The 111207-nt window shown below is 44.7% G+C and overlaps 3 protein-coding genes across 3 annotated transcripts; 1 reads left to right on the forward strand and 2 right to left on the reverse strand.

Annotated features, from left to right (window-relative positions):
* Positions 1-3952: 3952 nt before the first annotated feature.
* RASGRP3 (RAS guanyl releasing protein 3) lies at positions 3953-34301 on the forward strand (the record flags this gene model as incomplete). The annotated part of the gene is made up of 16 exons (XM_084261361.1): positions 3953-4022; positions 4931-5048; positions 5649-5705; positions 6869-7000; positions 8197-8344; positions 10591-10764; positions 11181-11297; positions 11601-11876; positions 18541-18618; positions 21584-21700; positions 25056-25171; positions 25993-26140; positions 29642-29678; positions 32075-32200; positions 32740-33098; positions 33585-34301. 16 exons carry the CDS (start codon positions 3953-3955, stop codon positions 33591-33593), a joined length of 2082 nt encoding a protein of 693 aa, XP_084117487.1. The 3' UTR covers positions 33594-34301.
* A 7513-nt stretch (positions 34302-41814) lies between these two features.
* Positions 41815-61061, reverse strand: FAM98A (family with sequence similarity 98 member A). Its single transcript, XM_084261348.1, has 9 exons — positions 61037-61061; positions 60772-60850; positions 56798-56946; positions 55147-55281; positions 51667-51851; positions 49287-49367; positions 47873-47989; positions 45256-45423; positions 41815-43725 (listed from the first exon to the last, which is right to left on the reverse strand). The coding sequence occupies exons 2-9, from the start codon at positions 60822-60824 to the stop codon at positions 42973-42975; spliced, it is 1641 nt and encodes a 546-aa protein (XP_084117474.1). The 5' UTR covers positions 60825-60850; positions 61037-61061; the 3' UTR covers positions 41815-42972.
* Positions 61062-69878: 8817 nt separating this feature from the next.
* Positions 69879-109336, reverse strand: ZNF318 (zinc finger protein 318; the record flags this gene model as incomplete). The annotated part of the gene is made up of 10 exons (XM_084261339.1): positions 69879-74251; positions 74679-74797; positions 75831-75930; positions 76413-76616; positions 79523-79809; positions 80583-80682; positions 83984-85408; positions 86482-87115; positions 101978-102123; positions 108974-109336. The coding sequence occupies 10 exons, from the start codon at positions 109334-109336 to the stop codon at positions 70856-70858; spliced, it is 6774 nt and encodes a 2257-aa protein (XP_084117465.1). The 3' UTR covers positions 69879-70855.
* Between the last annotated feature and the right edge of the window lie 1871 nt (positions 109337-111207).

Consider the following 111207-nt stretch of genomic DNA (forward strand, 5'->3'; position numbering starts at 1 on the left):
GCAGATGTCTCTGCTTTTCCCCTGAGCAGGAAGTGCACATCCCATTAGTATTTCATGAAACAAAGCATGGTATGTCTGATACCATGACTTGGTTCATAGGAATATTATGGTTGTACCTATTACATAAAGGAAGAGGATCCTTTAGACAAAGCTGTAGGCTTTGAGGGAGTGCTGAGGTCTGTACTGATTTGCTTCCTAGTGCCTTAGACTTCATCCATCCCTGACTGTCACCCTGAAATCCCTCCCCAGCATGTGGCAGGTTACTGGCAAGACTTGGGGTGGACACTGTCAGTTCAAGTGGCCTAATTAAGAAATGAGAATGGGTCTCAGTGGAGGATTCTCTGCCTTAATTAATAGCTTCTGTTAACCACAGTAAGCCAAATAGGATTTATAATTCTATTATAAGGCAATTTTGTTTGTTTCATTATAGTTTGTAATCATTCACTAACTCTGTGATCTCATTGAGTGAACTCTTGTTCTCCTGAAACAGTCGGATGGCCATGAGATGTTTCAGACTTACATTGAGAAGCACTTGAGGGCAGAGGTTCTCTAAGTTGTCTTTATTTGGAAGTCCAACTGCACCTTTGGCAATCTATTTTCTTTTAATAGCAATCACTTATTTCAAAAGTTTTTAATTCTTTACATGTAGAAAAGCTCTGCTATAATTTCCTTCTGTATTTCTGTGCTTCTCTTGCGTTGAACCATCAACTGTAAGAATACGATTAATTTATGTAGATTAAATTTATGGTTGCAATTTTCTCATTCATCTCTAGAGGTGGTTGGATACCATTGTGGCCTCATACAGACAAGATATTTATTGTTCTAGTGGAACAGCAGTGTTTAATCACACAAATAATGATGTAATGGTTGTGGTTGTTGGAGTCTGCAGTCGAGAGATGTGATGTCAGGTTTTGGCTCAGCTGTGGATATGTGGCTTAGCCCCAGTCAGCCAGTTCTTCACCCGGTGGAAACATTACATTTTTTTAGAAGCATTGTGAGAATAAAACCCTTTACTGGTCAGATGGGCTGTTTGAGGGGGGTGATGCTGTAACATCAGGATCTAGGTATTGATTGGTTAACTAGTTATATAATTTTTAAAAATCCTGCAGTTTTACACAGAGCATTACTTGTTAATTACTATATGGCTGTCTTCATACTGTTGCCAACAGAAGACAAAGATGGTACTCTCCTATGCTATATATTATGGAGTTTCATAAAACATGCCCAAAGTGGGATTCTAGCAAAAGGTAGGTGCCCAAGTACAAAGGTGTGATTTTGAAGAAAACTGCTCAGCTGCTGGCTAACTCCCAAAGCAAGTAAACCAAGGAAATGCTCTGCTTGCTCTTTTTTTCCCACCTTAAATACATGAAGAGCCTTGGGAAGGAAGATTGAACCTAGAGTAACACTGACCACCAGGTTAGAGAGCCATGTGTCTCCCTGTATCCTCTCTCTCTGGTCCACTTCAGACAACTTCGGGATTTTTTGTGACGGCCCAGCTTTAACAGGAAGGGTTGGGGCTGCTCAACCTAACCCCAGAGATCTTAAGATGCCTTCTGCTATAATGCCAGGCATGGCTTCAGAGCCATTTTTCCCCCATTTTGTTGCAAATACTTCTGCACGATTCCTGGAAAAACAGATGTGTGCCCCTTCAAGAGGGGGTTCTGCACCACCAAATTCAAAAGAAAGTCATTGAATGCTCTCTGCTCAGGTTTTTGTTGGTTGACCTTGGCTGCAGCATTGTGTATGCATTGACATGTAGCAGCTCCCTGCTCAGTGAGCTGAGAGGGAAGAGCCCTGCTTTTTTCTGCAGGAACCTTCTCTCGGCTTCAGGGAGGAGTGTGTCGTGTCGAAATCCACTGTTGGATGACACCAGAAAGAACCTGGCTGTAGGACCCCATCTAAAAATAATAGTATCTTTAGCTAAGCAGTGTATTTTGAAGATTTCCAACAAAATACGTCTGTAAGCTTAGAGCAGCTCGAGCCCCACAGGACTCAATGCAGGACACTTTTCCAGGCACTGGGATGCATTGTGCTGTGCTGCCAGAGGGTCCCTGACCAGTCAGCAGTTTCCTAAATGGATCTGAGGTGCAGGTGAGAGTTAGCATATTCCAGCAATGAGCAGCTTGCATGGGCCAACTGGGAGGGTGAGACACTTGACTGATGTAGATACAGACCAACCTCTGCTAGTTGGCCTCAGCACCTGGGCGCAGGTCTGAGCGTGGTCAGTTGGGCAGTAAGAACCTAGCCTGAATGAGCAACGTTTTGTCCTCCTTCTGGGAAGTGGGAGATGTGCCAGGATACATTGGCCCTGCCTTTTGCTGAGGAAGCAGCGTACCTGCCCTGCACCATGGGGATGAGCTGGCTGGTGAAGTGGCAACTGAAAGGCCAGCAAAGCTGACACTGCCTGCTGTCCCTTGGGTGGCTGGACCACAGTCTGCAGGGCTGCAAGCTCACAGGGACCTATCTCGCAACACCCTGGGCTTATTCCAACAGTGGCATTTGGGAGAGAGTCAGGATGGGTTAGTGAAAAGGGTGAAGAATGCCAGTCCTAGCAGGACTGAGTTTGCAGTATGAGGTCTGTGGTATGGTAGGTTTGAAAAACATTATATTTGTGGTTGAATTGAAGCAGGTATGTAGTTCATCAGTGCTCTGCATGACCAACGTTCAAAAGTTACATTCCATGCAATAATTTCTGAAAAGAAATTTCCCAAACTCCTGCGTTGTTTAGTTTCAGGGACTGTTTTAGCTCTACTCTTGGCTTTTTTTTTTTCTAGGAAAGTTGCTGGATGTTTTTTGTTATTGTTTGTCACATTTTGAATGCTTGTTATGGTCAGGCAGTAGTGGGCTTTAGCCTCATGTAGACAATAAAATATTGATTTCTTCTTTAAATGTACAACCTGTAAAACTAGTTCTGAGAACTTGTAACAGTATTTTGTGCATCTTTCAGGTGAACAGATATTTGATAATAAAATGCATAGTAGATGTATGGTACAATTTAGAAGTTTCAGCTTTCTCTGAGTGTTCAGCTACCATGGAAAGATTTATTTTAAAAAGCTGTAGGGCCTGATCTTAAGGTTCTTTGAAAAATTGCCTCCTAGCTTAATGTTTGCTGTGAACTTCATTAAACATTTTATGTGCTCTCTGCCAATTAAGACCATTAGCGTTACCATGAACTGGTAACCTTAGGGGGGGGGGGGAAGAGGTTATCCTTAAAAACATAAGAGCAGGGTTATTAACAAAAAGTGACTTATCAAGTGTAAATAAAATGACCTGGACAAAATTTGCGTCATTGTAGATGCATGCCCTCATTTACCATCTGGTTTCTGTTTTATGACCCTAGCTATGGATTTATTTTGTGCTAGTAGACAAACAATTGGACAACACTTGAAAACACAAGCTGGAATGTAGGGAAAGCTTATGGCAGTCTTTCATGTGCTCTGCATCATGTGGGAGAAAAACAATTTATAGAAAAGATCCTGTAACTGCGGCCCCCTACAAGAAGGACCTCTTTGTCAGCGGCTGCAGCGACAGGACTGGGGTAATGACTTGAAATTCAAAGAGGATTAGTTTTAGATTAAATACAAGGATATAATTCTTCACTGGATCTTCACCAGGAGATTGGTGAGACACTGGACTAGGTTACTTAGAGGCATTGTGGATGCCACCATTTAACACAGGGTTGGATGGACAACCAGGTCTAGTGGAATGTGTCCCTGCCCGTGACCCTTCAAACCCAAACCAGGATATGGTTCTATGAGTTGACGTAATCATCACACCCTGATAAGTCTTCCATATAGTCATATAATTATAATTTCTCTTACTTTCTTCAGATTTTCCTTGAAGTCCAGCTAAGAATGCAACCAACAATAAAGTGAAAAGGCTGTGCAGCAGCAGAAGCATCCTTCTACTTGGTGAAAAATGTATCTTATTTTTTGACAACGATTAAAAGACAATGGGGTCAAACACACTTGGGAAGGCTGCAACCCTAGACGAGCTTTTGAATGCTTGTATTGAAATGTTTGGTAAGCTTTTCAATATTTTACTTTGCTGTTCTTGAAAATAATTTTGTAATATTACCCCTGCTGTTCTCTGATTTAGCCAGTCGTTCCCTTGGCAAACAATCTTTCTGTTCTGTAAAGTTTTCCATGTTACATTTTGGCCCAGAATCACATAGGCCAGAATTTTAATCACATGCATACTTTATTAAATTTTCTTACTATGGATAATGCACAATGGTGGGTATAGTGGCATTTAAAATGCTGGCCTTCACCAAGAGAAGTGTTTAGTTGAATTATTCAAAGAGTTATTTCTGGCATTGATCTTTGAGTGGTTACACAGCTGCATTTCTGACCAGTCATTTTTGGATGGTTTTCCCAAGTCATCATGCAACAGTTGGCAAGAATATGACTTAAGGTTCATGTAATCTTTTTACTTTTATTAAAATGTGATGTACCAGGTCCGAGGAAAAGAAGTCATGAAACAGACCTTGATCCATTACACCATAAATCATGACAAATGTCACATTGCAGTCAGATGACTTCATGGATGGGCTTAAATGCTTTGAAATGGGGCCTTAATTCGAAAAGCTACATTTAGATTCTCTTGAAATACAAGACAGCTTTTGATTGGAACCGAGGTATCGAGTGTTTATGTTTTTCCCTTGTGCAGAGAAACAGAAGATTTTGTAGCTATGGCTTGTTACCTACACTGGTTTGGGGTTTGTTTTCCCTTTAAATACCTAGCACTACAATTTAGCAATAGTTGTAGTTGAAGGAGCATTTTTGTGTGTTCGTGCTTGGTTTCCTGCCTGTTTGATAGATAACGAGCCACCATTTCTACTTTTGATCCACTCTGTCTGACTCCAATTTGATTCTTCAAGCTCCTCTGTGTTCAGGAATGATGTGGTCAACTCCTTGTTTCTCTTTTACAGATGATAAAGGAAATCAGTGCTCCAACCATTTGCCAAGAACCTTCCTGTTAATGCACCGGTGGTATCTGCCTTCCACAGAGCTGGCTGGCAAGCTTCTGTCCACATATCCTTTCACTAAGTCTTGCAAACTGACATCACAGCATCAAAAGTTGATTGCTTTTTGACTGCATGTAGAAATATACCAATTCATAAGTGACAAACAAGGTTTAGAGGTGAAGTTTCTTCAACCTAAAAGTTGGAAGTCTGTGAGCTGCTTTGCGATATTGCTTGTCAACTCTTTCCATTATTTGCATTAACTTTGAGTAAATGGAAATATGTGGCCAAGATAACTTTTCAAATGTCTCTCAGCAGGCTGGTCTTTGACTATTACCAGTTTTCAGTGGTAGCTAAACATGTACATCTCTTTTACAGTGCTTAAAGAATTCAGTAATCATAAGTATTGTCATATTTGGTTAGCCAGAGTTTGCAAGAAACTGTTCCGCAGAATATTCAGGATAGTATAATAGAGGCATTTTTACTAGAGGAAAAAAAAAGTGGTCTTTATCCTCTCAGATGCTCTGAAAGTGTAAGAAACACCAGAGCATACTGTGGTTATCTCTAAAAGAAAAGTTTAATACTGCTTTTTATTCAGCTGCTCTCGTCTAAGAGTCTTCTGTGGATAAAAACAACATTACTGAATGAAGGCACATGAAACTTTCTTTAACTAGCGTACCTATAGACATGCTAATGGGGAGAACTGCAATGAATTCAGATTAAAAATCTTCTACTTCATGAGGTAAGCATGCTCCTGGTCCTCTAGCATTTTTGTTTTATGCTTCTGTAAATACTACCAATATGATTTCTTTGTTAAAAGATTGAAACTGAACCATGGAAGTATAAACTTTTTTATTTTTTAATTTGATCTCCAGTCTGAAGCAAAGAGTGAATTTCTGTGCTTTGAAAGCAATTGTTTAAGCTGAGCCATCCAGCCTCTAAGATGCTTAACTGCACCAAGCTAAAAAGCTGATTGAAAACTTGCGCTATGATTTACCTGGTGTTCAAGTGTGACACCTCTTAGAGGAGACTAGCGCAGTGCCACACAGAGGAGAGACCCATCTTGCCACAAGACGTAGTCTAGTCTTGTAGAGAAAGATTGTCCCTGGGCTGTTGACTTCAGTTTGCACAATCCCTACGTAATTTATGACAACATGACTGTGTTAATGATGGCAAAGCTATTACAGGTCGAGCATGTTCTGATCCTTTCACCAACTGTCTCTCACCTTGTTTCTGTGGGAAAGCTTTGCATGTTAAGCTGTACTTGTGTAGAAACATTTCTTGTAAAAGACAAATCATGGGGTTTTATGTTAACATGACATACTGACATACCTTGCTTCCCTCAAACAAATGTGTTTTTTTCCCTACTAGTTCTGGTCTTAGCTATGTACCATGAAGAAAGGTGATGGGGCTATTGAAAGCAGGACTTATAAAGTCTTTTCTGTATGCCCTCAAATAGCAGAGGAGACATCTCATTTACATAGTTACCATGGTAGAATTCCCTTCAAACTCACATTTTCATTTTGATTGAAAAATCTTTTCTGAGTAGACAAAGTGTCTCACTTAGACAAGGTCGAAGTGCAAGTGTCATTTGGATCTCCTGGGGCAGTGTGAGTCAGGGCATTGTGTGTGCCTTTTGTGGGTGTCACCTGAAGCATCAATTTAATTTTGCCTTTCGGTAGAATGCTGATGTGTGGTGTTGTGCTGAGTTAACCAAAGGAATTTATAGGATACAGTGGGTTTTGCCACTTCAGTGTCACAGGTAATTACAGAAGCAACAGTTTGAAGCAGTCCACCCTCACCGCCCAAAGGCCAATGAGTCTGAAGTGCATGTACATATATGCAGCCACTGAATGCTATGCCTGAATCCCTGGGTATCTCTTAACCACTGTCCGTGGATTTCAGATACTGGATTTTGGAATTTCCTGCAGAGTTTAACTTGGATCTTGGGTTGATTCGTTTGACTGAAGAGTTTCGAGAAGTAGCCAGCCAGCTTGGATATGAGGATCACATCCATCTCATTGACATCTCCAGCATGTAAGGATGTCATGAGCTTCGAGTTCTTTCCCTCTGTCTCTGTAACAGCAGGTTTCTAGTTCTGTGCAAGATATAAAAATATTAAGGGCCACCTTGGTCTCAATAGAGCAATATAAAAAGCAGTTACAAAAAGATTATATTGTCTTCTAAATTTGAAGATACTAAAAATTTGAAATTCTAGTTGTAGTGTCACAGTAAAGAAAAGATCCCTATGTGTATGTAAGTTTTTAATATAAAAGAGAAAGATATAATTTTCCTGACAATGCTAGTGCCAATTCAGTGATTAATATTACGTTTTTCCTATAATTTTTCATACAGAATGACAAGCAGTGAAGTGACTGGCATCTTGTGTAAATCTTGCACAGGAAGGGTTTTTTGTTCTCTTGTCAGTAACCTGTTACATTTTTCTAGAGGCTTTTCTGTGGACTTCCTTCAGTATTTTAACTGGATAATTGTTAGCATTCACAAACAGTAGTTTTATTGCATCAAAATGATTACATTACTATTTCCTTGACACACCAACATGAAGCTTAACTTTTAAGCATCATCAGACAGGCTCTTGTATCTCACCTGATATAGTAGATTTTATGTTAAAATATGGCGTATGTGTAGTGATTCTTCCTTATTTAAAATGACATAGTAATCTGGAAGGACAGCACTACCACTCTCACTGACGCTTGCAAGGCTTCCTGAATGAACAGTACCAGTGAAATGATATCAATATTGCCTCTTAAATCTTCACTTTAGAGTGCTGTTAGCAACCACTTTCTGCTCTCTGAAGTGCTTTTACTGTATGTGTATAGGAATTATTCTGTTGCTTGTAAGTGAATTATTTGCCTTTTGTCACCCCTTTGCTGTTTGACTGGCTGTTCTGTTCCATTATTTCATGGATCTGTGGTCTTACAGGGGAAAAAGGATTCCTTGACGTTATTGAAGGCTTTCTAAATTTTGTATCAGAATTTGGTACAACCTGCCTTTGTATTTCCAAAGCATTTTAAAATTATGGCTTCCAGTATCACAGAGAAGATATTCTTTTATTCTGATACAACCTGCTGTTATTTATCATTTGCAGTAGTGCCTCTGAAACTCTTCTTGGTGTGTCTCTTAGTAGTCTTATACTATGTGTGCAGACTGTGGGCTACACTCAACATATACCCCAAAAAAATTGAGAATTAGACCTATTTTTTCTGTTGCAGTCCTTCCTATGACTGGATGAGAAGAGTTACTCAGAGGAAGAGGATTGCCAAGAAAGGCAAAGCCTGCCTGCTGTTTGACCATCTGGAGCCCATTGAGCTAGCTGAACATCTCACTTTTCTGGAGCATAAATCTTTTAGGAGAATTTCTGTAAGAAGCCTACAACTTTGTCACTTGCAATTAGGAGTCTGTCCTTAAAGAATGTTCACATGGTTTCACACTGATTAGATTTTTTTCCCACTGATATTTCAGTGTAGTAAATCTTTATAATACTTCATGTAATGTTCATAGCTGTGGCTGCACCAGCACTTTCTTGATCTTTTTCACAACCGAGGCTTTTAGTGGCAGAAGTTCATTTTGTTAGAGAAATTCTGGGTAAAAATTACTACTAAAACCTACTGTAGCCATATGTCGCAACAATTGATTAAACTAATATTATTGTTCAAAATCTTCAGGTGGGTTTTTCTCCATTTGAGAAAAACTATTCATTAATTTTCAGGAAACATCAGGGTCTTTGCAATGAATAATTTTTTTAAGAGACTTAGATATAGTATTTCTGTAGTGTCCATTCAGTCCCAACTGTCCTTTAATCTGTCAGCTTAGGATAAGAAGGTAATTCAGGTTAGAAGGGGTCTCAGGAAGTCTCCAAGCCATTCCCCTGCCCAAAGCAGGGTCAGCGCTGACATAGATCGTGTTCCTCAGGGACATGGGTCAGCCAGTTAGGTCTTGAAAACCTGCAAGAAGAGACTGCACAACTACTTTCTTCCTCCCATACTGGCACTGAAGAAAATTGAGATACAGTTGCTTTTTTTTCCCCACACAGAATTGTACATGAACAAGAGTAAAAAATGGATGAAAGTGAAAGGAGAAGCTAAAGCAAAACACATGACTAACCCAAATGCCAAAAGAAATCCTAATTTCTGCTGGCAAATATCTGTATGAAAGGGTCACATGGTGTCTCTGTATGTGGTGGGAAATGGAAGCAGTAAGTTCTCAAGTTGACAAGTTCTCTTCAGCAAAAAAACCTAGACCCTTTTAAAAGTATGTGGAACATGAAAGAAAGCAGTCTCCAAAACTAAGAGAAATATATGATGTTTGTTTATTGTTTCAAGAGAGGAAGGAAAGAGATCAATGAGGAGCTGAGACCAGCCTAAATAGAATCATTTTTGATGTCATTTAATAACGATCAAAGTTTATTACTCTAGACTTCAAATCATGGGAAAACACCCTACTGTGATCTGCGCAGTGCTAAACTCAAGGGAGGAGGGAGGGATAAGAAAAAGGCATGGAATTATAACTAGATTTAAGATATATTTAAATTCATTTGGGAGTTCCAAAAAGAAAACTCAGGCCTGCAGTGACTTCTTTTTTTATTTGTCTGTCAATTCTTCAGATTGAACGTTGCTATCTCAATGTTTCTCTGCAGCCAGTTAGAGCTAATTAATCTTGTAGTACTTGTTACCTCAAGGCTATGCAATTGTAGAAGATGATTAGCCTGAACCCTGTCTTTGGATTTACCTATTTTAAAAAAAAGTGGGGCATATGGAAGGGCAGCATTAACTATAACAGAAAATGTTTGAAAATATCTGTGCACTGAAATACTGTTTATCTGCAGCTCTGAGACAAGCACTGCTGTGTTAAGAGTATATGCCATCAGATGGGCTGCTAGCAGGTGATTTTTGATCAGCTTAGGCTGTGTTGGCTGGCACTACTAGCAACTCCCTAAAGTCATGTCATAAGCTTCTGAAACTCTGACTTTAGGGAACAGCTGAAAAATGTTTCCCAGGCATTCAGGGAAATCTAAGTCTTGGGAGCCATAGGTCTCCCATGTAGAACCATGTCCATGAACACACAGGGATTGAGCAATGGCATCAAAATGAGTGAGATCTATCAGAAGTAGTTCCTAGTGCAACAGATTCTTTTTGCCATAGGAGGAAGAAAATGGGTGCATAGGTGGCTGCTTGGGATGCAGTCCAAGCTCCTGGGCAGAGTGACAGAGTTTGTTGGTCGACATTGAGGTTGGTCAGGATATTGGAGTGGGATGAAAGCTCTTAATTATATGCTTCTTGCTCGTAGCACTAGATAATTCCTATCATGCCATGAGGGTGTCAAGTAAAACTACACAGAATGAAGTATTGCAAATGTTGAGTAAACTATGGGAAAGATAATCCCATGGAAGTAGTAATCTTACTCATCACACAGGCTCCTGTATTACCTGATAGACAAACAACCCAACAAAAAGCTTTTAATAAAGAATAGATGTGCAGCAGGGTCTACTGAGTGAGTCGTGTCCCTTTCTGAACAATAAGAGCTTTAAAAAGGAAAAAAAAAAACAATGTTTCAATTTGTTTTTTAAGTTTTACACCTTTTTACTGAAAATGCCTTTCCTTTGTTAGTTCACAGACTACCAAAGCTATGTGATCCATGGCTGCTTGGACAACAATCCTACTTTGGAGAGATCTATTGCTTTATTTAATGGTATCTCCAAATGGGTCCAGCTCATGGTTCTCAGCAAACCAACACCACAGCAAAGGGCAGAAGTGATCACAAAGTTTATCAATGTTGCACAGGTAAGTCTTGCATATGAGTCTTTTTCTTCCAGTATAAAGCAAAAATGTAAATGCAGTAAAGAAATTAACTGGATGCTCTTTGTGCTGTTTCCTTGGTGAACAGCCTGTTCAACATCACTGCAGGTTATTTGTTCAGGTGCAGTATGTCTGCATTTTCAGCTAGCAAATATAACTGTAAAATACTTTTTCTTTGTTGTGTTCTAGTTGACTGCTGGCACTATTGTGTGTTTTTTGTGGAGTTAAGCTGATTTTTTTTTTAAAAAAAAAGGTGAACCATTCTGCTGTGTCTCCTGGTTTAGTGATTTCTGCTTTGGCAAGTGATAGGTTGTCTCCTTTAGCTTGTTGTGTGTGACACTGAATAGCTTTTGCATGTATTTCCTTGATTGTTAATTATGTGTGATTAATGTCTCCTGCAGAAGCTCCTTCACCTCCAGAACTTCAACACACTGATGGCAGTTGTGGGAGGTCTAAGCCACAGTTCCATTTCTCGCCTGAAAGAAACTCATTCTCATCTGTCTTCAGAAGTCACAAAGGTATGGTGGACTCCAGAATATAGACATGTCGAGCAGAACGTCACATCTTTGCAGTCTGATGGGTTCTGCAGTGCAGGTGTCTCACCAGCACAATACTTGGATCATGGCAGTGTGTCCTAAAAAGCCCTTTAGTTGCATTCCTCTTGGTGAAGGATCAGCTCATGGAGATCCTCTGCTTGATTGCCTGTGCCAGAGAGGAAATTAACACTGTCGACACCCTGACATGAGTTGTGCTCATTTAAAACAGATTCAGGAAATGCTGTGAATGCTTTCACAGAGGCTTGCTTCTCTGGCTGTTTGTAGGACTGGAACGAAATGACAGAGCTGGTCTCTTCCAATGGAAACTACTGCAACTACCGCAAGGCTTTTGCTGACTGTGTTGGCTTCAAAATTCCTATTTTAGGAGTTCATTTGAAAGACTTGATCGCTGTCCATGTCATTTTTCCTGACTGGATAGATGAGAACAAAGTTAACATAGCGAAAATGCAGCAGCTTTCCATCACCTTGAGAGAACTGGTTTCCCTGCAAACTGCTTCTCATCATTTAGAACCTAATATGGATTTAATTAACCTGCTAACTGTAAGTACTGAGCATGTTTCAATTAACTGCTGTTATTCAGATATCAAACGTTAGTAGATTATTCATATCTATAGAGATAAGTGTGTATTGTTTTCCCAGTTTTGCAAAAGAAAAGGGAGAGAATACAAAACAGAAACAAGTTCCTTTGAGGTGTGAATAAATTCAGGGTTTCATTGCTGATGTATGTGATGGCTGGAAGCAGCAACAGGATTGTTACCAATTCATTGTTTGAAAGATGACAGAAAGAGGGTTTATTTCCATTAGCAGAAGTAAAAATGAAGATCTGACGACTCAGAATTGAGGCTTATGTTTCCCATACAAAGATGAGGTGACATGTTGACACGGATGCGCAAGTGACGTTCCACCTTGGGCACCACCGTGTTTCACTGCCCTGTGCTTTGTGTACAGCACAGTGCTCTTCCCACCCAGAAAATAAAAATGCTCTTGAATGTTGTTAAACAGCCCCTGCAACCACTGCTCTTTCCCTTCTCCTTCCCTTCTGCAGTGGTTACATTTGGGGATGTTTTAAACTTGCACACAGAAATTAGATAAGGTTTTGAATGAATTTTCAGTCTCTCTGCTTGATATCTAGACAATTAATCCCATTATAATAAATGCTACACTTTATTTTAAAACTTACTCAAGTGTAGGGCCTGAGACATGAGGCCAAATTCTGCTTCTACTTCAAGGTAGTCATTTTAGCACTGATCTCAGCTGCAGCAGTGTTTGACCAGCACCAGAGTTTGCTCAGGTTGTGAACAAACCCCAGTTTCTTGGAATTAAAGATATAACCTGTAACACTTGGGCAGTGGCAGGGAGTTGGGGGGGGGGGGGGGGAGGTAAGCATGTTGTTATAAGATAGTGGATGTTGCAAGCAAAGAAATGTCACCTACTCACCTGAGAGTAGTCTGAAATATATCACCTTACCTAAAGGACTCTCAATATGTAATCATTGTATGCCATTTCTGTTCTTGGTATTTAACATTGTCTGTCAGAGCTCTAATCCAGACTGAAAGAGAAATCTCTCTGCTCTCCTTAAATCATAGAATCATTAAGGTTGGAAAAATCTCCAAGATCATCTAGTCTAACCTATAGCACCTATATTACTTACTAAATCAATAATCAATATTGAATCAGTAGAATTCTTTTAAAGGTAAACAAGGTCTGTGTGTAAATAGGACAAATTTGAGATTTTTCCAGTGTTTGTTTTGTTGGATAACATGAGCATCTCAAAATGATGTGTTTCTCCAAGTTTATTTTTTTTGCATGACCAAAAAAACCCCAAACAAACCAAAAACCCACAAACAAACCAAAAACCAAACAACCATTTAGCTTAAAAGCCAGGGAAGGGATTTGACTATCTCTGAATAGCTGTGTCCAGAATAGACAACATCTCAGCATTGTCTCCCACTCCCTGGGGAGGTGGGAAAGAAATTCTAGGTCCAGTTACAAGACTTGAGATGACTCCGGTTACCTAGCTTGTTTTGGGTAAATGCCTTTACTGGAGGGATATTGGGCAGGAGCCTTGTTGTTTTTCCTTTCATTATTTACTTAAAAAGCTCAAAAATGCACATATCTAGAATGCACGGAGAGGTGGTAGTTTGGGATGGATTTATGCTGGGACTGATCAGGTATGGAGCTTTACGCTACAGAGACCGAAAAATAGGAGCCTGATCTTGGAGCTGCCAAGCTGGTGTGGATATACCTGTGTGTAATGAGGAATGGGAAAGTCTGGGGGAATAGGATAACCTCCTGTTGCACCTGGTTAGTGGGACAGGGAAGAGAAAGGACCATGTGTTGCCTGCTATAGCACCCCATATCAGACCATAAAGGCAGGTATTTATGATCTTGGTCTGGTTTTGTAGGTATTAAGAGTTGCTTTCTTATCTCGTGCCATTCTTTCCCTCCCTGCATGTTTCTGAAAGTTCACAGTTTCTTACAAGCATGGCTGTGAGCAGGGGGAAGTGGAACCTCAGGCTTTAGGGAACTGAGCAATAAGAAATTGCTCCCAAAAGGGCAGAAGTTAGACAGTGTGAAGTGAGAGGTGGGAGCCAAACTGCTGTTGACATTTTCATCAGCTGTCATTAGCTGATATTTTCATTCTCTCTTTGGGACCACAGCCTGCTTTCCAAAAGGAGCAGAGAGCTTCAGATTTTTCTTAGACCTTGCAGGTTCATAGCCATCATTGAATCAATTTGAGTTTGCATAATAGTGTATCTGCTTTTCTCTTTGTCTAAAAAATGTTTTTCTTGTTTTGCTTTCTTTCAGCAGAATCATGAAAATGGGAATAAAATCCCGATATTTAATTCAGTATATTTCATTTACCAGAAGTAATTGAGTAGGTAACGGGTACTTTTTTCACTGGTGATGCTCTGATGTATTCGTTCCTGTTACAGCTCCACTGACTTTAGTTATAGTTGAGCCAATCTGATTGTTAATAACTGCATTGTGTCTTGTTGATTCCAGACCTGATCACAGGTTAAAATTATCTTGTGCTGTTTTTTACCTGTTAGAGTGATTCCATGGTGGTACCTTTCAGCAATGGTGGAGACAGCCATGGGTATGCTAAAATCTTCCCAGGGTATTTCTGCCTTCATAGTAAGGGCTGAGAGCCTGATTGTGGGTCAGGTACATTTGACAATGCTAAATCAAAACATGGTGACTCCTGAAAAGGAGAAAAACCCAAATTTCTACAAAAAGTTCCCAGACCATATCACAATATGAATATTCTCATTTTTCTTCCAGTGTGTAGGACACAGTCCCATCTGTACACATGAATATAATACTTCTTTTTTACCGTGGTCTCTTAAACAGTATTAATGTATTTATATAAGTAGATTAATGTTTCTGTCAATCATTCTGTTAACAAGAAAGTTTAAATTATAGGCTGGGCTCATTGAAAGAGAAGAAGAAAAGCTAGGATTGCAACCCAAACCTGACAAGAGCTGCTGACTAAAAATAGTTGACCTTGCTGTGTGCAAATGGTCTTTTAGCAGATTTAGCCTCCCTTGCTGCCCAAGTCATCCTCAGTTTTCAGAGCCTGAAGAAATAACTTCTCTATTTATTGCCAGGTCTTCCCTCTCTAACGTAAACTGTAGATGTTTTCCTCATCTTTAACATACTTAGAGATGCTCCCTCTCAAACCCAGTAAATGTGTATAAATGTGTAGCTGCTTTTCATTTGCATGTGATTCAGCTGACCCAACTTGTTGTTCACCTTTGCTCCCTTTCTAGTTGTGCTGCTTCTATCTGGGTGAGATTTTAGGAGGTGTTTTGTCCTGATGTGTAAATGTCTGTTGCCCAGCCTCCATCTCTTGCAGTGTTGCCTTTTACACCACACTTGGCCTTGCCTGTGCCTGTTTGACTATTAAATCACTGGGTGCTGGTTTGCTAGTCCAACAACTTGCACAAAAATTAAAAATGGGTATTTCATGGCCATGTGGGAATTTGCTCTGGCTTTTCTTTTCCTTGGTGGTGGAGCCCTATCAAGTCTGTGGGAGCCGATACCATCTCCAAAACACATGAAAGGTGATATCTGGCTTGGTAGTAAACTTCAGGCTACCTGGCCAAGAGTCTTACTAGCATTTTTCAGATGTTATTGTGCACATAGACCGAAGGAGTGAATAGGGAACAACAGGTCTCTCTGGCTTCAGTGGTAGCTGCTGAATGATCAGCATTTTGGAAAGCTGGTCTCTCTCTTGCCTTAAATGACAGCACAAATTTAGAAGTCTTCTCCCCCTGCTTTCCCCCACCATTATTACCAGCATTAAAAAATCAGCTTCTAGCTCACAGAACTTTAGCTTTGGACAAACAGCTGAAAGAAGACAGTGTTTTGCATGGAAGTTAATGTGCCACAAATAAGGCAAGGATTTGCTCTGTGAGGGACAGGGACACAAAAGCCAGTTTATCTGCATAGGAGGCTGCAAAAGCTGAGGGGGGGCTCTAGTGATGCGAGTCAGTCCTCTCTTGTGTGTCAATGAGTCTAAGTTATATGGGCAAGAGAAGTAAATGTGCCACGATGCAGATGCTGGTGAGCCAGATGGTGCTAGATGCAGATGGACTCACTCCTTAGTGCATGCTTGCTCTTAGCCTGTGTGATTCTTCCTCCTTGCCTGCCTCATTGACCACACTCACTCAGTCACCACTGCTCAGTACCTGCTTCTGTACCAGTCCCTGGCATCTGAAACCTGGAGCTAGGGTGTAGAAGTAGTAAAAGAAGACCTAAGCATGAGCTGGTGGTGCACCAGAGAGGAATAATATCTCTAATGACATTTTCATCATCAAAAAACTTGTACTTGGTAAGGATCCTTCAGGGATTTCCTCACCTGCTGTACAGTATATCCACAGTGTTTTTATTATACAATGTGAATAAAAGCCCATGGGTAAATGTTTCATCACTTTCTGTGGATTGGAAGTGGATCTCAGTCTCTCAACTACACTGTATTTATACTAATTTCATTAGAACTTACTTGGTGCCACTGTTTTCCCCCCACTATTTTTAGGTCTCAACAGTTATTTATCTAACCTGTTCTGAGACTGTATGCAAATGGCTGGAAAGTCCCAGTGATTTGAACAGTCTAGTGAAGAGAATGAGATCTATCTAAACAATCAAATTGAAAGTCATCCTCCCTACCTTGTGTTCAGTAAGTTCCACTTACAGAAAAGTGCCTTTCTGCTCACTACCCCACCCTTCTCAATTCCACATGTCCCCACACCCCCCAATTGCTTTGAAATGGAAGTCAAGCAATGTCAGCAATGGAAGTCAAGTAAGAATGGAAACTGCCCCCACTGTGAAGGCTGTCCTAAGTCAAAGCAAAACTGTAAATAAAATATGAGAGCTTATATAACTGCATAGTCATCATGCTTGTAAATTTTTGCTACTATTTGAAACTCCTGCACCAGACAATACCTTGTCCAAAGTGTGCTTACACATTGTGCCTGATGAGGTTATAGCTGCTGCTTATGCTACGGTCAGATAATTCAGGGAGGGAGATACAGCAACTTGCTCGGTAAATAGTAACACATTTCCACCCCCAAAACCACAGCCAGCTCATCTGGCCTGCTGAGAAAACTCTGCTCTCTGCTAGGAACAGGGCACGGCCCCTTAAACTAGCAATTCTACTGTTAGTCCCAGCCTGACCCCATCATGTCATGTGCTCCAACTGAGTTCCACTTGCTTTACACCACCAAGGAACCTAAGAATACAGTCACTGAAAAACAAAGTACATGAATTATGTTTGTTACAGTAGTTACTAGATCTATGTTATCTTTTGGCCAGGTCCTTACGTTGCCCTGTGCCAGCTGGATGAAGGAGCCTGCAGGATGCCCAAGCTTTCACTGGTGCCCATAACCAAATAAAGAAGCACAAAAAACAGTGTAGCTTTACAGCTGGACCAGACATCTCTAACATCCAGACATCTCTAAAGCCATGTGTTTGCTCTGGGATATGTACCTTGGGGAAGGGCACAACTCTTGTCAAAATTCTGCTGAAAAGAAGGTGGTTCTACAGTGTGGTGTCACTGGTCCTGCTTGTTACTAATTCAGGACTTCAGGTTCTCTAAAAATAACCTTCTGTCATGGCCATTTAGGCAGTAGTAATTCTATCTGCCTGCTGGGAAGCATCCTTTTAACTTAATCCTAGCTTAACTGGGGATTTGCAAGGTAGACGGTAACTTCCAATCATGTCAATTACTCCAAAGCCAATTAATGTAGGGACATGATCATGGGAAACACGCAATGTTTGTTTCCTCTCATGGCAAAACATTAGCCACAGCTTTGATTACTTTTCTCCTTCATCACTCCAGAACAGGAGGAATTTATTGCAGACCTGCATCAGCACAAGATACTGATTGCCAAAGTGAAAACAGACAGATTCATCTTACTTTAAGCATGCTTACCCCCTTCCTTTTTTTTTCCTCAATAAATCTTCCAGGGAAAAGAATGAGAATATGAAAGGAAAAAAGCTTTCCTTTATGACAAAAGGAAAGCTGAAAGGGAATTTTCCTTACTTGCTGAGAGGGGATCAGGAGCAGTCCAAGCTGGACTGAAGCAATAGATTGCTCTTCAGGGAGTACTTTGACGTGTCAGCAGCAGTGCCAAACACAGCCTGGGTCTCCTGGGCCTTTGTCAGTGCCTGGGGCTTTCCAGAGAGGCTTTTGCTGCACGAGCTGATCTCTGTGAAGAGCTGCAGCACTCCATCCCTTCTTCAGGAGCAAAATCTGAAACCCTTCTAGCGAGGCCCCTTTACAACTCCTTTCCTGCAGATTTGGTATTTGCAGGGTTATTGCTCTGAGGTCTCACATGACCACTGAGCTGCACAAAGAAAGTGTTTTGCATAAGGGTGGTCTTTGGTGCCAATGTCCCTCTTTGTAGAAGGTCAGCACGCAGCCCCTCTCACTTGGTGTGTCGGGATGGAGGTTGTGACAGCCCCCGAGTTCAGCACCTGCTCAGCTCAGGCGTGAACAGCAACGTGTGCTCACCAGTGTGGGCCCCATTAGCTCTGTGAAGAGCTGCTTTCCCAGCAGCTGCATGTAGCTTTGATGTGTATCCTGAGCTCTGAGTAAACTTTTTGTTCGGCTTCAGCGGGGAGTTTCTCTCTTCTGACAAGCCTGATGTATCTAACTCAGTCTAACATCTTACTGGTTTTCCTTCTTTCTTACCCCTAGCTGTCCCTGGACCTCTATCACACTGAGGATGATATCTACAAGCTCTCGCTGGTGCTGGAACCAAGGAACTCCAAATCTGTAGGTCACAATTCACTGCACTTTGACATATTGCTTATTTTGTCTGTATGGAGTTGGTTGCATTTTGAAATGACAGCTCATGTGCTTCCTTACTCGTACTTACACAAAGCACTTTGGTGTTACACTGGTAGGGTAAGCGTGGTCACTGCTTATTGGTGTTGGGAGAAGTAAATAATGAAACATGCCAGGTTTCATTATTAATTGGGTTTCAAGAAAACCTCTGCAATTCCTGGAAAACCCAGTTCTGCCTTACGTGAAGATATCCTTTTGTAAGTTTCCATCAATTATTTAATCACGTGACTGTTACTTCATTTTTCTGGGTGCTGGTGCAGTTGTATAAAACCGTGCTGAGTCTGAAGGTATGGTTTAGGTAAGGCACAGCATTAGCTGTTGTGTTTTAAAAACTGTTTGCTCATGTGGGATTGGCTTTCAAGCAGTGTCTAAATGCTTCAGAATGGAGATTCTTAATTTTTTTTTTAACATGTGCAACTAAAGGTGATGCTGCATTGATGCATTTTTGGTTATACTTTGCAAGTCTGAGAATACAGATAAACCTCCTAATGGGGACTCTGCCCTCTGTGAGCATTTCATCAGTGCGTTAACATCCTTATTACCTGTCATATCCAGCATGTAGCACACTTGGGCTGAGCCCTCTCGAGTCTGACACCAGCAAGAAACTAAGGGTGGCTGGACATGCTTTTAGCAGGGTGTGAGAGCAGAGTCCAGCAGTCCGAGGTGATTCATTGCAAAGCTTTTTATGTTTTTGAAGTATTCTTAAAAACAAGCAAAGAAACAGAACCCCTGAACGTCTGCGTGTAGGGCTTCATTGGGCTAAGAGGGGGTTTTATCACTCCTGGGTGCCAATTTGAGGAGTAGGTGTGCATTCATTGGTGGATGATAAGTAATATAAGCTGTTGAATGCATCCATAGTCAACACTAACTCAGTCTGAACACCTGGAATTTCACTACCGAGTCTCCATTCTTTGTTGGATATGATTTAACCACCACAATTCCCATTTGTCACTGTCGTTCTGGCTCCCTCATGCTCCCATTACTGTCAGCAAAGTTGAATTCTAACAGCTCTGTGCTGTGAAAGGACTAATGGGCCACTACTATAAATGAAGAAAACTATCGCGTTGCTGCTTTCATCTCCAGCCCAAGCTTTAAGGAGGACAAAAGTGATATAAATGGTGCTGTGAACTTTAACAGTATCCAGCAATAGTGGGAGACTTCTGCTTAAGGATCAATGAATAACCAGTGACATTGAGCTGTTGCAGCACCCTGATGGGTAAAAAAGCTGCAGCTGAATCGACAGAAGCCGGACTATTTGAAGCCTACTTCTCTTTGATGGAGTGCCAAAGCTCACAAGCTATATTGGAGGGGAAAGAATCTGTAGAGCTTTTGTAGGTGGAAAAATTTGTCAAAGGCAACGTGACAGCGTAGTGATATCATTCCAACTGCTCCTTGATTTATTGTCGCACGGATACAGCCCCAGTGCAGGTGCATTGCAGAGGAAGTGCCTTGTGCTGCTGCAGTTGTTTTCATGGCAAAAGGGGAGCTGACCTGTTAGTGTCCAAACCTGCTGTCAACACGGGCTTGATCAAGACTTTCAAACTGGGAGGAGACTCTTCTGTCAGCGTAGCAGCCTAAAATAATACCAAAGACTAATTGCCAGTTGTAGTGCAGCATCTCCCTGTCGCGTTGTCCTGCTTTTCCTAGTGGAATGGTTATCTTTGTGTTGGGTGTTTTTACTGGTATGGCTGTTGGCTAGAAGACAGGTCTGCCTGGTGCAGTCACCCTGCCAGACACCCAAGATTTCTGTGAAGAGAAGGCACTTGTCAAATCTCTCCTCTGACCGCAGCTGTAAGAACATCCCAATAGCAGCATGTCACATGCTATCATGTAACATGTCATCTTTCAAATATTGCTGCATTTCTGCATATTTTTAGAGCAGAAACACTTCCCGGGGTGTTGGTTCATCACTGGGTGGTGACATTTATTTTAGGATTAAAACATTCTGTGAGTGCTTTTGGCGTATAGAGCTGGGTGTCCAGGCTCACTCAGTTACTTGTTGAAATTGAGGTCTGTGGATATAAGGACTTTTATCTTCCCAAACTTACTTGTGCAGATTTGTATGGTGAGGCAAGAGCTGCTGTTCAGACAATTACACAAAGAAAAGCCCAAATAATAAAGCAACCCACTAAAACATCTTTTTTTTTTCTTTTCCTCCTAGCAAACACAGCAGAGTATGTGCCTTGTGACCATTATTTCATCTCTATGTCAAAGTTTACAGTACCTTTGCTAATCACAGTAATAACTAAAATTTTTACGTGGCTTAATTATCTCCCTCTTGACTCACACCAATTTAAAGGGAGACAGACAAGACCCAGATTTCTCACTCATCAGCTAATGCAGGGGCCTCCTGAGGCTGTGGGCCATCTCCCTTCTGATCCAAACCACTCTGAACTTTTTCTGCCTGACACTGCTTCACCTGTGAGAAGTCCAGTGAGAGATGCAGCAGGTGGCCAGTATGCCTGGCAGCATTTTTCCTGCTAACTGGTGATTCTTGGAGCCTTAGCTGAACCTGTGTTCAGGGTTGCCCTGTGTTTTCTACTCAAACAAGCTGAGCTGCTTGCTGGAGCTTCTCTCAAAGCACCATAGCGGTGCGGAGGCAGTCGGGCTGCGTGCTCTGCGCATCAAGTGAGCTGTCAGCTCCTGGTTTGTCAAGACCAAGCTGCTTTCAAAATAAAATATCCTGGCTGGTGTTATCTGTGGAGCAAGTCAAAGGTTAGCCCCCAGTGAAGCCGTTTAAAGCCTTGCCTGATGTTTTGTTAAACACTTTTTTACAGCATGGGGGACTCGAGTAGTTTGTGGTTGTAGCTCTGACATACAGAGCTGTTTTTAATGTGAAATTTAACTTCATAATTCACACTTGAAAACGTTTGTGTTCTGATCCATCTCTCAGCAGCCTACCTCCCCAACTACCCCTACCAAGCCAGTAGTACCATTGGAGTGGGCATCTGGAGTGGTACCAAAACCTGACCCTACAGTCATTAACAAGCACATACGAAAGCTGGTGGATGTAAGTATTTGGAAGAATATACTGGTCAATAGCTTTGCTGCTGCCATCATTATAATTGATTTCAAGATTTTCAAGAGACTGTTATGGGTGGGATGAATTCAGACCTCTGGTAACAAATTTGAGCTTCTACTGACACATTCAGAAATATTTATTGTTGCTGCGATTGGCGGTGGGATTGGTGAGCAGGTTTCCTGGATGCAAAGGGGAAAACTTTCAGGAGCTTCTAAGGCCTGGCTGCTCTGTTGCAAATCAACAGTTTTGATTTGCAAATACTAATTCAGAAGGCAAACAAGAATACTTAGAAACAAGGACTCACACATTACTAAGTCCAGAGAAGTTTTCTGGAAACCCTATTTCTCTTTTTCAGTTTGCTGTCATGTGACTGTCCAGAGCACAGCATCACTCTAAAAACGTGGGCATGAGGTCAGCAGGAGAATTATCACTGGGATCTTCCAGCTCCAGCTTGGAAGGGGATGTGTTAGGTGATGCAAACAGAACCAAACATTACCAGGTTCCTTTGGAGAAACTGAGTACTGGTGGGTCGATGTGCAAGGGACTTTCAGCAATGTGAGCAGCGCTCAGCGGAACCAGGAATGTGTTGTAGATAATGAAGCAAGATTTCCTTCTGCTTTTTTCAAATTAATAACTAAGCCTGGGAGGAACTATTAAATTCTGACCTCGTCCGTGTTGAAGGTCATTAATTGGGGTTATGTTGTTAAGGTAACGTAAACAAAGCCTTCAGTTCTCTTACTCAGACTTCAGTCTCGTGGCTTACGTTTTGTACATCGGCTTCTTTTAAAAGAAAGTTTTATTTTTTAATTAACATGGGATGCCAGAACTGCACATGCTGTTCCTGTATCACTTTTTTCAGTGCCATATGTGTTGATAAAAATCATGCTGCATCCAAACCTCTGTTTGAGAGCTTGTTTAAAGAGGAAGTCTGTCACAACTCCTTAATCTTTTCAAAACATGCTGGGTGGGTGGTTGTTCTTGTTCCTGTGGGTGGGGGAGATGTACTCCCCCATTCCACAATTTTGGCCTGGCTCATGGTGTATGATCTTGAGTTTGACAAGACTAAAATGTGTTTTGGAGTTGGTGTGGATAGAGCTTACAGAGATGCCCACAAGAGTCAGTAGAGCTGTCTTTGTTTCATCAGTCTCTGTCATTTACTAGCTGCTTTGAGTTGTGCTTTAAGGTACTGTTATATTACTAAAAGGATTGAAGGCTACTTGGGTTTGTATATTGGTTCCTTCTTGATCATGTATTTTTGAGGTCTGACAGACATCAATTACAGGTCACTTGATAAATGCTTAGAAATTGGATTTGTCACTTTCTCATTAAAATAAGGACAATTGTTGCAGTTTTGTGAGGCTGTGCTGCTGAGATGGTTTCTTTAAGCAGCAGTTAGAGTTTTCTGCCAGCCTAAACTACAAACAACGAGCAATTCAAGGCCAAAGTCGCGGCCCGAGAGATGGTGAAGCGCCTCTGAGAATCACATATAGGAGAAAACAACCCGGCAGCAGCTGCATTTTGCCACCAGAGAAGGGAGTGAGAAGATGTAACGAGCTGTGCAGACACCAAGGCCGGGAAAGGGTAGAGGAGGAGGTGCCCCAGGTGCCAGAGAGAAAGATGCCCCTGCAGCTCATGGAGAAACCCATGGGAAAGGCCGAGACCCCACCTGCAGCCCGTGGAGGGGCTCCAGGCTGGATGGAGCAGGTGGAGACATAGAGAAGACATAGTGACCATACATTGGAACAAGCCCCTGCCAGCACTTGCAGCCATGAGGAGAATCAGAGACACAGAGATGAAATATTTGCATTGGAACAGGTTTGCTGGGGGGAGGTTTGGAATCCCATGGAGGACTGGGACTGAGAGACATTGTGATAAAGAGATAAAGCCCTGTGGGAAAGGACTCATGTTGAAGTTCATGGCAGACTGTGTCCCGTGGGTGAGACCCCACGGTGCAGCAGGGGGAGGGTGTGGAATGAATGCCACACACCCCCCCCAGCCGAGAAGGAAACCAACAGGCAAGGGACTAAGCAAAGCCCCCATCTCCCAGTCCCTGCCCCCCTGTACTGCGAGCAGGGGGAAGAAAGGAGCGAGATCATGGCTAAAGGGAAGTCTGCTTAGAATGGAGGGGTGGGGGGAAGGTGCTACCAAGAACCTCATTTTCCCCAGTCCCTGCCCCCCTGTACTGCGAGCGGGGGGAAGAAGGGAGCAAAATCCTGACTAAAGTCTGCTAAGAAGGGAGTGGTGGGGGGAAAGTGCTTTAAGATATGGTTACGTTTGTTTTAAGATCTGGTCACGCTCCCAACTCCGGTTTTCACTGTTCTTTGTAGTGTAGTGTAATAAATTAGGTAGTTTCTCTTTTTCTGCACTCTGTGTTGAGTCTGTTTTGCCCATGTCATTGCTGACAGAATGATCTCTCCCTGTCCTTATTTTGTCTCCTGAGCGTCTTAATACATATTTTCTCCCCTGTCCAAGTAAGAAGGGGAGTAATAGACTGACTTTGGTGGGCGTCTGGCCTCCAGCCAGGGCTAAACCACCACAACAATGCAAACACCTTTCAGAGGTTGCAGTATATTAAATTCTTTGTCAACCAAATCTTAACCCAAGGAGAGAGTTTTTGTGCCCATACGTGTCTTTCAGATAGTCATGTTGACATCGACACTCATATTTTTCCCATCAGCATCACACGTAGCTTTACCACCCCTTGCAGATCTCTGCAATAAGCAAGACAGAATGCAGTGATTCCTTCCCAGCTGAGGAGGGCTTCCATTGCTTTATGCAACCTTACAAATTTGATCCCATGTCTGGTTTTACTTAGTGGTGAGCTGGAGCGTGTCAATGGGAGGGAATGGCTGTTAAATACAAAGTGCTCATGATCTGGATGTCAATGTATGAGTAAACAAATTGTAAAACAGATTGAAACTGTACTGTGGCAGAGCAGAGGTGGCCAGCTAAAAGAGACATCAAAACCATCAGAAATACTCATGGGAAAGATGCTGTTGGCTTGGGTTTGGTTTATTTCCTTTATTTGTAATTAAAAGGCATACTTAATAAAGCAAAGGGAATATGTGACAAGGGGCAGAATTTTAGTGATATTTCCAATAAAAAAAGAAAAATAAAGCAAGAATAATTTTTCTGTTAAAATTACACATTTTTCCCCTACAGCCCAATGAATGTGCATATTGAAGTACCAAATGGGAATAAAAGGAATAAAATAAGGCAGCAGAGCATCTGATTAATAATGTTGAACATTGTTATATGTAATTATAAAGTGGAAGAGCTGGTACAGACTCAGGATAGGCTAGATATTAGGACAATAATTTATTTTTCTTTTTTTTTCTCTCAGTCTGTCTTTAGGAACTACGATCATGACCATGACGGCTATATTTCTCAGGAAGACTTTGAAAGTATAGCTGCCAACTTCCCCTTTCTGGACTCTTTCTGTGTGCTGGACAAAGACCAGTAAGTTCAGAGGGTTGTTGGTTTTGTTGTTTTTTTTTTGGGGGGGGGGGGATCCCCTCAATTTAAAAACTAATGAAAATCAAATATTGAAGAAACAATATCTCCCAAGCTTCTTGTATCTGACATCTTGCTTAAGGAACTGAAGACCACCAAAGGCTGAATTCTCATTTAACTTCTTATGCCACATTGAGTTCTATAAGCCCACCCAGTTTGGAGTCCTGCTTTAGCTGGTATTTTAAAAATTGTTTATGTAATAGAGTAATGAGAAATTCCTGCTGGGACTGAGTCAAAACCCTAGAGTATCATCAAAGTGCACTGGAGATGCTGTATGGAGGCCAGGCGTTAGACTGGTGAAAGAAATACGTGAAGTATGGGACAGAGAAAATGAGCATATGCAGCAGAGAGGATAACAAATATTCTAGGAGATAGATATGTATGTTAAAAGGTATGTATTTCCTAGCCAGTTGGGCTTGATAATTCCTGTTGTCTAGAATCTCTTTGACTGTCAAGGCTGGCAGTCAGCCAGGGTCATAACGGTTTGGTCTGTGTGAACCAGGATCCTTCATTTAATGGCCTGATCTGCACTCTGATACCAAGAGCTGGTGAGAAACCAAGGGCCCTGAGGAAAGTTCAGCATTTGCTGCTTAATGAAGGCTAAGAACCACAAAGGCTCTAAGGGATTTTTCCTTCCAGGACTGTGGCAGCTCTTTCAGAGAATGTGCTTTGTGTGCTGCGTGCTTTTTGCAGTGAGAAAATCCCAGGTTGTTCCATGTCCCTGAGCAGTGACAGATCTACTCTACCTTTTTTTTCCCCCCTTACAGAGATGGTCTTATAAGCAAAGAAGAAATGATGGCTTACTTTCTGAGAGCTAAATCACAGCTCCAGTGTAAAATGGGACCAGGCTTTATTCATAACTTCCAGGAGATGACCTATCTTAAACCAACTTTCTGTGAGCACTGTGCAGGATTTGTAAGTATGTTTTTAGTAGTAGCATACCTTTAACAAGCAGCTCCTTACCTTTTCACATAGACAGGGTGAAACTGGCTCCACGCGTCGCTAAAGGCCCTTGGCCAAATATCTCGGTGCATTCAGACACACAAAGCATTTACTCATGTTGTAGCTGTGCTTATCCAGTCCTGTTTCAGTGGTTCCTGAATACTGGCATTTGTAAGAATTACTGTTGAGGGGAAAGAATAAAATTATGTTAGCTAAAGGATATTGGAGACTATATGAATGGCTTTACTTGGTTTATCTTAAGTTTTTTAATTTGCCTTGATTTCCCGTGTAAACAAGCTCAAGGGAAAATGGGTGTCTGGAAGGGAGGATGTAGATGAAGCAAAAGCTGTTCTTTCTCAGGAAATTGCACATGGAAACACAGCTATGTTCATAATTCTCTGAATGGCCATAACAGCCTTAATCCTTTCTCTATTGAATTAACAGCTCTTCTAATACGGTCAAGAAATTAAAAGTGCTTCCAGCAGTTCTGTACAATAAGAATTTTTAAATTTTATTTGGTTTTTTTATTTGCTTATTCTCTCAGACATAACTTACCAGATGCCACTTATTAGAGTGCTCTGTACGTAGCTGGGACATGATGAACCAATGTGGGCATTTCTGTTGCTGGCAAATCTCCAACTTTTCCACTTCAAACCAAGTATAGCAAAGAGAAAGGAATTACTGTGATTTAGAAGTTACTTGAACGCGCACACTCCTCTGAAATCAAATGTCTGCGTTTAAACAGCTACAGCAATAAGGGCAGAGGGTCACATACTCTGCCCATGTGCTGTCCTTGTACAGGGTGTAACCTCAGGCTGTCGTCCCTGCTTTCCAGCACAGATCTGCCTCTGCTATCGACAGCAAAATCCTCCAGCTTGTACTGCATGAACTTTTCCTCTAAGTAATATTTCTTTCTGATTGCAAGTAACAATGCCCATGCTGCTAAGTGTGAAAACGTGCCTCCTTTCAGACCAGATCTGGTGTTCCTGCTCTTGTCCAGGCTCCCATCTTCCACTCCCTTCTTGTTCAGATGCTCATGGTCCCTATTGCATTGCAACCCCTGATCAAGGCCACGGCAAAGAAGGAATTCCACCTATTTCCGCTAGAACTGCAAAGGCCTTGGAGGTGACATGGTCAGTGCTGATTCAGGAATGTGCTGGTGAGCTCTTGAGCTGACAGCTCCAGCAGACTGATGGGGCAGGGGCAGTCACGGGCCTGAGCCTATTGTTTCAGGTTGCCTTCAGCCTTGGGAAGACGTCATTGCGTTCGTGACACTCGGTTCATGTTTGGAAGGCTTCCATAAGAAAAGGAAGGCATAAGGACTACCCTGCAGTGTCCTCTCTGACAGATATTCTTCTCCTCCATCCATTTGCTAATTGGCCATTGTTGGTATTTTTCACATCTCTCTGATTCCATCCAGTGCAGGAATACAGATGAGTAAGGGGTCGCGCAGGAAATGGAAATAAAGTCATTCTTCCTGTCAAGTCACTGAAGTCATTAGCATTGTCCTGGGGACGAGCAGGGCTGATAGGACAGGAGCCAGCTACAAAATCTGCCACGTATTCATTCTGCCTTTCAGTGCTGCTCACCAGGGGTAGACACCTGGTTTCATCCCAGTGCTCTGATTCACAGTCAGAATAAGGTGTGCTGGCAGCTCACCAGGGGCAACGGACACAACCAAGCGCCGCAGGTGGTGCTCAGTAAAATAGCTGTTATTTCAAGACAGTATGGTCTTCAAAGGTCAAGCTAAGACCTAGTGCCATTAAGCAGCATGAAATGGATCTGCCCATGGCCAGCCGCAGTTCCGTCCCACGGCTTCGGTTGCACCCCGTGGCAGGGTAGGTGACCAGCTCTCCCGCGGAGCTTTATAATCAGAATTTGCACAGATCCTCTTACCTTGGAGCTGGCCCAAGCCAGCTTTGCAGCAAAGCTGTGGCAGACAGGTTCAAAGCTTCAGGTCAGAATGCATGACATGGCACTTCAGCTAAGCTTTCCCTGCTGTGGGTAACAACAACAGCGGTGCCAGATTTGAGCAGGAGCAAGGTAGAGAGCTAAGAAGGTGAGAAGAAAGCTCTGCAGCAGGAACAGCTTAAATGAAAGAAAGAACAATCCATGTCTCTTACAGTGATCCTGGCAAAGACACCTTGGGGAAAAAAAGTCATTGCTGCTCTTCCAAGAGGAGGTGAGCGGCTCCCTTCTTGCTGATGACCACAGCAACTGCAGCCACTGTGTGTATATACAGCATTAGCAGGAAAGGAGCAAGCAACAGGCTTTGTAGGGACTCTTCTTCTACTGTTGTCCCTTATGTTCTTTTATTCACCCTTTTCCCACCTTGTCTAACCTATCTTGCTTTCTCCAAGCCCCCATTTTCCCTTGCAAATGCTTTTACGCAGCATATGGGATTTATTCTTTTGCCCCAGAATCATCCTATTCCGTTTATTTCACTCCTGCACTCTGAACGTTCTCCAGCTCTTCTTTTTGACTGTTCCCTTAATGACCACGTTCACACCCTGCACATGGATTCTTAGAAATACAGTGAGGAGGCACATGGAGTTTCAGCTGCTGGGATGTGCTCACCCTCCCTGGTAATGTTTCGAATGAGTAAAGGATAAACAAACACCAGAGTCACCAGTTTTTCTTCCTTCAATGCTAGAGCTAGAACAACCCCCCCCCCACATACACACACCCTTCCTCTGCCTGCCTCTCAGTGGGAAATGCTTGGGTTTTGTAATGCCATGGTTGTAGCTACAGGGCTTCTTAGTGTGTAGGTAACAATTTGCTAGGGAACTGTCTTACTCCCAAGCAATCCTGCTCATGTCATTGCCGTGAAAACCTCCCAAAAATGGAACCACACACATAGCCTCCTGGAAGTTTAGCATTTGGTTGGTTTGTACATCAACAACAGCAGCTTCTGGGAGGAGGCAAAGATGGAATTTAGGGTTTTTTCTGTCTGTTTCAGTGTTGAACCCTTTTTTATTGGAGTCGGGTGGGTAATCAGATTGCTGTGCCTAGGTGTGCTGGGGCCCAGTATGGGAGCCAAGAATGTAATTTTTGCCCCAGGTGATGTTTTCTTCTGCTGTGGTTGGATGGCATGGGTCTTTCCTGTGTCTGGAGAATGGACATAGACTGGAAAATCCCATGCAGATAACATTAAGTGAGCCTAGAAGCAGAACATGTTTTGCTGGTTTCAGAAAGCTTGATATGATGGCAATTTTTCACCTGTTCCTGGAATGTCTGTCATGTCCATCTGTCTCTCCTCCTCCGGTAGTCCCACTGTGTAAGTAGTAGAAATCAGGGGGAAGCCACACAAGGCTTATCACAATTAGAGGGGGAGGTCTGCCTAACAGGAAGGGTGTTAAGAGCAGTTGTATCCTGTTTGTGCTTTTGTAGCCATTGGTACTTCCTCATTGTGACCTTGTTTTCCTTCCGGCTTTCTTTTCTGATTCCTTGACGTTCTTTTGTCTTTCTTTGCAGCTCTGGGGTATAATCAAACAAGGCTACAAATGCAAAGGTAAATACATCTTGCATGGATTTTTCAAGCTATAGGTGGTTGGGTTTAGCACAAGTGGGTCAACTGTGGTGTTTACTGAAATGGCATCGTGTTCATCCACACTTTGCTCTTACACTTGGTACTGTCCACCAAGAGTGACTGCTGGAGCACTGTGAATTCTCACTGCCTTAGGGGACATGTAGCACCTCTAGGAACTTCTGTGAGCTAAAGGTCCAAAGCAGCCACTGATTCCATGAGTTGTTACTGTCTACCTGCAAGGACCTTGCCTCTTGGAAAACCAAGTGTCCTCATCCTAACACGGAGGCATCCTGAAATGCATGTCCCAAGGTCCAGGGTCAGCAAAGGGTCTGCTGTCACCTACACCCACACGCCTGTGGCAGACCCTACCCGGCCCTGCAACAGGAGAGGGCCTGAGATCAAAATACAGAAATATTCAATTCCTGGACCTCCCAGCAGCTCTCACTGTGAGATCTTCTGCAGGCATTCAATTTGAGATCACAATAATATCCTAGAGCTCCTACAGCCCTCTCTGTTGCTTTCATAAAACGTTTAATGTTTAATTTCTGATGCAGTACTCACACCATATTGATCAGGTCAGGCCAGGAATGACATTGCAGTGGTCCTCATTGGCCCCGTTTATTTCTCAGGCAGCCCAGCTCTGGCTGAAGGGTAACATTGATTTTCACAGTTGTAGTTGAATTATTCATAGGGGAACAGGCATGCTGGGGCTCCATAGTTGTATTTATATGCCCTTTTTTCCCCTTAGTCATATACTGACTCACGGGATAAGGGTGAAGGATTGGCAGGATGGGGTTTTTAAGTTACACCATACTCCTGTCTCCTTCTCCACCCTTGAGCATCTCTTTCTCAGAGAGGGGTGAGGAAAATGCCCATGGCTAAACCAACGTGTGTAATTCAGCTGTGCCTGATTACTGCCATCTGAGCAGCGAGCACAGCGCTAGCTGCGGTCTGTACCGGTAGGATGAGGGATGGAAGATCGTGATTTGTCATGGCAACCCTGCACACTCAACTGGAGACCTGAATGCTGAGCTCTGTCCTGCATCGCTGCTTGAAACAGTGACCCAGTGGAATGAGGGTGAGCAAGCAGAAGCAGTTCTGTAGAGTCAACTCTACAGGCAACAGGGGCGTGAGGGCAAGAGAGCAGAGCCTCTTGCTCTGATCTTGAAGTGCCTGACAAGAGCAATCAGTGCCTGCCCTTTGTTGCTGGGAGTGCCAGCTGCTCCATATGCCAGCGGCACTGGAGCGCTCCAGCCCTTATGGAGGATTTCTGCCTCTGAGCACAGAGCTGTCATCTTCCATCAAACCTCTGGCACTGTGCTTCCAGGCAGAGGGAGGGAGTTCACCAGTTCAGGTCTGTCCCTTACCCTGTGGATAATGAGATAAAGCCTGACTCTATGATCTACAGGTGATGAGAGAGGTTCTCCACTGACAGGAGACCTTTATTATATTTGGTGGGAGGAGCATGTTACCTGCAGGGCAGGCAAAACCACAGCTGGGCAGGAACTTCTGTATTAGCCATATGAACAAGGGGACAGGAGAAACCAGGACTCTCACCCATCACACTCGAGCTGCTGCCCTGAGCCGACCCATTCCTTTAGCAGAGCATTATAAACACACCACCTTGGCAATGGTTCACCTAGAACAAAACATGAGGTCATGGAGCAGCAACAGAGAGACAAGGGATTCAGAAACTTTCAAACAAAGTTCTAAAGCAAGGGACAGCAGAGGACAGTGAGCCTGTGTTTGGGGCACACACCCTCCACCCTTTGGCCCTTTATTGCAGACAAGACTCAGACTGCCGTCAGGCTTCAGATAAGCATACCTAGTGATGACTCTATCTGCAGTGAGATGCAAAGCTCAGCAGAGGCGAGGTCTGCAGGCATTTTCATCCAGGTGGCTGATAGACATCCACAGACCTTAGTCTGTGCTGGTGTTACCTGCTGAGTTACTTAAACTAGCTTTAACCCATGTTAACCTCCATCTGTTCTTCCAGAGGCTCAGAGCATGGGCACTCCAGTGTCTTCTGACCATGTGTGATTCCTGTAATGGGTCCTGCCTGGTCAAATTTAAAAAGAAACAAACTTTTTCTGGAGACTCAGTGGAGCAGAAGCTTTATGCATAGCATACCCGGGATTGTACCAGTAATCCCAGGTCTCTTCCTGATGAAAATCTCATCCCCTCTTTCCCTTCTGCTGACAGATTTCTATTAATGGCTGCCACGGAAATGATCCATTTCTGTAACTCCCTTCACACCTCCTGTCAAAAGTACTTGTTCCTTCAAAGTTCCTCCTGCTATCTGTCTGCCAGTAGCCCAGAGGGATTACTGGATAGTTGCACCTTTCCGTTTGGTGACTCCACAGTTCCTTTCCTTGCAGACTGCGGTGCCAACTGCCATAAACAGTGCAGGGACCTGCTTGTGCTGGCGTGCAGGAAATTTTCCAGAGGAACCTCAGTAGGCAGCAACCATGGCTCTCTGCCTAGCAGTCCATCTCTGCCTCCAGGTGAGAGCACTCGTGTTCCTATTCTAAACCCTTTCTGGAATCCTTTCCAACCGCCAGTATCCTTGCTGCCACTTTTAATTTTTCCCTTGTATTGTCGCCAAGAGCAGCTCTTGTAACGTTCCACTGCACCATGGCTCATGTTCAGTGCTCAGATTACAACATCCCTTTCTGCAGTGATGGCCTTAGTCCCCAGCCTGAGGGTCCCTGTCCTCTATGCTGGCACCCCATTTCCCAGCTGAAAATAAAGTTACAACTAGGGAAATTGTATACTTCTCCTTAAAAGCCACTCAGGGGGCAGAGGCTGGGAGACAGGGGGCACAGCCCTCACTCCGCCTCATTCCCTGAGGGTGCAGGTGGAGGGAGAAGGAAATGCACATGCACAAGGCCAGACTCAGTTTCCAAGCAGCATCTGGATGTTGCTAATTACCCCACTGCTTCGCACAGGGGGTTCCCTCTCCCCTGCCCCAGGCTTAAGTTACCTTTTTGTAAAGACCTTGAAGTAGAATGTTTAAAGCAAACAATCACACCTTCTCTTTCAGTCCAAGATGAAGTATTTGAATTTCCCAGTGTTGCTGCAGAGCACCAGGACTTGGATGGCAGAGCTATCACCCTCGTCACTGGCTCTTCGCGGAAAATTTCGGTGCGGCTGCAGAGGGCCACCACCAGCCAAGCGACGCAGACGGAGCCCCTGTGGCATGAGGCAGGCTGGAATGATTCAGGCTCCCATACTTTCCCCAAAATGAAGTCCAAGTTCCATGGCAAAGCTGGGAAGAACAAAGGCTTTGCAAAATGGGAGAACGAAAAGCCCAACGTTGATCTAGAGCTAGAAGCCGAGGCCCCGCACCACGTACAGGATCACAACGGAATAGAAACCCTCCCAGAAAGACAAGAAGCTGAGGTGAGTTGTGAAAGTCACCAAGACAGGTTTAAATCTGCTAGAGTCTGAGGTCTTTCTGGGTTATTTGACGAATTTCAGGAGGCTTGTTCGGTCAAATTTGCCATGGTCTCTTGCACTAGAGTCGCTTTCAGAAGAATGCCACGTTATCCATTGATAATCCCATTTCCTGCGCTGCAGCACGCATTTACTCTTACTGCCACAACAGGGATTTGGCTCTTGCTGTCACTACGTGCTTTCAGGAGCCTGGGCACTTTTCTTTTTGAAAATCATTAAGACAGCCTGGCAGACGTGACCAAAACCGGTGCTGCTGTACCCTTGCAACACTCATTCCAGGGCTCTGAGTTCATTTCACAAGAACTAGGGTCCTGATGCAGGACACTGCTCTGACTCCTCTTCCTGGCACCCATAAAGTTCATGCTTCCCAATCCTCACGCTCTCAGTGGCCGCCTTTGCCAGCACGTAAGCATCTGTTTCTTTGGGTTACAGGACAGCTGATCGCCCACCCTGAAGCAGGAAGATGACAGCAAGCATCAATGGGCCACCACAGACCACGCAAGGCCATGAGAAGTCTCCCTGTACCTCGTACTTTTAAATCCAACCACTGCCCTGTTTTCTTAGCTGAGAGGTGCTGTAGAGCACTATTCATTTTCTCAGGCAGGAGTAAGCTGCTTGGCTGAACGTTGTACGGACGCGGGCGAAGGGCCCTCTAATGCTCGGTGTTTTCTCCTGCATGACTGTTGTGGAAACTTCCCCTCTGTGCCAATGAGGATGTATTTGGCCCCCTTTAAATGTCCTGCATCACTGTGGTGTGGCTGCCAGCAACAACAATGGAGGGGACAGAAGCCAAGCATCCAAGTTTGTTCGATAACACTCCTTTTTCCAGAGGCTCATAATGATCTTTTAAGGAAAGAAGTAGGTGTGTGTATGCAGATTAAATCTCAAAAACTTTTCACAAAGTCCTCTACACTGACATCCTTTGCACACCTGGGGCTTTGAATTTTGGCTGTTTTTACACCGCTACAGTGAGCGTATTGGTGGTCAGCACAGCAATACCAGTTCCCAGACTGGGTATCCTTCAAGCAGGCAGCATGTGGCTGAGACTGAAGGAATTCCAAGACACTGTGCACATGTCTGGTTACACTGCAATGGAGGGAGAGGGGGTCCTCTCTGCCAGTGCTGATTATGGTAAAAATAGCATGTAATAAACACCTTAGTTTTAAGTGTGTGTGTGATATATTTTTCTCTGGTTATTAAAACTAAATGTACTGAAAATTAACCTCCAGATTAGCAGCCTGCACCTGAAGTTGTGGTGGCCTGAAATGTAGGTTTGAAGTGGCATTTCTCAGAAGCATTAAGCTGCTTAGGGAGCACAGCCCTCATCTGGAAAACCAGAGCAGCACAAAGCTCAAACCTGAAAGGTACGTTCCAAACTGTCACACACGTATCCTTGTTCTTACCTCATCTCCCTGCAAAAACAGGTGAGTATGGGGCTCACACACTCTAAACTAAAGCAACCTGATGATAAGATTTCCTACAACATTCAAGTTACTGCATCCTTCACCAAGTCACAAGCCCTGAAGACCAGCAAGTGCTTTCACAGGCTTCCCCAGCCAAAACTGACAGCTGCCCTCCTCTCTGGCAATTTGACTGCTGTAACTTGGGTGATGCCTGCTCAGGTTTGCATCTTCAATCTGGAGGTTTCCTTTGGTTTTCAACACCACGAGTGATGATGGCAATTGTGAGGGGAGGGGGACAGAAAGACAAAACAAAACCAAAAGGAGAATGTGCTTAGTGTTTTAAGCTCAGAGAAGCAAGCACAGCAGAGAGTGCTGATTCCCAAGCTGGGGTGAAATAAAGATGCATCCTTCACCATTACTGCTGTGCGCAAAGAACAGGCATGAGGAAAGATATGGTCCTGTGGTGGCTCAGGTGACAGGTCACCCAGCAGGCTGACTGCACAGCTACTGTAAGGACTCAGTAGGGTATTTGAATAGAGGAATTTGGTTACAGTCCAGGCTGCTGCTGGCTCTGGTGAGATAAGCCTTTTAACGCTTTGTAAATGCAGTGTTCATGTGCAGCTTCATTCTTAATGTCGCATAAGAGTTTTAAACAATCTGTGGACTTCATCCTATTTCTTGCAAGCTTTTAAAAGGTAGTTGTAACTCTTGCTCTGAAAGGGACCCACCCACTTTCCTGTTTCTAGCAGGCCCACAAACCATGCCTGACTTAGTCCTGTTATTGGGCAGGAAGGTTTCTCACACACAATCTTACCTCCCACTTACCTACTCCCCAAGATACTTACAAGCTTCCTGCCAAAATAGTTTAAAAGGGTTGGTGCTCTCTGTCATCCTTCAGGGACTCTTTTCCAGGCAAACTGTCATCAAGGTGTAGATTCACATTTAAGCAAGGAAAGTGATGACAGCTGTAGAAGCAGCTCTTGTTTTCTGGAGGACAATTCTGCCAGCCAATAGACTACTTAAGTTACAAGCCTTTGTAGTGAAGACATCAAGGCATCCCTAGTGAGCCGGGTAGCTTTGGGCAGTTAGGGGCTTCCCTCAGCAGCAGATGAAGGTCAAGCATAGGCTGCAGGCTCATCCCTCTATGCAAAATACTGCAGCACCCAAGGAGGACTCATGCTAGGTGAGAAATTCAAGCACCTACTTGGCCTGGAAAGCCTTCACACTAGGCATTTCAAGAAGGGGGACCACTGAGAGCACACTGCTGGCATTAAGCGTTCCCAGCCATTGGAAAACTCAAGGGAAACACACTGGGTAGAAATGCAACCTTTTTTCCCACTGCCACACCCCATCCCAAAAATGAGTAGACTTAACATAGGTAATGAAGTAATAATTGTAATACTAATAGTAGTAAAGGCAGCAGCATTAACAGGCTGCTTGCAGCAGACCACCGATCTTCTGGTTCCACAGCAAGCACCTGAGCAGGGGGAGCTGACAAGGTGTGAGCAACCATTTTAAAGCAGTTGGCATAAGATGAGCTCTTTATGGTGGCAGAGGCCTGAATAGAGGAAATTCAAACCCCTTTTCCTCTCCTTCCTTCAACCTGACATCACTTGTATTTTATTTTTTTTCCCTGCACAGGAGCAAGACAATCTCAGCCCCCTGGCCTGGGCAAAGCAACAAGGAATTTCTTGTTGCCTCCCCTGACTTAAGAGAAGGCAAAATGCAGCAGCCCCCACAGCTCCTGGCTGAGCTGCATGCCTCTGCTGGCCTTGCTGAAATCCTGCCTGCTGGAAGTAGAGCGATTCCAGGAGCATGTTCAGGGGAAAGCGTTTTAGTGACAAGAGGAATGGATTGATTAAATAGCTGAAGTGAGATACAATCCCAGGTGATGCTGGATACTCCTACCACATCCATTCATACCTGTCTCAGGCCTCAGGATCTTGTAAGAAACTGGGGGGGAGAAGGGTAGTGTTTTCTAGAGAAACAAAGCACCAATCCCACGCCACCCCCTAAAAAAACCCCACCCCAACCACCACACAGTGGAAAGAAGGACGATTATGCCAAACCTTATTTACAGCCTGACCCATGAAAGCCAAAGAACACAAGCAACAGGAGTAGGCGAAAGAGGCGAGTGCTTGTGGAGCCCCTGTTAAGAGACAACGTGGCTGCCTGAGCCAAACCCACTAGGACTTTCCGTGCCTGTGGAAAACCTGTGCAGAGTCTCGTGCTGCACATAAGGGAACTTCAGCCTCACCACCAACTCCACAGAGTAGCTGAGTGCTGCACGAGGAGACGAGGGCACATCTGTCTCTTTCAGAGCGACATGGAACCCAGGCCTGTCCTGCAGGTCTCTCCTCTGCTCAGTATCTCCTCACAGCCTTGTCCTACTCTGCCCCCTTGGTCTTATTATTCTTTTAAAGCCCAAAAGCTGACTCTCAGCTGTACAAGGAGACATTTTCCTAGTCACAGGCTATCTTCTCAGAAGAGCCTGCCCAGCTGGGACAGGTGAGCCTTTTTTTCCCCTTTCAATACAGAAGATAAAAAGCTGAGTGGCAGTGCAATTTTAGGGGCAGCTGCTGCCTTAATCTTCACATTTTTCCAAACCAGAGCAAACTGGCTGCTGTCACCTCTGCATGTTGTGCCTCTGGGACTCCTCTGTGGAAGCCAAAGTGAAAGCACGCCCTAGCACAGCCCCCAAGGTCTTCCTGAGGGAGAGCCTGGAAGCCTTTGGCTGAGCCAGCCTGAGCAGCCATAGGGTCAGTAGGAGGACACAGGAGGGTCCTCGCAGCCTGGGACAGTAGATCCAGAAGCTTTAGGCATCTGTATGGGAAATAGCTGCATGTGAATGATGCTGGACACAGGCAGGAGAGGGGGGAAGAAAAAAAACTCACAACCAAACCCAAAACCACCACCACCACCCCTCCCCATCCCTCAGCAGAGAACAAATAACAGACAAAATGGGGCGTAAGTGTGGGAAGAAGCGTGCTAAGAGCTCTACCTCTCTACGTGACACCAAGAATGGAAGTGGATCCCAATGGAGTCTGAGCAGAGAGGGAAGGAAGGAAGGAAGGAAGGGAGATCTGAATGCAGATTTTGCGGAGACACCAGAGGCACAAGAAACAAGGGCTGGTTGTTTCGTGATCATCACAGCCAGGAAAAAAAAAATAAATAAATAAACCTACCCAAGGTTTGCTTCATTCAGCATCAGCCCACTAACTGATGGGCCTCTGTACAGCACAAAGAATAGCTCCAAGTATTTCTCAAGAGAGTCCTGACGACAGGGTTGGCCCACCCGCGGACACTGAAGAAACAGATGTAGGTTTGGAACAAGTTTTTGAGTTATCAGCACTGATCTGAACTGGGTTTTCAAAATAAGCACCGCAGCCAAGAGGCTACAGTCATTGGAAAATCCGTGTGAGGAACGCTGAAGTGCTGTTTACAGCTGCCGACAATCTGGTCCTAGGAGACAGAAAAGCCATCAGCAAAAGGCTACCACTGGGGTAGTATGAAATTTAGCCAAAAAGTCTGCTTTTTCCATGAGTTCAGCCAATGCCGGAAAGTTTAAAGAGTCCTTATCGCCTTCATCTCTGCTTCATGTGTGAAAAACGAGTTATGACCTTCCACCTGCCCACAGCACAGGCAGGCTCCCTCTTTCTTTGGTTTTACAATAGTGTTTTCCTACTTTTTGGACTTGTTTTTCTCTCCTCTGTGGTGGGAAAGACCCACGTGGACAAGAGGGGAAATCACTGGACAATAAAGGGGAAACAATGACACTGACAGCACTCAGAGCTGTAAAAAGCACAAGGTAAACACAAGAGAAAAATATTTTTTCCCCTTCTAGCTTTGTTTGTCAAGCCATTAGAGGTGCGACTTATTTTGAGCCAAAGAGGGGAGAAGGCAGCGTTTGCAGCTGGCAATAGCACTTGGCTGTTTGGGTTTGTGTCCCTTTGAAAAGGCACAACCCGAAACAACCAACCAGGGGAGTATTTTGAGAGCCTACGCAAGGGGAAACAGAAGTTCACCTCCACCTCAGTGGACTGCTCTCTGGTGTGATTCTAACCTAGGGGTAATCCTAGGAGGCTGATGAAGCAAGCTCCCAATCCAGCACGAGCCAGCTTGTTCGGGACTGCTAAGTCACACTCGACACACCGTGAAATCGCACGTATGCTTCTGTAGCATCCCCTTGTCCAAAGAAAACCAGAAATACAGACAGGAAGCAGGATCACAAGCCTGACAGTCTTTAGCAGCAGCAATACCAAGTCTCAGTACTGCAGCCCTAAATAGGGCAGAAGTAAGAATAAAGCATGTGCCATGAGCAGACAGTTGAGGGATTTTGTTTGGCAGCCTAACAGGGAGCTGAAATAACTCCTAGTACTCGAGGAACCCACACGAGCCTTTTGGGCACCCAAAAGTCTCATCAGACCTTAATGAGAATCCCCTTGCTCTCCATTCAGCTCTCCCCTCTTCAGCACAGCTTAATTTTCGTTTCCCAGGTGCATAATGTGTTACAGGGAATGCTCTCACACCACAGCACTTCCCAAAACTATCTACTGACACGTATCTCGCTCCCCTTCTCCCGGTTGTATCCCAGGGATTTAACTGGTAAGTGCCTAGTATCTAATTAGGACAGAGGTCAGCTGAGGTACATGACATGTTTTTTAATTCAGACAGAAGTAGCAGTTTAATGGAGACACACAGCCAAAGCTCCCACCACTTTACAGGAGGTTACCCACATGCTCTGGCTGAGAAGCCTAGCCCATGGCTAGAGAAGCCCCTGTGGAGGCCACCAGCCCTAATGGCACACCACCATGATGTGCACACTTCAGGGAGCTTGACTGGAGAATTAGTGGAAAGTCATCAAGGCAGCTAGGGATCACCAGACAGCACCAGTCCTACAGACAATAAACCACTGTTGGAACAGCTACAAGCAAAGAGTAGCTCCCTGGGGTGAGGCATGGAGAAAACTCGGCTTGGTGGGTGCCCTTTCCCCTGCTGCATTATTGTTTTGCAGAGTAAGGAATACATTTTTATCCATTCCTTAGACCTGCAAGGAAAACCCACTGTGACCACAGGGTACCATGATCTGGAGACACTAAGTCACATGCTAGCGTGCCTGATGTTGGCAGCAAGCATGGGGCCTGATCCCTGCAGTTACTGCACAGCGACAGCCCTCGAGACAGCGCTATCCTGATGGGTGGGATGGTTGGGCACTGCAAGAGAAGCCTTTGCAAGACAGAAATTGCTCAAGGAAGGCAGATGGGAGAACAGAACAAAATGCCTAAAGCTCGTGGAGGAAGAGTGGCAAGAACAACTGTGGTTAGAGGGAAGAACACTTTGTTCCCTCATATAGCTGCTTGCTTACTTAATTGCCTTCTCTATCTGCTGGAGTTCTGCTTTCAATCACGATACACAATGAAATCGAGCGCATATATCCAACCCACAACAAACCCAACCATCACCTCTCCTCTCCCAGCTTCCAGTTAAAAGATTCTTTCCAGTGCAGCGGGAATCCTGTTTGGAAAACAGTGACTGAGCATCATACAGACAACAACAAAGAGGTGGCTGTTTGCTTTCATTAATCAAAGCTGCTCTCTCACATACACAAAGCTTGTTTTCTCTGGAGAACAAAGGCAGTGCTGCACACTAGGAGGAAACAATAGAGTAAAGAAAAACAACAACAGCTAGCAGAAGCAAAGTGTTTTCTTTCCTGTAGGAAGAGTAAAGCCTCCTGTTTTGCTGCCTTCTCAATTTTTTCTTTTAAACTTTCCCCCTCGAACAGCAATATAATGGGACCCCACTTACCCTAAGTCCCGGAATAAGGAAGAGAAACAACGTATTTTGAGGAGAAAAAGCTATGTGGAATAAGGGGTAAGGAAAAAATCATGCCTTTACCCCACCCCAGCATTATTTCACCATGCCACAGTGTGCAAGAGTGAGACTACCCACCACAGCAAGCCCCTGCCTTGCAGTGAGACTGGCAGCCCCAGTACAGAAAGAAGTCTCTAAAGGTGCTGGTGCACCTCTGAAGAGCCCCCTGGGCTCCCCCTGGCTAGGAGCAGGTTTGCAGCATGCTAAGGCACTGACAGAAAGCACCAGGCTCTTCACAGTGAGGACAGTGCACAGAAAAGTGGAAGCTGATGATACTACATTGCCAGCAAAAGGCTCATCAGCTCTGCCACTCTCAACCTTTCCCAGTCCAGGACTGACCCAGTTGTAGGAATCCTAATCCTTAAAAAAACCTCCACTGACTATTTTGGCTTGAATGCAGGCAGTGACAGGGGAACAGCCATGACAAGGTAGTCCTCTCCCAGAAGGGAGCAGGCTGCTCTGGAGCACCCTGCTGCAGGAAGCCACCAGTACCTCTGCAAAGCAGCAACGTTCCCTTTCAGCAGTTCGTCATCTGAACTGTGTGATACCAAAGCAGGCCTGTGGCGGTGACCCTCGGGCACCTGGATTCAGTATGGAATGCTTCCCGGGTTTTCTCCTGTGTCACAACAAATTGGGCAGTCCTGGGGAGGGAAGAGCCAGGAAGTTAGATTCCCGAGTGCCTTTCAGGGAGCCCCGCGCTTCCCACCCGTGAACCACTGGCAGCACCTAGTGGCCGTTAATTAAACGGATTTTCAAGCTGATTACGGCATGAAATCCAGGCAAATCAGGTGTCACCATTGTTTATCAGCTCATTTATGCTATTAGCTTGAAGCACAGCACCACCAGCGCTACACCAATTCTCTCAAAAGCCCATGTTATTTCTGTAACCCAAGAAACAAATCCTGCCTGCACCAACCTGGATCCAGCCCCCAAAGGCACTTCAGAGACCCAGAGAGCCTGCCACCAGCGCAGCCTCTGCTGCAGCAGCCACAGCAGGCTAGCAGGAACCTGCATTTTCTGCAGGGCTGGAGAGCATCAGCAGAGTTCCCAGCAGCAGCAGCACGCTGCACTCAGCAGCACGCAGGAGTGTAACACGGGAAAGGGGTGCTCACACAGCCCCAGAGTAACTTTGCACAGCGATGCCCAAGAAAGATGCTGCTGCTGCTCCAGTTCAGACAGAGGAATAGGACAAAGCTCAGAGCAGCTGAAGACCAGTTTCTCCCATCCACTCCTGTTCTCACAGCTTCCCAGGGGGTGGAATGCACAGCACGGCTGGGACGACTAGAACATCTAAAATGTCAAACAGATGAAGCAGACAGGACGCCCCCACATCTGCAGCTACTGTAGCAACTGCTTTTTACTACCAAAATAAGGAACTAAAGCAGAGGGAACATCCAGACACTTTTATTGCTCACCTTTTATACAACAGCACACCTTCAGCCATTTTCTTTCACAGCTTGACAATATTTATGTACACAAACAAAAAAAAAAAAACCCAGCAAGAAGCATTATGTGGCTTTCAGTAAAGAGGAAAAAAAAAAAAAAAACAAAAACCAAAACTAAACCAACAACCCCCCCCCCCCGACATTAGAACATCAAACTCAGCCAGGCTTTGTTTTCTGCAGCAATAATAAAAGGGCTTCCTCCAGGCAGGAATTAACCTTCCCAGGCCGTAGTGCATTTCTTTAAAAAGACAACCACCAAAACAAATTGCCCTAGGTTTGCTGAGCCAGTGGGCTTAACTCGCGAGGAAAATTTCAGCTTGTCACTTCTTCCAGCTGATTTCAAGTAGAAATTAGGTTTGGAGGAGGAGCAACTTGTTTTGGATGGAGGCAGGGTCAGTTTGAATCGCTACACCTAACTACAGGCCTACACACGCTACCGGTTCGCGATTTAGCTTAGTCTGAAACGGTCATTGCAGGTTTTGGCGGCGGTCGGGCTTCAGAGTTGAGCAGGTGGGGGAACTTTGTTTGGTGGGAGATAAGGCTACCGGCCGTGGCACCCACAGGAGAGCTCATACAATAGACAAACACCCCCTCCAGTTTGTCAGAGGGAGCTCACTGTGCGCGTAACATCTGTGACTGAAACGAGAGGCCAGCACGCCAAACAGCGACACTCGGAGCTGGGTTAGAACACGTCACTGAGCAATGGAAACGGGGAAATGCCCAAGGCCTGTCGTGTGTTATAGCAGACAAACCCGACCAGACAGGACTTGGCATTTCTCTAAACCAAAGCAGAAGGGCAAACATGGCAGGTAGTTTCAGAACAAAAGTGTTTAGAGCAGGGGGAACCAGTCCAGCATCTAAAAAGTGTGGCGGTTAGTTGATGTTTAGTAGGGTGCAGCGGGTAGTGATGATGTGTTTAATTCAGACAGGCTGGGGCAGGGGAGAAGAGGTTCCCAGAAAGTTGTACTTTGCAGAACATCCCACCCCAAGGAGATTCTACCTGCCCCATACAAACCCGTACTAATTCAAGCGTTTAAGCCAGGCCTCTGAAACCAGGTTTCTATTATGTGAGCTCTGCTGAAGGGAAAGTTCTTAGCAGCCTCAGCTTGTGAAGTGTCTTCCTTGTCCAAAGCCAGATTGATTATACTGATAACCTCCATGCTGGAAGTGCTGCTCAAACTGCCCCCCCTGATTAAAGTTCTGTCCACCTCTGCCCCCCCAGCCTCCTCCTTGACCACCACGGCCACCACGACCACCACGGCCACCCCTCCCTCCTCGACCACCCCCTCGGTCACTGTGGGACCCCCCATCTTGATATCTATTGTCTTGTTGGTAGTTGCCACCACCACCCCCTTGGTAGCCGCTCCCTGAATATGAAGACGACTGGTAGCCACCATAGCCTCCTCCTTGGTAGCCACCACCACCACCACCATGGTAGCCACCCGTTTGAAAACCTGCATCTCTGTAGTTGCTCTCCCTGTAGCTTCCATCCTGGTAGCCACCACCTCCACCATCTGTCCAGCCTCCTTGAAGCTTGTTTCCTCTTCCGCCTCCTCTGCCACCGTGATCGTAATTACCACGTCCTCCTCGTCCCCCTCGATCGTGGCTTCCTTGCTCGTGACCTCCTCGCCCACCATATGATGAGTCATAGCCTCCTCTTCCTCCTCGGTCGTGACCCCCATGGTCATAACCTCCCCGTCCTCCGTAGGAGGATTCATAGCCACCTCTTCCTCCTCGGCCACCGCCTTGCTGTGGACCAGACTCTGGCCTTTTCTGCCACGGTGGCATCTCGGGAGGCGGCGGTTCAATTTCATTGGGCCTTCCTCCTCTGTCAGGCACTCTGCCCATTAGCACCTGCCAAGGGAAAGGGAGAGCTGCTGTAGGAGTTGTAACACATTGCAGCAGAGTCACGTCTACTGATACACACCACAAACAGCAGCTGCTCAAGGGTTCTTACACACAGATGACTGCAGCAAGGCAAACTTCTGCCTGTTTGCATGTGACGAGACCTTTGCCTTCAAGTAATAAAAAGTTAAACAGGGATTTAGAAGTACTCCAAGCACTGCTCAAGACAAGTCAGAAGACCTGTTTTTTTTTTACTCAAAGAGCAGGCACGCCAGTAGAGGCAGCATCGATACAGCCAAACCGTTCACCAGTGCAGACAGCTAATCTCAACCAACCCTGATTACAGTGCAGCACAGCCTCTCCCCTAACTAGTGCTCTGAAACACTGCACAAGCCATTGGCTTGGTAAAGGAAGTGCAAAGACCTTTATTTTTCAGTAAGGACACGCAAAGACTTACATACCAACAAACTGGCATCAGACAGTGCTTATGAAAGCTGAGAAGGGCTCTAGAGAGAGGTCTTTAGCTGTCTAAGGATGGCATTACATTGAGAATTTAGCAAGACTTAGAATGGGACAGGACATTTGCATTGTTTCAAGTTTTAAAACAATGTAACAGAAAAGCTTGACCAGAAGCAGGTTATTTGGTTACAGTCTTGGAAAGCATTTAATACCAATAGTGGAGATAAGTTAACAGAACATGGATCAGCAACAGGGCTGTACTGCATGGCCAGTAAGACATATTTAAGGTCCCATGATACAGTCACGTCCACCCTCCCACTTAATTTCTACATTCCTCACTCCAACTACACCAGAAAGATGCAAAAATTACTCTGGGCGGAGGAGGAGCGGCCAAATCAGCACACCATCATCTACCCTAAATTAATTAGAACTTTACCTGAAATACAGTTGGTACCCAGAAGGCAGAAAGGCATGCATGTACACCCACACATTTTCAAGCTGTACACTGCTACTGAGCATCAAGTTCAGCACATGTATTTTTCTAAGCCTATTGCTCCTGTAAAAATCCCACTTCTTGAAGTGAGGTAAATTGCTTAGTCCAGATCATACTCCTGCTATGTCATTTACTACACCTACACAGCTGACTATGATCTCTCTTATTTATGTGCACAGGGGAATCTGACCTGAGAGGTTCTTGCTTTGTGCTCTTAATAAATTCTATTTACATCGACCAGAAACACAGTAGGTGTTATTTCAGACATGGTGACAGAAGCAGGTAGCAGCAGTGTGGTGACATCAGTAATTCTGGCCAGACAGAGCAGGCCTACTCCCACTGAAAGCAATCAACAATATTGCAGCAATTCTTTACTGCCCACTAAGAAGGGGAACTCTGGACCCAACCAGGTGAAATTGCACTTCCCACAATGCACTGATGCATAACCTGGAGCACATAAATATCAAGTTTCTTATCATTCATTTCCAAATTCCACTTACAATCCTAAAAAAGGACATGGGATTTATTGCTATGTTCAAATTACTTAAATATTCATAGCAGAACAAGCCATTTGTCACCAAAGGTACCTTATTAATGGCACAGGCAGTCTTTTCTCGGATGGACCCGCTGCTTGTCCTCATAATCTTTGACAGATCCTGCCGAGCTGCCAAGAGATTTGCAACGGAAATAGTGCACTTAGTTGATAAGAGGGCACGTTTTGGCTGGTAGACTTTAGCCAGTTTTTCTGTCTGACTCTGTTGGAGACAAGAAAAAGAAAAGGGCATCAGTTAAAGGAATCAGAAAGCAACGGGACACCTCATCCAAAGGATCAAGTCCACACTGTAGAACGGGACGCTGCTGCAAATAGAACAAAAGTCAATATAAAACCCAGTAAGAACCACTTTGGAACTAGGAATCACTGCATCAAAGCTAGCATTCGCCTGTTAAATTCTTAAATAGCATAGGGAACACTATTCTGACTGATGTTCTGGCAATTTTCATATATACACACAGACTGCATTACTTTCAGGCAGGCAAACACAGAAGTGTGTCATATAGTTACACAAACTGCCGCTAACATCTAAAAGATAATGAAATGCCCTTGTGTCTGGCCTCCAGACCTCCTCCTGCACCCTGACCCACACCCATTGCAGGCAGGCTCCCATCACCCTGTCTCCTAACTCCTTCACACTCCTCATTCCAGTCAGCCTCTTGCCAAGGCCAAGCCATCAAGCGGTACTGGCAGAACTACAGCTCTCACGTGCTTGTTCCAACTCAGCCCTTTGTCCTGCATAAGCCCAGGCTAGAAACGAGACCCTACACACCAGTGCTGCCTTGTATGCAATCTCTCCTCCTCTGCTGCCTCTCAGCATTAATCACAGCAGCCTCTCTCAACATCCCAAAAGCACAACAGCAGTTTTCCAACTGACAGGCACAAGAGACATCTGCGCTACCAGCCACGAGTTAACATATGAGTTAATATCTACCTTCAGTTACCAGAGCACAACGTGTGATGCAGTCAGGATGAGCCAGACTGCCATCTGTACGCAGACAGAAGGGCTGCTCTTTGTCTGGACCCCAGATGCAGCAGGTGGGGACAGGCAAACCAGGTTCCCCAAAGAGCCGCTGTGGTGCTATGATACGATTCTTTTGGGTGAAGTGTGAAAACTTAGAAACTCCCTAAAAACAGACTATTGAGTTTTTACTGGAATTCCTACTATCTGGAGAAGTAACTATTTAGTTAGACTACTGCATTATGATACTTCTCTAATTTCTATTTTTTTTTAAAGTTACCATAAGGTGTTAAAGCATTGCTAAAAGCTCCTGTTAAAACCAACTGCAATGCACGCCTGGAAAACCACAGCCACATTCTCCAGCTCTGTATTGTTATGGCCCTAGAAATTTAGATTTGCATTTCAATATATATATATAAATGCTCATATGCAATTTGTGAAAGGATAGACAGTCAAGTTGAAGAACATCCGAGAATTCTCCTAGAGAAGAACCAACCAAACAAGCATGGATTTGGATGCCAAAGCTGTAACACAATTATAGGTCTCTGGTTTTAATCTATTCCATTCTTTTGCCTGTTTTCATTCACCATTAAAATATTCAAACAATCAGACTGTACTGAAGAGTACAAGGTTTGAGAGACAGGTCCCCAGAAGAAGTCCTATTCAGGCGATGACACACAAAAGGGGAGGGGCCACAGTCTATTATTAAAATACAGTTTATTTCTGAATAAATCATTTATCAAGAACAAACACCTGACGATTCATGAGTCACAGTTTATCACTGATCAGAATGGTAGGGGTTGGAAGGGACCTCAAGAGATCATCGGGTCCAACCCCCCTGCCAAAGCAGCTCCCTAGGACAGGTCGCACAGGTAGGCGTCCAGATGGGTCTTGAATATCCCCAGAGAAGGAGACTCCACAACCCCCCATGGGAGCCTATTCCAGTGCTCTGTCATCCTCACTGTGAAAAATAACTCAAACACTGCCAGCAGCATAATTAACAGCACGCTAGCAGATCTGGCTTAGTCCTAGAAATAAATTGTATGTACTATTTTTTAAATCTTGCAATTCCTTTTCCACTATGAAAAAGAGGAAATAAGGAAAGCAGAATATGGATCACATACTCAGAGAGAACAGATGTCATGTCACAGCCACCTGCACGGTTCAAAGACAAAAAAGCAGCACATAAAATATTACCCTGTCTATGAGGTAAAAGCAAGTAGTGCCTTAGCAGCTTTTCTCATGTGCATCTGTGGAGTTGTGCTTGCATACACACTTTGAGTTAATGAAACCTGATCACTGTGGGCAGCACGAGGTAAGTTAAGGGATGGTCAACGGGAAGATGCTTTTCTACCATCACACAGACACAGCACTTAATGATTCACACAACAGTACCCTGCACGCAAAGGGCTGGATCAGTAATCTATGCTGTGACCTACGTAACGATGGCTTGGCTTCACTCTATAGGCAGACACAGTCCACCCTCTCATTCCACATACCATTTTAACATCCAACAAATCAGTCTGAAATTAAACTTTTGCAGTTATCTTACACTGTCATAAACTTCTTCAGAAACTCAAACCCAAACCAGACAACTCCCACAGTTCCTTCTGACCGGTGACAGATGAAACAATGAAGCCGCTCTCCAGAGATACTTATGATACAGTGTTACCCCCCAAGCTGCCTGTACCTTAGCTCTATCCGACCAGCCAAAGGACTGCACAGTAACATCCAGGCGTTTGACTAACAGTTTTCTTCGGACCTCGTATTCGTTGACTATGGCTTGATTAATTGCTTCGATTTTTTCCTGAAACAAAAGGGTTGCAAATGTTACCTACAGCTTGTATGTACAATGTTTCTACTTCAGGTAATAAACTATGTGGATGGAAGAGAAGACCACACGCAGTCCAGTAGGCTCACAGCCTGCTGACACTGTTTTCCTGGAAGCTTCAAGGCTCCGTTATCCTCATGTTCAGCCTCTTAGCATTTCTAACAGCACAGTGGTTTGGTGTTCCAGAGGGGACACAAGAGCTGCACACACTGCAGAGGCATTTCTTAACACCCTTCAGGGCAGAGAAGCAAAAGTGAGAAAACACTACATGTAACAAGCCGAAGGAGATGCAAGGACATACATGAGTGCCAGGGACCAGGCTGTCCTTGCCTTCTTAAAAAGCAGTAAGCTGAAGGACAATGACAGAGCAGAGAGAGTAAGCATAAAAGTAAATACAGTACTGTAAGAGGATCTTGATTACAGCACAATCTTCACACAGACAAGACTATAGAGTGTCCTACAGAGAAAAACCATCACTAGAACCACAACTGGTAGCAGACAACAGTTTAGTCAGAGCAACAGCTGAGATACACACCATTATGGGAATTACTGATGCACTGACTGCATCCTGGCTGGAGGGGAGCAGTGGGGCTCACTGGCAATGTCAGAAACACACAAGCACTGAAGGAAGCAGACTGTTGGGAGCAGATGAGCTTCCACCTTAAGCAAGAGCAACAAGAGAGACTTGCAGTCTTGCAGCAGCCACCCCAGCTTTGAGCTGGTGCAGCAGCATTATCTCACCCAGACACCATCATTCCCCTAGAACAGCAAGTGACAACACCCACCTGGGTGTACAGCCTCTCCCAGCCTCCACCTGCACTCTCACTGCCTCCTGGAGAAGAGGCTATGAAGGAAGCAGGCTAACAGTACAGAAAGAGAGGAGGAAATGATAGGAAGACCCACAGGTTAGCTGGAAAGAAGCCACAAGAGGGTATGTGATGCCATCTCAGTGAGGCTAGGTCACACAGACAGTGCTGGCAAGGGGAAGCAGAGGAAAGCTCTCTTTCTGCACAAGCAGGCAGCTCAGCACCACTACTATAAAACTCCTTTATTTTGGAAAACTTTTGCCTGCATCTGGATATACAAGCCTAAGATCACTGTTACTGAACATTTACTGTACCAACATATACACAAACTACTACAAGAAAGTGTCTTCCCATCTTCAGAAACAGGTGAGAAACATCAATATGCTACATTACACACAGAATGGAGACCCTACAGTATTTTATTTACAAAAAAAGGGAAACAGGCTCTGATACCTGCAGGTACTTACCCAGTGAGCTGGTCCCAGCTGTTTCTTCAATAAAGGTTTTCCAACATGATTAGGTGGAACCTTTGCTAGGGTTTCCTTCAGCTGTCAGGGGACATACAAAAACATAAGCATTGGCTAAGAAAAATTAGGTTTTCAAGATTCAAGTTACAGGAGAGGAATCTCAGACAGTCATAGGTGTGACAGCGCAACCTCCAATACCAAGTTGTTTTCCCTGGGACAGAGGACCAAGCACACTTCTTTTGGAAGGCAACTACTTTGATCAATTTCTGGTAGTCTCAGCCATAATTATTTAAAAATCAAGAGACTATATAGTAGATCTACAGTTAAAAAAAAAAAGACAGATTCCATGAGGTACAGCCCCCCCTTGAGAACTGGGGGATTATTCTACACATCACATCTTCAATTCAGGAAAAACCCCCACACATGTATCGAAAAGGTGGTGTTAAGACTATGGGAAATATAACGAGACCTGAAGAGGGACCCCTCTTTGCAATCAAACAGAGAAAATCTTCAATATGAAAATTTAGATCTAACTTCTGTTTTAAAAGTTTGGGCACAACCTCAAACTGTCTGAGGACTTCAAGGGAAAGAAATGGAGAAGCAGCAACAGAAACCTGGATTAAAGCAGGTTGGAGTTAGGAAATACCACTTTTCTACTGCTGCAAACCACATCTTTCAACTGTCTCTGCTGTTTATTCCAGCAGTTGATTTAACACATCCAGTGACCTGGTTTTCCAAAGGTGTCAAGGCCAATCTGATTAACTTGAAGATTTTTAAATCAAGTGTTTTAAGAATAGCAAGGCTTTTTAAATGTGGTGGATCATTAACAAAAAGAGTTAATTATACAAAGATCCTGCTCCAAACTGTACTATGTATGTGCAAAAAAAAGGTAGTTTGATTTTCATGCGAGAGATCAGAATACTGACCCTCTAAGGCTATTTTTGTTTAAAAAAAGAAAGCCTTGTCTTTTTTTAACTATCAGCTTATAGTCAGGAATAAAGTTTTCACTGTGTGATTTACGTTTTCACATTTTGCTCAACTTTGTGATGTATTTTCATTTATAAAGGGAGATGTTTTTCAGTTATTAGCTTTATTCTCTCTCCTTCTTGAATGCTACCAACATCTGAAGTGCTCAGACAGCAAGCATGACAAGTATGCATGATTTCTAAAAAATCTGTAGGTTAGAAATTCCTGATGTATTTTATTAAGCTATAAGGACTGTTTAGGGTTGGTTTGGGTTTGGTTTTTTTTTTTAGTATAACCACCTTTGAATACAAATCATTTAATCTTCAAGACAACACAGAAGAAAAGTCAATTAGTAAAACAAAACAATTCTCAAATTAAAAAGGTTTTGATCTACTTTATATTCTGTATTTTTGTAGTCTCTTTAACCAGCAAAGCTTGTCAGCATTGTTCATTTTTATGCATATTTTCTGCCTTTTATAAAAACTGGAAGCACAGATTTCTTATATGTCTAACTATTCCATGCCCATGACAATGCCAAAACCAGGAAACAAACTGCTTCCACTCTACACCTTGGACTTCTGCTGGAAAACCTTCCTCCTCTTAAAGAGGTCAATTCAAACTGATTTCTTGCAAAGAAATGAAGCAGGATCTTCAGTTGCTTGGATCTGTTTAAGGCCAATGCAACTAAAATGTTAGTCATAAGACTTCTCTGAAAGTATTTTGGTGAGTTTTGAATTGTATCTGTTCTTAAAATTCACAAAGGTTCTTTTCTACTGTTCTGCTGTCCTCTATCCTCAAGTGAGGTTACCTAATGTGACTTTAAATCTTTCTGTCCCCCACCTTTGGTCTGTGCCCTGGACAGTCCATTCCACTTCATAAAAGTTACTCAAACAAAAGTAAACCTCTTTTTAAAACCCACAACAACCTGGAGAACACAGACATGTAAAGGAACAAAAATAAATGGAACCACAAGAACTGATGAAGCCTTAGGGAAAAGGTGTAAAGTTGACTGTAGTTACAACACCTTTCAACCTAAACATTTTTAAACAGTAGGTTCCTGTACAGATTTCTTGGAAGGCATTTCCCCTTAATGTTCTTCCTGAGGCGCAAGCTCAGCATTTTCCATGTCTTCTGCAACAGGTGATGACATTAAAACCTAGAGCAGAGTAAGAAATACCTCAGCCCGGAAGGCAATGACAGCAGTAGCCCCTGACCTCGTGCCTTGGCGTGGAAAAAGCCTTTAATTTCATTCTGAAAGTCCTGACTCCTGGCATAGTCAGTCAACCCGTTAACTCTCCTTCACAATTCAAACACCGGAGTTTCACAAGAGGCAAATCTCTCCCTGGCAGCAGAACCATTTTCCATCAAAACAGTAACATCAGAAATAGTCTAGTTTTGTTCCTTTGGATCTTACTTTTTTTTCAATTCCACTGAAGAACTGGAACATCGTTATGTTGGCTGGAGGCTTGGACATGCCTAAAGCAATACATATGCCTTTTAGCTCCTGAAAGACTTCACTGCCACCTCCTTCCTGTGCTTTTTTAGGAGGGGCGTTCACACACAGCATTCTGGCAGCTTCCAGTTCTGAGATGAGGTATGCTGGGGTAAGAAAAATTAGATTTCAGCATCAGATATAGCCGAGTTAAGTGACTTTAGAACCAGCAAGAACTCAAGCGCTTACAACCAACAGATGTGCAAATGGACTGGGTTGGAAAGAGTGAGGGCTGTAACTTTGGCACCCACCGAACACTCGTTTTCCTAATAATCACTGAGCCCAGTGCTAGAAACACAACAAACAGGGGAAAGGTTTAGTACAACTAATCCAAGACTGGAAAAAAAAATCCCTATGATTCCAACAGGTATTAATCACAGAGCACAGCTCTTTTCCTTCAGGCTTTGCCCAGCAAAGACAGGAGACTAGGAACATGGAAATAAGCAGGATGAGGGACTGGGACGTGCACTTCAAACCAGACAAGCAAGCACTCCTTGAGGCTCTAGGAAACAAAGCAAGGAAATGAGTAGAGAGACATGAAATGGATGAATCTCCTCTACTTCCCCAGGTACAATACAGATGGAAAAATAACCCCCTTTTTCAAAGTACTGTTGAGAATTCAGGTTTACAGTAATTCCAGAAAGTAAGGCAGAAACTGATGAAAAAGAAGCTACAATGCCTGCAGTTCTCTTCGATACCCGAACTGCAAGAGCCTCTACCATCACTCACATTGTAACTCCTCTATCAAACACACAGTAACAATATTAAAACCACCATTTCTGAACATGGTATACAGATAAAATTTCAGCATTAGGTGTCAGTTACAGTGACAGAAATGTAGCACACAGCCTTTGCTTGCAATCCTGGTGACTACTTTAAAGTCTGAACTGAAAAAACCGTGCAGGTACAACACTTACCATGAATCATACTGGGTGACCATAACAGTAACATAACCCATTATTTCTAAAAATAAGGCCTGAAAAATAGACACTGCACTGATAAAAGACAGATTCGTGCTCATGGATGTAAACTCATGGCTATACAAAAGCAGGTTACCACCTATAAAATTGGGACAGGTCAAAAGGTTATGAAAACAACATTTAAAAGCATTTTAATGATCTCTAGAATTTCTTCTAGATCTCCAGAATGTCTTCTGCTAAAGGCACCTTATAAACCACAGAATTCTTAAAATATGTAAAGCAGTGAAGAATCTTTTGTAAGTTCTTTCAATAGTACTTTATAAAGATTTTTCTTTATATTCCACTTCCAAGTATTTACACCTTGTTAGGACCTCCTGATAAAGGAACTAGCAGCAGAATTGTGTTTCAGAGACCACAACCAAGCTCCCTTCAACCTCCTCTGACCAAGACTGAAATGTTTAAGTCTACCACTATCAGACAGGAATGTTCTCCAGACATTGATTCTTTTTTGCAGGCCTTTTCTGAACCAATCTGAAGTTCCTGTCCTTTGTATTTTTGCCAGTACTTAATACTGTGTTCTAGTGATGCTGCACACCAAGACAATCCTAACTGTTTATTTGGTGCTTCCCTCTCCCAGCAATACTGCTAGATCTTCTCCCTGACATAAACTGTGCTGCATTTCATCAAAACAAAAAATACCCTGGCATTCCATTAGCAAGGGTTATTATGTCTCTTCTGAAAAAAAAATCTGGGGTTATGGCTCACACACAACAGGACACAGAGTGAGCTTAATGTAGGTAAAAAAAAAGCTATGCAAGTATCATGGTACACAAAAAAGGAGTTTGGCATCTATTTCAATTCCATATTTGACAGTAAACACAGCATTCCTGCCAGAAGGGATACCAGAGTTCAGCTTCTGAACATGGCCTTATATTACCAAAACGTACATCTCAAAGGACCTCTGGGATAAACTGTGTGTCACGGACAAGCCAGATTTATCCATCGGCTTGGCTTACAGAGAATAAGCTGAAGGGCAGATTATTTGAGCCACAAAATACCTGAAATGATTACCTAACTTCATCTGCCATCTTTGAAGACACTATCAAAACAAATTCAGACTAAGTCTCACTACTTATCTTTCTCCTCCTGTTGAAATACAGGAACCTACCCTCTAATTAACTTCTTACATCTCAGCTGAGGGCAGAATTACATTTGATTTGAAAAGCTAAAGAATCAGCAGCAACTGAGGAAGAAAGTAACACATACATTTATGTTGAACTTAAGATCAGATTAAGAATTAGCATCACAGTATCTAACACATGTGAATTTTAAAAAAACCCAAACACACACACACACGCAAATCAACATAACACCCTATTTCCAAATTTAAGTACTACTTCTCTCCTCTAACATTTCCTAAGCAGGAATTAAATCAATTTAGATACTGAGGGGAAAAACATAGTGCTGTTGGAGCAAGTCCAGAGGAAGCCACAAAGATAATCAAGAGGCTGGAGCACCTCTCCTATGAAGACAGGCTGAGTTGGGCTTGTTCAGTCTGGAGGAAAGGCGACTCTGGGGTGACCTATTTGCTGCCTACCAATACTTAAAAGGATCCTAGAGGAAACTGGGAGAGGGACTGTTCACCAGGGAGTGTGAACTTGACAATGACAAGGAGCAATGGCCTTAAACTGAAAGAGGGTAGATTTAGGTTAGACATTAGGAAGAAACTCTTCCTTGTCAGGGTGGTGAGGACCTGGAACAGCTTGACCAGAGAGTTTGTGGAAGCTCCATCCCTGGCAGTGTTCAAGGCCAGGCTGGATGGGGCTTTGGGCAGCCTGGTCTAGTGAGAGCATCCTGCTCATGGCAGGGGGTTGGAACTAGATGATCTTTGAGGTCCCTTCCAACCCAAAATACTCTGATTCTATGAAAAGGGAAGACATCACCATTGCTAACTTCTTTTCAACCAGGAGAAGGTAGCACTGCAGCTACTTACTAAGGCAAATGATCAAATGAGCAGGGAGTTAGGATAAAACATTTTCTCTTTTCACAACAATTTCAACTGTTGTCAGAGTGTAGGAAAATGCAAGTCTTATTGCACCTTGCAAGTTTTCATGACAGGGGCTCCAAAATGATGATGCATCTGCTGTTAGCAATCATTTTTACAACCCTTCTAAACAAAGTTCAGTGGATAATCCTGGCAGAAGTCTTTAGATTATTCCCTCTTCAGAATACTTTTTTGACAGTGAACGTGAAAAAGGTCAATACTCAGAATTTTCCATCACATGCTGGCTACAGAGTGACTGGTAAGTTTATGGGACTCAAATGTATAGATATTGTAAATTACAGGGGGAAAAAATTCATAACTTTAGGTAAGTCTTTTTATAGGTTGTAGTAAACAAGACAGCATCTCATTCATAGTATTGTTTCTTATGCTTACTCTTGCACAGAACCAGATTTGCTTGCAAGCACCCTTTTAACTTACTAAGCAGCAAGAGACAGTTCTTTTGATTATGAAGGCGTTTTGTCACATCTCCTGATGTTAGTGATGCATACGGACAGTTCATTTCAGCCAGCAACCCACTCATTTCCAGTTGAAATTCTTCTGCTTCATTTGGACCTTAGGAAGAAAAGAATAATCATTTGTTTACAGCTAATATCTCTCTGGCTGTGATTAGAATGAACGAGCTATTTAAAAAGAAATAAAGAATTATGCTATTTAACATTAACCCTGCTTTTAGTGGAAGCCAAATGCCTTCTTTGGATGTTTTGAAGACACAGCACAACCTATTTGGAGCCAGGATATTCCTCATTATTGTAAAATTACATTTCACTGACAGCTTTTCCCAGCTACAAGAGACAGGCACTGGCACCTTCTACAATGAAAAGTGATGTTAAAAACATCACAGTGTTTATAGGGGTGTTTTAAGTATCAACTACCTGTTCCCACCACAAATGCATTAGATAGTTCTGGCAAAGTAACCAATAATACAGTTTATGTTTCTACTACTCCCTGTAAGCACACACCTGTCAAATGATCTTATTTTCAAAGGACATTGGCATGAAATAAGTGACATATACCACAGCTCAGACTGATACTTGTCTCACAAATTAGTGAAACAAATCCAACTCTATTAAGCTGAGTTATGGACAGAACAGTGATTAATGAGAGGTAACAGTTTTTCTTCTTCTGAAAAGGAACTTTGACCCAAAATGGCTGTTACTTATAAACTCAAGTCACCCAAAGCAAGGGTACTACAGACAAAAGTGTTTCTATCGCTGTGTTTAGCAAATTTGAAATAGGTATTAGAACACTTCTGGATTGTGCTTTTATGCAAAACGTACAGTAGGAAAGTTACACTACTAGAAGGGGTGAGATGTTGTACTGGTAGAGAGACAAGGAGTCAAATGCACTCAAAAAGAAAGGATGGACGTGTAAAAATAGAGAGGAAAAGAACAGGTGAAAGGCAGCAATCTTTGGCCACTGAATAGATTAAAAGTTAGGCCCACAGAGGCATTATGAGGGAATACTCTAGACAATCAGAAGTACTGATTATCATAATTTAATCTGTCTGATGACATGTAAACTTGACAAAAAAAAAAACTATTTTTTTGGTAAACTAAGGTTTGCTTCCCCCAGCAAAGCAATAAAACATTTTCAGGCTCCTTCTCACAGAGAGTTTTATACAGAGGGAAAAATACATAGCAAGCATGAAGTTAAGGTAACCATCAATAAAACAAAACTATGGCCACCACAGTCATAAGAATGTTTCCTTAAACAGTAGGCATTTCTTACATCAAGATGACAAGCAGAAGCACTGAAATAAATGTATTCTGATTATATAAATAAAAAAACCCAAACACCAGTGTTTCCTTAAATCCATCCAAGAAAAACAACTCTATGAACAATTAAAAGAAAAAGCTAATTTGAGAGAAAAGACTGTTTGATCCCCACTACTATTTCAACCTCTACCAGCTGTTCATTAGGCAAGTTTGAGGTGGAAAACACCCATAACCGGAAAGCACCCAGACAATACTCTCTGCTACGGCAGATTTAGCAGCCGCCAGCCCAGATCTTAATAGCATGCATGAACACACAGGAAAGGCACGTTTGTGCTAGAGTTGTGGCTACTTACTGTTAGTTGCCTGCACATTTTCCTCTAGTTTACAGAACAGCCGTAACTCAGATACCAACCAAGCACAGAGTTTGGTGAACTCGGGGGAACTGGCTCCACGAGAGACCGCCTGAGCCAGCGCTCCGTCATCTAACAAGGGACCTTTGTAACTGACAAGGGAAACAAAAAAACACAGTTTATTAACTGATGTCTGGTGAGAGATTTGGTTTATGCTGCATGCATACTGCCAGCTGCACCCTCATTACATCTGCAGTGCTGAACACACCTGAACCGGTAAGATTCCTGCACTGGACTGGGGAGGTTTCAGGCCAGGTATGTCTTTCTGTCCTGGCTCCTTTGGTTTGGGAGCAAATGCTGGATGTTTAGCATGTTTTGAATTGAACATGGGTACGGCTGAAAAAATTACCTAGGGAAGTATAAAGGAGGGTTCCCTGGAAAAGGAAAGCCCTGAGCCCCAGGGTCAGGCTTCAGGAAATTTCAAGCATATTGAGTGCATCCGAGTTCGCCCGGCATTTCAGTGCGCACGAGCTTACTGCCCAAGAGGCTGTGCCACAAAACATCATCAAAGTTTTCATTCCAGAGAGCATTATCACATACAGCTGTGAATTCTCTTTATCTCTTGAAGATGTTACTTACAACAACAAACCTATCTAGGGCAACTGGATTTTCAAAAGGATCATCCTTCCAGCACGGCTTTACAGAACGTGGAATAATTACTGCTGAAGTCGTGCATCTTCTCTGTCATTTCCTACTGGGTACTAGGGGGCTGCCATGCAAAACAAAGCCTTCCACACAAACGTGACAAATGTGATCTGCCAAACACCACCCTCTCTTGGAAAGTTAGCTTCTTAAAGAGGCACAAGGAAAATAAACAGAATCAGTTCCTCGCATAAACAAAATGGGCTAAATTCAGATCGAGTGTAAGTTCACTACAGGCTTGGGGGAGGTTGGCTGGAGAGCTGTCAGGCAGAGGAGGACCTGGGGGTGTTGGCTGACTGCAGGCTGAATATGAGCCAGCAGTGTGCCCAGGCGGCCAAGAAGGCCGATGGCATCTTGGATTGTATCAAAAACAGTGTGGCCAGTAGGTCTAGGGAGGTAATTGTGCCCCTGTACTCAGCATTGGCGAGGCCACACCTTGAGTACTGTGTGCAGTTCTGGGCTCCCCACCATAAGAAGGACATTGAGGTCCTTGAGCAAGTGCAGAGAAGGGAAACCAGACTGGGGAAGGGGCTGGAGGGCAAATCCTATGAGGAGCAGCTGAGGGATCCGAGGATGTTTAGGTTGGAGAAGAGGAGGCTGAGGGGAGATCTTATCACCACCTACAACTACCTGAAGAGAGGTTGTAGAGAGGTGGGCGATGGTCTCTTCAGCCAGGGGACAGGAGATGGGACAAGGGGAAATGGCATGAAGCTGTGCCAAGGCAGGGTTACATCGGACATTAGAAAAAAAATTTTTACTGGAAGAGTTGTCAGAGCCTGGAACAGGCTGCCCAGGGAGGGGGTTGAGTCACCTTCCCTGGATATGTTCAAAAAAAGGGTAGATGAGGTACTTAAGGATACGGTTTAGCTTAGGATGGGAATGGTTGGACTCGATCTTCAAAGGTTTTTTCCAACCTTGTGATTCTGTGAAAGCACGGGCCAACAGGGCAGGTCTTAGAAGACACAGTTTACAGGACACCCGTGTACTGATACTCTACCAGGGGGAGGAGGAAAAGTAAGGAGAAGACTGCCTTATTAACCAGGTAGAAGCACAAAGTCAGAGTTTACCAGAGTATTTAAGAAAAAAAAGCAGCACAGTATTATTTTGATATACTGCACCCAAAGCAGGAAGATATCAGAGAGAGCACCATCAACAAGAATCCCTCTTTTGAACCTCCAAGTAAAGTCACCCACCACGTCGCAGCAACCCAGTGAGTCAACTCTTGGCAAATCTCAGCAGGGAAAAAAAAATAAAACCCCTCAAAGAGCAGATTAAAGTGTGATCCTCCACACTTTGTTCTGGTGCTTAACATCACATTATACAGGATTTGGTCTTCACTGCAGCAGCCCATTACTTCATCCAACCAACATGAAGCAGCCACACTCAAAAATAACTTTTACCTCACGGAGCAGCTCGATTAGTGACACGGAGTTAATCTACCAGCAGCTGGTGGGGAGCTGTAATCTGATGTATTGCAACCCTGCTACATCACCACAGTAGGCCAGACAATTCCAACACGCTAATTACAGCAAGTTTTAAGTCCCATCCCACGGACGTCTGAGGCCTACACGTGTATAGCAACACCTGGGGCTGGGTATAGAAACATCTAGTTATAGAAAGTAGAAGGGAAGCAATGACAAGCCTTTTGCTTCGGTAGGACCTGGATTTAAGTCACTGGTCACATTAGAGGCCCCTTTTCTAGAAATCTGGACAGATATGACATCTCGACTGCATTATCTCTAGTAACTACAGCTACACATCTATCTGGGGGTAATCCAACTGCACATGTTCCAGGCCTGTGCTCCTCTTGCAGCAGCATTATGCTGACAGGTTGGGGGTTTTTTTGCTTTTTCAATAGTTCAGCAAACTGCCTTACAAGGCAAGAGGCCACCACTGCAGCACCTCGAGCACGAATTCAAAAAGGAACAACTCTCTGATGGGCAATGCTATAAAGTAACATAGTAAAAATTTCTTCAGTATCTGGTTAGAAAAAATAAGCTGACCTGTGAAGGATCGTGGGCCTACTGATAAAGCTTAAAACCTCAAACACACTGGTCCTTCCAGACACAAGGAAACAGAAGTCATTTAGTCAAGTGCAGCAGTTTTCCCAGTTGTTACCAATACTGTTGAAGCATTGTGCCTTGAGCCCTCCAAATTTTCTTTGCAATTGCTGCTGCCAGCCTTGGTTCTCTATGACCTAGTTTTTAATCTGCTTTCATTGTTTGCTTTATTTATGTCAGAAATTGATGGCTACACTTTCTGCCTGTAATTGCACGGGTAAGGAGCACAAATCACAACTCCTTCATCCCAGCAATACCCTTTTAAACATACAGGAGAAAAAAAAAAGAAGCCAATCACAGTACACACCATCATGGCAGAGACCTCTTCGCATTTCAGACAGAATACCTGCCAAAACAGAAGCCTATTTGTCAAGCTTTGGACCTATCATCATCAACTGAGCCTGGAAATTTAATCTTTGTTGGAGCACAATGACTCTAGCACCAAAGTGATTTATGGGAACGTGGCCAAGGTGAGTAAATACAGCTGTTTGCATAGAACCAGCAGCAGTAAAAAGCATAACCACCTCCTGTCTGAACCCTCAGCAGTTTACAGACGTGCAAGCTCACGGCAGGGCACCTTCTCCTTGCTCTCCCTCTCATATTTATATAGCCTTTGCTGACTGACAGACCAACAGGCCTAAACAACAGAAGTTTCCCAGGCGACGTTGTATTTAAAAAAAACAAACTAAAGGAAAAAAAAAACCCACTATGTCATTTACTTTTTGGGGGGAGGGGGGGGATGTGCGGGGTGTGTGTATTGTTTTATCATTTTCCCCTCACTATAAGGGCTGCAGGCTTGCTCCTCCCTGCCTGGAAAAGCTCCTTCCTGCCTTGCCCAGCCAGCTGGGCCCGCTCCCTCCAGCGGAGGGGGCGACCCGCGGATGGCGTCGGGAGAGCCAGGAAGGGGCAAAACGTTCGCAAAGGCCGCACGGCTGAAAAGCTGCCCGTGGGGCTTCGTGCTCTCCGCAGGCCCCGCCGGCACCTCAGCTCGGGAGGCAAAGGGGCCATTCCGGGTGGCTGCCCCGGGCCGCGGCCCTCCGAGGCGACACTGGCCCTGCCTGCCCGGTCTGGGCAGCGGCGCCCGCCGCGTCCAGGGCCCGCAGCGGGGCCGCCCTTCTGCTCCCGGCCCGCACCGGCCGCCCAGCGCCTCCCCCCCTCCCATCCCCCGCCAGCGCCGGCCCCGGGACAGAGCGTGGCTCGGCCCCGGGCACTCACCCCAGGTCCTCCAGCGACTCCAGCACGTCGCTCTCCAGGAGCTCGAACTCCATCCTGCGGCGGGGCACGAAGGGGGAACCTGCGCGACAGCGGGACTCAGCGCCCCCGGCACCCGCAACCCCGGCACCCCCCTCCCTCCCCCGCCGCCCCGTCCCCTCCCCCGCTCCCCCAGCCCGGCCCAGCCCCACGAAGGGGCTCAACGGTCGCGTCCTTGCGGCGCGGGAGCAGCGAGAAGCCGCTGCCGCGCCCCAGCAGCCCCACGTACGCTGCTCGCACGCTGCTGCGCCGCCGACTGCCGGGTTGGCATGTCAGGGCGGGGAGAGAAGGGGGGAGGAGCAGGTTCCCGGCCTGACCCCTCACCCGGCTTCTCTCGGGCTGCCCCACCGCAATGCCTGATCGCCTCAGCCTTCTCCCGCGGGCGTCCCCGCCTATCCGCAGCGCCAGGCAGCGTTGCTAAATGGAGACGCGGGTGCGAGGACCGGCGCCGGGGGTGTTTCTGTAGGGAGGGAGCCTGGAACGAGCCAAAGATCCCACGCTTCCGTTCAGGCAGCGCCAAGGGCAGCCCGAGAAAAAAGACCCCACGCTGCGCTGCGGGACCCAGGCTGGAATGTGCTGCGGCGAGCGGCGTCGCGGCAACGGGCGGAGGGCGACGGGGCGGCAGAAGGGTCAAACCGCACCAAAAGCAAGCGCGCAAGCGCGTGCTCTCCCCCGCCCCGGAGGCTCCCGCGGCACCCCCAGGACCACAAATCCCAGCGTGCCACGCGCCGCACCGGACCCCTCAGGGCCGGGGCCCGGGGGTTGTTCCGCGACAGGCGGAATAAAATCGGTCACGGGAAACGGCTGTTTCCGCGGGCCCCGCTGCCCCCGGGCGGCCCCGCGGGAGCCGGTGGCTGCCGCCGAAGCGAGCGCTGGCTGCGGCAGAGCCTGCCCGGGCCCGTGCCGGCGGCGGGACGCCCCCAGGCCGCGCCCGGCAGCCTGTCGGGGCTGGGCCGCGCCTGGGGGACGGCCTGAGGCCGCCCGCCTCTTCCCGCCGCCGGCGTCTTGGGAAGGGCGGCCGTGCGCGCGTGTGGGGGGGGCTGGTTTTGCTGCCCTCCGCAGCCTCTCTTCGGCGGCGCCGCCCGGGGCAGGGAGGCAGGAGAGGGCCGGGCCACAGAAAGCCCGAAGTGCCTGTGCCACAGGCAGCGCCAGCCCGTCACCAGCAGCGGGTTGGGACGGCAGAGGAGGAGCCGCGGCTGCCGGCACTGGGTGAAATTGCCCGTGACAGGCACTCAGGAGAAAAGCTGTCACCAGATCGGGGGGGCGGGGATTTTGTCGCCTGAAGACAGGCAGGAGAACAAAGAGGCTGCCTCGGAGGGCCGGAAGAACTGCGCTCCAGGAGATGGCTGGCGCTGGCTCTGCTGTTAAAGAGGGGTCAATCGACTAATTTAGGGGAAAGCTACTCCCTAAAGACTGCACACTGAAAGGAACGCTGTGGGCGTTTCTCTTTCTTAACGTATCTGTTTCTAGTTGCACAGCGGTTGGTGAAGAGTAGCCGAGGGCTGTAATGGGTTTTTAAAAAGCAAAAGCAGATTGGGGCTCCTGGCAGGCTGTTTTGTCCCAGTGGGGTTAAACTTGGCCGTAGGAATTTCCTTCGGTCCTGAAGGTAAAGGACTTTCTCCTCAGCAGGATTCTCTTGTCACCTGATAAAATGTGAGCTGACGTTGCAGCCCCTCCTCCAGCTTTGCATCAAAAGGACTTGCCACCAGGGTGGAGAAGACTTGTTAAACTTGCCTGAAATGGGTCACTGAATTTGAAGATACACACCCTGATGGTTTAAGCCTCAGGTGCCTAACAAAGCTGGCCAAGGATGATAACCTTAAGTGGGCATTATACTGTTACAGCCAAATTACATAGGGTTACACCACTCCACCACAGGGCTTGCCTGTTTGTTCTGTGGTTGTCAATAGAGATAGAGGGACCCTATCTCTACAACATCGGGGAGCTGTGAAACAGCACCAAACAACCAAAGTATTACAAAGAGGGTGCATATTAAAGGGCTGTTAATCGCTCTTGTATCAAAATCAAAGTTTGTATTCCTTTCTCTCAGGATGCTGCAGCTTTTCCAGAGGGCCTGGATGCAGCAGAATTCAGCTGCTGACAAAATTCCACTGGCAGCCAGCATTCCCCAGGTATCTAGAAGAGCCAGTTGTGGGTCAGCCCCCACTAGTTAGCTGAACAGCCTGTTGGTGCTATTATAAAACCAGGTACCACGGGCAGATGAAGAGCAAGATGAGCATGTGTGGCGGTTCTCTTTCCAGCCTCTAACTACTTCCAGCTCTCTGGAATTCCTTTGGTCCTTACTGCTGTGCCGTCAGGTTCTGCCTGAGAGGATTAGAGATGAGAGGGCACCTGGCCAGCTACTGGCTGGGCTGCCGAAGGCCACTTACTGAAGGCATCTGTGTTTTCCACGTGCCTGTGTTTGTGGGTGCAGGGGGGGTCTGAGCTCCAGCAACCTGAGTGGGGCAGTGGGCCTTGGGAGGCTGTTATGACCAGGTGTCTGCAGCTGGAGAAAACAAGGATCTGCAGCCAGCTACTGAATAAACGGAGTATCCAAGGGCTGTTACTGGAGGGGCTCATGCTGTGTGTCTGTTTGTATGTTCCACCAAAGACCTTCATCCCAGGGAGGGGAGCAGGATGATGCTTTTGGTCCTGCTTCCCACTGCACAAACACAGTTTATATCCGTGCCTCTCCTCTCGGTGTGGCCGGCTGTGCGCACACCCCAGCACGGCTGTGTGCCCGTGAGGAACAGGCAGTGAGCCCTGCGACTGGCTGGACTGGGAGGGACAGAGCTGCAGGCAGCTCCGCCTCTAGCAGGCTTACCAGTTTTAGCACCTCCAACCATCCTCTCTCCAACTGCAGGGAGGAGGTAATTTGTGCTAAAAAGTGAGGTTCCTGGATACCTTATCAGCAGAAAGACAGGCTTGTTTTCTAGAGAAACTGGATGTCCCCTACTCTCCTGCGTTGGTTGCCAAAGGGATGAAAGTACAGGCAGCCTCTTCCAGACAGGGTGTTTGAATCCATCCCTGGATTACACCTCTGTCAGCCAAAGGATGTCAGTGCTGTCGTAATTAGCTTACCAGTCAGCCTGTGCAGTAGCAAATTAAGGAAGGAGAAAGGGAAAGTTGATCTATAACACAAGCAGAGAGCTGACACTTCAATACTTAAAGATTATACAGATGGGTCAGACTTCCCAGGCACTGCTGCTAGGAAACACGATAGCATTGCGTGGATGGAGCCTGGGGAAGGGGGGAGGGGGGGGAAGGGTGTTATTTCTGAAGTGCTGCCCTTCCCTGAGCAGCAGCAGCAACAAATTCGCCCATGGTTTTTCATCACATGAAAAGAAGGATGGGCCTACCTACATACTGTAAAGCAAAATCTTACACCATGATTTTCTAGAATAATCAAGAGGTATGATAGGCAAAAAAGCGGTCTGGGTGTTACTTGTTTTGATTCTTTCATGTGCTTGCTAGCTGCTGTCAGGGCATTTCTGCTGGTGAAGCACAGTGGCATCGCCCTCGGGTGAAATAGCTGGGGTAAGAGTCAACAGGGGACTTCTGTGAACATGAGGCAAAAAAGTTTGCATGAATGATTTAACATGGTAGCTGAGTTTTAAAATAGCTGGAAGATTCCAGATTTAAGTATAGAGACAGGAGTTTTATACAGCCTTTTTCCCTACTTTAAGCAGCTCTTTCAAGAGATACAGAAACTACATCACTGTTACTATGCTGTGAATTAAGTGGCTTCAGGATCTCTCCCCCCTCTCTTGCCACTATTAATATCTCAAAGGAGCCTGCACTTTTTTAATCCTCTTTAGAGAATAAACAACAGCACTCGGGATCCAGTGTTATTTCATAAAAGTTTAATGTTTGTCTTTAAAATAAGAGTGTTTATAATCAAGGGAAAGGAAGCATCCACACACACAGGGTCTTCTCAGATGCTGGCAGAAGAACTGAATTACAGTCGTAGTCATGAGCAGCGTGTTTAACCATTGGGAATATAGAAAAAAGCCTCACCCATTGATCATATTAATAATAATGAAAAGAACATGCCCTCATACCAAAGAGAAGAGAAAGAGACACCATCCCAATCATGCAGATCTGCACCCACCTTCTCAGAATAGGATTCCCGAAGTCCAGCAGTTCCAGAGAACAATTTCTTCGCTCCTGTGGAAATTAACCAAAAGCCAGCAAAGAGAACAGGCTTGTTACAGCAAACTGGAGGCTCATCCTAAAATCCTGCTTGCTGAGCACCCGGTGGGCTTGACTATTACTTTCCCAAATCTAGGAATTGTTTTTAACTGTATTTCCCAGCTGCAACAAACGCTTTCAGTGCCAAAAGCTTTTGATGCAGTCTGGAAGAAATCTGTTGAGCTTAATAGAGCATGAAAATAGCTGTACCCAAACAGACTGCAAAGGCAGGTAGTGCACCAGGAGAAGAGACCTGTCTAAGAGCTAGGGTCAATAAAAGCTATGTATGTAATGCTTTGGTCTAGGATGCTACCCTTATAAAGCAGAGGGGTTCGTCCGACAAACCCAAAATAAGACTTTCATCCTGTAAGCCTTTCTTGGGTTCTAAAACACGAATTCACCTCTCAGAGGAATAATTACAGGTCATTTAGTACACTGTATCTCTCTTCTGTAGGCATCGCAGAGGCAGACTGAAGCAGGCTGTCCTGCCTCTATCTTATATAAAATGCCAGACAGATGAAATGTGAATTATAAAGTACTGTAGCAAATGCAGGTATGGGGAGTGTGTGTGTGTCCCTGGCCAAACTGAATCCCTTTGCATGAATTCATTGCACTGAATCCCTTAAATATAGGCATGATCTTGGATGATGACATGGCTAGAGACACAATCATGGTAACACGGGTTTTAAACCACTCTGATACTCTTGGTAAGGCAGTGTAATCTGTGAAACCAACTGGCAGAGGACATAAAGTTTAACTAGTCCCTGGAATATTAAATGGGTTAAACCCATTAAATGGTTAAACTCATATTAAATGGGTTTAATTGCATTAAGCCTCCAGTTCTTATTAATGGGCTTTGTTCTTCCCCCCCCCCCCCCCCCCGCCCCGATCAACTGCTTCTGAACACCTATCTTTCAGGTGCATAGACAGCTATGCAAGTCCTTCTCTCATCCAATTATCTGGCATTTACATTTAATTTCTGTTTTTTCATATCTGACAAGAGATGAACACAGCCTAATGTGAGGATCATCCTTACCATTTCCTTACCTGATAGCTGTGACAGGGCATTTCATATTCTTCACAGCTAAGGTGGCTCCTAAACTGCTATTTCGTTTCTATATTTATCTAAAGTTTGTAAACAAATTAGAGAGGGTGGTATGCCAAGTGATTGGCACTGCTTTCAGTGTTGCTTAGGTTCTGGCTAAAGCTCCCACAAAAGCAGTTTCTTGACAAATTAAAAATAATTAAAAAAAAAAAACAATTAAGAATTTAGAACATTACCTTGTGCATGTTCTTTGCTGTGTGTAAACTGAAGATTCTTCATTCAGCCCACTGGAAAAGGGAACACTGTTTCCCTCAAAGCAGCTCTGATGCAGGTTTTATTCCACCCTTATTCAACTCTCTACCACCCACCCAAGCAATTCTAATTGCTCAGCTCTCCAGATCCCTGTTGCTGTACAGCAACATGGGAATTACTCCAGCAGTTTGACTCCTTTTACCACAACCTAGAACTGCTCACATCCAGCAATCAGCCTTCTCACCACAAGCAACAAGACAGCCCAAGAAGTGGAGGTAGGATCACAAAACAAACCCCAGAAACTCCTATTAAACACAGAGCCTTGGCTTTCTGCTCTGAAGCAGAATCAAACAGTCTCCAGCCATGTAATTTCGCTCCAGTTGGTTACAGAAACACATCCACATTGGCTGAAAATAGCTAACAGAAAGGACGATCGAGCAACCATAACCTGCATCTCTCCTTCTTCATGCTAGACAGGGGCAGAGGAATGGAGTAAAATCCATTTAATGGCTGCTGTGTATTCCCACAGTGGCAGCACGTGCGCTGTTGCACTTACTCTGTGCAGCCAGCAGAAGTGATTCTGCTCCCTTTACCTTTCTGTAATGCTCTGAGAGAGTAATCCAGCAGTATTGATATCTGGTGCCACATAAAAACCTGACTCGTGATTTCTCCGGCCCTTTGCACTGAAGAAAGAGTTTCATAACGTTTTGGGATGCACTAGTTTGGTGGATAGTTGGGTTTGTTTTTTTAAGGAGTCTTCTGCTATCATCACTTGCTATTTCTGGAAACCACTTGGAGTTCACCAGGCTAAAAAAAACCCAGTCTGTCTTTGCCCACTTTCTACTACCTATTTCCATGGGCAAAATTTAAGATCCCTGTGCAGCTTCCCTTAGCTAAGAACTAAGACATTTATTTCCACCTTTGGCAAGAATTAAGAAATGGCAGGGACCTTGTAGCTTAATCTACTACTTGTACCTTTTACCCTTAAGACACAAAAACATTTGGAAAAATTTAATAATGGAATGCTAGTCGATGCACTTCTTCCCAATACACTTCTTCCCTGCTCACATGTCATTTACAAGTGTAAAACAAAGAAACCACCACCCTCCAAAGCCTATCTCCTGCTTGGTTAAAACTGTGTCAAAAGCAAGATGCCAGCAAGCTAGAACAGAGATTCACCTGCCCAAGAGGCTACCCCAGGATAAAAAAAAAAAAAAAATACTGTATTTTGTCTAAAGCTTTAACTTTTGCTTTTAAAGTTTTCTGCCAATTTATAAACATTTGGAGGCTGCTTTTCCTTTCCAAATGCAGCCACAGATGTTAAAAGAAACTGAGAGAGAAGTATTTTAAAAATACCCAGACTTACAACGGGCTGACAGAATGCCAGCAGCTTTTCCATTGCTCTTCTTCTACTGCCTCTTTAATACAGCTTGGTTTTGCAACAAACTTCATCCAGGAGAAAGGCCTTTCTGACAGCCTCCATCACAGCAAACTAGAGGTTGCAGCGTCAAACGAAGGCTGAGTTAATCCATTGTCCTTTGAATTTAGCTTAAAGAAAGAAACATGCAGCAACTAGGCTTATTTCCTACCAGCAGCTTTCCAAAAATCAGGAGAAAGGTAACTTCTTATGCCTTACACAGCTTTTTATGAACTAGGTAGGGAAGGAGAGGTAACACTGTATCGCACCATTCAAACACAGAAGTGAACCCCCTCCATTAACTCACCCCTCCTCCTGAGGATCTGGAGTCAAGAGTCCAAGGCCAGCCTAGAACTTAAGGCTTCCCAGTCAGTGCACTATGCTACAGCTCTGCCAGCACAGGGGACCAGTACAGTGGATAAATCATTTACTGCATGCCTCTGGAAACCACAGGAAACAAACAAACAAACAAACAAAAAAAAACCAAACAAAAAAAAAGGAAAAGGAAAAGAAAGAAAAAAGAAAACAAAAGAAAAACAAAGAAAAATACATAAATAAAAATATATATGCCATTTCATGAAATTGCAAGACAGTGTTAAAGCCTCTGCCTGCCAGTCTGCCTAGATGTTATTTATCACCTACACCGTGTGTTTTACTGTTGTCCACTCCACTGGTTCCAGGAATACCTTTTACTGCTACCTCAAAAAAGACCAAATTTACCAGAAAGCCCTACTCCACTCAGGGGCAGAGCAACAATTACTTGATGAAAGGCACAAAGTGCTACAAATTAGCTCCGCAGGAAGGCTCAGCTGCTGGGAAGCCCAAAACAAACACTGGAGCAGCAGTTCTGCTGCTCATTCGCAAAGCTCCTGCTTTCCCATAGTGCTGAGCTGCTCTCCATCCACGGCCAGCCAGGGTGGGCGCTGACCACCACCACCACTTGTAGAAGCAACTGCAGGAGAGCAGGTGACAAGGATACTGGATTTATCTTGATGTCCTTTCTCCCAAAATGGAAGTTAAACAAGAGTACATCCCACACAGGTAACACAGCAGCGAATAAGGTGGTCTGGAGACGACGACTGTCCAAATGATGCTGTTTGCTGTTGTGTGCACTTCATGAAAACGCATCTGCAAGAGGAAACTAACCAGAGAGCAGGTCTGTGTTCCAAAACAGCACCATCTCACAGGCAGAACTGTGCACTCACTCAGCCTTCCCCACAGTGTCTCCTTTCCCTGCACTGGCACCCCTCGATATGGGGCAGGCAAGAAAATCAGTGCCCCTCTTCCTCTGTGGGTTTACAGGGATCAGGCATTTCACTGAAGCAACTGGAGAGAAAACAGCAGGGGGTGTGGGGGGGGGTGGGGTGTTTGTGATTGAGCTGTCAAATATGAACAAATAAACTCAGATATATAACAAAAAAAAAATACACACAAAAGAAAACCAAGAAATAACTACAAAGGACTTTTTTATAAACCAGGATCTAAGCAATCTCATTACCCAACTCCATTTTAAAAGTATCAAAGCACGTCAAACCTCTCTTCCTTTGGGTTTGACAGCAAATGGTTATTTGAAGAAAGTAGGGCAATGATGCTACCCAAGACCTCCTATATTCAGCGCAGTAACTGCTTAACATCATAAATACACCTCAAACAGCCTTTCCCAAAACCCTCTCTTTTGAGGGTTTTGGTGACTTGACCATTTATACTACATCTCTAAATTCAGCTTAGATAGTTTGTGCATTTCTAAACATTTCATACCTTCACACAGAGTGATGGACACGGCGGGTTCTTCCCCCCCTCTGGAGGTCCACATGCTGGCAGAGATTACAGAATCAGCAGCTCTGCTTGGGTGCTGCCCCTGGCCCCCTGCCTGCAGCTTTACACAGTGCCCAGGACTTCGCACAAACTTCCACCGATGACGCAGACGGTAGTTCTTCCGTTGACTTCAGCTAGGAACAAATGAGTGGGCTAACTGTTGAATGTCTTCACTGTCTACAGTTTCTCCATTTTATCAGCTAATACAGGAGTTAGAAACTAATTGAAATAAAACACCTTCCTTGAATTTAAAAAAAAAAACAACAAAACAAACCCAAGAAGAGTCTTGTTGACCACCGTATGTTTATTTTTTAAACAATTTACAAATAAAAATGTTATATTTATCCAAGCAAACACATTTAATACTTTAGTCTTTAACAAGCTATACAAATGAGAACCATAACACTAGAGCTTTCGATAGCTCAAGGACCATTCAGGGTAGGCATGCATGTGTCTGCATCACATGAAGCGAGTCCAATTCCTGACACCAGGGTTCTGATCTTCTGCTTCTTCAGAGCTCGTCAGCTGCTAAATGATTTAACACAAATAGTTACTGGATCACAATACAATGAAAGAAAGCCCATTTCAAATCATGTAAGTGACCTCAATATGTCTGGTCCAGGTGTCAGGCCACAGAGCCTTACCGATTAGTCTTCTTCTCCAAAAGCCAGTCCGACAGATTTTCTCCCCTTGCTTAGTGATGTGGAATCCATACATGTGCTTATACCATACAATGAAACAGCTTAAGTACAGGTGCAATACAACAGTAACTACAAATCACAGGGACATAAACAAACAAACAAACAAAAAAATCAACTCTAATCACATTATTGCATCTCAAACAATGAAAGTAAACAAAACCATGCATTACAGTTTAAAGAAATTTTCAGGTTTAGCTCTTCTGCAAGTCTCCACTTCCTCAAGTCCTCAGTTGCTGTTCTTGAGCTTGTCCCAGCAGCCGGGCTACTCAGGGTGCTACTGGCACAAACAGGGTGAGCTGGAAATCATCCAAGAATGGTCAAAGGATAAAAGCCCCCAAAATAAACAACGAAGACGCAGGCATTATAAACGAGAGATTCCATTTTAATAGCAGAGTGTAGAAAAGAAATTGGCAAAAAAATTCACATGAAAAAACATTTTACACAATTGATTATGTACAGAATAAAGTGTGTGTCTGGTTTCCGATGACGTAATTTTCACTGTAGTCAAGTCCTACCACGGGATGCAAAATACACCCAAAATCCTCAGCTGGAACAAAAAACCAAACAAAAACCATATACATAACCCCAGCTCTGGCTCCTCAAATATTGGGACTGGCTGGGTTCATTTCAACCCACTGGGCTTTCTGCTAAGCTTTCAGCAATTCCTGAACTTGTTGTTGCTTCCAAACTACTGTCAGCAATTTCTGTTTGCTCAGTCTTCTTGCTCTGGACAGTGCACGCTCTCTTGCCTCCAGAGCCACCCTCCTTTCCATGTGTTTCCTTGAGCACAGGAAGCAAAGCTTCTGTGCACCCAGAAGCCAGGCTTTCTGTGCTGCCTCCGTCACAATGCAGTGACGGCATTTCAACAGTGCCACCTTTGCTCTCCTCCACTTGCAGAGGGATCTCAGAAATGGGAGAAATGCCCTGCATTTCTAGAACTGGCATGACCACTTCTGTGGTGTCACTCTTTGAGGACTGCAGTCCAAGCTGCGGAATTGCTGTTGGAGAAATCTGTGTGCAAAATTTATCTCCCCGAGTACCAGAAGTCAATGTAGCAAAACCAGCAGTCTCTGTTTCACCCACTCTTTTTTCAATGCCCAGTTGCCTAAGTTTAGTGGACTCCAGAGTTATGGATGCAATAGTTTCTAGTTTGGAGACTTCTTCCGTATTGTCATTTAAAAGTCCCGCTGTGAGGATGCTGATGCATCCGTGTTTTACCTTAGCATCTCCCAAACTGAAATCAGTGCTTTTGAACCCAAGCTCTGCTTTCTGAGACAGAGTCTCCTTGTGTTTCACTTCTTCAGATGCTGAAAAAATTTTCTTGTCCACATGAACACCTGCAGAGAGACTGTCAGATTGCTTGGTGTTTGATCCTGAGTGGGTGGCACTCAGATGGAAGTCATCAGTTACTGAGGTTCTTACAACCTCATGCTGTGCCTCTGGGGGGTGGAGGACAGCTTCTTCTGAAAGATGCTCCCTACAGAAATCTGCTGACTCTTGGACAAGGTCAGAGTGAGCCCTAGAGAAACCTCCAGGCCCTACTTCTTTTGCCTCTCTCTTGACAAAAACATTATCTAATGTTACATCAGATCCAGTGTGTCCTAATGATTTTTTTTCAACTTCAACTACTAATTCTACACTGGATCTGAGTTCAACAATGTTGGCAGAGCAGGTGTTGACTAACCATGCAACTTCCTGCCTCGGGGTTTGGTTTTCTAACACTGTGTGGCCTGAAGGTTCAGGTCGAACGTTTTCTTCAGCTTCTAAGAGGCTGCTTTTAGTTTCTGTGTTGGCAACACACGTGTCTGGCTGCACCACTGCCAATTCTGAAGCACTAACTTCATTAGAACCAGGGTTTTTTTCTGTATTTAGAGTATTTGATAAATGCCAACCACTTTCAAAAGAAGAACGGGTTGTGGTGACCTGTTCTTCTCCATTAGTAGTTCTGGAAGTGTCCCATTCGCCAGGACTTCTTGACAATTCTGAAATCTTATTTTGGGTTTCTGGAATTCGGGAAGCTTTGCCATGAATTTGTGACTGAGATATTTCCAAAGCTACACCTCTCAGTTTTACATCTTTTAAGGAGGCGTCAGCAGAATCCTGCTCTGTCATTACTGTAATTAAAGCTTTTTCTTTTGAAGTGTTTTGAGAATCACAGAGCAGGTCTGGACTATCCATTTCTGAGTGAGTTCTACAGTTATCACTTAACTTGTCCTCTACCAAATGAGAATTTCTCAAATTTTGAATTTCATTCTGTGTTTCAGGTAACAGTATCTTTGGGTGCAAACTAAGCTCAGGCTTTACTGCTTTTACTTCCCAGTCTTTCATCTCTGCATTTTTCTCCAAGGTACCAGGCACATTTGTGTTAGTAACTGCAGTTTTATTTGCATCTTCCTGTCCAACTTTCTCTTGGACCTCTGTTTTCTGCAGACCACAGAATTCCTGACATCCTACCTGCTCTCTGCCTCCTATACCCACAAGTCCAATTTCTGCAGGCATCTGGATACCTGAAACAGTTCTTGTTTCTGGCAACTCTGTGACTGACATTTCTGACGGCTGAGGCTGGAGTGGTTTCTTGCTCATTTCAGCCTGGTTCTCGCCAAGAACCCAACTCCCTGTTACTTGGTTATTACATTGTGAGGAATCTTTCAATTTAGCCCGAATATCTGCTGAAAGAGTCTGAAACTTTTGACCTACTTCTTTCTGAATACTGTTTTCAAGATCTGGGCTCATCTCGGCATGAACGTCAGTTTTCTCCAGTTCCGAGCTTCTCTCAGCTGAGTGGACTTGGCTAACTTCACTAGCCACGTTCTGAGGATCCTCTTTCAAGGAGAAGGAGCTATTATTATTTGTTCTAGTGTTTGTGGGTAAGTCTGCAGGCTTTGTGAGGTTAGAGTTTTCTCCATTTGGAAGGGCAGAGCTTGCCAGCTTGCTGTCAGCCGAGCCCTTTCCACCGCTGCTGTAGAAGATGTCATAGAGATCTTTAGCATTGGCCGTGGCCAAGCAAGAGTTTCGTTTCTCGACCTTTTTAGCGTGATCACTGAAAGCGGTTGAAGGGGGCAGTGGAGGGGGTCTCACGGGCATGGCCAGCATCGTCTGCTCGCTTTCAGACACGCCTGGAGCTACTTCGTCGGCGGGGATGACAGCTGCCTGCTGGACTGCTGGTGGAGGGCGGGATGGACGGGACGGGTCAGCAGTCTGAGAAGACTCACTTTTCTCTGCCGCTTTCAAATCCTCCTCTGTCCCTTTTAAAATTACTTCTTCTCCTCCAAAAGCCTTTGAGATTATATCTGGAGGCAGCAGAAGGTCTGCGCTGTTTTCTTTTACCACAGGCAATGGTTTGGTGGTAGCTCCAGAGGATTTTATAGATAAAAAGGTGTTCAAAGGTGCTGGTTTGCTAACTGTTGCAGTAGTAGACTTCCTGAAAATCATAGTGGGGACTGGTAGATTGGGTAGAATTTTTGCTGCTGTTGGTGTGGAAATAACTGGTGTCCATGGGCTAGTGTGTGGAATAACAGTTTTCCCCGACAGTTTGATTTCAATGGGCTTGACATGAGGTTTCCCAGTCTGACATTTGTTCTCCTCCCTGCTTCCTTCTGTACTCTCCTCCTTTGGAACAGCTCCTCCTAGGGCTTTATCCTCTCTCTCAGTCTTTTTCCAGCTGAATTTCCCAAAGGAAGTCTGGCTTGGTGATTCCTTTTTAGATTCCTCTTTCTTTTCCTCTTTTTTCTCCTCCTTCTTCTCTTCCTTTTTCAGCTTAAGCTTGATACCCATTTTTCGCCCAGCAGAATCTACTTTGCTTTGAGTTTCACTAGTCCCTTCTCCGAGCTCTGGGATGCTCTTTGCTTCCTCTTTCTTTATTACTTTTGGTTTCTTCTCATCCTTCTCTTCTTTCTGTTTCTCGACTAGTTTCCGTTTCAGCTCACTCTGCCGCCTGCGCTCCGTTTCCAGAACCACAGCCAATCCAGCCTGACGGTCTAGATTTCTCCTCTCTTCATAGAGCGGGTTTTCATCTATGTATTTCTGCGCAAATAAACGACACAACTTTAGCCACTGTTCCCATGAAAAGCAAACAAATACATTCAGCTCTGTACCAGTCCCAACATGGTCAGTAAGTGCCATCTCAACACTAAGACAGCAGAGAACTTCTTAACAAAGAAACTGAGACGCTACCAACTCTGCATTCTGTAATTTAACGTGAATTCAGTGGTGGCTTGCAGCAGCACTGACACTTCACAGAAGAGTTTAAAAATCAACACTGGGACCTAAACACCTTTTCAACCTCATGCAGATGAAAGATTAGTCTCTGCTTGTTTAGTTCAGTAGAATGTAGTGAAGATAACAAAACACATACACTCTCAGGAGTCAAATCTCATTCTTCAGGAAAGGAAGACCGTTCAGTAGAAGCTAACACAAAGAACGACTCACTCCTGGTACACCAGTTACCAACCTTATATTTCTCATTGTGGGGATGACTTTTCACATGCTGCTCTGCTGAGATCTGATCTCCAAAAAATTCATGACAGAGCTGGCAATAATATCCAGTGATGGGAATCAGAAACTCAGAGCCTGGAAAGGCCGAAGAAAACGATCAGAGAAACAAAACTTAAGAAATCCCAAGCTCTTAACAGAGCCAGATAAACATCAAAGAACAACAGCAAAACCTCCAGCAACATTCCTTTTGGAAAAGCTAATGCTGCTCTCCTTATGCTTAGACTATGGGAAACACTACTACCAGAAGCAAACACGCAAAGTGAAGAAGCTTGATTACTGCAATTCAAAACAATATTGTAGTGCTCTCCATCGTATTAAGGCTATCCTCTATTCAGTATGTGAACATTTCCTACAGTCTTAACCTAGTTTCCACCTTGGTGGTATCGTCTGCTCAAATACTAAAAGACACACGGGCACTCCCATTGAAGTTCTGTAAGACTGCATCCTTGTGACTTCAGAACCAGGTGCAGTTACCTAACACACTGCAGATGCCCCTTCCTTCAGGAGGCACTATTTCAAGTACACAACAGATTAATAAACTGAGATTGCTCACTGGCAGGCCTATTTAGATATTAGGATTTTAAATCTTACATTAATTTTCAAATCACAGCCTCCTCCACATGGCTTTCTCAGGTTCTCTGTATCCACAGTCTACCAAGTACTTGTCAGTGATTTTACAGCGACATCTCTACCAAAAACTGTATTGAATTGAGGAGTCTGTTGCAATACTGCACAGAGTACTGCCCAAGATCTGCCCAAAAACAGCAAGCTCTTGTGGTCATGAATTCTAACATGCTAGCAAAAATCACTTCAGAACCACACAAAAGAACCAAAAAAAAAAAAAACCCCAAAAAAACCCACCACCTGATATTCAAAATAAAAAACTAAACTCTAAAAAGAAGGAATCATGCTAATTCCTACACTCTTGCTTCATGATCGTTTCCATAAAAACAACCAGGAAATTAAATCATCTGCCTTTTACCTACTAACATGGTATCTATAAACGCTCCCATAACAAGATAAAGTTCTGAAATTCCTTTCTCTGAGCAACTGCAACTGCTGGAGTGTAAAGGGAGATGATACCAAAGTTAAAACCAAATGAACGTACCTTTAGCAGGAACAGTTATCTTATCGATGCGTTTTATGGAGTCTTGTTTGGTCTCACTCTGGGTCTTCGAAGCCCAAGGTCTGTTGTAAGGATCCAGGGTCTATTTGCACAGTGACAGAGGTATACAGGCTCTGTATTACACTAGCAAGGCAAGTACGCTTGTCTTTTTCCTTTTTAACATCCTTTCAGAACACTGAACATTAAAATCAACGTGCAACTATTTACAGGAACTATGTTTTTCCTCTCTTTCCCCTCCCATTTTGCAATTTATAATGAGAAAACAACCTGTGAAGAGTGTAAAATGCAAATGGTAACAAAGGACAGGGAAACATATGAATCACAAACACCAAAGGCTAGTTCCTGAGCGAGCTGACGACAGGCCCCATTTACACTAGCCGGAACACACCGGTACCCATACAAACTGCTCGAGTCCAACAGTGGGGAAAAAGAATTGAACAACAAACTTCTTGGGTTCATTATTACTTCAGGTTCTCTTGTAAAATGTAGTTCTGTGATGTATGTTTTAGTGTTAGTATCCATACCAATATGAAATGCACTTAGTGAAGGAAGCCTGCAACATACCTGTCTGTGTTTCTTATTGTGCATGTGTGTGAAAAAGTCAAACATGGTCCCGCAGATGGTATTGCAGTCTTTGCACCAGTGGTTCCCTGCATCATAATATTCATAAATATTGGCCAACTGGAAAGGATGTTTGGAGGGCTGTGAAGAGGATTCTGCTGGCTTCGGGCTTCTACCTCTGGATTTTTCATTAGTAGGTTTTGATTCCTAAATTGAACAAAAGGAAACACTTGTCTAAGACAAGGCAGGGCTGACATAAAGCTCTAGAAGTCAGAACCTGCCTCCAGCAGAAGCCACACACACTGTACAAATAATAATAATAATAATAATAATACATCACCTGCTTTTCAGCGCCCAGTCTAATTCCACCGTTTCAGAGAGCTGGCATTGACGACTAAGATGCCGCGTGGCCGCAGTGAAGAGCTTCCAATAAGGCTCCCAGAGGTAATGGCCGGATTGTTGTGGGTAATCAAGGAACCAAATAAACAAATTCCCTATGGCATGCACCCTTCCCACTTTAGGGGTTTCACATGAAGATCAGAATAGTTCCAATTTATCATACTAGCCAAAAAATGCCCAGATAACCTAAAATGGTTCCCCCAAAAGCATTCAGTAGTTACTGGAAAAGGGCTTGGATGAAAGCAGAATGGAAAAAGGAAGTAAGAAATAATTGACTAAAAGTATTTAACTCAATCAGGTTTATCAGATTTGAGAGTTCCTGAATTCTCCAGAAGACTCGTTGCTTAGCAATAACAGGAAGATGGTGTTTTCTTAATTATCTAAGTATATAAGGTGAAGCATCTTGTAATTTAAGCATGTGATATTTATACTTACATTGATTGGTACAGAAAGACGCCATACAGTGATACACAGATATTCCAGTCCTCTGAGCAAAAATTAATACTACACTAACACTGTAGAGTAGCAAAACAAATAATCCCTGAAATAGATCATGAATGAGCCCTGGTAATTTAGATTATGATAGTACCAGAATGCATTTTGAGTTTTGAGTTACATTTCCTATGGCTGAAAGCCCATTATGTCATCCTTTCTGATCTGCGTGGCAGTCTGGAAAGAACAACAGCGTGTTAACTGAGCAGACCCGAGTCGGCTGCAGGATTTCCAAGATATTCACTACTGATGTTGCAACAAATTTACTGAAGCAGATGTTAAGTAACATCTTGAAATTCCTTCCAATAAACAGGGATAGGTTCACCCCTGCCAACACCGCCCCACACAACATACATTGTAAATCAAACAACAAAGAGACAGCCAGGGCACCAGGCATCCCAGTGATACCTAAATACCCATACAAGGTACCTACTCTTGGCAGCAGAGTAGGAAGCAACCCAGTGAATGTCTGCATATATTCTGTCTCCAAGAACAGAGCGAAGCTGGCATTCCCTTTAACAATGAGAAGATCAACTTAGGAGCCACAGAAAGCGCATGGAAGGATGTTCACGATGTCTGAGAAGTGTCATGGTTTATGTTTATTTACAGACATATACCCACTCAATATAGGCTATAAAAATACTATCTCCATCAGAACTTTAAAAAGACAATGGTTTTTACATAAATAGATGACAGCCAACTCTTAAGCCCAGTTTGTGCTCAAAAATGCCTTTATCAATTGCTGCTATTTAGAGCCCAGAAGGGATGATTTGTGCGTTTAGAAGAACATGGCTAGCTTCACCTCTGCACTATCTATGTAACTACAACACAGAAACACAGGATCAGCAGCAAGGGACCACAAGGTATCTTGCAGATAAGCAGAAAGGCATATGTTTTTGCCCATAACTTGGCGGAATTGACCGATCTCACTATCAAAAGGCCTGTGCCATCTTTCTTCTCATTAGAAGAGTTAACAATTAGAATTACAAAGTGAATCTTGGAGACTAAGGGCAGCATCCTATGTGCCTACACATACCTGAAAATAAGACATTCCTGCCCAGAAATCAGTATTTGCCATGTTGAAATAAGGACCCATGAAAAGGAGATCAAGTCATTATGGTTTTGGACAATACAGCAACAAAAGTGAAAATAATGAAAAATATATTCACACATGCCATATCACGAGATAAGGAAACAACACAACTTAATGCAATGCAAGATTTATCAGACAAGTTGCCCACTTTAGTTTTATGATGTGGTGACTGAAGCAAATAATTTGTAAAAATAAGTGGATATTAGACTTCAGCAATGTTTTGAGAAACAACAAAAAACAAAACAAAAAAGCAAGCCTTAAAATGAAAGACATCTAATGAGTTCTCAGATCCAGACCAGGATGAAACACAAGGAAAAGTTCACAAGATACGCAGATTGGAGCGGCCTTGTAGGAAATACCTCCTACCCTACTAACATCTTCCACTCTGCAAAAAATATATAGTAAGACCTATACAAAAAGTACCTACCAAATCCCATCAGTTATTTCAGCTACATATTTGAATAAACATCTGAAAAGCCAGGTAATTAATCTCCAAAATACAGGCATAACCTTTCAGATGTTACTATCAAGCAGTGCTGCCAGAGTAAAAACTATCTTTTGGAATGTGATAACCCTGTTTTGGTATAGCACTCAGCAGTATTGACCATATCAGAGAGACCACAGTGATGCATACATACTGACATTTCTTAAGAGGGAGGACATAGAATGCACAGAATAATCATGTTAAGCTGACAATCATATGCAAATCTTGCTATTTGTTAATATCATCACCCAGCAGGAAGACCAACATGCTCCAAACCTGCAGAGCACTCTGCCACTACAAACATTCCTCCTCAACAGGCCACACCAAAAATGTTGTAGAGAAAAACAGTTTGTCCTTCTGATATGGCACTGAGCTACAAACACTCATGAAACCGTTCAACCCAACCAACGCTCTGGCAAAACCAAGATCAAAATCAGTAAGTGGTACTGAACTGTACAAACCCTGAGGGAAATTATACACACTGATACATTGACTCTCACCTGCATGCACCATCAAAACCAGCGTATGAGATGTGATAACAAATGACATCAAAAGATCCTCTAGTAAACGTTTGGGAGCAGCTGTTTCCCCAGCGCCCTCTTCTCTTAGTGGAAAATCATTAGCACATGAGCCAGAAGACTTTACCTTGTTGGAGGAAGATGTTTTCTCCAGACCTTTTGCATTTTCTGACTTGCTGTTCTTTTCCGAGGAATCTTTGGTTTCCACAGACGGTTTCCGGGGCTTTTCAAATATGTTAATCCCCAGGATTTGCGCTACTTTGTCAAGCTCAGACTGCTTCTTGTCAGCTGCATCAGATTCTTTATGCAGCTCTGAAATCTCCTTCATAATATTCTCTTGTAGTCTGTTCACCTCAACCAACAAGGGGTCTTTGTGCCCGTCCTTCTCACGACGTTTTTTCCTCAACATCTCTCCTGAGCCAGTCAAGGAAGTAGAAGAGTTGGAAATGCAACAGGAGAATTGTCTTAAGGTCTGTACAACTATTCCAGCAACAAGTAAAACACTAATATAAAGTATCAGAACTAAATGTTAACTAGGAAGTTGTAAAGATGGAACTGACTCTCAGGTACAGCATCACTAACTGCACAATCCACCCCTGGTAGGGCTTGCCTTAGTATACTCTCTTAACAAAGGCACCATAGTCCTCCAGAGAGAGAATCAATTTAACAAACACTACTTGCCTGTGGGACCAACCAAGCAAAAGTTAGTTGCACATTCTAACCTGAAAGTGTAATTTTCCAAAGGTGAGGGAAGTCAGTAGTCACTTGGACCAAACAAAAGTTTTTAAAAGTTAGCTCGGTCTATAGATGACTTTTCCTTCTCCAAATGAGATCCATGAAGAATTGAAAGGCACACTGACACGTCTTCAGTTACTATTTCTCACTTCTTCTAAGGAAGCAATAAAATGCACAAAGTGTAATTCATTTAACTTATCAAGCTGCCAAAGAAGATGCAAGAGCAACTGTCTGCGCTTCAGTGTAACGGCCAAATTTTGACATAGTTAATTTTAATATAGTAATTAGGTCACTGCTTTCTCAAGAGTTCTGCATTGCCTGGAGTAGGAAAATGCAGTTTTAAATCACAGACTATTATTATTATTTTGGTCTTCTCCTAACTGTTACTGGGACTTGTGACAAGTGACACGTTCCTGTGGAAAAAGAAGAAGCGGAGGGTAGCTGCACTGTACCTTGCTGTTTACGAAGCCTGTCCAATTCAGTCTTCAGATAGTAAAGCTTCTTCTGTCGTGCTTCTCGTTCGTTCTTCAGTTTTTCTCTCTCTTCTATCACCTACACAGATTGGAAGGGAACTGGATTTTCTTCTCTTCCCAACACAAGTTAATCAGTCTCACAAGAATGACAGCAGGACCTCAGTCTGCCAGCCACAGAACACTGATCACTATTCTCAAAATGTTCTTGAGTGTTTGAACACAAGCACTACATCTCTTTCTCTGCACCTGCAGGTAACTGTATCCTGTACTCACAGTTCCACCCTGCATGAAAGCAGTATTTTTCTTCTGGGCAGTTTATTCCCCAAAACTGCTTTGTTGCACCATTTCCCAAGGCTCTTTGATTAACTTCTACAGGGGTGAGCATGATCAATGCTCAGTGGGGCTTCAAAACTTAGGCAGGATCTCTACGGCTGGCACGTTTTGGGTTGGACTCAATCCCAGGATGTCCCTTCCAACCCCTAAAATTCTGTGTTCCACCAGTGACAAAAGACTTCACAGACCGTCACCCTGCCTCCTGCTTTGACTCTGGCCAATTTCAGCTATAGTTTAGGCTACTCTTTCAATCTCGTTGTAACTGTATTGCTGAATATATTTTGCAGATATAACTGACTGAAATCCAACACCTGGAGGAAGTTTGGGGTTTGCTCAATAAGGTAAACTCTGGCATGTGGAGCTCACAAATGCATTTTTACTGGTTTTTGTTGATTCCCACAGAAAATATGCTAAAAAGATACCTGAAAAGTTCTTTCAATTTCCTTTCCAGCTCAATTTTTCAAGAGATAAAATCCAATTGTTCACCTTCAAGATGTTCTTAAAGCTTACTACTGACTCCTTCCTTAACAAAAACTGACCCAAGGCCAGTTCCCTACAGTATCACTACTAGTCTGGCAATGTACATGTTGGCAGGATCCGACTCATAGTAAGCCCTGGAAGGAGTTCTACCAATACAGTTAGGGGACATCTTAAATGCCACATGTTTTTGGGGGGGTTGTGCAGGTTTTTTTTAAACCACCAAGACCCCATTCTCTCATTCTCGGTTTTCTGTCAGCACAGGGGCATCAACTGGAACATGGAAGTTTTTATACTCCAAACCACCTCAGCAAAAATATGATGGACTAAGTTCTGCCAAGATGCACAGGTGAGCTATGAGCTTATGCCACAGCAGGAGAAAACCACACACCTTCAGCCAACAGAGCTCTTCCAAAAGCACCAAGTTTTATTAACAACAAAATTTCAACCCTGTCAGCTGAAGAAATTATTATTCCTGGAAGCAGTGAAAGGTCCCTCAACTGCTGATGCAGCGCTCTGCCTAAGTACTCCTCTTTAAGTCACTTCAAAAAAAAGCAGAGAGATTATCTCAGACCAAAAGTGTAAAGTGACTTCTTTTGTACCTCTCTTGGATTCAGGGGTCTATCTTTCCATGGCCTGATTTGTTTTGAGGAGCATGATATAACTGAGTAGGTAAAAAGCTTCCAGCCTCTGCCACGTGCTGCTCTCCTAGCAGATCTACCAACACTACGTATCATTAGCACAGCTACACTGGAGTGTCTCTCTAATGCAGGTATGCTTATGCAGATGAAAAACTAGATATGAACCAGCAATGTACACTTGCAGCTCAGAAAGCACATTGTATCCTGGGCTGCACATGACCAGCAGGTTGAGTAGGGCGATTCTCTATACTTCTACTCTGTACTCCTGAGATCCAACCTGGAGTACTCTCTGTGGTTCTGGGGTCCCTGGCACAAGAACGATATGGACTTGTTTGGGCCATGCAAATGAGTAGACGGCTAGGACACGTCTCCTATGAAGAAAGGCAGAGAGCTACAGTTGCTCAACCTGAAGAAGAAAAAGGCCCTGAGAGACCAAATAGCAGTCTTCCAATACCTAAAGGGGCCCTACAAACTGGAAAAGGACTTTGTACCAAGGCCTGCTCTGACAGGACAAGGGTAACAGTTTTAAACTCCAGCCTAGAGAAAAGAAGACTAAGGGGGGACCTTATTAATGTTTATAAATATCTTAAGTATGGGACGCAGGGGAAAATGGCCAGTCTCTTTTCAGTGGTCTGTGGAGGCAGGACAAGGGGCAACGGCTGCAAGTTAGAGGAAGAACTTTTACACAGTGAGGGTGACAGAGCACTGTGACAGGCTGCCCAGGGGGGCTGTGGAGTCTCGTTGTCTGGAGATATTCAAGACCCGTCTGGATGCCTATCTGTGCAATACGAGCTAGGGAGCTGTTTTGGCAGGGGGGTTGGACCCGATGATCTCTCGAGGTCCCTTCCAACCCCTATGATTCTGTGAGGTTAAACTGGACATAAGAATTTTTTTATGATGAGGGTGGTGAGCCACTGGAACAGATTTCCCAAAGAAGCTGTGTCTGTCCTCTCCCTGCCAGTCTTCAAGGCCAGGTTGGATGGGGCTCTGGGCAGCCTGGACTAGTGGAGGGTGTCACTGCCCATGGCAGGTGGGGTGGAAGCAGATGATCATCAAGGTCCCTTCCAACCCAAATCATACTATAGTACTACGTCCTTATTTTAGTAACAAAGATCGAGTGGACACCAGTTGGAAAACCTAAACAGTTTTCAGGAATGTTCCAGTCCTTTTACAGTTATATCACTAGTTTCCTATTTTAAAATACGTTCTTCTCTACTACTAATTATCATACAAAGCAAGGTAACTGTAAGAAGAAAACATTAACACCCATAACCTAAACTTGTGCCAGATGCACCAAGAACAGCTGCTCTTGAGCTCTTCTGATTTTGTGATTCTTGTAAGCAACAATTAATAGCAAATAGGGAAAAAATGTATGCAACTGTGAGTGACGACATCCTCTAGTATGCACTGAAAATGTCTAATATAGTTATAACCATGGTATCACTGCATCATATACCATGTTCAGATGGAGCCTACTCTGTTTCAGTTCGTGCTCATTACTTTGTGTCCTGCCTGAAAACAGCCCAGTGTTATCTTCTTTATACCATCCCTTCCAATATTCATAGGTCTAGATATCTTCAGGTGTTTTAATATCTAAAGCTTAGCAGAATAAAGCCAAGCTATGGCCACCATGTGTTTTTTTTCTGGAATATTTTGGCTGGCCCCAAGAACTTAAACACTTGATTTCATCTGTTCAGCCAAAACCTATGGGCGTACAGCTGCAGGGGGTTTCAAATTATGTTTTTAAATTGGCACAGATTAATACAGACAAAAGCCTGGATATCTTTAGGATATCTTTAACAAAAGCAAATTTAGTCCAATGGCTTTTAAACTGGAGCATCACAGGGAAAAAAAATCAAAGAGGAAAAGCTTCCACCCCAGCAATCAAGCAGCCCAACATATTTTGATGGATCAGAACAGATAACGTACCTTCTGCTTTTGAGCTGCCCGATTCTTTTCATCCGACATCTTTTCTGTGGTGTTTTTGACAGGGTGTGAAGACAGACGAAGGGGCACTTTGGAATGAGCAGGAGTGGTAGGGACATGAACGAGCACAGAACCATCTCTTTTTAAATCAGGGACATCCTTTCCCATAGAGACTGTCTCAATCACGCGGAGGTTGGGACGCGTGGGGTTTGCTGACATGGCCATCGTAAGAAGACCGTGAGCTTCTGGCAATGTAGGATTAGGCTGCTGGGCAGGGGGGTACATGGTCCAGCCAGGGGCTGCGTATGCCATATAGTGCCCATATGCATCGTATCCTGGAGGAGCCATTGTGGGAGGTGGATAGTTTTGGGGCATTTGAGTGGCAGTGAACTGGGAATAGTTAGGAATTTGGTACTGGGAAACAGAAGTAGGTGTAGGCGGCAAACTAGCAGGAGGTGGTGGAACTGAGGGAATGAGAGAAACAGAAGGAAGAGGCTGTTCTGGTGCACGGGGAGGTATATCCTGTCCCACTGCCTTGCTCTTAGTATACTCTGATTTCTGAAGAGAGGATACATCCTTAGACTGCTGGAAGGAGACTGGAGGTGATGTTGAGCGCTGCTGGCCTGACTCAGGAGAGCGAGTGTCACTCCGGCTGCGACGCAAGTCCCAGGGGTCCAGTCTGCGAGGGTCTGAAGAGCGACGATCAGGAGAACGAGACGCCAACTTTTTGCCATGGAGGCGTTCCTGGGTACGAACAGCCAGTTTCCCAATTTCAGCCACACCTATGTCGAGCCCAATGGTTTTGAGTAAGTCATGGATCTTTGCATACTCAGCATTAGAATCTTCTAAAGGATCCAGCTTGACAGATGGAGCAGGAGATAGAGGTGGGGTCACTTTATGGATTAATATGTCGTTGCCACAACTCACTGGGGGCTTCTGAACAGGGAGAGGTTCAGTTTTGGTGTCTTCATCCTCATCACCATAAAGAAATTTCTCTTCATCCTCAATGTCAGGAAAACTACGCCTTCTCTTCTCCTGAGCACTGACAGAATCAGCCATCATGCCCAGAATTCGGGAGAAACCACTACCATCCTGACTGGCCCTCTCGTGAGGCAGCAGGAAGTCAGTATGGCGATCACCAGACTCTGACTTAGGTTCTACCTTTTCCTTGTGACTTAAGAAGCTTCCGAACTTCTCTTCAAATGTGAAAGAGTCTTTGGGAGCCCCAGAAAGTGGGCTCCACTCATATAAACCATCATGCAGCTCCTTGTTTGCAGATTCTGCAACAGAGTCTTTGTTAAACCGTTTGAGAAAGTTCTCCACTTCAGAGGCAAAAGGAGCTGTGTCGTTGCTCTGAGGCAAAGAGGAATTATTAGAAAGAAGAGGAAGATCCTTGCTGGGAGCCAGATTGCTTGAAAAGCCCTCAGGCTGAAAGAAAGAGAAGTTAGTATTTACTAAAGCACCTTCTGAGGAGACAATGCACCTCACAGAACAAACAATAGAAATGTTAATTTCTCCTTGAGCTCACAGTTGAAGGAGAGAGAACACAGATTATAAATCAAGTTACCTAATGATTCTGGAATGTCATGTCCAGCAATGAACACCTATACCAGTGAATGCACAAAATCAAAAAACTATGATTCATTGATGATTTTTTGCAAGCATAAGGACTGAAACTTTTGAACTGAAACCAACTAACATAAATTTGGCTACACTTTGAGTTTAATCAAAGACAAAATGAGATTTCAACACCGTAACACAGGTAAAAACAATCGCATTGGGCTTATTCCCAGTCACTTCTTCAGATATGCATAATTAATCCCGTGTTAAATAGGATTTCAAAAAATCGGGTATAGAATGGGATCCTCGGGATTGGGGCACCTCCTGAGATAAATATATCAGTGTCAAACCAAAACAGGCAGGTCAGAAGTGATGTGCTAAAACATATGGAAAGTCAATTTATGACAGTGGTTGCAACCACTTATCTTTTCATTGCTATAAACTTGAGACTCAATTGGTACAGCCTGAGTACAAATTAAGTAGGGTTGATTCCAGTCTACAGTCCAAAAGGAAAAAAATAAGGAAACTGTAAGATGTTTTCAGCCAGAGATACAGAGGATTCATTAGGCAGTTACTCTAAGTCTACAAAGAAACAAGAAAGAGATACTGTGTGACAAGCAGTGAGCTCAATAATGTCTTGACTGCCTGTGGTACAAAAAGACTCAGCTTTTCATTGGCCCAGATAGCATCCTGGGCTGAATTCCAACAAGTAGATTTTTGTCTGCCTCACATTTTATACACACATGACTACTGATTAAATGCCTTCACTGTTTAAAGTTTCTAATGCAATCCTAACTTGTATACACCTGCAAAAAGATGCCTGTCCTCTCAAAGGCAGGAAAACATAAAGATCTGGCTTTTCTATTTTGGAAATTAAACTAACATGCTGTATCCTGGAGTGACTGTTTTGAACCATAGAAAGAAAGAGACAGAGATCAAACCTGAATAGGAGACTCTACTTCCATCTCCACTCGTTTCTTCAAAATAGATTTTTTGGGCATGGATGGGATTTCCTCAGGCCTATAGATATACCGAGGCTCGGACGCCTGCAGTGTGTTAGTCAAGCCAGGAATCGCGTAACCACTGCCCGAAGCATCATGGTTCAAGTTTCTACTGCGTTCCTCTTCCTCTCGTTTCCTCCTCGCGCGGTCAAGCTCTCGGAATTCTTCATTCAGGTACGACGGGCTCGGGCTTCTACTGTGGCTGTGGCTTCGTCTACGGTAGTTCCGTGTTCCTGACGAGAAACCCTGATGGTCTCCGCTCACACCGTGCATCTTCTCGTCCTTCTCATACCGCGGACGCTTAATTTCTCGTCCCCTCTCTTCTGGCCTCGAAGGGTAGGAGGATTTCCTGAGTTTGTCGCCATCTCTGTCGGACCCACGAGGCAGCTCTTCCCGACGGCCATAATGCGGGCTGTAATCTGAACGATGGAGGAAAACATCTCGGTTGCGGTAGTCTTCATCATGTCGCATGATGAAGGGACTTGAAGGTTGATCTTCATGAGACGGGTATCTCTCAAGGCCTCGAGGACATGAGAGGCCTCTGGTGAATATGGGACCATCAGCCATATCATCTCTGTGTAAGAGAAGCATATAAATAAACATAAGTACTTGAGTCAGAGTAAACCAAGTCTTACTCCCACTGAAGAGTAAGAAATTTCCACATCAGTTTCAGAACAACATCTCCATCACTATTCAGAAGCTAGATTTTATGTATTTACAGGGCAGGGGAAAGAGGGAGACTTGTTTTAAATGCTACTACACATGCCTCCTAGGAAGCCACCTGTAAATACAGTGACATGAACAATTTAACTAATTGCAGAAGAAGAGCCTTGAAAAATTGATAGGATGGATTTATTTCTGTGGAGAAAGACGACATGCTTTAAAAAACCCACATTACTATCGTATTTCAGATCACAATCCCTTTCCTCATCTCTCCCAGCAAGATGCAAGATCACGTTTCATATGAATTATTCAAGGCATAATTCAGTTTCACACTGGCAAATGCAACCAGATTCACTCTTTATCTTCAGCTGTAGACAAGGACCACAAATTCTGGCAACGTTTTCTGTTGCACTAGATCTGTAGACAGGACTGTCACTAATCCCATGACCTGCTATACCACAAAGAGCACAGCTTTTGAAATCTAAGAACCAGGGATGGTAAATGTAATAGCTTCATTCATTTGTGGCAGCCCCTGCATTATTACATACAATGGATGTGCAACTGTCACAACACCAGAATAACTAGCTATATCTATTCTGTGGGACCAATTCCTACACACACCTCCAATTAGGAGTACTATTTTAACTAAAGCCTTTTTCCTGATCCCTAAAACCCTTTCTGGGACTCTGCTTTAGATCAGGCAGTGTTGTGTTAAAGGGTAAAGGAATTTGGCAGAAGAGTGATGTCCAATTTCTACGCTCAAGTCCATTCACGTTCAATGCATTGAACTATCATGATTACAGATGCATAAACAGCACAGGGCACTTTTGCTCTAGTTGCATCCAATGACCAATGGGATCCTGGGGTGCATCAAAAGGAGCATTGCCAGCAGGTCAAAGGAGGTGATGCTCCCCCTCTACTCTGCCCTGGTCAGGCCCCGCTTGAAGTACTGTGTCCAGTTCTGGGCTCCCTGGTATAAAAAGGACAGGGATCTCCTGGAGAGAGTCCAGAGAAGGGCTACAAAGATGATTAAGGGCCTGGAGCATCTCCCCGATGAGGATAGGCTGAAAGAACTGTGGCTGTTCAGCCTTGAGAAAAGAAGGCTAAGAGGGGATCTTATTAATGTTTATAAATATCTTAAGTGTGGGACACAGGGGGAAATGGCCAGTCTCTTTTCAATGGTCTGTGGAGAAAGGACAAGGGGCAATGGCTGCAAGTTGGAGCACAGGAAGTTCTGCACCAATATGCAGAAGAACTGTTTCACAGTGAGGTGACAGAGCCCTGGGACAGGCTGCCCAGGGAGGTGTGGAGTCTCCTTCTCTGGAGATATTCAAGACCCATCTGGACGCCGACCTGGGTGACCTGTCCTAGGGAGCTGCTTTGCCAGGGGGGTTGGGCCCGATGAACTCTGGAGGTCTCTTCCAACCCCTACAATTCTGTGATTCTGTGAGTGACACACCAGAGCGATGGGATGTCATCCAGGGGGACCTGGACCAGCTGGAGAGGTGGGCCTGTGCAAACTTCATGAAATTCAACAAGGACAAGTGCAAGGTCCTGCACTTGGGTTGGGACAATGCTCATTATAAATACAGGCTGGGGGGTGATGTGATAGAGAGCAGCCCTGCAGAAAAAAAATTTGGTGGCACTGATGGATGAGAAGCTGTATGTGAGCCAACGATGTGCACTCGCAGTCCAGAAGGCCAATCATTCTGGGTTGCATCAAAAGAAGTGTGGCCAGCAGATCAAGAGAGGTGATTCTCCCCCTCTACTCTGCTCTGGTGAGACCCAACCTGCAGTACTGTGTCCAACTCTGGAGCCCTCAGCACAAGAACACAGAGCTCTTGAAGCACGTCCAGCGTAGGGATGATCAGAAAGCTGAAGCACCTCTCCTACAGGCTGAGAGAGTTGGGCGTGTTCAGCCTGGAGAATGAGAAGGCTCCAGGGACATCTTACAGTGGCCTTCCAGTACCTGAAGGGGACATACAGGAAAGCTGTGCAAGGACTGCTTGTAAGTTGTGATAGCACAAAAGGCGATGGTTTTAAACTAGAGCAGGGTAGGTTTAGATTAGACATTAGAAGTTCTTCACCATTAGGGTGCTGAGTCACTGGAACAGGTTCCCCAGAGAGGTGGTGGAGGCCCCATCCCTGGAGGCATTCAAGGTCAGGCTTGATGAAGCTCTGAGCAACCTGATCTAGTTAAAGGTGTCTCTGCTTACTGCAGGGGGGTTGGACTAGAAACCTTTAATGGTCCCTTCCAATCTAATGCATTCTATGATTCTATGACTTAAGGAATTTGGTTGTATTCAATGAGAACTCTCACAGTGCAATGCATTGAGGCAATGGAAGTGCCAATTCTTTGGGAGTGCCAGTGATGAGACACTGTCTATAAATGCATGTGCAAGCAATACAGGAACAGAAATGAACATAAAACTACACACAGAACAACATAAAACTACTTGAGTAATACAGTAGTATAAATAACTCTATGCAGAGAGACTTATAGGTTTCCTACAAAATTACTCAGTATAATTATGTGTTTGAATCTCACCCAAGGCATCCCTGGGGGCTGGGACAAGAAAGGCTCTGCCTCTCAACTGGTCCCCAAAGTCAGTGATGGTTCCCCCTGTTCTTAGGCCATTTTCATATGACTTCTTACCTATCAGCTGGAACTTGAGTGACTCTAGTCATATCTATCTTTGTTATGATTGGCGTAAATTTTCCTTGTTCTGTGTTTAAAGGTATAGACTAACAGAAAATCAGAGGGCATTGCTCAGTGAGGGGTGGTCACACCTTGGAGGCAGTTAGCTTTTGGTATGGAGGTGTGTTTTGGTATGGTAATGAGATTGTAACCAGCAAAGTTCACCCAAAGGGCATGATTTTGACAGAAAATGAGCACCTGCTGGCTCAGGGTGGCAACTATGCAGCTGATCAGTTTCACAGTACCACCAGGTTCCCATAGTCTCACAGAGCCTGGCTGCAGTGCCTTCGCTCTGCTCCATCCTCTGTGCAGTTTCTCTCAGAATCAGCACATCAAGCTCCCCTGATGTTGCCAACATCTAAGGTTGCCTAGGGAACTTCGCAGAAGAGATTCCTTGCACATCAGCCACACTCCACCCTGGAAGTTTCTTCAATGCTGTCCGTTTTCTTACAGTGTGAATGTAAGTTTAATTTCTGAGTGGCTGCCAGCAATTATTCCACAGGCAGAAACAAACCAAACCAGCTGCTGTTTTTTACCCACTGGTATTTCAAAAATATAGCAAGACCCTCTGAGAATGGGAAGCAAATGTGTTCCTAAAGTGAAATCAATGGGACAGAAACCCTAGAGAAGTGTCTTGCCTAAGTGATCAAGACAGCAACTTGAGACAAGCTATGTATGATTGCCTGAATCCTCTAAAATCACTTCCTACTGAGAAAAGTCCCTCCAAAGATCTGCGAAGGGATGAATCAAGTCATGCCAGCTGACATCTTAAAAAAACATTTGTATATATATTATAGCCTGTTTTTAAGTCACCAGACTAAAAATTATCAGACATAAGCAGACAAGGTATTTTTCTTGCGTATTTTCAGTTTACACATGCATATTTAAGAACAAAAACAACACAAAACTTCACTGTATCTCTAACCTGCATCACTGCAGGTTATCATTTCATATGTTATTAGATGCTTTATCAGTCCCACACATCTTAAAAGGCAAATACAGCATATGCCAGTACCCACAGGATTAGATGGTACATTTCCAGCTCCCAGAAAGTTACACACATCCACCTCCTCCAAAAGCACCAAAATATCCAGAAAGTAGCTATAATTAAATTTCATACACAAATGTTGCTGTTCACAGCCTCCAGATGTACATCTCTACCTAGTGTCACCTGTCCTGAGAGCCTCCTAAACCTAAGCAAGCTGCATAAACACACCTGGTGGAGTAAGAGATGTATCTCACCACACACCTTCAGCAGGTCTTTGTGCAAAGAATTTGCTTGCCATGTGTCACCTGCAATTCAAATGCTCTGACTGCAGTGAGAAGGCAGAAGGAATATTTAATCATACTTTGAAAGAAAGAACAGCAAAGCTACTATACTTACAACTAGAAAGATGTTCCAAATAGACTCTGAACAGTTAAAATACAGATTTAAAACACAAAGATTAAATACTGGTGGGAGGAAAAGGTTTACTTGTTTTACAAAAACTGTGATTCTTTGAAATATGTTTTCTTTGAATACAGTCCAACAGAGGTATGTCCCTCATAACTAGCTTGGATGGTTTTAGTCAACAATGCCCACCCAAATTCCTTCATCAAGAAAGAATCCATGAATTACTGGAATTTGCAGTTTCAGAGAAGAAAAACAGACTACAGACTACACTGATATGATGTCTCATAGAGCTGCAACAGGTTATTTATTCACATGCACAGAAACAGAAATAAATAATGGTAGTCCACTGTCAGCAACCAACAGGACTCCACCTTAACAGGCTTCGACTAGGAAGTCAGATGAGCTGCTCATACTCAAGCCAACTGTCACTCTTGATATTATGCCAAAAAAAAACTATTTCAGAGCACAGCTTATCACAAACCAAGTCTCTGCAGTGAAATGGTCTAATCATTTGGATTAACCTCAGATGAAAGAATTGGTGGGATGCTCTGTATATCTTATGCCAGCTCAGATAATAGTAGAACGTCATAAAAATACTGACAGAAGGAGACATGGAACACGGAGAGAGGGATAAGATATATTCTTCACTTGGATAGACTGAGATTCTGGAAAACAAAAAAGTACTAATCTGTTGAAGCAGAAGAATGAAGGTGCTTAGGTGACTTTGAAGTCACAGACCAGCAGCATTCAAGAAGCTTACTTAGGAATATGCAGGAGGCCAGATCACAGAAACACAGAATCACAGAATTGTCGGGGTTGGAGGGGACCTCAAGAGATCATCGGGTCCAACCCCCCTGCCAAAGCAGCTCCTTAGCTCACATTGCACAGATAGGTGTCCAGATGGGTCCTGAATATCTCCAGACAAGGAGACTCCACCACCTCCCTGGGCAGCCTGTCCCAGGGCTCTGTCACCCTCACTGGGAAAAAGTTCTTCCGCATGTTGGTGCGGAACTTCCTGTGCTCCAACTTGCAGCCATTGCCCCTTGTCCTCTCTCCACAGACCACTGAAAAGGGACTGGCCATTTCCCCCTGCATCCCCTGCTTAAGATACTTATAGACATTAATTACATCCCCCCTTAGTCTTCTCTTCTCAAGACTGAACAGCCCCAGCTTATTCAGCCTCTCCTCATAGGGGAGATGCTCCAGGCCCTTAATCATCTTCGTAGCCTGTTGCAGAATGGCTTGAGAAGCAAGGCCATGAGCCTATGGAGCAGTTGTCCAAGCAGTCGCCTGTGTAGTTTAGTAAGACCAGGCCCCACGCCGTCCTGGTGAGAACAGAAGGGTCAACAATCGGTCACTGTATTTTTGTGTATCATACAGCATGGTCACAAGATGTGGGAGTAGGAGGTGTGATAAGGATTCAGTGTTCCTGGGACTGAGAAGAAGACATGATTCCCAGGCTGCAAGATGGGTGGAGCATGTAAATGTAACTTTTAGTTAAGAGCCAATTAAAATACGATAAGTATAACACGTGGTAGGAACAGTATAAAAGGAAGTGTGTGCTTGCAATAAAGTTGAAGTGCTTTATCAATCACATTGATTGGCAGCATTCTTCCCTCTCGTCGCGGCAAGTGGCGCCCGAACGGGCCTGTCCCCTACAAAGGACAGGACCCCAGAGTGCATATGGACCTGTCCCCCGGAGTGGACATGGATCCGGAGCGGCGAGAGCTCGGGAAGGCACCGGGAGCAGCGACCGGGGAGCAGATCAGCGAATGTCGGACATGTGCGTCTGATCGAACGCTTGGGACCGTCCTGATAACGGGGGCTCATCGTGAGCTGGCCTGATAGCCGGGTCCTGCCGTCCGGGGTTACAAACGCGGAATGAGCTGCACGAGGTGGAGCTGCCAGGAGTCAGCACCACGAGCTGCCAGGAGTCAGCAACAGGAGCTGCCAGGAGTCGGCAGCACGACGGAATCTCCCTGGAGCGCGAGGTAGCTTTTAATTTTATTCTTATGCTTTTTAGAAAAGTGGCAAGTAAAGGACATTATCCTTAAAAAAGGAGTTAGAAGGTTTGGTAGCGTTCGGAAAGGCAGAAGTCGGGGAGCAAAGTCTTTAAAACCCCTCCTTTTTGTGGAGTGAAGAAAGAAAACTGATAACAAGCCTTGACAGCGCTTTTGATTTACCTATTTGGGAAGCTATTGGAGCTCAAACCTAAGTCGTTAATAACTCTCTGGAAATTAAGTAAAAGGACTTTAGCAGAACGCATTGCTGCTACTTCAGCCTTTGCAGCTTTAACACCAGTTCTGGGTTCTACAGAACCGATTTAAAAAGGGAAAAAATCTACTATGGAGAATGTGTTTTTGTTTCTGGGTGCTCTTTCGCCTACCCCAGCTACTATGCTAAGTAATAATGCCATGTTATCAGAGCAAAGTGATAAATCTGTCAGAACTGACCGGGAAGGGGAGCGAGTAGTGCACGTAAATCTGCCACCACGGCCTGCGCCCCCGCCCCCCACTACTATACCTTTGGAAGGAAAAATGTGGAAACAAACGTACAACCGACTGCTTAACTTTTACTGAGCCTAAAACACCCCATGACGCAGTCGAGAATATTAACTGGCATCAACAACTTCAGCCTGTCCTTGAAAAGCTGGAAAAAAGCGGAGCGGGCGACGGCATGCCCTGCTGTGAAAGGGTTTGCAGAACTGCCCACCCCCCGACCCGAAAACCTACTGAGAGAGAAACTACCTATATGAAGAATCACCAACTAAGGCACAGAGCAGTGTTTCCCCCAGGGACAAGGAACCTAAGCAATGGGACAAGAATCCTACGGAGATGGACAACTATCAGCTTCGACAACCATCAGATCAGGGACACATTTCATTTCAATATCCACCACTCCCACCCACACCTCATCAATCCCCAGCGAACTCATCAATACATCACTGTTTCCTGACGCCCAAGACACTCTGCAGAGACTGCTCGTCCCAGCCTGGGCACGTAAGATGCCGTCAGAACGGGAAAAACAGTTACATCAGGGTATTTTGATTCCTACTCAGTTGCAGAGCTTACTGGGGAAAAGTTTATGTGGGAACGAGCGGGTGGTGGGGAGAGTTAATAGTGGGCTGGTGGGAGGTGGACGGAACAAGGGGTTGCGCTGTGGCTCACGGCAGGAGTAGAAGGGCACTGCGTGCAGCAGCCGAGACCAGTGAGAGCATGCTGCACAGCCCAGTGCTTCGGCAGAATTGCCATAGAAGTGGGAGAACTGCCCACCCACCCACCCATACGGACTGGGTGTGACAACTCGCGTCTTGCAATGTGGTTGGTTTGATGACTTGCTTTGCAGCGTTTGTTTCTCCACTGAGAGCAATGCTGCCTACTTAGCAAAGAGATTTTTGATAGCGATCATTGAAACTGGGCAGCTTACTTTAGAATTTCAACCTGAAAAACAGAAAATCCCCATTTGGGCTGATTACTAGCTACTTACTTGGACAAAAAAAATGCCCATTTGCAACGTTTAATACAGGAGTAACTGACTACGGGGCGCATAAAGCCTTCCGCAAGTTTGTGGACCATGCAAAAACTTTAAGAAATTGGGGTTGGTTTTTTTTTCAAAAGGTATTGTTGGGTCTTGCTTCCACAAGGCATAAAAATTCACCAACTATGTGCCAGGCTTATGTAGCCTGGACACTTGCTCCAGTATGAAAAATGCATCCTGATCTAATCTTTTATCATTACATGGATGAGAATATGATTACAGAAAAAACTTGGACATTGAAAATTTGATTCATGAGTTACCAGCACAAGGGATTAGAGATTCCTGTGTTTTCTGGCAGTGTGAGCTACTGCACAAACGGGAGAATCCAGTCAGTGTGCTCTGCTTTAGCAGCACTTGACTACCCCATGAAACCAAACTGGACAACAGCTCAGAGTATATGGCACGAACATTGCCTATGTTACAGGGACACCACATTTGCCTACAGGCAAAACCATGGTAAAATATATGAATCAAACTCTCACAAAGCTCTTTACGTTTTGAACTAGTTATGTCTCTCACAGAACAGTTTGGTACCTCCAATAGTGAACCATGCAGTAGGTTTAAAAGAAGGTTTGAGAAAAAAAAAAAAAAAGAAAAAAAGAGGGGGAAAAAGGGAGAGAAAAGTCAATGTCAAGTGTTATTAAGAACGAAGTTACAGGTACTAACTTGGGAAGGAGATCTGCCTGTGTCATTACAGATATGGAAGCCAAGCGGATAAAGCCGTGGATCCAGAAGAACTCAAGCTTGCATGAACCAGGACGAGATCCTGATCCCGGTAACTGAAGTCAAGTGTTCCAAGTGCAGCCACAGTGGACTATGAACTTTGCTGCGGGATATTTCGAATGATCTAACAGTCATTGAAAAATGCATGTGTTTGTGCTAAATGAAAATTAGGGAAATAGTGATTTCTGAACACCCTAAGGTCACAGACTGCGATCAGTGCCTGCAGGAAAACGTGAGACTGGTGTTACCTGCACTTCTGGCACTCCTGATTGGCAAAGCAAACAAATGCAACAGCAAAGGTATCAAGGCACTTACAATTGGTTTCATGACTGGGGAATTTCAGGATGGATATTGTCGATGGTCAAATTTGGATTATTGGATTTGGTAATTATGGTACTTGTCTTACATTTACTGTCATGTTCATTGAGCTTTCTGCAAAGGGCCCTTGCAGAGACCTCAAAAAAGCAGTTTTTGTAACACAGATACTAAAAGGGAAAAAATTGGCAAGGAGGACAGTGGGCCTGCCGGCGGCCTGGCTCTCCTCACAGAAGACAATATCCTTGAATTCCCGTAAGACAGGAAAATTACTCATGCTGAGAGGTATTTGGTAATTAGATTCTCAAACATAGTGACCTTGAAGACAGAGGTACGCACTGCCTCAAACCAGGAAGGAGTTGTAGGAAGGTATTTGGAAGTAAGTGAACATGTCATTAACCAGCCATAATAAGATGGCCAAAACACAGCAGGTGTGCAGATAACTTTTAGACATCAAAGATAAACTAGCAATGATTAGCTAGAAGATATGCTTCTCAAAACTCGTTATAAGTACTAATTAATCACTTCGGTGTGAGCAGTACGTGTAGCCAATTAGCAGTTGTTAGCTTGCCATGCTTTACAGTACAGTTTTCTGTTTATGGGATGGTTTTTAGATTTAGTTAAATAAGGGCTTATGTTTTTGTCAGTTATTTTTGCCTTAGCGTTATTTTTGCCGTGTATGTCACAGTATTTCCCTGGCAGGATGGATAATGCTCTTCGCAAAAATCTGGCTAGTCCATAAACAAGAAGGGGGAATTGTAGTAATGCAGTTTGAGAGATTTATTTCTCACCCCCATATAATCAGACCTGGGGAAGCTAACAGAGACATGTCAACAGGAGAGCAGATGTCTGAGAACAGGAACTTGTCAGAAACTCCATGAGGTAACAAACTGCAAGAACATTAGCAATTACCTTAAAGAGGAGCAAAGTGACTGTGTGGCCTCAACCAATTATTAGCAATAGTGAGACACATAAACAGAGCATCTAACCAATAGCAATGTAATGTAACTCGTATACTGATACAGAAACCTATATAAGCTCTGTGTGTGTTTCAATGAAGGAGCTCACTTGATCGAGCCTCCCCTCCTAGCTCAGGGGGTAAATTGAGCGGACCAGCTCACAGGGTACACAGGGTGAGCCAAGTGTTCCCTGTCTGCAGTGTGTATAGGTAGCTAACCATGGTCTCCACCAGGCAGAGAGCTTATCCCTGCGTAACTGGGGCAGTCCCGACGGAGGGCCTGTGTAGGGATGTTGCTGTTCAGGTCTCTGGCTGCAGGGAATGCCAGAGTCTGCTCTTGCCAGGAAAAAGAGGCAAGCACCTCACCTGTGTGAGGTGTGAGCAGGTCGATGATCTGCTTTGCTTGGCAGTTAAATTTAAGGAAGAGCTTGATAGACTGAGAGCCATCCGGGAATGGGAGCAAGAGATTGACTGGTGGAGTAGCTCCCTGGCATCCCAGAAGGAAGAGTGCCGGGAAGACACATCACACCTGAAGAAGGTCCCCATTCCCTGTCCTAGCCAGGCAAATGGGAGTGACCCAAACCCTGAGGAGGGCTGGAAGGCAGTCCCGTCTTGCTGCCGTAGGCACTCCCCCTGCTTACCTACCCCACTGTCTCCCTAAGCAACAGGTTTGGGGCCCTGGAAGTTGAGGAGGAGGTAAGTGAGGAGATGAATGCAGCCCCTCTGCCTCAGAGGAGGCGGAAACCTAGGGTGAGGCGATCATCTGATCGTCTTGAGACTGCCCCTGTCAGGCAAGAGAGAAGGGTAGTTGTGGTAGGGGATTCCCTTCTCAGAGGGACAGAGGGCCCCATATGTAGGCCAGACCCTACACGCAGGGAGGTGTGCTGCCTCCCTGGAGCCTGGGTTAGGGACATCACCAGAAGGCTACCAGGGCTGGTAAGACCTTCTGACTACTATCCGTTATTGATAGTTCAAGCCGGCAGGGACGCTATTACAAAGTGTAGCCTGTGCACTATTAAGAGTGAATTCTGAGACCTAGGGCGCTTTGTTGAGCGGGGGGGAGCCCAAATAATATTCTCCTCTATCCCCACTTGTGGAAAGATGGCTTCAGAGCGGGTCAGGAGAACCCATGAGTTGAATATCTGGCTGAAAGGCTGGTGTTGGCACAAGAACTTTGAGTTTTTTGATCAAGGAATGATGTACTCTGCTCCTGGCATGAGTACTGCCTATGGGGCTCACCTGTCTTACAGGGGGAAGCAGATCCTTGCCCAGGAGATGGCAGGGCTCATTGATAGGGCTTTAAACTAATTAGAAAGTGTGGACGGGATATAGTGAGGCTTGCTAGGGTAGGGCAAGTAGCATCTAGCTTTATATTAGATTCGAAGGGTGAAGAAGGTGAAACTCAACAAGATAGAGAAGGGCCTGGGGATGCTGAAATTCTACAAGACTGTAGCGATATACCTCTACAGTGTCCCACAGGAACTACTGGGGACTCCTCAGAGGAGGTAGTATGGCTGTCCCCCCTTCTGGAACCTTCTAATGTCCCTCTAGGAGGCAGTGGGGGAAAGCTTCAGATTCCTCCCAGAGGCTTGAGGGAGGGCTCCTCAAAAAAGGTATTGAGTCAGAAAGCCCAGCTGAAGTGTCTTTACACGAACGCGCGCAGCATGGGTAATAAGCAGGAGGAGTTGGAAACCGTGATGTCACTGCAGGAGGCCAGATCACGGAAACACAGAATTGTAGGGGTTGGAAGGGACCTCAAGAGATCATCGGGTCCAACCCCCCTGCCAAAGCAGCTCCCTAGGACATGTCACTCAGATAGGCGTCCAGATGGGTCTTGAGTATCTCCAGACAAGGAGACTCCACCACCGCCCTGGGCAGCCTGTCCCAGGGCTCTGTCACCCTCACTGGGAAAAAGTTCTTCCGCATGTTGGTGCAGAACTTCCTGTGCTCCAACTTGCAGCCATTGCCCCTTGTCCTCTCTCCACAGACCACTGAAAAGGGGCTGGCCATTTCCCCCTGCATCCCCTGCTTAAGATACTTATAGACATTAATTACATCCCCCCTTAGTCTTCTCTTCTCAAGACTGAACAGCCCCAGCTTATTCAGCCTCTCCTCATAGGGGAGATGCTCCAGGCCCTTAATCATCTTCGTAGCCTGTTGCAGAATGGCTTGAGAAGCAAGGCCATGAGCCTATGGAGCAGTTGTCCAAGCAGTCGCCTGTGTAGTTTAGTAAGACCAGGCCCCACGCCGTCCTGGTGAGAACAGAAGGGTCAACAATCGGTCACTGTATTTTTGCGTATCATACAGCATGGTCACAAGATGTGGGAGTAGGAGGTGTGATAAGGATTCAGTGTTCCTGGGACTGAGAAGAAGACATGATTCTCAGGCTGCAAGATGGGTGGGGTTTGTAAATGTAACTTTTAGTTAAGAGCCAATTAAAATACGATAAGTATAACATGTGGTAGGAACAGTATAAAAGGAAGTGTGTGCTTGCAATAAAGTTGAAGTGCTTTATCAATCACATTGATTGGCAGCATTCTTCCCTCTCGTCAAGGCAGTAGACCTTCTTTGGACTCTCTCCAGGAGATCCCTGTCCTTTTTATACCAGGGAGCCCAGAACTGGACACAATACTCCAGGTGGGGCCTGACCAGGGCAGAGTAGAAGGGGAGGATCACCTCCTTTGACCTGCTGGCCACACTCCTCCTGATACACCCCAGGATCCAATTGGCTCTCTTAGCCACCAGAGCACACTGCTGGCTCATGGCCAACCTGTCATCTACCAGGACCCCCAGGTCCTTCTCCATAGAGCTCTTCTCCAGCAGGTCATCCCCCAGCCTGTACTGAAATGAACGGTTGTTCCTTCCCAGATGCAAGACTTTACTCAGAGCAAGTTCTTACAGATGTTTTCAGTGGACCTACACATAGATATATACCCTGAGAAATTCTCCTGGGGCATCCTGAAAATCCACTGCTGCAAGAGAATCCAGAAGAATCCCTGATTTTCCTCCTTTGGTGTTTTATTTCTTTTACGGGCTAACGAACCTCTCTACCACCCCCCAAGGCCCTGCAAATTGCAGAGAACAATTTGCAAAAGTGATTGCTTGAAAGTTCCGAGTAACTAACAAAAATAGATGAGAATACCTAAATTCAGAATCATTTGTTTTAATTACTTCAAAATTTGAAGAGACATCTTCAGAAAGCATCCTATTTTTAATTTTTCTGTTTTTTTAAATACAAATGAGAACATACCATGTGCCAAATACGAATGTGGTCTGCCCAGTATTAAACCCAATGATTCTTCACAACAGGAGCTACTTCAGTGTCCAGTGATAGATATAAAGTTGGTGTCCCACTACCAGGGCAGCCTCTCAGAGTGAAGGAAAACAAAAAAACAAAAAACCCCCCACCATGATCAACAATGTCCTTAACCAAACAGAAAGCAACTTTTAAAAACCATCAAAATGGCTAAACAGTGAAGAAGTTTGTAAGTGAGAAGCAGTACCTAGAAGTTTTAGGAAAAGCTAAGGGATGACTAGATTGTCACACACTTTGAGCTGGACAGTGGGTACCACCCAGAGAAGTGCAGCCAGCAGAAAGAGATTGGAAAAAAAACCCAACAAACCAGTTAGTGCAGCCTCATAGAGTTCCTGCATACCTACCCTACAAATATATGGGACGTCACTTAAAAACTGAAGTCTGCATGGTCTCACTTTCTTTTATTCTTATTCTGGTAATGTGTCACTTCTGTACCTTCTCAGGAGTCTATGTTGACTGTTTGTTTTACATCTCTGGGTCCTGTAACAGCAGTAGTGAATGTTCTTCATAATTTTCATTTATGTTAAAATATTAAAATGAACTTCACTGTACCTAATGTTTCTTCTGACTGTGCATCATAACTAACCACAAAAGCAGCTAAATATAAAACCTACTGGAGAAAAGGATGCAATGGGTCAGACACTGCTTCCCCCTGCCCCAGTGTTCTTCATTCGCCAGTTCACCTACACACCACTTCCTGCTCCTTTCTTCCAAGCACCTTATACTCCCTGGACACGTGCTCATTTCATTTGGGAGCCTGCAGACTGCACACTGGATTTACAAATCAAACACTGACCCCAGAAGAACTGAAGTAAAGGCCTAAAAGTGACAGTACTGAAAAGTAAATTTTCATTTGGTTTCCCACACCTGCTGAAACTTAAAACTTACACTTAAGACAGGAAATTCACTTATTCTGCTCACATCTCGCTCTCTCTTTTTTTTTTTTTAACAGTTGGAGATATTTTCACCAAAAATGGAAACTATAGTGGGGGTTTTGTGCTGGATGCTTATCCCTGATCCAAAACTCCAATTGTCTGCTCCCAGGTACAAACTATGCCACCTTTAACTTTGCAATTCAAGACAAAGAAAACTATTTTCTGTGCAGAAAATCTTCAGATTCTGTTTCTTTTGCCAGATCACACCTGTTCTCCTACTGAAGGCAAAGGTATCCAAACAGTATCTATGAATATTTATATGTCACTGTTCATAGCAGTATTTTTACCATAAAATATGTCTCTTCATTAACTATGTTTCTCTCCAATTCCAATTAAGGGACCATGAGAGTTCTAACACATTATCAAGTATGAGATATTCTAACTACATTCATTCACTTCTCCTCTGCAGGGTTTTTAAAGTGAAAAAGAAAAAATTTCTTCAAGCTACACCACAGTTTTCTTTTGGACTTTTCCCCAAAATCAGAAAAGTAGATTATTCCTCACAATCAATGAGGAAGTTGAAGATTTACACCATCCATAAACAACTTTCCTTTTAGTCAGGATGACAGGTTCATAAGAAACATAAGAAGGTGGCTGAAGCTGTAAAATGTCAAATGAAGCAACTCCCTCCTGAGCTTTTAGATTATATAGGGTTTTAAAGGAGATCAGAGGAGTTATTATGAACACAGGCTGTGACTTTTGCTCAGGAATCCCCTGCACCACAACTTGCTGGAGGCTGGAGGAGTATCCCATGGAAGCATCACTACATGTTTGTCCTCTTACCTCCCTTCCCTAGGCATTCACTACGACTAATTAGATGTTTGGTCTCACCCAGCACAGCCATTCCCACATTCTTACTGTTTCACACACTTGAATCCCCACCTGTGGAGGACCATACCTGTCACTCAGGTTATCAATTGGTGAGCCCAGTCTATCAGGCAGCCTCCTTCGCTCTGGTGTGCCAATGCAATACCGGTCATTACCAACAGTAATCCGCAAACTCTGTTCCAGTGAAGACTCAGAGCGGAGACTCGGTGAACGTCTCTGTGAATTGAAGAAAGAGTGCAAGCCCATCAATCAGGGAATTTTAATTTCAGCTACAGAAAGGCAAGTGACTCTGCTCTGCTTATTGTATGAGATTTGGGGTGGATGGATCAGTTAAAAAAATCAAACTAGAAGAATAATTGTTCCAAATATTTCAGTTGTCTTTAGTTACTGAAGAAAGGGGAGGGTATCGGCTGCATTTCGTTTCTCACCCCAGCTGCCAATAACACACTCTGTATTTACATTATCTAGAAGGGAAATTTTTCGCCTAAAAAATACATTTCATAAAACAGTATTTTGGAAGGAGGAAAAACACAGAGAAGTTTAAAAAGTCCCAGATTTGCTGCTGTCCTCCTTTCTTTGTAGAGGAGGAGAAGCAGCTAAACAAACATCACATAAAAAACTGTGCCAGGAATTTCTTAATAAAAGTGTCTGGATTTGTGGCCCTTTCCAGCTTTAGTAACAACACGAACCAAAATATAAACCCCTGTAAACAAAGGTTTTCCTAGCAGTGTTGTTTTCAACAGTCTTCCCCACTTCATGCTGCTTTCAGCAGATAAGCACAACATAGTACTAAAAGTGCCAGCGACTACAGAAACACCTCTAACAGAATTCCCATTGTCATTATTTATTATTGGTCGAGCTAAACCAGAGCTAAATAAAGCTGCCTTTGAAGAAACTAAAGCAGAGAAGACCTGAGCTAATTGCCTCTGCGCAGACTTCCCTTCAAACACATACTTAACATAGAAGACATCATGACTGGTAAGTTATACTTAACTGTTACACCTCACATCATTCTAGAATATGGCACCGGAATGCAGGGATGATCAAAGGTAAGGGAAGTCCCATAAGAAACAGATAAGACTGCCTGAAGACAGAGGGACATGATTTGCTTTTTAAACCAGGTTTAGATTCTGCTTAACAGGAAGCAATGAACCAGCATCAGTTCTGCCACAGCAGTCATGCACTGTGTATCGGTGTCACCGCTGAAAACTGCAGCAGCAAGCAAGAGGCGCATGTTGCACTGAAGGTTAAGTAATTTGGAGTGATGCCCAATTCATCGTTCTAGGTCTGGTTGTGTTCAGTATCCTGAGCTATCACCACTGTGGATGCACAAATAACGTGATACACCTTCAGTCGAGCCACGTTCCGTGAACTGCCATGGCCACGCTTACCCAGTTTGGTCGTGTTCAAGGAGAACTGTCATGGCTAGATCAGTGAGTAGTGCAGTTTCTGAAAGCAACAGATACACAGTGCTTTTGCATTGCCAGTGGTAAGCTCCCTGCCTGCAAACCACATGCAAATACCAAGAGTACCTGTAGCACTGCTTGGCTACAAACATGTTAGAAAATATAAAGTGACTCTAGAGAGACTTCTCAGTTTCCCAGGGAGGTGCTTGGCATGACCAAGTGTTCGAATCTTACCCAAAGACGCTGGGTGGGAAGACAGGCTCAGCCCATCGACTGATCCCAGAAGTCAGAGTGGTTCCTGACAATGGTATTTTCCAGTAGGCAACATTATCTTGCCTAACATGCCTCTGGTTTTAGGCTACTTTTATACTACTTTTTACCTATCAAGAGGAGCATGAGTGACTCTAGTCACACATATCTTTGTTATGAGTGGTGGAAAATTTTCTCACTTTGATTTTAAAGGTATAGACTAGAAAAATTTAAAGCACAAACTCAGTGAGTTTGTGCTACCTTGAATGCAGGTAGCTTTTGTGATGGAGGTGTGTTTGGGTATCATACTGAGATTATAATGGGCAAAGTTCACCAAAAGGAGAGCATTTTGTCAAAAACATGACAGTCCATTGGCCTAATGCAGCAAATATGCAGTTTATCAGTTCCATTGTAACTTCAAGGTCCTGTATTATCACAAAGCCTGGCTGCAGTGTCTCCACTCCACTCCACCCGCTGTGCAGTTCCTCTTCTAGTCAGCACATCAAGCTCCCCTGATGTTGCCAGCCTCCAAGATCACCAAGGGAACTCACTGCAAAGTGGATTTTTGTCATATCAGCTGCTCTTCACCCTGGAAGTTTCTTGAATGCTGAACTTTTTTTTAAAGTGTGAATGTAAGTTTTAAACGTAAATCACCTCTGTCAATCATCCCACAGTGCACTATGATGTCTGCATCTACCCTTATAAAATGCAGCAATTTAGCTCAATTCTCCAAGACACCAAACGAAAGACAGCACATCATCAACAGGAAACCAAAAGAACTCACAAATTTGCCTTGCAAAAATTTACTTGCAACACAAATCTGCACTACAATTCACTGTGCACACAACCTCTTCCCAAAATAACAGATTAGGGATTTATGATTTGCTCCATTAATCTGAATCCCAGCTTTTATCAGAACACATCTGTGGTGGTTTGACCCTGGCTGGAGGCCAGATGCCCACCAAAGTCTCTCTATCACTCCCCTTCTCAGCTGAACAGGAGAGAAAATAGATATTGAGAGGCTTACGAGTTGAGATAAGGACAGGGACAGATCATTCCGCAATTACTGTCACAGGCAAAACAGACTCAACACGGAATAAAAAGTGCATCTGATTTATTGCCACCACCATCTCCAAGAAAGTACTCAATGAAAAGTGTAGGGCAATGAGAAATAAAAATAAATCTTAAAACACCTCTCCCCAGTACTCCCTTCTTCCCAGGCTCAACTTTATTCATGATTTCTCTCCCTTCCTTCCCTTGCCCAGGCGGCACAGGGGGAGATGAGTAATGGGGGTTTCCGTCAGTTCATTATGAGTTGTCTCTGCTGGTCCTTCCCTCTTCGGGGGACATTCTTCACACTCCTCTGCTGCTCCAGTGTGGAGTCCCACCCATGGGAGACAGTTCTCCATGAACTTCTCCAAAGTTGAGTCCTTTCCCACGGGGCTTCAGCTCTTCACCAACTGCCCCACCAACTGTCCCTTCCACGGGTGCAGACCTTCAGGACCAGACTGCTACACCATGGTCCCCCACAGAGTCAGAAGTCCCCCCTGCAGCAAACCTGCTCCAGCATGGGCCCCTCTCTCCACAGGTCCTGCCAGGAGCTTGCTCCAGCACAGGCTTCCCACGACGTCACAGTGTCCTTCCTGTGTCTCCACCTGCTCCAGCATGGGGTCTCCCATGGGCTGCAGGTGGGATCTCTACTTCCTGTCATCTTCCATGGGCCTCAGGGGGACAACCAGGGGCTGCAGAGGAATCTCCCCGCCAGTGCCTGGAGCGCCTCCTCCCCGCCACTTCTTCACTGACCTTGGTGTCTGCAAAATTCCTTACATCTTCTCACTCCCTCCTCTGGTAGCAAAAAGCGGTCGCTTGTGAATTTCTTCTTCTTAAATATGTTATCACAGAGGCGCTGTGACCGTCACTGATGGGCTCGGCCTTGGTCAGCGGCGGGTCTGTCCTTGAGCCCTGCTGGAGTTTACTCTGTTGGGCCTAGGGGAAGCTTCTAGATGCTTCTGGGGGAAGCCACCCCTGCAGTGCTCCCTCCATCACCAAATCCCTGTCACACAAACCCATCACAATTTTAATTACTTTCTAAGACCACCTGTGTTGTACAGCAAAATATGATTCTGCAACAGCCTGGCTGAGATACAACATATCAGGTGCACGTGTCTCACACAAACAGACTCTGAAGCATCACACACGTCCAGTGTAACAGCGAATTTTGAGGACTGCCTCAAGAAGGGTTTGTCTGGAAGATCTTCTTGCCATGAAGACCACTGGTAAGTTGGGCACAGACATGACAACCGCTGGAGACAGAAAAGTAATGATTACATCTCAGAACAAAGTTCTGGGCAAAGGAAAGAAACAGTCAACATTTAGAAAGTTTGGGATGTTAGGATTGCCTATGACTAATGACTCCTACCAATGCACCGCACTGTATTCTTCTCCCTTTCTGTTCCAGCACCTAAACCACAGTTACTACTGCCATAATACTGCAGAGGTTGCATCCCAACTCTTCATTTCTCCTTTCTCTGTTGACCCAACATACTCTAGTCCTCCAATTTCAGCCAGTTTTCTTACAAGAAAGCAAATAAGCCGAAACCATAAAAAGAACAAGCACACAGGTCAGCAGGGACAAATGAAAGCAGCATTTGTCAGCCCTGCAAGAACAAAAAAAGTCCATCAAAATCTCTCACTGTACAGCACTGACCTTCCTCTCCTGCACCTTTTTCAATACTCAGGCCAATCCTTTCTGTCACTCCATGCTCTTCCACTTCCCACAAAGATTTCATCAGCTACTAAGAAACCAACACCATCCATACTTACAATGTACACAGCTTCACTGGCAGTCAGCATCTCAGGCATTTCAAAATGGACAACAATGCTGATAACCTGGGATAAGTCCATCTCAGGAAAAAACCTAACCAAACAAAAAAACCCCAAAAACTCCACCAAAACTAAACAAACAAACCCTCCCAGAATCAAAACAAGGGAATAAGAAGCCTCTATGGCTGTTTTTTCCATACTCCAATTAATATGAAGCACAGGGACAATAACTTACAGCTTGTATTCAAAACTTTTCTGCATTTCAATCCCATGCCCTTACCTCATCAGCATCTTCTTTCCACATCCTACATCTTCCACCCTTACACATATACTCCCCTCTTCCAAGTCCTCCTTCCTTGTTACAGCCTAAATTTGTTTTCCTCGGCCTTCTGTCTGCTTTAATCTTCTTCCAGTGACAGTTCCAAAATGCCATTTATTAACATACTTGTGTAACTCTCCACATTCCCATACTTGATGTCCTCAAACTTACGGAGAGGAGGCCTTAAGTCACATATATCTGGAAACTTTATTAAAGCTTTACCCATTCATGCTGACCCAATATACCTGCTTTCTTTAGATCTGTTTAATACCACTGTTTGGAACACACCAGCACAATCCCAGCTTTTATCTTTCTAATTTTGTAAGCAGTACTTCTAAAAAAGTAAAATCAACCTGTGTGTGCATTTTATGCTTTATAACATCGCTTTTAAAGAAGTAGTAGTGTTGGTCAAACACTTTAAGGCAAGAAAAACATCGAAAACCTACAACACTTGCTGAGATGACTGCTGTAACTTGAGCTGGAAAGGTGTAAAATAACACTTTGTGTGGTGGCTGGGCTTTTTATTTTCCCTAACAGAGGAGCAGGAGTCTTCCAGTCAAAAACTCCTAGTTCAAATTTCTCCAAGTTTGAGCCACCAACACGCTCAGCGTTCAAAGTTGTGTTACAGCCGGCACACGTTCACAGCCTGCCACGGATACAGAGAAATGGCAAACTGAGTGACGGTGAAGTCAGCTTAAGAAAGTTCTGCTCCTGTATCCCACTTGTCATTCCCTCAGTTCTGACCACGCAACTGTCCATGGAGCCACAACACAAAGGGTAAGATTTTAAAGTATCACCTTTTAAAAACATATTTCTTTTCAACCTGCGTCTTACTAGTAATGCGATTTGCAGGGGTACCCCACAGACAACTTACAGGACTGAGAGAACAGTGAAATACAGCCTAGAAAACAAATGCTTCTCGGCCTGGCTTGGCTTAACTGACAAATATAGCATCATCTTCTCATACCCTCATGACAGTCTACCTTTAAATAACAAATAGCACCAATAGTTGTATTTTGTTTTCATTACAATCACCTACAATCTACTCTACTGCTACAGCTCCATCAGAAAGTACGAACATCATCATGCAATGAATCACTGCAGGTAATAAATCATTGTTGGATTGACTTTCAGCCAGAATTGACTTTTTTTTGATTTCTTCCAAGCAGCTCACCCTGCAACCTCACACATACAAGGTCTGAGCACAAGGGAGGGGACAGAGTTGTACAGGCTCTAAACTGAATGACCATGGAAGCACAGCCTAAAATATCCAAGTCTGATAATTTCTTCTTTCAGCACAATACAAATTCACAGTGAACTCACTACATACCACAGCTAAGAGTTATAAGGCAAGGCAATCAGCACACCACGCAGTAACAAGTTAAAACCTAAGGGAATGAATGCCACTCGATCATAAAAAAATACCCAGAAGTACACTTTGGTTTAGTACGAAGGCATCTGCATCCAAGATGGTATCACTTGAGATGCCAAACCTCACGTGCTCAAATCAGATTTTGCCAAAACTTCATGAGAAGGTTGGAACACCTTGTGCACAGCACCACCTACAAAGCACCGACGATCAAAGAATACCTCTCAAAGACATAAATCAGTACCGGTCTCCTCTGGATGCCCATGACAGCAGGAAGAACTCAAGACAGAGTACTCATTAAGCATCCTATTAGAACCTTGCAGTAAAGTTATCTTCCCATAAATCAAACTGTATTCATCCAGTAACATAAAGTGGTGTTAATGGAGGGAAGCAACCAGTTACATCCTTTGCCTTAGCGAAAGATAGCATCATCTTTGAGCCTTATCTAAAATGGCTCTAGCCGATAAGAGAGAAATAAAAATATAACGGAAATTAAGGAAACTAACACTACTTAAAGTGTAAATCTATGATTTTTTTGTTTCCATTTGACACTAAGGAACAGCGGGGAAATCGCCCTTCTCCCTCCACACAGGGAGAGCCCGGGGTCGGTGCCATTCCACCAGGACCCCGCCGCGCTAAGTTTGGGGCCCTGGCCCGGTTGCCCCCTGTTCCCGTTCTTCCGCCAGCGGCGACACGGGCTGACCCCAGGGCACGGCCGGGGGGCCGGGGTACCACTGAGGGGAGGCCGGCGCGGGGAGAGACACCCCCGCTCTCTGCGCGGAAGACGGCGACCACCATCGGCGGGGGCCGCGGCGACGGTGGGAGCACCCGCGGCCTGACAAGCCCCGAGGCAGGGGACAAGCCCCGCACCGAGACCCCGCAGCGCACGGCGGCACTCACCCGGCAGCTGCTGCCGTCTCCGTGCTCGCTCCCCCGGCGACCCCGGGTCCCTCCGGGCCCCGGTCCTCCCGGCGGCGATGGCAACCTCCTGCTGCGGTGGGGCGATGGGGATCGGCGGGAGGCGCCGCGGTGGCCCGACGGGGAGCGGTGGCGGCGCGGCAGGGGACGGGGCGAAGCAGAGCGCGGCGGCGAAGCAGAGGCGGCGGCGGCGGGCGGCAGCGGCGGGGGAGGCCGGCCGCGGCCTGGCCCCGGCCCCGATGTGCTGGAGCGGGAGGCGCGGGACGCCGACGAGCTGCCCTCTTTCAGCCGGTGGGAGGAAGACGAGGACGAGGGGCCGGAGCGGCCGCTGCTGGAGCGGTACATGATGGCGCCGACAGCCCGGGGGTCCCGGCAGCCTGCGCCGGCGCCGGCGCCCCAGCTCCTCTGACCCGGCGCCCCCCCCCACCCCCGGTTGCTCCCCGCCGGCCCCCCGCGCGCGTGCGCGCCGCCGGCAGCCTTGCGCGCGCTCCCGAGCCTGGCACCCCCGAGCTCGAGGGGGCGGGGTGAGCCCGGGCCGGGGAGGGGGCGGGGGGTGGGAGGGGTTGCTTGGGGACGCCCGCACAAAATGGCGGCAGCAGCGCCTGGGTCACGTGTGGTGGGGCGGGTCGCAGCCTGGCGGGAGGCGGGTGCCGCGTCCGCGCTCGCGCTCTGCCTGGCCCCCTGTGGCCGCGAGGGCGGCTCGCTCGGGTGCTCGCAGGTGGCTGCGCTGCCCTGTTTGCCTCTCTGGGGCTTCCCGCTAGGCTGGCCGCCCCCCTCGCCGGGAAGCGTTCCAGTTTGGACAGCGGGTGGGGAGCGGAGAAGGGAGGGAGCTCAGCCGGGGAGGCAGTGGAGAGCATCCGCCTCCCGGAGGCTGAGGGGGAACGCCGAGGGGACGGGCTGTGAGGCGGTGGGTCTTGTCGCAGGTTGGTGTGCCTGCGGTGATGGCAGCTTCCAGGTTAAAGCCAAGAACAAGAGGGGTTTCCGCCTGCGCTCTGCTGTGGAGCTGGTCGGTGTGGGTTTTGTCCTCCCAAGAAGTGCATTCTAGAGCAATCTGTGGCTGCTTGGGGAGGTGATGCTCATAAAACTTCTGAAGGTACCTCCTTGCAGTGACAGCCAGGAGCTGGACTGACATGTCGGGGATTGCTTCCCACCTTCTCCTCACCTGAGGAGCTGGTACCAAACATGTTTAGTGCAGGCAAGTGATCGCTGTTGGGTTTGCCTGTATCTATTTTAGGATTGTGTTTGCTAGAGTGTAACACAATTTGAAGCATGTCACTTAACGCAACAGCTACAGAGAGCAGGAGTCTGATGGGTGGGGGGGTCAGCCTGATACTATAGTAAGGCATTTCTGCTGGCAGTGGTTGGGTATAATTGTACCTTAAGACTAACTGCCTCACTTTGCCTTTTTTTGAGTGAATGGACCCCTACACAGCCTCAGGAAATACGCTTGATTATGCCAATCATAAAAGCAAACCCAAGCTATATAAAAACTTACAGTTTCCATTGTCCGCTTCTACCCCTTCTCTGTTCAGGTTGATAATGTTTTATCAGTGACCTAAGTTCATTTTTAAGTGTGCTGGGGTAGGTATTTTGCCTTTGAAGGTGCCCAGCAGACTGTGGACCTGTTTCTGGTGGGAGTGAAACAATGTGAAGGTGGAGGCAATGGATACTCAACCTGTTTGTGGTAACGACCATAAGCAGCAGGCTTGGTGATGCTCAGAGAGGCACAGGATTGTGCTTTATGGTAACTACACAACTGATGTGTATGTAGAAATGGCCCTTCTAGTTTTGTTTTGGAGATGACAGCTGAGTAATTTATCACTTAAGTAATATACTATTATCCCACTTGGATCCTGTTTCTTCATTAAAAGGAAAAATTTGTTTTCATGCATTAGTGTCAGGTGTCTGCATCAAGTGCTCGGTTTTACCAGGAGAAGTAGGTAAAAACAGTCCAGCAAGAGGAAGGAAATGGACTTGTTTGTTTCTGGCCATCTCTTCTGTGCTGTTGCTTTCTTTACATCGGTTATAAAAAAATGGTTTTAAACCACAGCTTGGTTTCAAAAGTCATGAGTAAAAAGCCACAAACCCCAAAAACCTAGCAATTTTTTTCCTCTGAGTTTTACATAGAGTTAAGTGCATAATACCTGAAAGCTTTGCAGAATGCCAGAATATTAAAATATTTTCTGACTTCTTTTTGCCTTGTATCCAAAGGAGGT

Source organism: Gallinula chloropus (assembly GCF_964237585.1).
Source record: "Gallinula chloropus genome assembly, chromosome: 3".
NCBI lineage: Eukaryota > Metazoa > Chordata > Aves > Gruiformes > Rallidae > Gallinula > Gallinula chloropus.

Coding starts and splice junctions, on each gene's coding strand:
- FAM98A (XM_084261348.1), bottom strand. CDS start 60,824: ATGGAGTTCGAGCTCCTGGAGAGCGACGTGCTGGAGTCGCTGGAGGAC. Junction 45,424..47,872: donor GCTGGTCGGATAGAGCTAAG/GTACAGGCAGCT, acceptor TGTCTCCAACAG/AGTCAGACAGAAAAACTGGC. Junction 43,726..45,255: donor CTGCCTGTGCCATTAATAAG/GTACCTTTGGTG, acceptor TTCCCTTGGCAG/GTGCTAATGGGCAGAGTGCC.